A 144,179-nucleotide genomic window follows, 5' to 3' on the forward strand; every position below is an offset into this window, starting at 1 on the left:
TTCCCCCCCTCTCCTCCCTAACCCCCCACCCCTCTTGGTCCCCTTCTAGTTGCAATGACTTCCCTCTGTCTGTGTGCCTGGCGCCACTGCGCTCTGGCCGTGTTGTGTCTTCCCCTCCTACCTGAAACCATCTACTCCTCATGTCCCCCTACCTCAATGTGTATCAACTATGCATATCCCTATGTATGTCAAATGGATAATATCTGCACCTGTAGTGCATGTTGCACTTCTGACCAGATTGTTTACCTACTTTTATTCTATGCTCAATAAAAGTCGTTTTGATTAAAAAAAAAAGAACGTTTTATGACAGAAAGTAAAAAATATTGGGCCAGATTCACAAAAGAGATACGACGACGTATCTCCTGATACGCCGTTGTATCTCTGTGATCCGCCCGTCCTAACTATGCGGCTGATTCATAGAATCAGTTACGCATAGATAGCCCTAAGATCCGACAGGTGAAATTGACTTACACCGTCGGATCTTAGGATGCAATACTTCGGCCGCCGCTGGGTGGAGTTTGCGTCGTTTTCCAGCGTCGGGTATGCAAATTAGCTTTTACGGCGATCCACGAAGATACGCGCGTTCGTTACGTCGTCGCTACTCGTTTTTTCCCGTCGCAAAGTTAAGCTAGCTTTTTCATGTCTTAACTTTACACCAGCCATGTTAAAGTATGGCCGTCGTTCCCGCGTTGAATTAAAAAAAAAAATTCGGCGTAAGTACGTTACGCACGTCGACATTCACAAACACGTCGGGGCGCCATAATTTCGCACAAAGCACGGCGGGAAAATTGCGAATGGAGCATGTACAGAACGTCCGGCGCGGGAGCGCGCCTAATTTAAATGGTACACGCCCCATTTGAATTGGGCGGGCTTGCGCCGGACGGCTTTACGTTACACCGCCGTAAGTTTACACGCAAGTGCTTGGTGAATCAGGCATTTGCGATGAAAACTTGCGGCAGTGTAACGTAAACGGGTTACGTTACGTCGCCGCATTGGTACCTGAATCTGGCCCATTGTTTTTTTTCACCAAAATTGTCAGTTTTTTTGTATATAGCGCACACAATAAAAACCGCAGAGGTGATCAAATACCACTAAAAGAAAGCTCTATTTGTGGGAAACAAATGACACAAATTTTGTTTTGGTACAGTGTTGCATGCCCGCGCAATTGTCAGTTAAAATAAGGCAGTGTCGTATCACAAAAAATGGCCTGGTCATGAAGGGGGTAAAACTTCTAGAACTGAAGTGGTTAAACTTACATTCCTGTACCCATCTCCTCCACCCCACATCTTATTTATACTATACTCTCTCCTGCCCTCTTACTATTACTGCACTTTTATTAACCCACATGCTGGTATAACCTCCAGAACACTGCATCAAGCCAGGGCCGGCGCAACCACCAGGCGGACCAAGCGGCCGCTTGGGGCGGGCAGGTCCGCAGCCTGGGATGGGGCGGAAAGATGATTTTTTTTTTTTATTGTCCGGACTCCCGCAGACTCGCAAGCGGCGGGCGCGCTGCACACAGCCGCAGAGTCCGGTCCGCGGCGGCGGCGATCTATAGTGGTGGTAGGCACGGCTCAGGCTGCCTGCGTCCAATAGCAGGCTCCACCGCTGCGGCGCCGTCCTCCTAGCCTTTCCCCTAAAGAAGGCGACGGCAGCCCCAGAGCATGGCGGGAGTTGTAGTTCTCCAACAGAGCACAGGCACACAGACTTCACTTGGCCCTCTGGTGCCTGTGCTCTGCAGTGACTACAACTCCCAGATTGCACTGCAGGGCACTCAGAGAGAGGGAGAATGTCACATGTTGCTTCTCTCGGTTCACGATTGTCCCGCCTCCTGCTCTCCGCTCTGTGAAAGGTAGGAGTGGAGAGGGAAGGGAGGAAAATATATGGAAATGTGATGGATGGGGTGTGGGGGGCAGTGCTGTGTGTGTGGGGGGGGCAGTGCTGTGGGGGGACAGTGCTGTGTGTGTGTGGGGGGGGCAGTGCTGTGTGTGGGGGGGGGCAGTGCTGTGTGTGTGTGGGGGCAGTGGTGTGTGTGTGGGGGGGGGGCAGTGCTGTGGGGGGACAGTGCTGTGTGTGTGAGGGCAGTGCTGTGTGGGGGGGGGGGCAGTGCTGTGGGGGGACAGTGCTGTGTGTGTGGGGGGCAGTGCTGTGTGTGGGGGTGGGGGGTTAGCGCTGTGGGGGGGGCAGTGCTGTGTGTGTGTGGGGGGGTAGTGCTGTGTGTGTGTGTGTGGGGGGGGGGTAGTGCTGTGTGTGTGTGTGTGTGGGGGGGGGGTAGCGCTGTGGGGGACAGTGCTGTGTGTGTGTGTGGGGGACAGTGCTGTGTGTGTGTGGGGGACAGTGCTGTGTGTGGGGGGGGCAGTGCTGTGTGTGGGGGGGCAGTGCTGTGTGTGGGGGGGCAGCGCTGTGGGGGGGGGACAGTGCTGTGTGTGTGGGGGGCAGTGCTGTGTGTGTGTGGAGGGCAGTGCTGTGTGTGGGGGGGGGTAGCGATGTGGGGGGACAGTGCTGTGTGTGGGGGGACAGTGCTGTGTGTGGGGGGCAGTGCTGTGTGTGGGGGGCAGTGCTGTGTGTGTGTGTGTGTGTGTGTGGGGGGGTAGTGCTGTGTGGGGGGGGGGATGTGTGATGGGGAAATACTGTGTGGGGGGGGGTATGTGATGGGGGGCAATAATGTGTGGGGGGATATGTGAAGGGGGGTGCATTACTTTGTGGGGGGATATGTGAAGGGGGGCATTACTGTGTGGGGGATGTGTGAAGGGGGGGGGGCATTACTGTGTGGGGGGATATGTGAAGGGGGTAATACTGTGTGGGGGGGATATGTGAAGGGGGGGCAATACTGTGTGGGGGGGATATGTGAAGGGGGGGCAATACTGTGTGGGGGGATATGTGAAGGGGGGCATTACTGTGTGGGGGGATATGTGAAGGGGGGGGCATTACTGTGTGGGGGGATATGTGAAGGGGGGTAATTATTGAAAGAAATATTTTTGCAAGGGAGGTGGGTGGCCGTTGGGGGGGGGGGGGCGCCAAAATGGAGCTTCGCTTGTGTAGGCAGAAATCCTTGCACCGGCCCTGCATCAAGCCATTCTCACTTCCCTCAGCTTCCTGATTTCCTGACTTTCCTGATGTTCTACTCAATCCTGGCTCACTAGTGTCTAGCTTTTACCCAAATACCTTGCACCCTTCCTCTTCTAGTAGCAGCCACAATCCAGATACTCTAATTTCTATTCCCTTGCTTTCAAAAACTGACTCCCTCTTCTTACATACTGTGTGGAATGCCCATGACTATGGTATACCAGAATACACCCTGACCGCTAAGACCCCTTTTACAGTTAATACCCCCACATTAACCCTTAATAAATAATGAGACCACCACTTAATGTTGGAGTAAAAACTGGCCGTAGCAGCCTCCTTTATTTTAAATACTCTTTAAATAATAAATAACCAATAACATAACAACAAACACGTAAAATTCCTGAGATAATACCTCTCCTAAATGGTGTTGGACTTTGCAGGACCCACTAACCACTAAACTTATTCACACTTTAACTTTTTAACCTTGTAACTCTTTATTTGGCACTGCGGTGTCCTAACCTCTGGTCATAGGCCTCAAGCCGAAACTGGCTCAAAGACGACCGTTGACCGCAGTGCCCCCAATTCACCAACCTTCCAGCTACATTAGTAGACTGGGAACTAGAAACTCCTTCAGAAACCATCCACCACTGGGTACTGGTGTCCATCTTTGGGGTAATATCTTCTCCTGCAAAGTCCGAAAAACACCCGCCACTGCCACGACGATGTAATCCTCACCTGTAAAGAAACAAACACAAAAACAGCACCCAAACACATACCAAATTATCAAGTACCATCAGTCCATTTTTTCTACCTCAAAACTAGGGAGGGTGGGTGGGAACTTTGCTCCCCCACGCCTGTCTGCCCGGGAAACTGGAAGGTGGGAGATAGATATAATCTCCCCTCCCACCGCTCCTGCTCCTCCTCCCCCCCAGCTACCAGGGTTCTGTTAACCCTGTCATGGCCGGCCCTACGCTGACTTGCAGTTGGGCTCCGTGCCTCACTTGACTATGGTATACCAGAATACACCCTGACCGCTAAGACCCCTTTTACAGTTAATACCCCCACATTAACTCTTAATAAATAATGAGACCACCACTTAATGTTGGAGTAAAAACTGGCCGTAGCAGCCTCCTTTATTTTAAATACTCTTTAAATAATAAATAACCAATAACATAACAACAAACACGTAAAATTCCTGAGATAATACCTCTCCTAAATGGTGTTGGACTTTGCAGGACCCACTAACCACTAAACTTATTCACACTTTAACTTTTTAACCTTGTAACTCTTTATTTGGCACTGCGGTGTCCTAACCTCTGGTCATAGGCCTCAAGCCGAAACTGGCTCAAAGACGACCGTTGACCGCAGTGCCCCCAATTCACCAACCTTCCAGCTACATTAGTAGACTGGGAACTAGAAACCCCTTCAGAAACCATCCACCACTGGGTACTGGTGTCCATCTTTGGGGTAATATCTTCTCCTGCAAAGTCCGAAAAACACCCGCCACCAGCACCCGAAGGTAACACCTTACCTTCGGGCGCACCTCCACACCCTCATTGCTTGTTGTACCCCCTCCTCTAGGCGCAAAGCCCACATGTCAATCCCCACGTCCGTGAGGTGAACACCATCACTCCTGAGGTAACGCCAAGGGTCAACCTCCAATTCCGGGTGCCGAACCACCAGCCCCCCGTTCCTTAGCACAAAACGCCCCACATTCCTGTTCAGCTTCCTGCGCGCACGATTCACCGCGTCTACCGACCTCGCCATCCTCCGCGATGTCCTAGCCACCATGTCCGACCACACCACTACCGTCTCCGGGAAAGACAACCGGAGCCGCTGAAAGTCGAATTTAATATCCCGCGCTATCTCCAGCATAGATCTCACCCCAAGATCATTGCCCCCAGCATGAATCACTAGCACATCCGGAGGTCTGTCCAAACGTGCCCATTTGTGTACCTCCGGCACAACTCTGCTCCATAACATCCCAGGGACCCCCAACCACCGTACCCTCGCCTCCTGTCTCGAAATCCCCAGTTGCCGACCGGTCGGGCGCGCCTCCGCCTGTTTTTCCCCCCGATCCACGTAAGAGTGGCCCAAAATCCAGACCAACAAAGGTCCAGTACCTGAAAGACAGTAAGCAACAACAAATAACTAACACATCCCCCAATACAGCGACACCCGCGTTTCAAAACAGTCATCTAACTCATTTCGCCTTATCCCAACAACAACTCCCAATCCCTCAACGCAAATTTGCCACCAGCTGCGGCCTAACATATGAACGAAACCTCCTCGATTCCCACCTTCCTATCCTCTTTATTGCGTCCTCCCCTAGTCCATTCCTTGCCGCCTCCGTAGCAGCCCCAATCCTAAATGAATGAGCCGAGAACTCCCTTGCAACCAGGCCCAATTCCCCCAGACACTTCCTAAACACCGCCACAAACTGATATCTCGACAGCGGGGCCCCAGTTTCGTGTACCAAAAAGGTGCCCCCAACCGCCGGGCGGATGTCCAGATATTTCCGGACCAGCCCCACTGGGCAAAGTTCCGATCCTTCGATCGGGAACACCTGGACCGCTCTGCCCTTGCCACTCTGGTCCGTTTTGGACTTTCTGAGCCACAACGTGACCCCCTCCGGGGCCCAACTAACGTCCGATGCCCCCATGCCCCCTTGGACGATTTTCGACGGGCTCACCAGCTCGCCTATCCTAAAAGCCCCGAAAAATGCCAGCGCGAATGCCGCGCGAAACAATGTAACTTCAAAAACGGACGAACCCACCGTGCCCATCCTATCCATCAACCCTTTTAAAATGTCGAAAGACACAGGGCGGCGTGTGTCCAGCCGCCGCCCTTGCTTCCTGTACCCTTTCAGAGCCTGGCGCACCCAGAAATCCTTTGTAAAGTCTGGCAACCCCTGCCACTTGAATAAAAACGCCAAACCGGCCAACTTCTTATCCAATACCGACTGAGACACTCTTGCCTCGATATTTCTGGACAAAAAGTACCACACCAACGTCCTCACCTCCGGTCCCGAGAGGTGCACCTCAGATTCCATTACCAAGCTACTCCATTCTACCCATACTTTTTCATAGGCCGCCCAAGTACCCGCACTCACCGATTTTTTAATCCAGGTGGAGATGATTCCAATGGAATCTGCCACAGCCACTCCGGACAGGGGACCCCTCGCTCCTCTGCTTCCGGCACCAACTCCCGGAACCTGTCCCACTGGAACCGAGACAAAGCATCAGCCACGACATTTTCAACCCCCGGTAAATGCACCGCATAAACAAACACATTCAGCTGCAGACACCGCAGTACCAAGTGTCTCAGGAGCCGAATCACTGGGGGAGAGGACGCGGTCACGCGATTTATCACCTGCACGACCCCCAGGTTATCCCCATGGAAGCGCACCTTCCGATCCCGGAAAGACGTGCCCCACAACTCAACCGCCAGCACCACTGGAAACAGCTCCAGCAGCACCAAATTTTTCGTAAAACCCGCAGCCAGCCAGGACTGAGGCCAGGGGCCCGCACTCCACTGTCCTTGAAAAAAGGCCCCAAAGCCTGATCCCCCAGCCGCGTCTGTGTACAGCTCTAGGTCAAAATTGCTGACCGGGCCAGACATCCACAAGGCCCTACCGTTAAAGGCCTCTAGAAAAGAGTGCCAGACCCGCAGGTCCTCCCTGTGCTCCTTCACCAGCCTTACATAGTGGTTAGGCAAACTAACCCCTGCCGTGCTGGCAGACAGACGCCGACAAAAAATTCTCCCCATCGGGAGGATCCTGCAGGCAAAGTTGAGCTTCCCCAAGAGCGACTGCAGCGCTCTCAGTTGTACCTTGCGCATGCCAATCATCCCCCTGACCTCCGCCTTGAGGCCCTCCAACTTGTCCGCCGGCAGCCTGCATTCCATAGCCTCGGAATCGATGACTATGCCCAAGAACTGAATGACTGACCTAGGCCCCTCCGTTTTGTCGGGCGCCAGTGGCACCCCAAAACGCTCCGCTATGTGCTCCAGCGTGGCCAACAAAACCGCGCAAACCTTTGACCCCGCCGGTCCAATGCAGAGAAAGTCATCCAGATAATGGATAACCGAATCCACCCCCGCCACGTCTCGTACCACCCATTCCAAGAAAGAACTGAACTGTTCGAATAATGCGCAGGACACTGAGCAACCCATGGGCAGGCACTTGTCCACATAGAATTCGCCCTCCCAGTGACACCCCAACAACCGAAAGCTGTCCGGGTGCACCGGCAACAGCCGGAAAGCCGCCTCGATGTCCAAATGGCCATCAACGCCCCCCGGCCGTACCGCCTAACCCAACTCACCGCCGCGTCGAACGAAGTGTAGCACACTGAACAATCCTCCGCATTAATCGCATCGTTCACCGACCCCCCTTTTGGGAAGGAGAGGTGGTGTATGAGCCTGAACTTGTTTGGTTCTTTCTTCGGTACCACCCCCAACGGGGAAACCACCAGGCCTGCTAACGGAGGGGACTCAAACGGGCCACCCATTCGGCCCAGCCCGACCTCCTTACGCAGCTTCTCGGAAACCACTTCCGAGTGTTGCATAGCTGAACGTAAATTTTTGGACATTGGCGGAATCGCGGTCAAATTAGCAGGGATACGAAAACCAACCGTAAAACCCTCCTCCAGGAGCTGGGCAGCCGCCCTGTCCGGATACCTACCGAGAAACGGCAGCATCCTTTTCACCATCACCGGCGTGCTCCCTCTTGCCTGAAGGATCTCCGGAACGGCCCTTGCCCTGCTTGAAGCAGCGGGAAGAGGGGTGATTACCCCCACACCCGGAGCATTCATGCTTGTACCGGCACGACCCCCCGAATTTGCAGTTTCCCTCGTTGAACTGCCAACAAACCCCCTTTTTCTTTCCGGCCGACTGTCCCAGGGAAGAGGCCCCGCCGGCCCCCCCCTGAAAAAACGGAGCCGACGTCCTCGGAGCCGTCATAAGCCGCATCCAAAGGCTAATGTCCTTCGCGTCCCACCGAATGTCCGGCCTAATCGCCCGGCGTTGCCTAAATTGCTCGTCATAACGAAGCCAACCCGTTCCCCCATAACAACGATAGGCCTCGCTAATCGCCTCCTGGTAGCTGAAGAGCGCCGAACAGTGTTCGGGGTTCTTCTCGCCAATCACACTGGCCAAAATAGAATAAGCCTGCGACCAATTCGCAAACGTGCGAGGTATGAGCCGATACCTCCGCTTTTCCTCGTCCTCCTTTTTGGAGTCCTCTGGCTTCACCCTGTCCAAGTTGAATTTCTCCAACGGTAACAAAGCGAATATCTCCACATATTCGCTCTTCCAGATTTTTTCCCGAACCTCTTGTTTCAAATGTGCCCCCAGCGGCGCATCATAACAAGTGTACACTTGCCCCTTTGCTTCATCCGCTAACCGCACCAAATCCCGCTTCCTGCCTGTGGCCCCTGCCGGCTCGGCAGTCCCTGCCGGCTGCGCCGCCGGTCCTGACCCCAAGCCACCCCCGTTCACCTCCTTCTCAGTCGCCACTACCGCCGTTGGGGCAGCTGCCGCAGCCGCCGCAGCCCCCCCTCCCGGCCCCCAAGCCGCGGTCGGGCCCGCGGGGGGTCTGTCCCCCCCTTTTAGCTGGCTAACCAACGCCTCTAGCCCCGACAAAAATCTTTGCAACCCCGCATCCACCCCAGGATTCCCCACCAGTGCGTCCGTAACCTGGGAAGATGTCGCACTGCCCCCAGACACCGCAGGCACCACCAACCTATCCCGGGCCACCCCCACCCGGCCCCCAACAATCACATCATCACACCGTGAATTTGAAACAAATGTGGAAAAGGACTTACCGGGCTGCGTGGAAGCAATCCCATAATCCGATCGTCTGGACTCCCTCGCTGTAGGCACCGTCCTGGGCACGACCTCCTCCTCCGAACCGGACAGCTCCCCATCCGACTGGTCCTCGCACAACCCCTCTTCCCCCGATGATGACCCCCCGGGCAGCTCGGTCCCGGCGGCCGAAGGCCCAGGGCCGGATTCGCTCTCCCTGCGGGCCCTGGACCCGTTAGCGGATTTTGCCGGCGCTTTCCTGCCAGGCGTAACTCTGCTGCGGTCTTCCTCTTGCCTTCTCCCCCTCGCCGTCTGGGCCTCCTGCAAGTGGCTAGCCGTAGCAGTTGAGGGGCTAGCCACCGTAACCTGGGATCCCTCTCGCCGAGGCCTGCTCACCGGGCCCGTCTCCACCTGCTCCACACGTCGGGCGGGCACGGCCGCCGCACCTGAGCCCCCCGGCCGTCCCCCCCTCTGTCCTAGGGTGCTTCTGGTCCCCCCTGCCGGGCCCTCAATGACCCCTGTAGCCGCCGCCGCACGCTTTGCGGGGGGGCCCGATGGGGCCCTGTTCCTGCCGCCTTCCGACCGCTGCTGACAAGGGGATGGGCTGGGTGAATATCTGCGGGGGGGGCGCGACGAGCGCGACCGCGCGGTCCCCCGGCCGGTGTGACTGGGCCCCGATAGCGCTGCTTCCCCACCGCTCTGAGTAATGTCCTGGCCCGTGTGGTTAGGCCCCGACGGAGCCGCGCCGCTTGCTGCCCCGTTCTGAGGGAGAAGTGTCCCCAGCTGACGCTGCAGCCAGTCCTCCCCCCGCACCGCCGCCTCAGCCCTAAGCTGTGCAAACAAGGCTTCAATCCCTGCCATCTCGCCGCCCCTACCTGTGTCCCAACGCTTGCTGTGCAGAAAAATCCCAGTTGCAGGCTGTACAGACCATGCAACTTTGCTCCCCCATGCCTGTCTGCCCGGGAAACTGGAAGGTGGGAGATAGATATAATCTCCCCTCCCACCGCTCCTGCTCCTCCTCCCCCCCAGCTACCAGGGTTCTGTTAACCCTGTCATGGCCGGCCCTACGCTGACTTGCAGTTGGGCTCCGTGCCTCACTCTCTCCCTGTAACAAGTTTACCTCTGTCCATGACCTTTTTATTTCCAGCTCCCTTAACCTGCTTACTGTTACTGAACCCTGACTTCAAGAATCTAACTCTGCCTCTCCAGCTGCCCTCCACCATTGTGGTTCCCACTGGACTTACTTATTCATGTCCAGAGGACAAACATGGGGTGAAGTTGAAATCCTTCTATCCCCATAAAGCACTTTCCAAGTTCTTACTTTGCCTTCTTCCATTTCTCTTTATCTTTGAGTCTAACTGTGTTTGTATCTTTTTGCCAGTTTCTCTTAGAATCGCTGTGATGTATTGGCATATGATGACCTCTATGACAAAAATCTCACCCCGGTCCTGCCTTGACCTGGACACTTCTGTCTACAACAGGTCGGTTTCATTATCACTGGATGCACTTGCTCCCCCATTGAATTGAGAATTAGGCCTCAACTGCTACAACTCTGGCATACAGATGATACTAGAAGTCTCCAACAACATAGCCATGTTCTTGAGCAGGAGTGGCCTAAACTACATTGCTGAAAGACATTGCCCTGTGAAAAGCTGCCCTCTTAAATTATATTTTCTCTCTCTGTGCTGCAAATCTAGTTTATCACTCTTATTACCATCCTCACATCCAGTCCATGTTAACTCTTTCTGTCTTTAACTCTCTACTTCACCCCCCACTGAAACTGCCCACTAAAGCCATGTACACACGGCCAGGAATCTCGTCAGGAAAAAAACATCGGTTTTTCTGACGAGATTCCTGGCAAGCTTTCTTGCTCGCCGAGTGTACACACACACCATTCAAAAGAACCGCCGTTCTTTTGAATGGCAAGAACGCAGTGATGTCATCGACTACGACGAGCATGCGCTTGTCACATTTGATGCCGTCGCCGCCATCTTGCCACACCCTACACTATGCCTTGGAAGCTACCGCGCATGCACCAAAGTCTCATCGAGCATGCGCGGGTTTCCATGTAGGCAGGTAAGTATATACACGCTCGGGTTTCTCGGCAAGAAAACACAGCAGAGAATCCCAACGAGAAAATAGAGAGCAGGTTCTCTATTTTTCTTGTCGAGATTCCAGGCAGTTTTTTTCGACGAAAAACCATACACACAAACGGTTTTCTCGGCAAAAAGCTCTGCCATAAGTTTTCTTGCTGTTTCTGGCCGAGAAGGCCTAACTCATTCACTGCCCAGGACATTGTCAGTCCTTTCAAAAACAAAATAGACGCAATTAATAATAAGATTGTCACTGTCAAGTAACACCTCCCAAATTAACATTATATTGCATTCAATACTCTCCTCTTTTGACCCGGTCCCTACAGAGGAGGTTGCCCTCTCTGATGCCTACCTCACCACCTGCTCTCTGGACCCCATTTACTCACAACTGCTCTTCCCCCCACCCCTGATTCTATGTTCTCTTACTCACATCTTTAATCTATTCCTCTATACTGGCATTGTCCCCTTCACTGTAATACATGCACTGGTCACCTCATACTTAAAAGCCCCTATTGGTTCTCTATTAGTCTGAAGAACCTAAGACTTGACCCCTTACAATCCAGTGTTTTGTAATGGAGATAGCACATTCGTCACACTGTAACAGACTGAAAAGCACAAAGACTGAAAAGAGCGAATCGTCTCTCACCAAACGTTTACTAACACGAAATCAGCAAAAGCAGCCCCAAGGGTGGCGCCATGAATGATACTTCCCCTTTATAATACCGTCGTACGTGTTGTACGTCACTGCACTTTGCTCAAGCATTTTTTTTCACGATCGTGTGTATGCAAGGCAGGCTTGACAAGAATCACGTCGAGAAAAATGTTGTTTTTTTCCATGACATTAAAAACTGCCGTGTGTAAGCGGAATTAATCTTGGACCTATCTTCTGCCTTCGACTCAGTTGTCTACCTGCTCACCCTCAAAAAAATGCATTTCTTTGGCCACCAAGACTCTGGGCCATATTCTGAGTAAATATCCGCCTGCTTCGCTTAGGGCACTTACACTCCGCTGTCCCAACTTACTGGAGCAGGTGTTGTATTCCCCAACCACTTGCTCCATAAGTTGGGACAGCGGAGTGTAAGTGTCCCGGCGTAGCCTGGCGGATCTCCAAGGGGGCGGCTTCTATTCAAATGAAGCGCGCCCCCGATACAAAAGAACTGGGCATGCGCCGGGCTGCAAAAAGCCCAGTGCGCATGCTCCAGTTCTCGGCGGAAAACGTCAATGACGCCGAGGTGTACGTCATTGACGTAAAGTCGTATTCAAGAACGACTTACGTAAACTACGTATCCGACGAAAAAACACGACGGGGACCCAACGCCATCCGTAACATGGCCTACGCGAGACTTGCGGAAACTTACCCCTCATATAGCAGGGGTAAGTTTCCGCTTACGCAAACGACGTTAGCGACGGTTACACGACGCGAACTCGTTCGTGAATCGGCGTAGAAGGATCATTTGCATATGCAAATGACTCCTTCATGTAAATGCCATCTAGCGGCGGCCGGCGTCATTGCATTTAAGATCCGCCAGTGTAAGTGACTTACAGATGGCGGATCTTAAGTGTATCTATGCAAAAATGATTCTAAGAATCAGGAGCATAGATACACGGGTCAAAAAAGGGAGTTACGATGGAGTATCCTGAGTTACTCCATCGTAACTTTACTCAGAATATGGCCCTCTGTTTTTACCTGGTTCTCCTCCTACCTATTTAAGTGCTTTTTCATCATCACCTACAACTCTACCTTCTCCTCTCCTCTTCTGTAGGGGTCCACCAAGGACCTGTCCTCAATCCTTTTTATGCTCTATCTACACCTCTGTCCTTGGTTAGTTGATAACCTGGCATGGCTTCCATTCCCAACGCTATGCTGATGACACCCACATCTATCTCTCTACTCCTCAGCTCACCTTTTCAGTCTTCTTGTCCATTACTAATCTACTAACTTACATATCAGTATGGATGTCAAATAAATCCTAAAACTTAGTCTTTGAATTTTTTTTCCCTCTTCCTTGCCCCTCCCCAGACATTTCCATGGAGATTAATAACACTTCTAAGGGTGCTAAGGGTAATCCTGGACTATAACCTTTCCTTCCTATATCCAATCACTGTCAAAATCTTGCTGTCTTCTCCTCTGTCACATTATCAAACAAAAGCCCCTTCTTAATCAATGACACCATCAAGCTACTAATTTATTCTCGTGTTATCTCTCCCCTCAACCCCCCATCACTGACCTACCTCTTCTTAGGCTATCCGTTCTTCAGACCTAGCTCTACATAGACTATCCTCTTAAAATGCTGTCACCGGACTCATCCATTTTACCAAGCTCTCAGTTTCTACCACCGTTTTCTGCCAATCCCTCTAATGGCTTCCGATCTTCCAAGGAAAAAAAATCTAAAATTTTAATAACATACAAGCTATTCACAACTCCACCCAATCCCTCTACTGGCATCCCATCTTTCAAGGAAAAAAAAACACAAACATTTTAAAAAACATACAAACCATCCACAACTCCCCCAGCGCCACAAACACATCTCAAAATATCAACTAAACTGTCCACTTTGCTCCTCCCAAGAGCCCCTTTTTCTTTAGATCCTGATTGTAGTAAAGTATATGCAAAGGCTACTAAGTCCCTGAGCAACAGGCAGCAAAGTATAGTAAATGCTGGTGGCCAAACGGCCTCTCACCACAAGTGCAACCCTCAGGAAGCTCTGTACTCACACCACTCACACAGGGCTTCCTCTCAAGCTTTTCCCATCTTTGGAGGTTTTGGTCCTCTCTGCAGTATCACAGATTGAAGCTTTCTCTCTCTAGTCTCTCTCTTTTGGCAAAGCAAAATCATGCATTTACCAATATTCCTCGAATTAATCACTATTAATTATAGAATAAATTTCATTAACATATGGTTATTTTTTTCCAATACTTCTTCTTTTTATTTCTTTTGTGGGAACTGTATACAAGTAAAAAAAATGATTATATATATATATATATATATATATATATATATATTGTGACAGGAAGTCAGGTAAATCTGTGGGTGTTGTCACAGACGGGACATACATTTCTGCCTTGTTTAGACAATACACCAATTGTTATTAGGCGTCAGCTACAGATGTAGCCAGAAAAGGTCTAAGGGCGTTAAAAAACTTCAGCTGTTCAGAATGAGGCAATTAAGGCCTCTATAAGTAATCCAGAGGATTACCACTGATTTGCTGCATCCTGAGGCTTTCTGAGTGAAAGAGAGCAGTAGCTGAAAGTCTTCTGAGGAGGTGAGGTGAAGATTGATTTTTCTGTGTGATAAAAATCAAAAAGAGACTATTGTGTTTCTGCTGTATGACCAGCAGTGTCTGCCCAGCACTAGGCTGTGCCCGGCTCCATAGACAGGTTCCTGTGTGGAAGGTAGATGCCCAAAGTGGCCAGGGTTTATTTTATGTTTGATTTTGTTCATGCTGTTTGGATGCTTGCACTTGTTTCCAGCAAGATGGAAGAATAAACCAAAATCTTTGTTTTCAACCGTCTTTGACTGCCTGTCTGTATAAATTCAGTGTGTAGTGAACCCATCCAGGGGGTCACACACCCCGCTACCGAGCTAACCCCTTACACAATATATATATATATATATATATATATATATATATATATATATATATATATATATATATATATATATATTTCTAAATATTTAATTCATAAGATTCATATTCCATTTGAGATTAATAGTGACCATGTCTTTTTACACGGCCAGTTGATATTTATATACACTTTACACCAGGGGTTCAAAAATAGGGGTATCTATATCCCTCATGAGTATGGAAACCAAATAAAAGGGGTATGGGACTGGATATCTGAATAATGAAGAAAAAAATTTGATTCTCTGCATTACCGAATCTGATATCAAAGTGTAAAAAACATCTAATGCTTTCTTTCAAATGTTCTGTTCCTAGCTATGCACATGTAAAGTAAGTCATACTGGTAGCTAACATAACTGAATGGATGCTTTATTTAGTCTGGAAAAGGTGGTTTGGGGACATATTGAGCAATCCAATGGGGAACTGTAATTATAAAATGTTGAAAATAAGATCCCTACTTTATTATGTGCAATTTTATGCAAATTTAGCACTTGTTTTGTACTGCAAACATAATAAGTAGACTTGCCTACACCCCAGTCTTGTGTTCTTCACTGTTTAACTGAGGGACTTGCAGAGTATCAAGGCTCTCAATTACCTCTAGCCCAGTAAAACCCAACTAAACAACTTCCCTTTACCCAAATGACCAGGTGACAGCATTCATTTTAGAGTCAAACGCCCATGGCAGCCTTTTTATTTTACAAAAGCAACTTAAATATAATATTGAGAAGAATCAATGCATACACTGGTTTCCTTCAGTGGAGATGATTACGGAAGCACCCCACAGCTGGGGTGTTTTGTATGTGGAACAGTGGCGGCTGGTGCTCAAAATTTTTGGGGGGGGCGCAAACGAAAAAAAAAAAAAAAACGATTGCAGCCTCACTGTACCTATCAATTGTCACCACTGTGCCATGCCATCAAATGCAGTCACTGTGCCATCAAAACGCAACCACTGTGCCATCAAAACGCAGCCACTGTGCCATGCCATCAAAACGCAGCCACCGTGCCATCAAAACGCAGCCACTGTGCCATGCCATCAAAACGCAACCACTGTGCCATGCCATCAAAACGCAGCCACTGTGCCATGCCATCAAAACGCAGCCACCATGCCATCAAAACGCAGCCACTGTGCCATGCCATCAAAACGCAACCACTGTGCCATGCCATCAAAACGCAGCCACTGTGCCATGCCATCAAAAAGCAGCCACCGTGCCATCAAAACGCAGCCACTGTGCCATGCCATCAAAACGCAGCCACCGTGCCATGCCATCAAAACACAGCCACTGTGCCATCAATTGTCACCACTATGCCATCAAACACAGCCCCCAATTGTCGCCACTGTGCCCCCAATTGTTGCCACTGTGCCCCCAATTGTCACCACTGTGCCCCCAATTGTCGCCACTGTGCCCCAAATTGTCGCCACTGTGCCCCAAATTGTTGCCACTGTGCCCCCAATTGTCACCACTGTGCCCCCAATTGTAGCCACTGTGCCCCCAATTGTTGCCACTGTGCCCCCACTTGTAGCCACTATGCCCAACTTGTAGCCACTGTGCCCAGTACCCCCCCCCTGCACTTACCTTTATGGCTTCTACGTCCCTCGATGTCCCTCGTCCCGCCATCGATGACGCTTCAGCCAATCAGGTTATCTGATTGGCTGAAACGCCTGTCAGTCTTATCCTCGGACGTACGGCCGGTATGCCCCGAGGATGAGCTTCAGGAAGCCGACTACAGCCTCAGGGCTGTACTCGGACAGCCTATCAGGGCCGCTGGCCCTGATAGGCACTTCCACACAGCCAGTCAGCTGCCGCTATTCAGCTGGCCGGCGCTCAACTTCCGGCCAGCTGAATAGTGGGCGGCAGCGGCGAAAATATACAGATTCATACAGTGTATGAATCTGTATATTTTACTGGCTGTGAGCGAGCCAGAGGGGGCGGCGCTCCTGCGTCCCTATGGACGCACCGCCACTGATGTGGAAGTACTTACATACTTCATGATACAACCTACTTAAACCCCAATGTTACCATTGTGTTGTTGGGAAGGGACACCATAAAATGGGCCCAACCGACAATTCTCCAAAATGTTTAACCAGCACCACCTTCAAAGACCCATACAGCTACTATGATGACAAAAACTAGAAGACTGGCACACTGAATAGTGATCCAGAATGCGATAACAGGGAACCCATAATGTGGAGATAAAACGGTAAACCTCGGAAGGCACACAACGCCAAACAAAGTTTTAATTTGAAGAGCGGGTAGGAGAATCCTGTTAGATTAAGGCACAAGCTCCAAATGAGCTCCAACAAGATCCACTTCTTTTTTACATAGTAAAGGCTGCCTCCCTAGCCTAAGACTCTCCAATCTGGTGAGTAAAATGCAATATTCAAAAATCACCCCACTAAAACCCTGATACGACCCCCACCTCTTCTGTACACCCCAGTCATACTGGCCCTCTTAGCTTCACTCAGATCCAAGTCATTTATTTCCTACCAATACTGTTTCACTGTGTGAAAAGTAAGTGTTCCTTGAACAGGTTTCTTCTAAATTTCAATGTGAATATTTATTTTATAACAAGTATCATATTTCTACATACATCATCTTTTCTGCTGTACATTGGAACCTAATTATCCAGATAACAAATTATTTTAATAATGTAGCCTATGTTTATACAGTAGTGGAATAAGACTTGGCATGTTATGAGCTACACCAGACATACGCTAATGAAATTAAAATATATATCCCCTCTGGTTTCAAACAAGATTGCATAAATTTGCTAGAGGAGACGAGTTGTTGATAAATACTTTTAGTGTATGATAATGAGGCTTGGCAAAGATGCATATATCAGATATGTGCCAGCAACCACATTTCTAATTTGGGTAGCTGTATTATTCTTGCACAATGGGAAGCCAATGTGATACTGTACAGATGTCCAGCTTTGATGTTGTGTTGTATACATGGCTTGGAATCAAGATCCCACATGAGGATCCATCCTTTAGCCAACATCTCTGTAACCCATCTCCATCTATCATTCTTTTATTCTGTCAATTTGTCATCCATTTAGAAGGAAAACACATTGCATACAAAGAGAACCTCAAGGTTAACGCAGTATTCAAAAGTATAAAACAGCAAGGCAATCATAAATGTGTCATAACATTTCACTATGGATTATCAATTGCTACAGTTTTCAAAGAACCAGACAGATGGTAGTATTTAAGTGGAAATCAGTAGGTGTAGACTACTGACTGCGCCACCTTGAATTTGTTTCCTTACAAACATACTGTGAATCACATCCAGTGATAATGCAATTCCTCACCAGTAGGATATTTTTACCACACTAGTTTCCTCACTATGAACCCGGAACTGATTACACTAATGTCCAATAAAAATATTTTGGAATTTAGGTGATCAGGAAAAGGATTGCATTGTGGGAGGTCAGCCATTAGCTCAGAAACCTAAAAATGTTACAGGAAGATGTTTCTGGGGAAGGTGAAAGTTGGACCCGAAGGGATGGTCATTGGAACAACATGATTCCTCTCCAGCCTGACTTGCATACACACGTTCATGCAAAAAAAGTCCGACCAACACGCAGTGACATACAACATGTACGAGGGGACTATAAAGGGAAAGTTTCTTTCAAATGGCACCACCCTTTGGGCTGCTTTTGGGCTGCATACTTGATTCTGAGCATTTACCCTCGAAAAAAAAATTACACGACCGTTTTTTGCGACGAGAAAAAAGAGAGCTGGTTTCAATTTTTTTGTGGGCAATTTTTGTTGTCGAGAAAACTGCTAGGGTGCATACACACAACCGGTTTTCTCCACCAATATAAAAATGGCAGTTTTCGCATCATGAAAAATGGTCGTGTGTATGAGGCATAATATACCAGGAAGTCAATGCAAAACTTTGTGTGACTTTTGGTTGAAGTTGGCAATATCAAAAAAGAAAAAAATTCACACACCAAATTTTTTTTTGTCTGTCTCTTGTTTCACAAAGTTGTCACAGTCTAGTCCATTTGAAAAACAAACAGTATATCCAGAAAAAGAATGGTAGGTGGTTTTGGGTAAATCCACTTGTGTAGAACCACCTTTTTAATTACCAGGGATATGTTGGTTAGCGACTTTCTATCACTCTCTGTGATTCTATTTCCTTGTATGTCTAAATGCCCGTACACACGGTCGGACTTTCGGCCAACAAACTTCAAAATCAACAAGTTTTCACATTTGTCTGATCGTGTGTACGTTCCATCGGACCAACTTTTTCGGGTTTCATCGGACAAAAAATTTGGTCTGCAAACGGACAAACTTTACGACAACAAAAGTCCGATGGTGCCTAGTCCGACCATGTGTACAGCAAGCCATCGGACTTTTGTCCGAAGTACAAACACGCATGCCCAGAACCAATGTTAAAATCAACCAACAATAGCAGAAGTTAACCAAAGGGTGGTGATAAAGAGCAGAAAAACCATGTGATGTTGGAAAAGTTTTAGAAAAGTTTTCAGAAAAGTCCGAGCGTGTGTATGCTATAGGTGTGACCGGACAAATCACTTCGGACAAAAATCCAAGGGAAAGTTTGTCGGATGTCCGACCGTGTGTGCAAGGCTTAAGTTCCCAAAATGTGCCCACTTCAGGGGTCAAAGAAAAGTAGGTAACCAAGTGAGTGGCAGCATACTGGGCGACAGTGTTTTAAAAAAAAAAAAATTCAGGGCTACTGAATGTCAGGTGGGAGTTTTACCCACGGTTAATCTGTCAGCAATTGCCCCTTCCTCCACATGAGAGTCGGCTGTAGAGAGAAGCTGTATGTGAACAAACTCACCAGAACTGTATGTCTGTGTGCTGGAAAATACATAAGAAATACGATTAAGAGCAAAGTAAGAAAAACAGAATAAAAGGGTTGGGACTTTATATGAAGCACGTGGTGGCCTCATGGATCCCTATCGTGGTTGGTAAGAGCACATAGTTAATACAGATGAGCCAAACACCCTCTGGTTCGGTTCGCACCAGAACTTGCGAACAGGCATAAAATTTGTTTGAACACGCGAACACCGTTAAAGTCTATGGGACAGGAACATGAAAAATCAAAAGTGCAAATTTTAAAGGTTTATATGCAAGTTATTGTCATAAAAAGTGTTTGGAGTCCTGTGTCCTGTCCCAGGGGACATATATCAATGCAATTTTTTTTTAAAAAAATGGCAGTTTTTACGGGAGCAGTGATTTTAATAATGCATAATAATGCTTAAAGTGAAACAATAAAAGTTAAATATTCCTTTAAATTTCATACATGGGGGTGTCTATAGTATACCTGTAAAGTAGCACATTTTTCCCGTGTTTAGAATAGTCCCTGCACAAAATGAATTTCTAAAGGAAAAAAAATGGAGTGCAGAGCGCTGGTCTGGGGTGAGTTCTTTCGTGATAGGACGATCCATCTCCAGACAGGTATTTGCACCCACTTCCGGCCACACAGTCTCGGGTAAACTGCGGGCATGACGTCACCTCCCGTCCCCCCCCCCCCCCGTTGTGTTCTGGGAACACTCGGCTCCCAGTACACAGCGGGAGCCAATCGGCAGGCGTAGTGCGACTCGCGCATGCGCCGTAGGGAACCGTGCAGTGAAGCCGGAGCGCTTCACTTCCTGGTTCCCTCACTGAGGATGGCGGGGGGGGCAGCAGAGTAAAGTGCGATCGCTCATCCTCTGTGCGGACGGCGCTGGACTCCAGGACAGGTAAGTGTCCTAATATTAAAAGTCAGCAGCTGCAGTATTTGTAGCTGCTGGCTTTTAATATTTTTTTTTTTAGCGGACATCCGCTTTAAGTGAAATAAACCGTTTTTTCTCATGCACTGTAACCACCAATAGTGATCATCGTGTAGCAGAATCTTTAACCTCTTCCAGTCTAATGAGAACCTTTAAAGGCCACAGACCGCTGACATCCTTTAATATGTAGTGGGTTGTGAGGCATAGTGGGTGCAAAGGTGGTAAAAGTCATTGGGCACCAGATACTTCTTGGATGCAAAAGAGGTTTTATTTATTTTAACAGTTCTTTTTATATTTTTGTAAGGGAAAGAGGGTTAGGGCTAGGACACCCTTGAGTAGTTGAAATTTAAATTGGCAGACTCTGAGTACACACGACCAAGTTTCTCAGCAGAATTGAGCAAGAAACTCGATGGGAGCCGTATTCTGCCGAGAAACCCGGTCCTGTGTACACTTTTCGCCGAGGAAACCGACGAGGATCTCGTCGAGCCAAATAGAGAACATGTTCTCTATTTCCTCATTAGTCAATGTGAAACTTTGGCTCGCCGAGATCCTCGGCGGCTTCACAAGGAACTCGACGAGCAAAACGATGTGTTTTGCCCGTCGAGTTTCTCGGACATGTGTAAGGGGCCTGAGACCTCAATAGGAGGACAGCCATACAGGGAAAGGTCCCGACAATGTGCCACTTCTGCACGTGCAGGATTGCTGTCTCCTATGGCAACAGTATTCAACAGCTTCTAACGCAAAGTTCAACAGTTCTTTCAGCTTCACTACAATGTCCACTTGTAGCTCTCCAGACCCTTGAGCTCCTAGTCTCTCACTGGACTATGATTCACTGACTCTGAATCCCTGGAGCTCCTCAAGGCTTTTGCGGTGGTATCCCCCTCAAGCGTCACCCACTCTTCCCTGCTGGGTCCCTAGCTTCACACTCCAGATACCTTTCAAGCTTCACCCCTGTTGACCGGCTGGTCCCTGGCTTGACACACAAGGCTGTTCTGCAAGGGTCACCTCTGCTGGCTGGGTCCCTGACTTGATCCACGCCTGACGTTTCCTGATTCTCCACAATGCCCGTTGCTCCGCTACCACTAGGCAAACTAGGCAGCCGCCTATGGCGCACTGCTGCCTAGAGGCGCACGGCCACTGGTTTCCCTCTGTGTCTGTTTGCTCTGCAGGCTGCAGCATGTAACTAACTCAGTCTCAGACAGCTTCTCCGTCCGACCGGTAGTGTAATTATAGGCACAGTGCAGCATTGGAGCCAGATATAGAGGAAACAGAGCTGATGCTTTCTGTATAGCGCCGTCTCCTGTCACATGGGCAGGGCAAAGTGGGTGAAGTCAGGGGTGGAGCCATTGGGGCGGCAAAATTAGGTTTCACCTAGGGTGCAAAAATCCTTGCACCAGCCCTGCTTGAAATGTTTAATGCCACCAAGTCCCCGGCCACCTAGTGGCAGAAAAGAAAAGTACAACAAGGCCAAACTTAGGGAGAAATCAAAGGATCTCTAGCAACTATTTACAGTAGCTACTCCTGACAATGAATTTGGTAAGGAGCTTCCTGACTAAGCCCCAGGGCACTATATCTGTATTTTAACAGAGGGAAAACCTCCTGATGTTAGAATACAATAGTACAATGGGAGGAATCCACATATTCAGTGTTGATGGGGGAATTGAGCAATTTTCTTTCCTTCAACCTGTGGTTGAAATAACGAAAATTGTATAATGTATGGCTTGCTTTAAGCCTGGTACACACCACTAGTTTTTTGTTTGTTTAACCCAGCTCTAGTCAGAGCCGCTGTACTAACGATCTGACGTTAGTGAAGCGATCTCCCCTGCTGTTGTTTTGTGTTCAGACAGAGGGACAACCCCACAAGAACACTCCGATCAGCCATTGGTTGAGATTGCTGATTGGGAGCTAGTCAGCTGCTGGTTTTACAGCATGCTCAACTAACAGAAGTCGGGCAAACGACCGGCTTGTGTTGGACCGGCTGACTTACACATGAGCCGAATGTTGTCTGGTTTTTAGTGAACCGCTGATGTCACCTGACATTTGGCCCATGTGTACTAGGCTTTAGTGTGTCTGCTATAATAGATGTCCAATGACTGGAGGAAAATGTTATGGTGGAAAACATGATTCCTCAGAATAGTAAGAGTGCAGCTTAACCACTTTCCGACCAGTCACAGTATATATACTGTGGCAGGATGGCTCTATTGCGTGAAATTACGTAATTGTATGTAGTTTTGTGTAATAGATGCATGCACGATCGCGGTACAGAGGGGCAGAACGGGAATTTGCCTATGTAAACAAGGTGGATCCCCGTTCTGACAGGGGACAACATAGAGATTATGTTCTAACTTTGTGGGGGATGGGCTCACTGGGATAACACAGAGATTGATGATACACTGAGGAAACACAGTTAACCCCTTGATCGCCCCCTAGTGTTAACCCCTTTCCCTGCCAGTGCCATTTATACATTGATACATTATACAGCAAAACCTAGGATTGCAAGCATAATTCGTTCCAGAAGCGTGCTTGTGATCCAAAGCACTTGTATATCAAAGCAAATTTTCCCATAAGAAATAATGGAAACTCAGATGATTCGTTCCACAACCATTTATTAATAAATCCTTCAGTCTATATTCCATATAAAAAGATTATAGCAAAATGATAGGTTGTGTAACCATAAAATGTCAATCCACAAATGGAAGCCTCCACAAGGGGATTAGAAGCAAAATCCAGCAGGAGCTACAGAGTAGCTGCAGCACAACCAGTGGTGGTGTGTCCATAGTGGGCGCAGGAGTGCCGCCCCCTCTCTCCCCTGCACCTGTCACTCAAGTCAACAATACATAGATTCATGCATTGTATGGATCTATGTATTGTCACCAGCACCACCCACTATTCAGATGACCGCCCCCCTGGTGAGCGCCGGCCATCTGAATAACAGAAAAAATTAAAATTGGTGGAAAAATTGCGCTAAACATAAATAATGTGAAACCTGTAGCGGCCAGCACCAACAAAAAACAATGTTGTGTACAGAAGGTGAGAAAGAAAAAGTGCAGCGCTAAATATTGAGTGAAGGAATTCAAACAATACGGTAAGTAGTACAATTCGGTGAAACAATTCAATTAGAATTGGACCCAGAAGACACTCACCAGATGATATGGTGAGTGAAAAAAAAGAAAAAAAAAATATATATATAACTGAAACAATGTAATAGTGTGGAAAGCCACTAGGAGGTGGTGTTCCTGTAGGAAATGTGTGCAACACACACTAGAGTGGGTGATGTGACACCTGTAGGTGATAACAAATGGGGTGAACCAATCACAAAGTCCAAGCAAAAAATGTATATATATAGCAATCCGATATCGGACCGATATGTACAGTCTTTGAGAGATGGAATTGGTCGGAAATTCTTATGAAGGAAAAACAAAACGGCCACTCAAAAAGAACTGATGTAAGATTGTCCTCTCTGGTATGCCGATCAGACGATCAGTGTGGATGGTGAAAACCTCAGCAACGATTCACAGTGATATCCAAAAAGATAAATAAATGGATACTCTTACCAGAATATGTGGACATACACGTCAGCGACGGTATGTCGATCAGGCATGCACGAACTCCTAGGAAAAGGTGGTGTTGATGGGAAACGTTCCAATATGTCAAACTTTAATCCCCGGGAGTCGGTAGAATCCGAGCGGCAGAAAAACAAATCTTGCAGGAGAGATTCACAACCAAATCTTGCAGGAGAAGTTCACAAGCATAAATATGCAGTGAGCGAAGCCGTCACGGAATCATGTAAAGAAAAAAGTAACTCACATGGTGCGGTAAATCCTTAAAAAAGCCTTTTATTTAGGCATGGAAGGCAAGCAAATAAAACAGAAAACTGGATACAAAACATATAAAAAATGGTAGATAAAAAATAGTACAAGCCGGATCAAGGGCAAGTACAAGTGATCACGTATTTAAAAATGGCGTCTTGAGCAGGTAGCGTATGGGCTATGTACCCGACATGTTTCGAGCAAAAGAGCTCTTCAACTGGGGCATATCCCATACAAGTGCTAAACGCCATCTATTTATGCCTTACAAAATGAAGCAATGATGACACCATGCCTGGAACAGCTGAGACAGCTGGTGGGGGTTAACCAATCACAGACCTCTTCATCTAATACCGCCCACTGCTGTCAGCAAAGGACGTTATGCAGTGTGCAGAGCTGTTTCCTGTATGGCTATAGTGCTGGGGGGGGGGGTGTAACCAATCACAGACCTCTTCATCTAATACCGCCCACTGCTGTCAGCAAAGGACGTTATGCAGTGTGCAGAGCTGTTTCCTGTATGGCTATAGTGCTGGGGGGGGTGTAACCAATCACAGACCTCTTCATCTAATACCGCCCACTGCTGTCAGCAAAGGACGTTATGCAGTGTGCAGAGCTGTTTCCTGTATGGCTATAGTGAACCACCATTGGTTGCCTAAGCGTCCAGGCGGGGCACGTTGCGTGTCATTTCCGCCCCCAGCACAGCACATAGCGTCTGTCACTTCCGCCCATAACACAGCACCTGGCTCGTCATAACCGCGTCATGTCCGCCCTTGATGGAGCTGGGAATGCGGCAATCAGGAAGTCATACAAACTATTGCACGCATTGAGGGCGCAATGTCTGTGTAGTCCAAGACACACACGCGCGCGCGTCGCCACGGGAACCGCGGAGACGCGACGTGTAATACACGTGACACATGTGCGCGCCGCGCTGGAACGCAGACCAGCGAACCGGCCAATGGCAGGGAAGACAACACGGCCAATCACAGGAGAGGTCAGCATATCGTGTATGCAGGTCGGCGTCGTGATGTCATCACGCTGCGCCCTCACAGTGCGTTCCATGTATGCCATTGGCCCGCATAAGCAGATCAAAGCAATCGTGGACATCCGACCTACAGTTTGAAGGGAAATGACCTACGCGTGCCCAGGCCAATTAAAGCTGGGTACATAAAGGCTGTGCGGCATCATTGCTATTATTAACAATCTATATGTAATACAATAATTAAAACCTTTGTGAATAAACAAACACTGTAAATAAAAAGATAATTAATAAAACCATACATCGACTTGCTATGCAAATGCAGGAGGATGGATGACTAAACTTATACACTAGGGGAAATGTGAAACCGTACCCTAGTCAAAAAAGGGGGATAAGAATACAATGCAAAACTATGATTTATTAATGAAGGCATTGATATCCCACTCTATATTGAGTCCATGGGGGAAAAAACAACGTAACCGATATATCCAGAACATCTCGAGCTGGGACACGCCCCTGATCTTGGATTCGCCCCTCCAATGGGGGGTACATTTTCCAATGATCTGGAAGCTTGTCCCCTCTGGTTTTTTGTGGTGATGTTCCAGGTAATGTTTGGGCACACTGTGATTAGTTTTACCTAATCTAATCCGTGTTATATGTTCATTTACTCTAATAGCAAACGTACGTATAGTCCTGCCCACGTATTGTTTCTTACATGGACAAGTAAGAAGGTAAACGACATAACGTGTGTCGCAGGTTACAAAATCCCTCATGTGATAAATAGTGGATGTCACCGTAGATGTAAAACTGTCTATCCTTCTGCTGGTAAACACATTCAAAAGGCAGACATTGCATCTCCTACATGCATGAAAACCTTTCATTTCTGGGAAGAATGATGGTTTAATGGGAGGGTCTGATACATTAGGCGCAAGCTTGTTCCTCAATGCCATGGCTCCTCTAAATACTACTCCAGGTCTATCAGGAAGTACAGGACCTAGAAGGGAATCGCTCTTCAATACATTCCAATGTTGGTTAAGTATACTCTTAATCCGTTTATGTTGAACCGAATACTGGGTGGTAAAAGCCCATTTGAATCTGTCATCTGGGGGGCGTTTTGGTTTTTCTACAATGAGAGAATTTCTATCAGTCTTAAAGACTCGATCGATATCCTCATCCACTTTGGCCGGTGAATAGCCTTTTTCAACAAATTTGACCTTTAGGGACTCAGCTTGTGTGACAAAATCAGACAAGTTGGTGCAGTTCCTTCTAATATGAATCAATTGGCTGAAGGGTATAGACTTCAGCCAAGAGCTGTAGTGGCAGCTGTCGGTGGGGATATACCCATTCCGATCCGTTGGCTTAAAAAATGTTTTAGTAACCAATTGGTTGTTGTCCACTGAAATTTCAAGGTCAAGAAAGTGTATAAGGCTGTGGCTGAGATCGTATGTGAGAACAATGCCCATCCCATTGTCATTAATGGTGACCATGAATTCATGGAGGGATTCCTCGTCGCCGTGCCACAGGAGGAGGATGTCGTCTATGTACCTGGCCCATAACAGGACCTCAGGGCGGTGGAGGGCATAGACGACATCCTCCTCCCATTGGGCCATGTACAAGTTCGCCAAACTAGGGGCAAACTTGGCCCCCATTGCGACCCCCTTGGTTTGAAGAAAAAAGCGCTGGTCATACCAGAAATAGTTGCCCTGTGTGGCAAATTGTAATAAGTCCATGATAAAATTCTGCTGTACAACCGGGAGTGTACTGTCCCTGGAGAGGGATAGTTCTACAGATTTAAATCCTAACTTGTGTGGTATGCATGTATATAAGGACGTAACATCCGCAGTTACAAGTAAACAACCCTCGGGAAAATCCACTGCCTGTAGTTTGCGAATGGTGTCACCTGTGTCCTTGAGAAAAGACGGCACAGCACGCACCAGGGGTTGTAGGAAGAAATCTATATACCTCCCAATACGGGAGGTTACAGAGTTTATCCCACTAACGATGGGTCTACCTGGGGGCTTGGTGACACTTTTGTGTATTTTAGGGAGGAAATACATAACTGGGATGCGAGGAACGGTGGGTATAAGATAATCTTTTTCTTTTTTATCCAGGATTCCGTTTGTAAAACCCTTGTTGATTAAACCCAAAAGAGATTTCTGAAGTGTCTTTGCAGTGGGCGGTATTAGATGAAGAGGTCTGTGATTGGTTACACCCCCCCCCAGCACTATAGCCATACAGGAAACAGCTCTGCACACTGCATAACGTCCTTTGCTGACAGCAGTGGGCGGTATTAGATGAAGAGGTCTGTGATTGGTTAACCCCCACCAGCTGTCTCAGCTGTTCCAGGCATGGTGTCATCATTGCTTCATTTTGTAAGGCATAAATAGATGGCGTTTAGCACTTGTATGGGATATGCCCCAGTTGAAGAGCTCTTTTGCTCGAAACATGTCGGGTACATAGCCCATACGCTACCTGCTCAAGACGCCATTTTTAAATACGTGATCACTTGTACTTGCCCTTGATCCGGCTTGTACTATTTTTTATCTACCATTTTTTATATGTTTTGTATCCAGTTTTCTGTTTTATTTGCTTGCCTTCCATGCCTAAATAAAAGGCTTTTTTAAGGATTTACCGCACCATGTGAGTCACTTTTTTCTTTACATGATTCCGTGACGGCTTCGCTCACTGCATATTTATGCTTGTGAACTTCTCCTGCAAGATTTGGTTGTGAATCTCTCCTGCAAGATTTGTTTTTCTGCCGCTCGGATTCTACCGACTCCCGGGGATTAAAGTTTGACATATTGGAACGTTTCCCATCAACACCACCTTTTCCTAGGAGTTCGTGCATGCCTGATCGACATACCGTCGCTGACGTGTATGTCCACATATTCTGGTAAGAGTATCCATTTATTTATCTTTTTGGATATCACTGTGAATCGTTGCTGAGGTTTTCACCATCCACACTGATCGTCTGATCGGCATACCAGAGAGGACAATCTTACATCAGTTCTTTTTGAGTGGCCGTTTTGTTTTTCCTTCATAAGAATTTCCGACCAATTCCATCTCTCAAAGACTGTACATATCGGTCCGATATCGGATTGCTATATATATAAATTTTTTGCTTGGACTTTGTGATTGGTTCACCCCATTTGTTATCACCTACAGGTGTCACATCACCCACTCTAGTGTGTGTTGCACACATTTCCTACAGGAACACCACCTCCTAGTGGCTTTCCACACTATTACATTGTTTCAGTTATATATATATATTTTTTTTTTTTTTTCACTCACCATATCATCTGGTGAGTGTCTTCTGGGTCCAATTCTAATTGAATTGTTTCACCGAATTGTACTACTTACCGTATTGTTTGAATTCCTTCACTCAATATTTATCTGAATAACAGCAGTTGGTTGGTTTTGGAAGTGTATATCAGAGCCAGCGGCTCTGATAGGCTTCCCGATTACAGCCTGAGGGCTCTAATCGGCTTCCAAATAGCTAACCTTGGGACGCACAGGGTGTGCGTTCCCTGGTTAACACTGACACGCGTCTCAGCCAATCAGGTTCACTGGGTCTGGTTACCGGTAACCTGATTGGCTGAAGCGATATCGAGGGCGGGAGAAGACATTGAGGGGGCAATTTGGCTGCATTTTACAGGGCAAACTGGCGGTTTTTGAAGGGGCAAACTGGTGGCAATTGATGGGCACAGTGGCGACAATTAATGGCACAGTGGCGTCAATTGATGGCATGGCACAGTGGCGACAATTGATGGCATGGCACAGGGGTGACAATTGATGGCATGGCACAGTGGCGGCAATTGATGGGCACAGTGGCGACAATTGATGGGCGCAGTGGCGACAATTGATGGGCACAGTGGCAACAATTGATGGCACAGTGGCTGTGTTTGATGGAATGGCACAGTTGCGACAATTGATGGCACAGTGGCGACAATTGATGGGCACAGTGGCTGCGTTTGATGGCACAGCAGCGACAATTGATGGCACAGTGGCGACAATTGATGGCACAGTGGCGACAATTGATGGCACAGTGGCTGCGTTTGATGGGCACAGTGGCAGAAATTGATGGGCACAGTAGCTGCGTTTGATGAGCCCAGTGAGGCTGCAATTGATGTTTTTTTTTTTTTCGTTTGTTTGCGCCCCCCTCAAAATTTTGAGCACCAGCCGCCGCTGAGCACAACGCATATCAACATACAGGTGAAACAGCAGGCCAGTGCATATTTAGCTCCTCTGCCATGCCGGCGTAAACCCTTTGCATGTTCCAGGAGGTAGGGGAAAAGTACAGTTAAAAAGCAAAGTACCCTATTGCAGCATGCCAATGAGCATCAATGCAACTTGTGCTTTTACTGTACATGTTGCACTGTGAAAGAATCCCAATGGTCCCTGATTTCAAGAGACTGTCCCTGATTTGGAACAATTTCCCTCTGTCCCTCTTTCCTCCTCATTTGTCCCTCATTTTAGTCTGATCTGTATAGTTGTATATAAGATAAAGTGACCAGATTTTTTAAATGAAATCCGGGGACATATTATTATTTTTTACTAGTAATGACGGCAATCAGCGAGTCTCTGCCCGTTTCTGCCACCCGCCTCACAGCCTGTCAAGTCTTACTCTCTGGGCTCCGGCTACTACTGGGTGGAGAGCGGAGGAAGATCACTCCACCAGGGAAGGCAAGGAGATAACCAGGCAGGTGGCTGGCTGGGATTTGAGCCAAGGCAGAAGAACGTGTGAGCGAAGCTGAATGGGCATGCGCCCGAAACTGAAGAAATATTTCCTCCGCTCCGACCAGCACATGATCATCAGAAAGGGGCACAAATAATGGAAAAAATACACCCCTAAGCTAGTAGGTGCGGCAGAGCGGGGATGTGTAATTCAGATTTTCTTTTTTATTCTGCACTGACTGTCTTTGAAATTGCCCCAGCCCCTGTTCAAATCCAATCCGGGGACAAATCCAGGGACAGACTTGGCCCGGGGACAGTGTCTTCAATCCGGGGACTGTCCCCGGAAACCGGGAATGTCAGGTCACCCTAATATAAATCCGGGGACTGTCCCCGGAAACCGGGGATGTCAGGTCACCCTAATATAAAATGCACTATTTATCTTTCAAAAAGTGTTTCCCAGTGCTAAACATTTTGTCCAATTTTTAAATTGCTGCATTTGTAAATGTCAAACTCCAATATAAAGGAATAGTAGTGGTAAAAAAAAGCACTTGTGGGTTTAACAAATAATTTTTTTGCATATTTTTCCTTTTAGGGGGCATGACGTGGGTGTGTGTCCTATGCCTACATACTACTGCTAATAAGTGTCGCTCGTTCTCATCTCAAATAGTTGGGAGGTATGCTTCCTGTATTTGTAAAAAGCTTAAGGGCCAATCACACTTACAAATGGGGCCACTGGCGATTACATATGAAAAACCCAGTAAGGGTTACTGGTGTTTAGATGCAGTTGGGAACTCCATTGAAAGTCTGGACAGTCTGTGACCTGAGCTGATCCATTGCAAGTAATAGTTCCATAAATGGTGACTTGCAAGCAGCCACAATAAGCAGCATGAGCTGTCAGCCTCACATTGCTTTCAAAGGGGAATTCACCTACAGCTAATCTCCAGGAACCCCCCCCGCTGGGTCTCTCACGTGTAATCGCTAATGGCCCTCTTTGCAAGTGTGAATGAGGCCTAACTTATCAACAAGTAGCAGTGCTTCTACTGCTGTTTTTCTATTAATATTATATTACTGAATATAGGATGATTTTGTTACACCCCTCAATTTCTGTTATACCCTCACATCACAAAGATTTTCAACCTTTATATGAACTATAAGGTAGTCCATTTACAAAACTCACCAACGCTTCCTATCTTGCAACATTTTGCAAGATAGGAAGCGTTGTTGAGTTTTGTAAATGGACTATGAGAGCCGATTACTGCCATTTCCGCGTTTACATGTGACGGGCTGTGATTGGACACATCCAATCACTTGATAAAGAGCCACGGCTGCGGCTCTTTACAAAGATTTACAAAGATTGCAACACGCTGCGATTGCCGCACTGCGTGCCCTTGCAAGAGTGGCCGCTCTGGGACGATTTCAAATGATGTTGTTCCAGAATGAGAGTTGCACCACCCCTCTGTCAATTGAGCAGGCGGCAAGTACCGTATTTATCGGCGTATAACACGCACGGTCGTATAACACGCACCCTAACTTTAAGCGGGAAGTTTCAGGGAAAAAACTTTCCACAGTCCCTGCGTATAACACACAGGCATAGTTTACCCTCTATTTTCAGGGTAAAAAAGTGAGCGTTATACGCCAATAAATACAGTAGTTAATCACCACTGGGTTTTTAATTTTTTTGCAAAATAAATAAAAAAAAAAAAACAGAAAATTTGGAAATTTGGAAAAAAAAAAACTGATCTTGGGTCTGACTGGGATGACCTGTAATGCATAGTGGTCTGGATGCCGGTGGTCAGAGGAGGCCTGTAATGCTGCACAGTGCTGGATGGTGGTCGCAGGTCTGAGGGATGGCCTGTAATGCATAGTAGACATGTGCACACTGAAATATTTTGTTTTGGAATTTTGTTTTCGTCTGAAAAATACATTTATTTAGTTACTCCTGAAATTCGTTTTTATTTATTTATTTTTTTGTTAGAAATTGCATTCGTCCGAAAATCTGAATGAATTAAGGTTGAATCTGCCACTGAATACTTATGTTGTCTGTTGAATGTTCAAAGAAGATTCGACGGAGCAGCGAAACTGTACGTCAAATCCTACATTTCCGGTCGAATGTTCCGCCTACAAGCTATAGAAGAATTCTAATGTTGTATGACTAGTAATAATTATATTTATTAATTATTATTACTAGTCAACCAACATTAGAATTTTTCTATAGCCTATGGGCGGAGCATTTGACCAGAAATTTACGATTGCGGAGTCGTACAGTTTAGCTGCTCCGTTGAATCTTCTTTGAACATTCGACAGACACCTTTATGCCTTATACATACGATCGGTTCGTCTAATGAAAACGGACCAATGGACCGTTTTCATCGGACGAACCGATCGTGTGTGGGCCCCATCGTTTTTTTTCCCATCGGTGAAAAAAAATAGAACATGTTTTAAATTTTTCTTAAGGTTAAAAAACGGATACAAAAATCCACGCATGCTCAGAATCAAGTCGACGCATGCTCGGAAGCATTGATCTTAATTTTTCTCACCACGTCATTGTGTTTTACGTTACGTTACGTTTACGTAGGCAAGACTGATGAAAGTCAGCTTCATCGGATATCTGATGAAAAACTCATCGGTCCGTTTTCATCAGACGAACCGATCGTGTATTCAGGACATAAGCCTTCAATGACAGATTCTATGGGGCAGATCCACAGAGCGAGTACGCCGGTGTATCTACTGATACGCCGGCGTAATTTCAAATTTCCTGCGTCGTATCGTTGTTTTGAATCCTCAAAACAAGATACGACGGCTTCTGGGTTAGATCCGACAGGTGTACGTCTTCGTACGCCTTCGGATCTAAAATGCAATTCTTCGGCGTCCGCAGGGTGGCGTTCACGTCGTTTTCCGCGTCGGGTATGCAAATTAGCTATTTCCGACGATCCACGAACGTAAGAGGGGCCGTCGCATTTTTTTACGGCGTCTCTAGTCGGCTTTTTCCGGCGTATAGTTAAAGCTGGTATTTCGTTGCATATAGTTAGACTTGCCATGTTAAGTATGGCCGTCGTTCCAGCGTTTAATTTGAATTTTTTTTTTCTTATTTTTTTTTTGCGTAAGTCGTCCGTGAATCGGAATGTACGTGAGTCACGTCTATGTTAAAAAAAATTATGTCCTAGCGACGTCATTTAGCGCAATGCACGGCGGGAAATTTAGGGACGGCGCATGCGCAGTTCATTCGGCGCAGGGATGCGCTTCATTTAAATTAAACACGCCCCCTAATCGCCTATTTGAATTCTGCGCCCTTACGCCGCCAGAGATAGACTACGCCGCCGTAACTTACGGCGCAAATTCTTTGGGGATTCGAACCGGCCTAAAGTAAGTTACAGCGGCGTAGCGTATCTCACATACGCTGCGCCCATCTATTTGTATGTGGATCTACCCCTAAGTTTGTATGTTTGTATGTTTTTCGATGCTGTGTCGAATCTTCGTCCATGTTGAATTGTCAAGTTAGTTCTAGCTATTTTACTGCTCCTCCTCTTTGGTTACAATCAGCCAATAACATTCATCATCATCATCATCATTATTTTTATTTTACTTCCCCCACCCAATTCCAGCAGCGATCTTTTCTCTCTATAATGTCGAATCTTTTCTCTCTATAATGTCGAATCTTTTCTCTCTATGTCGAATCTTTTCTCTATATAATGTCGAATCTTTTCTCTCTATGTCGAATCTTTTCTCTATATAATGTCAAATCTTTTCTCTCTATAATGTTGAATCTTTTCTCTCTATGATGTCGAATCTATTCTCTCTATGTCGAATCTTTTCTCTCTATGTAGAATAATCTTAGACTAATAGAGTTAAGGTTAGGCACATTCGACCGACAAAAACGAAAATAAAGCATTTGTTTTTGTCGGATCTTTCGGTTTTCGTATTCTGCACTTTCGTTTTCGTTTGTTAAAACAATAACGAAAATAGCTGAAATTTGGACGAAAATAAATTTGGCAAAAATGTCTAATGCATAGTGGTCTGGATGCCGGTGGTCAGAGGAGGCATGTAATGCACACACATTGCTCTGGACAGGCGGTGGTCTGAGGGGAGGCCTCAGGCCTGTAATTGTAATGTACACTCTCACAATGGGTTCTCTCTGCTCTGGACAGTCGTCATCATGAGTTGGGTGTGGGACTCTTGTTGGGACTTGGGAGGCCTGTAATGCACAGTGCTGCTCCGATGGCTGTCTGAGGACTCGGAGGCGGGTAATGCTGGCTGCACAGTCGCTTTCTTGCTGGGAGAGGAAGCAGGTGGTGCTCCGTGGAAATCGGAAGTTAGTTCACAAGGGTAAACGTCCCTGCCTCACATTTTTGTTTTGTTTCCATTCGTCCATTAAAACAGAATTGATTTTCGTCATAGTTTTTGTCAGTGGATGAAAATGTGGTGTACTTTTTGTTTAGTTTCCTTCACTGTAAAAATGCCACTGACGAAAATTTTTATGAAAATGTTTTCGTTGGCGAAATGAACGCTGATGTACATACAGTAGTTGAGAAGCATACTTTGCTTTGTCGGTGAGCCCCAGCTTATGTTAAGGGTTAATACTCTGACACAGAAATAAAAGGATGCAGAAAACTAGAGAAATCTTGTAATTGTTGACTTTAGTGGTCACTTGTAGGGCAAATGGTTGTGTTAGGAGGAAGCCAGTGTTGTTTTTCCTAGTTACATGGGAGCAAGCTGTCATGAAGATATAGAGGGAAAACACAGTTCCCCGCAGAGACAGTGAGTGACAGGAGCAGCTGCAGAGTGACTGTACAAGTGGAGGACCTCTAGGGAATGCCCCCCCCCCCCCCATTCAGTGACTTGCATATTCCCCACATATTTATCACCTTGAAGGACAGCACAGGCGTGACTTTTAACCATCTTATTTATGCACTGTAACATCCAACATAAAATCAGAGAAGATAAAGTACAAAGCTTTGGTTTTCCTTTCTATTAGTATCATCATACCAACAAAAGAAATGTACAAATTGACAGAAATATGGTCAGTAAAATAAGGAATGGCGCAGACCTCCATAGCTAACAATGAAATGTTATCGTACCTCCAAACTTTTATGGATGCCTTTTATCACAAAGTGCTATTGCTTCATGGTCCATCTATAATGACAATGAAAAAGCCAAAAATAAGTGTGTGTTTTTTATTACTATGTTCTCCCTATAATGTTTTTTATTTTATTTTTTAAACCACTTAAGGTCCGAGTCTATTTCTGAGATTTGGTGTTTACAAGATAAAAACTGTTTTTTTTTTCTAAAAAATTACTTAGAACCCCCAAACATTATATATATTTTTTTCTAAAACCCTAGAGAATAAAATGGCGGTAGTTGCAATGCTTTTTGTTGCACCGTATTTGTGCAGCGTTCTTACAAGTGCATTTTTTTTTATTAAAAAAAAAGACAGCAGTAAAGTTAGCCCAGTTTTTTTTTTATTGTGTGAAAGACAATGTTACACCGAGAAAATTTACACCCAACATGTCACAATTCAAAGTTGCGCCCGATTGTGGAATGGCGACAAACTTTTACCCTTAAAAATCTCCCTAGGCGACATTTAAAAAAAAGTCCCAGAAATATTTGTGTGTTGATTACACTTTGTTTTTCTGAATGAAGTACCCTGTTTTATCCGACTACTGGAGAGCTGGCCTCTACTTGCTACACTTTTAAACTGCCATACAGTGGTTAGAAGCCAAGGTCTAAGGCATATACACAGATAAAGCTAAATTCTTTTTGGGCCACAAGTTTATAAACTTTTCTTATTTTTCTATTTTGCAAATGAATATTTAATACTTTCAGTTTGAAAAGTATGCTATGTTTACTGTCTGCATGCTGGGAACCACCCTGCGTATAAATGAGTAAGCCAGACAAATAAATCACAGCTAGGAGAGAGGCAAGTTATGGCTCCTCTATGAGTCAGTCGACTGTGTGTGTAATCTGATCTTCCTGCTCTTTAGGTCTATTTCACAGTACAGATGTAAAATGGGAAGAAGAAAGCTGCTGCTCGTGCCTGGAACTCATCACCTGCTTGGTAAATGTTCTTTCTATGCATTTCCATGGATAAAAATGTAGCATTAAATTTAGGTTTTCTTAATCACTGTGCATCATGAACAATTACCATGTTTTTTTCTTATATATAATCTTTTTAGATAGATACAGTATATATCATTTCTGATTCTTTGTGAATATCGATGGCACAACTATCAACCTGTCCCCACAGGCCAAGGTTCTAGTTGTAATACTGGACTCTGAACTCTCCTTTCCTCCCCACATCCAATCACTGTCCAAATCTTGCCACCTCAACCTCCACAACATCTCCAAAATATGCCCCATCCTAGCCAATGACACCACTAAGCTTGTAGTCCACTCCCTAGTCATCTCTCACCTCAACTACTCCCTCCTCATTGGATTACCTTTACATGCAGTAGGTTATTTCCCGTCAGTCCATTATTAATGCTGCTGCCAGGCTTGTCCACTTTACCAACCCAACTTTACCAAGTTGGCTACCCCTCTTTGCCAATCCTGCCATTAGCTTCCACTCACCCAACAAATTAAGCCATCCACAACTCTGCCCCCAGCTACATCACTAACCTAGTTAAAAAATACCAACCTAGTTGTCCTCTTTGGTGTTCCCAAGACCTCCTGATCCCTCGCTCCCTCATCACCTCCTCCCACGCTCGTCTCCAGGACTTCTCCTGAGCCTCTCCCATTCTAAAGAGCTCCCTACCCCAATCTCTCCGACTATCTCCTACTCTGTCCAATTTTGGACATTCCCTAAAAACCCTTCTCTTCAGGGGATCCTATCCAGACCCCACCTAACAACTGTACTTTTATTTTCTCCATCAGCCCATCTCCCACAACTATTACCTTTTGTATCACTTGACCCTCCTTCCTAGATTGTAAGCTCAAACGAGCAGGACCCTCTAAATGGTGGATGTATATCATAAATTAGATAACATGACAATGTAATTCCATATTGTTGACGGTAAAAGGTGATACTTTTCAGTGTTATTCACATCAAAAAGTGCACCGCCACCCTAAGAAAAACTTGCTTACCAGATAGCAAGCAAATCAGGCATGTGGCTATAGCCCAGCCAAGGCATTGTACTTGCACAGAAAATCTTATAGAAGATTGGCCACAGGGTGGATCACTGCAATATGTCTCACACACTGGCAAACACTGTAGAGTCCGTACTCGTCTCATTCAGAAGAGGACCCATAAAGAAAAACTGGCCATAGTGTAATATTGTCTTACTTTTTTATTAGAAAAAAAAGTAATGCACTTACATGGGTAGATTCAAATTTAGCATGGATAAAAAGAATTGGCCAGCTCGCAACAAGCACCTGTCCTCCGGGTTACAAACAGTTTGGTGACGTCAACATTTACCCTCCTCCGGACGCGGTTCATTGAGGTTCCCCATTGACAACATCACTTTATGATGAAATGCGAAATGTGCTTCTGATCTTCCCCAGTCTTTTCCAAACACTTCACATTTGAAGGCACTCATTCCAGCAATGACTGCACATCATTGCTTAGGACTTGTTTTCTGACAGTAATCAAAGTGGACCATGCCTGCACAATATAAGGCTCATTCAGGGCCGATCCTAGGGTCACAAGACCTGGGTGCAGAAATATTTTTGGCGCCCCACATGGGCGTGGTCATTTTACTAACTCCTCCCCTTTACAAATGTTTCTATGGCAGCATCCACAGAGATGCACCCTCACAAAGTCTTCATTAACCTGGGATCCTTACATGATCTCTTAACAATAAAAAAAATACAGGAAGAGAAGCAGAATACTTTATTGGGACCTGGAGGGGGGCCTCTCTGATGAACACAGAGAGGGCTTCTGTTAGAAAGAGCCCCAGACATACTCCAGACATGGTACAGAAGACGGTCAGAGACTGCAGACATGGTACAGGAGACGGTCAGAGACTGCAGACATAGTACTGAAGATGATCAGAGACTGCAAACATGGTACAGGAGACGGTCAGAGACTGCAGACATGGTACAGGAGACAGCCAGAGATGGCAGACATAGTACAGGACTCGATTAGAGACTGCATACATAGTACAGGAGATGGTCCATTAGACCCCTTTCACACTGGAGGCATTTTAGCGTTAAAAATAGTGCCTGAAAAAAGCCTCACCTGCAATCCCAGTGTGAGAGCCCAAGTGCTTTCACACTGGGGTTGTGCGCTGGCAGGACGTAAAAAAAACCCTGACAGTAGCTTCCTTGAGGCGCTTTAGGAGCGGTGTGTACACCGCTCCTAAAGTGCCCCTGCCCATTGAAATCAATAGGCAGTGCCTGCAAAGCGCTTTTGCACTGGTACCTTTTGAACCCTTTATTTGGCCGCTAGTGGGGGTTAAATGTACCTTTTTTTTACCTTTACAACCCCTTTAACAACAAATAGTATATACAAATCAAGGGGAGATACCGTAATCGTAAACAAAGCCAGGCCGAGATCATACATCAGGGGATATCAGCAGATGGGTGAGGACGGGAACACAACAGGACAAGGAGAGTATGGATGGACAGGCTGCGGGGCAGGAATCCAAGGTAAACAGGTAACAGGAAGGACAGGTCCAGGATGGGCTTGGGATAGGGATCAAGTCGGGTCAGATGCAGGCTCAGGGTCAGGGAGAGAGATACCAAGGCAACGTATGTGAGGGCTTTCCGGGTATTTATGAGACTGCAGTAATTGTCCTATGTGTAGCGCCTGGTTACTTCCAAGTACCGGTGCTATTGAAATTTAGAGGACGATCAGAGTCTGATCCAAATTACTATGTTCAAAACAGGGTCTCTGTCTCAGCTTGGCTGTGCTGTGGGCTCATTCTGTTGTTGCTGGGGTGATGTTCCACCCCAGGACGATAGGTGGCAGCAGTGGAGTCGAGACTTGGGTGCTTTTTCCCAGCAGCCAATCAGGAGGGAGTTTCCTCGCTGGGCATGCTGGGAGAGGGTATTTTATGGGACAGACGCCATTAAGTCTGGGTCTTCTTCCAGTGTGGCACCCACCTTTAGGGTGACCACATCACGGCACCCCGGCGTTATGGCCTACCTGGCTGGTGCGTGAGTGCCATGTGGTGTTCCTAATTCCGGGACCATGTTGGTCCGGAACAGTTGAGCAGCAGCGGGGGCCCAGTGATCGACTGGGCTCCCATTCTTGAAGATCCCAGGCGGTATAGCTGTTCGGTGGGGAGTCCATCTGAGGAGAGCCAATGAGAGGCTGGCGATCCAAAAGGATTTCGACAAACCACACTGAAGGATTGATTACCTGTCAGTCTGTACTTGGGCGACTATTTGAAGGAGATCCAGGCGTAAATCTTTCAAGGAGGATTGTCTCTGTAATTGCAATCAGTGAGGGCAGAGGTTTCTCCCTGAGTCCATTCCAGGAGGGTTTGTGGCAGAGACTTTTCCCCAAAAAAGGTCTGAGTGATACTCCGGCTGCCAGGTCAGTGAGAGAGGCCTGTCCGGGTACACTAGGCCCACTCAGGCACTAGTGGTGCAGAAAGTGTTACATATGGGAGCAGGACTGTTTCCAAATACTACGCCTGAATCTGCTGTTCTCCTTCTTTCTTCAACTCTATCCTTTCACCACAAGTTTACTGTTTTTACCCGACTGGGTAATAAAGAGCACAGCAAAAGACACCTGTTGCGGACATTCCTCTACTACTGCTATATGCACCATTCACCCCTAGGAATTCGGAGGAGCCACAAGGTAAATGTGCCACCCAAAATAAACCAGCAGCTCCTCCGGGGGTAGTGCTACATATGTAACACCTGAGTGGAAGAGGTGCTAACTGCCCCACACTGCCGGAATACACCCACTGGTGGACGCCTATACTACGGCCCATGGATCAGGCATTACCACCAGCAGGTGAGATCCTCTATCAAAGATACTGGCTGCAAGAGGACACCTGCTGGTGGACATTAGTACTACAATCCATAGGACTAACAGCGCCACCAGCGGGTGAAGCCTTTCCAGACACCAATCGTGTGTACGCGACACTAGTCTTTTACTTTTCCACAGAAACCTTACAGTAAACACGATTTCTGTGTTTTATCTTAATATGATAACATCCTATTGGATAAAATGCGTTGGGAAGGAGAAGCTAGTGCTGACATCAGGCCACTTTCTGATACCGGATTGGCAGTGACACCCATTGTCATATGTTTTTATGATTTTTTGGGGGTCTTTTAACATATAAATCCAATAAATACTGCACTATGGAGACTTCTTCTGGCTCCCAGTGAGCTTTATTTACTGTAAGTTGCTGAACAGCCTTCCCCACAACAGATGGCGGATCTACACTGAGTGCCTGTTTCCTGCTATAATGGCAGAGTGTCCATTTCACAGGGGTGCTGTGGATGATTTTCAAGCATTGTACTGGATCACCTCTTCACTTTTCAAGTCACCATCAGTTTTTTTGTGCACATATTTACACTGAACTGTTTTCACCAATAAGTATATGTTGCTGATCCTATCATGGTAGTGTGCATTTAAATCACAATTTTTCATTATATTGTTTTTTATTGTTGATTTAATGTACTTATATACAGTACAGACCAAAAGTTTGGACTCATTCAAAGAGTTTTCTTTATTTTCATGACTATGAAAATTGTAGATTCACACTGAAGGCATCAAAACTATGAATTAACACATGTGGAATTATACATAACAAAAAAGTGTGAAACAACTGAAAATATATTTCATATTCTAGGTTCTTCAAAGTTAGCCACCTTTTGCTTTGATTGTTGCTTTGCACACTCTTGGCATTCTCTTGATGAGCTTCAAGAGGTAGTCACCTGGCGCAGCACCCCATCACTCTCCTTCTTGGTCAAATAGCTCTTACACAGCCTGGAGGTGTGTTTGGGGTCTTTGTCCTGATGGATAGAATAGCATGCCGCTGCAAGATTCTGTGGTAGCCATGCTGGTTCAGTATGCCTTCAATTTTGAATAAATCCCCAACAGTGTCGCCAGTAAAGCACCCCCACACCATCACACCTCCTCCTCCATGCTTCACGGTGGGAACCAGGCATGTAGAGTCCATCCGTTCACCTTTTCTGCGTCGCACAAAGACACGGGGTTGGAACCAAATTTCTCAAGTTTGGACTCATCAGACCAAAGCACAGATTTCCACTGGTCTAATGTTCATTCCTTGTGTTCTTTAGCCCAAACAAGTCTCTTCTGCTTGTTGCCTTTCTTTAGCAGTGGTTTCCTAGCAGATATTCTACCATGAAGGCCCGATTCACACAGTCTCCTCTTACCAGTTCTAGAGATGTGTCTGCTGCAAAAGGTGGCTACTTTGAAGAACCTAGAATATGAAATATATTTTCAGTTGTTTCACACTTTTTTGTTATGTATAATTCCACACGTGTTAATTCATAGTTTTGATGCCTTCAGTGTGAATCTATAATTTTCATAGTCATGAAAATAAAGAAAACTCTTTGAATGAGAAGAGTGTGTCCAAACTTTTGGTCTGTACTGTATATATTTTACTTTAGCACTTTTTTGGACTTTATTTCAATGTGCTATCTATTTATAACACAGTATTCACCTTTCATTGCTGTTCATTTACTTCTGGCGCTACACATTTTTTTCTTAAGATTGTATTTTATCATAATGTGTTTGTTTTTCATTGGTCCTTGCACTTACACTATTGCCAGGTGTGCCAGAGGGGCTGAGTCTGTTCTTAGGGTTGAGAGGCAGAGTACAGAACCAATTATACTTAAGCGGCTATGGATGGGTAACGCTGCAAAACGTATAAAATGCATTCCAATTTTTTTTTTTAAGGATATATGCTAATGTAAATATTTAGTCACTGTGCCATATAGTTTGCTTTAGTGAAATAACAATAGATTATGAAGTGTGATAGTGCACATGTTTCTTAAAACCACAAGAACAAAATCACAGTGGCCAGGTGCTTTCAGCGTATGCTTTACACTTAACAAAACATACACTTTGGTTTCCCTTAAATAACTCAGTGATAATCCATCTATTTGTTTGTTGAAAGTTACTACTCCTCTAACACTTTGGCTTATTGATGTTATGGTTAAACCATCGAAAACTTCCTCTTTTTTTTATGGTTTTACAATTGCCTTTAAAGGGAAATGTGTACTGGTAGGACTACGCATTTATTTTTATTTTTTATTTATTTTATTTTTTTTTATTTATCAACAAAAAGCCAGTCCTCACGGACCTTCAACATACAGTACAGCAGTGTGGATATAATAAACATCCCGTATCGGGCAAATAGCAGTGAGTGTTACATGTATACCGATAAACTTTGTAGTCTACCACATTCGGGTTTCCGATTACACCATGACATTCCTTCCGTGTGACATAGTAAGCTACCCTGTCCGGTCAGGCCGGCCTCTCGATCCATTTTCCTTTTTCCATATAGCCAAAGAGTAGCAAGATGAGAGATAGCGAGAGAGTAAAAGAGAGTGAGATAATAGGGGGGGAGAGGGGGAGGAAGGGGGGGGGGCTGCACAGATATGGTAAGCGCATCCAAAGCGCCCCTAAGGGCGTGTATCAAGTTTCCACAACCGTGGAGTAGCTGGTTTGTCAAATTATCTCAGGGACAGGGGACACGTACTCCCTGTTCCGTCTCCCTGAGTTTCTGACCTTCTTCTGAATATTTAAATATGTTGTATATCTGCCATGTTTCCGAATACGTCTCTCGACGTTGTTGGCTGGAGAGGATCAGATCCTCCATCCAGCTAATCTCGTCTATTTTGTTTAACCACATCGCTATAGTTGGCGGCTGAGGGGATTTCCAGAGGAGAGGCACGCAAGCCTTTGCGGCGTCCAACAAATGGCGCACCACTGACTTCTTATACACCCCGGGGGATAGGTCGTTTGCATGTAATAAAAAGTAAGCTGGGTCGTCTGGTACTACATGACCCGCAAACTGTTGGGTGATTCGGCGTACCTCCTCCCAGAAGCCCCTGATCCGCGGACATGACCAAAATATGTGCAGGAGAGTGCCTCTGTCCTGCAGACATCTCCAGCAGTTGGCCGTGGTGCCTGGGAATATCTTGTTCAACTGATCCGGGGTCCTATACCATCGTGTAAGTAACTTAAAATTCGTCTCCTGTGTTTTGGCGCAGATAGATGATTTATGCGTGAAGCGGACTATGTTCTGTCTTTTGTTGGCCGAAAATTGTATGCCTAGTTCTCCCTCCCACTTAGTGAGGGCTGGGATTCGATAATCATCCGCTGGAGTGTTGAGTATCGAGTGCATCTGGGATAGGGCGTGAGGGAGGTTTCCCGTCTCACTGCACAGTTCCTCTAAGGTCGTCAGAGGTGTTTGGTCGGGCGGGGGCTTAGGGAGGCTATTCAAAAAATGGCTGAGCTGTTGTGCTCTTAAAAAATCAAGCCGGTATGCACCAACCGGGTTCGTCAATTCTGCCGCTGATCTCCACCTCCCTCCAGAACTAAAATGTGAGGCCTGGAACATGCCCGCCCTTGCCATGTCCAGGAATTTTCTGTCTCTTAGGCCTGGTCCAAACTGCGGGTGTCCCACTATGGGTCTCAGAGGGGAGTTCTGTGATGATAGTGAATATCTGTCAAAAAGGTCTGCACATACCCCGATCGTGTTTCCTATTAAAGGGTGTCTTGTCACAGCGGGGGGGAGTGTTTTGTGTGCCCAAGGGGCCCGGTGGAGAGGAGTTTCGCATTGACTCTGTTCTACCTGCGTCCACGACTTGATATGTTTATGTCTGCACCAGTCAATCAGTCTGACTAAGTGTGCAGCATGGTAGTATGTCCTGACGTCTGGTAACGCTAATCCGCCGTTTAATTTGGGAAGTGTTAATATTCTCCTCTGGAGTCTTGCCTTCCTTCCTGCCCATAGAAAGCGCGAGAATACAGAGTGGATTTGTTTAAAGTATGTACTAGGTATGTGAATCGGAAGAGCCTGGAGGAGGTAGAGGAACTTGGGCAGTACCGTCATCTTTAGGATATTGCATCTACCTAGCCAGGAGTGTAGTCCGCCCGTCCATTGTGTCAACAATCTCCGCACCTCCGACAGAAGTGGGGGGAAATTTAGCCCGAACAGCTGAGAGAGCGAGGGGGGTATATGTGTGCCTAGGTATTTTAAGGCTCTCGTCGTCCATTTCAAACTGTACCCAGTCCTAAGTCGATCAAGCCGTTGTTGTGGGATTCCCACCCCCATTGCTTCCGACTTGGTCATGTTGATTTTCAGATTGGACAGTTTGCCGTAGGCCTCGAATTCTCTTAAGAGGGCTGGAAGGGATGTTTCCGGCTCTATGAGGCTAAATAAAAGATCGTCCGCGTAAGCGGAGACCTTGTACTGCGCGTCTATGGTGCGGATACCTTGGATGTCAGTGTTTTGACGAACGTGACAGAGAAAGGGTTCCAGCGAAAGTGCAAATAGCAGGGGTGAGAGTGGACACCCCTGCCTTGTCCCATTCGTGATAGGAAAAGCTTCTGATAGCACCCCGTTAACCCGAACCCTCGCCGTCGGTCCCCTGTATATAGCTGCTATCCGATTCCTCATTTTTTCCCCTAGCCCGATATGTTCCAGGGTGGCAGTCATGAACTGCCAGTCCACCCGGTCAAACGCCTTTTCGGCGTCAGTTCCTACGAATAGGCTGGGTGTCTTACTAGAGGAGGCTATGTGTAGTAGATTGAGGACTTTGGCAGTGTTGTCCCGGGCTTCCCTTGTAGGTACAAATCCCACCTGGTCTAGATGAATTAAATGTGGGAGGTGGTTCTGGAGTCTGGTGGCAAGGATTTTGGTATATAATTTGAGGTCTGTATTAAGAAGGGATATGGGACGGTAATTGCTGCAGCTAGTGGGATCTCTGCCTTCCTTTGGGATTACCGAGATTTGAGCTTGCAAAGTGGTAACATGGAAAGATTTCCCCGTTCCCAGGTCGTTAAACAACCGGACCATGTGTTGACCTACTGAAGGGAACAGTGACTTGTAATATGCTATTGTGAGACCATCAGGCCCAGGGGCCTTACCGGTTTTGGCGCTTTTTAATGCGCCTTGGAGTTCAAGTAAGGTAATAGGCTCCTCCAGGCTCTCCCTATCTTCAGGCGACAAAGAAGGCATTTGGGACCTGGAGATGTAGTCCTGTATCATGTCTCGCGTAGGGGGGGTCTTGGTCAGGTTATACAGGGTGTCATAGTACCGACGGAACTCTTGCGTAATGTGTCGAGGTGTAGTCTTCTTTTGTCCGTTTGATGTCGATACCTGGGGAACGTATGAGGCTAGCCGACGTGCCCGGATTGTGTTTGCTAACAATCTGCCACATTTGTTGCCTGACTCGTATGTAACCCGTCGACATGTCTGCAATGCAGCCTTAGCCTGATAATGCAGAAGATCCGTTATCTGTGCCCGAACTATATCGAGTTCCGCGCCTATCCGTCTGTCTGGTGTCATTTTATGTTTAGTTTCTAGCGTTTGCAGTTTGGTGAGGAGTTGGTTCAATTGTGTTAAGCGTTCCTTCTTTAGTCTTGCTCCATGTTTTATAAATATTCCCCGGATTACCGCCTTATGGGCTTCCCACACGGTTCCTGTGTCACTGTCTGGTGTGTTATTAGTGGAGAAGTAGTGTCCCAACTCTCTCCCCACTTCTGTCATGACCTCGGAGTTGTGTAGTAGGCTCTCATTGAGCCTCCACACTGGTTTCTGGTCTCTGTTGTTGTTGAATATAGCGTATGTCAGTGTGATCGGGGCATGGTCTGACCATGTGATTGACCCAATGCTAATCCCCTTGACCGCATCTAGCTGACCGTGTGGTAAAAGGAAATAGTCCAGTCTCGAGTACGTCTGGTGGGGCTTGGAGAAAAATGTGTAGTCCCTGTCTCCAGGGTGCCAGAGACGCCAGGTATCTATCAATTGCATAGCGTGAAGAGAGACGCCGATGCGTTTAATAACGTCGCGCGTCAAGGATGACTTCCCGGCGGATGTGTCTTCGGTCGGGTTTAGGGGTACATTCAAGTCCCCTCCTATGATCAGGTGTCCCTCTGTGAAGCGTCTGAGTTGGTTTAGTCGTTTCTTGATAAAAACGTCTTGCTGCACATTCGGGGCGTAGAGGTTTGCAAGGGTCACTATTTTGTCGCCTATTTTGCCCTTCAGAAAGAGGAAACGTCCCTCTCTGTCTGTCAGGGTGTCTAAGTGTGTCCATGGTATCTTTGCTGAGATCAAGATGGACACCCCCCTGGATTTAGCTTCCGAGTATTGTGAGTGGTGTGCAATAGGGAAGAATTTGTTTTTCAGCAATGGCAGGTTGCATTCTTTGAAGTGTGTCTCCTGTAGGAGCACCACGTCTGCTCCCATGCGTCGCATGTCTTGTAGCAGCATGCGCCGCTTTTCGGGTGTATTGAGTCCCTTTACGTTCAGCGAGATTACTGTAAGGTCTCCCATAACTGTGCAGTGGGGGGAAGGGGAGTGAGTGAGGGGAAGGAGGGGTCAAGGGGAGGGGAAGAGTATATCCTCTGGGATACTGTGTTGTCCCTAACGGCCGTTAAGGGTGATGGGTTGAATAGTGGATGGGAAGGGGGGTTGGACGAGTATGGAGGTGAAGGACAAAAGGGGGGGGGGGTGTAGAAGCAGAGAAATAGAGAAGGAGAAAATAGGAAGAGAATTCAGGTGGTAGGCTCCAGGTGGGCCTCCAAGTAGTATAACTAATATAGCCAGATACGGCTGTAAGCACTCTCCGGGGGTATCCCGGGTATCAAGTGCGGTCCTACGAGGGGGAGATGAGCCGGACAAAGAGCAGGAGCGAGCCCCCGGCCTTCTCCAGCCCACTCCGGCCAGAGTATATCTACTGTGCAAAATATCAATATTAACAAACATGAACCAATTGTATATATTGTAACAAACCAATAACAGCAGAATTGATAAACCAAGTAACATTAAAGCGTATTGAACAGAGTAAGGCAGTTAGTGAACGAGAAGTAAGTGTGAGATTCCTATAAGCCAAAGGAGCCCCTGCAATTATCCTCATGTAGACCATTCCAACATATAGTGGGACAGGGGATGAGCAACGGTGCAGAGAGAAATCAGGTGGGGTATTTAAATGCACTGTTGGTCTATCATCAGGTATCTCATCTCCCCGGGTTTGATCCCTTTCCCTGCCCCATCCCCTCATCCCCCTCCCTCAGCAGCTGGTGTACATTCCTCCCCCCTGACAGTGATAGAAGGATCAGGCTTCCCCTTGTAATCTATAAACATAGCCTTAACGAGCGTCAATGTCTATATTGGTTGTGAGGGCCATAACACCGTCAGGTCTCCTCTCTCCAGGAGGGAACCGGATCGCCACCCCCCCTCCCCTCCGTAGGTCTAGTGAGCTCTAAATCCCCCTCCCCCACCCTGGATAAGTCCCAGAGCACACGTCCACTTCCCCCATGGCCGAAGGGGTATTTTAGTCTTATTATCTCGCCCTGTGATCCATCAGTTTCGGTACCACAGCCTCCGTGGAGTCTCAGCACGGGGAGCTTCTCAGTCAGCAGGGCCTCCAGAATGTTCAGGCCAGTCAGTTAGGAGGGTCGTTCGGTGTCCGGGGGGAGAAGGGATGCCCATCCATCTAGCCCGCCTGGGTTCATCCCCCGTTATCTCAGGGCATGTCCTGTGGTCCCTAAAGTCAGACCTCATCCCTCCCAAATCAAGGTGACCACAGACGTGACAGTCAGAGGGGGGAGAGAAAAAAGGGGGGGTACATCCACGGGAGTCTCCAGGGTGTCTACCTAGTCATGTATCTCCCAGGGAGGTGTAGGGCTGTGGGGGGGGATTTCGTGTAGGTCAGGGGGTGATTGTCTGCATCGGGAATGGCTCGTGGGCAGGGGTAGAATTGCTGTTTGTGTGGCTCAGTCTACTCACGTGCCCTCTCTTCCCGGGCCGAGTTACGTCTTCTCCTGCCTCTCTGCGGGCGCAGCGCACCGGGGCCCCGGTAGGCTGCTGCAGCGGAACGTCCGTTCTGGCGGGGGAAGAATTGAAGCCAGTCTGGCACCTGTATCGGTTCCGAGCCCAGGAAGCGGAAGAGGGCTGGAAGATCCGATGCGGTCTGCAATGTAAAGGCTTCTGCATCCTTACGGAAAGTAACCACAAGCGGGTATCCCCAGCGGTACGTGTGGCCTGTTTGCTTGGCTAGGTCCAGCACTGGTCGCAGCATTGCTCTCCGGCGTAGAGTGGCCCTGGAGAGATCGGGCATGATTCGCACCGGCGCTCCGTCCACCTCGATGTTGCCTAAGTCCCAGGCCCGGCGCAGGATATCTTCTTTCAGCACATATCGGTGCAGGCGGCACACTATGTCCCGGGGTCTGCCCTGGTCTGTCGGCTTTGGCCCCAGCGCTCTATGTGCCCGGTCCAGCACAATCTCCGCCTCCGGGTCTCCCAGGACTTCTCGGAAAATCCCTGTCACCTTAGCTCTCACGTCCTCCGTGTCGGTGGGCTCAGGGATGCCGCGGAGCCGCAGATTATTGCGGCGGCTCCTGTCCTCCACATCCTCCAGGTGTAGTTGAAGGGTGACGGCCGCTTCTCGATGCTGGTCTCTGGATTGCTCCAGCGCCGCTACCCGATCTGCCAGGGAGGATACTGATTCTTCGCCCGAGGTCACTCTGTCGGTGAGTGTGGAGACTTCTCCCCTTACTTCTTGTATGTCTCTCCTGTGTGTTTCCTCGAGCTTCAGAATCAGGGCCTCGATGTCTAGTCTGGTGGGTAAGGCCTGAAGCATGGCCTTTATTGCCGGATCCAATCCGACGAGTTCTGGCATTAGCGGGGGCGACATCTCTCCCTGGGGTGAATCCTCCGTTCTGTCCTGATTAAAAGTGAGCCAGTCGTCCTCTCCACTGGGACCCGGTAGTTGCGACTGTGAGTCTTCTCCTGGTCCACGTGTGGGGCCTCGTGTCTCGAGCGGGTCTGCTCCGTGGGGGACCTCCTGTAAAGTTTTGAAATACTTCTGTATTTCGCCTGAAAGTTTTCCAACAGGGGTCCCCTTCGATGCTGCTCTAGTCCCGTAACGTTTGTTGGGGTTCATGCCGTTTTTAAGGTGTTTTCTGGCTCGAAATAGGGGGATCAGGCCGGGAGCTCAGATGAAGAACAACCTTACTCAGCCATGTCCAGGCCACGCCCCCCGCATTTATTTATTTTAACATTGCCTTTAAAAATTATTTTTCATGAATAATAATATTTCTGAAAAGCAATCATATTTTTAGCTAATATTTAACGGCTTCAATATTGGACACTTTTACCCCCTTCCTGCCCAGGTCAATTGTCAAGTGATATTAAAGTATTTTTTTTTAAAATAACAAACATATCATAATTACCAGCTATGTGCAGTGGTTTTGCACAGAGCAGCCCCAATCCTCCTCTTCTCGGGTCCCTCACCACTGCACTCCTTGCTCCTCCCTCCTGCCAAGTGCCCCAAAGCAAACAGCTTGCAATGCGGGCACACAAGCAATCCTTAGACCTATCTAATTTCTTGAGGCCCCAAAAATGCCAGAACAGTACAAATATCCCCCAAATTACCCCTTTTTGTAAAGTAGACAGTCCAAGGTATTTAGTAAGAGGCATGGCAAATATTTTTTAAAGTTGTAATATTTTTTTCAAAATTGTTTGTAAAATGAAGAAATAAAAATAAATAAAAAATTGTCAACATTGCACTACAGCGTCATCATAAGACTGGTGTGGTGTTGACTGGAGACAGTATGTAAAAAAAAAAATATATTGTTTTTTTTATTTTTTATTATATATTTTTTTCTTTTGTATCACCCTCTAGTGTGTGCTAGAAGTAATTTAGTGTAGTTGTTAGTGTAGGAAAATGTTAGCTTGGCTGAGGGCCAAGCGTGGATGGTGAATCTGGGTCAAGGTTTAGTTACTGGTGCCTCCCCCTGTTTTCTGGAACATTGGCTAATGTTCTGGACATAGTGGCTGGAAGCTAGGAGGAGTTGCTCTGAATATTTATGAAGGCCTCAGCCAATCCCCAGTGAAGGGCTGGCAGGGGGCAGGCCACATCATAAATAGGCATGAGTCATGCAGTCATGCCAGGAAGGGGTAGTCGGGTGGAAGCTGGAGATGGAGTGCTGAGAAGGCTGAGGTGGCCCACCCATGTTTGGCCACAGGGTGGGGCAAAATATATTGGGGGTGTGGCCTAGATTAATCAAGCTGAGGCTGCTTTTATCTGCTAACCACTGGGGCCAGGTGAGGTGCTCAACAGCTGGGTTCTTCTTTCTATTTCTACGGTATAAGGCTTCATTTCCATGGATGTTTTTGCAGCCACTTTTCTGAGCGTTTTTTGCAGCTTAAAAACGGCTCTCCATGTTAGTCTATGGCCTCATGCCCACCATGACGTTTTTGAGCTGTAGATGGCTGAGCCGTTTTTAAGCTGCAAAAAAAAAAAAACCAGGATCAGTGCGTTCTGAAGCTCCAGCATTAGAGCTGAAAAAACGCCAGACGTTAAAATACGCTCAAAAACGCTCAAAAACGAGGGGCGTGGCCGGGATGTAGAGAGGAACGGACGTGCTAAGCCTGTGCTCCTGCCATCTGTGCACAGTATCCGTCTTCATCCTCGATTCTGAGAGCCATCCTGCTCAGCAAACTTCTCCCTCCTGTCTGGGGGGCCCCCCCGGTCCTCCCGATGCCCGGTAAACGCAACTCAGCTAAGAAGGCGACGAGTCCTGGATGGCGGATCTCGAGGCCCTGGACCTGGAGGGGTCGCAGATGGAGGTGAGGAGTCCCCCGGAGCAGCTGGAGGGCCGATCCACCGCCGCGATCCTGGCGGCCATTGCAGACAGCAAATCCTCCGTGGAGGGTAAGATAGACACGCTGGAGGCGCCAATTACTCTAGGAGAATTAGAACATGCAGTGGCAGGGATGTCAACTCAAAAGTCACCAGGCCCAGACGGGATGCCCCTAGAGATCTATAAAAGATATGGGGATATCCTGCTACCAGAACTCCTAAAGACACTAAATTGGGCATTGACTCAGGGAATACTTCCCACCTCCATGACAGAAGCCACTATTATTGTCTTGCATAAGGAGGGGAAGGATCCAAGAGAGGCTTCATCTTATCGCCCTATCTCACTTCTATGCACTAACGCAAAGATCTTGGCCAAAGTGTTAGCAACACGTCTTAACCGGTATATCCAAGGGCTTATACATCCTGACCAATCCGGCTTTATCCCCCATAGGTCAACCAGTACCAACATCAGGAGAGTGTTCCTGAATATGCAAATTCCAACAGAGGGAGAGGGCTCTAGAGCCGTCTTAGCCCTGGATGCTGCCAAGGCTTTTGACAGTCTGGAATGGGACTACCTATGGAAGGTCCTAGAGAAATTCGGGTTTGGCCCCAGGTTCATGAGTTGGTTGAAGTTGTTATACAATCAGCCAAGAGCAAAAATTAAAATCAACAATGAATTTTCAGAAATTTTCCAACTAGAGAGAGGAACGCGACAGGGCTGTCCCCTTTCTCCCCTTCTGTTCGCTTTGGCGATGGAACCATTGGCTATTAAAATTAGGAAAACTAAAGATATACAGGGGTTCCACAGACAGACTATAGAGGATAAGATCGCACTGTTTGCGGACGATGTCCTCTTCTTTTTGGGAGACGTTGAAACCTCATTAAAAATGTGATCAAAGTAGTGGGCGAGTTTGGGCTATTTTCCGGGTTGGTTATTAATTGGGAAAAGTCAGCACTACTGCCAATTGACCCCCTTGGTGCCCAGATACCTCAGGGAATCCCCCAGTTAAAAGTTGTAGTTATGATGAAATATCTCGGGATATGGATCACGAGGGACATTAATAGCTTTGTCCAAAATAACTTAATTCCTCTTTTGTCTAAATGGGAACATAAAAGAGATGTCTGGTGTAGACTACCATTATCCATAGCGGGACGATGCAATCTGATAAAGATGATATGGCTGCCCCAGTTACTCTATATCCTCCATAACTCCCCAGTCTGGATAGCTCAAAAATGGTTCAAAAAGATAGAATCCCTCTTCAGAGAGTTAATTTGGAAGAAGGGACAAGCTAGGATTTGTCTCCAGACCATGCAGTTACCTGCTAAAGAGGGGGGAATGGCAGTACCTCACCCGAAAACATATTTTCTAGCCTCACAGCTACAACAGCTTGCGAACTGCGGATTGGAGGGAGGGGGGAATTCCGCTAGATTGATGCTAACTGGGGCACCACATAGGACAATAGTGGAGGCACTTGAGGCGGGTTCGTTCTATAAAACTTAGCCTTAAAGTGTGGCAAACAACAAAAGCATTGATGGGCTACAAGGGAATAACAATATTCGCCCCCCTCTGGTGCAATCAAAACTTAAGAGAATTAAAAGACATTGAGAGATGTAAAGAATGGGAGAGACAAGGGATAAGCCGTTTAAACCAACTGTACAATGGAGAACAGATGAAATCCTTCGCAGACTTGCGACAGGAATTCAATATAACAAATAAAACATTTTACAGGTATCTACAGATACGACATGCTATCCAAGCCCAGTTTGGGTTTGTTACAACCCATTGTATGGTCCTCGGCCCCCACCCTCCTGAAAATAACCTCTTCAAAAACAACTAAAGGCCTGATATCTGAGTTGTACTCTAGAATAGGAGCTAAAACCATAAGTAGGGCAGGCCCCATCAAGAGCAGGACAGGATGGGAGAAAGACTTAGGTCAAATGACCACGGAACAATGGAGTGCGATCTTGAGGAGGGGGGTATTGGTTTTGATCTCCCCATCTCAGAAGGTATCACACTTGTTCCTCTTGCATAGAGTATACTATACCCCCAGGAGAATGTTCAATCTTGGGTGGAGAAGTACTGACGAATGCCCAAGGTGCAGAGCGACAGGCAATCTTATCCACATGATGTGGAAATGTCCTAAAGCTATTTAGATACTTGGGAGGAGGTGGTGGACACAATAAATAACAACTTTTAAAACTAAGCTAGAAGCTGAGTCTAAGATATGCTTGCTAGGCAGCATAGAGGAAAATAGAGTGCCAGCCAGTTCCCTTGAAGTGGTACTGAGATGCCTCTTCCAGGCGAGGAAGTTAATTGCGTTGAGGTGGCATCTGGGCCCAGATGCCACCCACTGTCAATCTTGGTGTTGAAACTATTAACACAATGATTTGGAGTGAAAGAGTGACACTTACTCGACAGGGGAATTATAGTAAGTTTGTGAGGATGTGGAAACCCTGGTTAGACGAAACAGGTTGTTCTATATAAAAAACGCCATTCAAATTCAATAAATATCTTAACCGCTATCGGGTATTCCTTTATGGGGAAGACGTATTTAACGAAGTAGATTAACTTCAAAAACCGGCTCACGGTGTGATGGGAGGGTGGGAGGGCGGGTGAGGGTTTGCGGGTGGGAGAGTGAGCTATGACAGTTCAGAAACAAGTGGTCTTTCATTTATCACAATATTATAAAGAACGAGGGTAGGCAAAGATAAGGGGAAAATGGGGAGAAAAACGTTTGGTTGTGTATTGTTATAATACGTACGAGGATGTAACACTTTTTGTATCTTTTTATATGCAAACAACAATAAAAAACAACAATAAAAAAACATTGAAATAAAAAAAAAGAAGACACGCTGGCTATAGAGTGTGGGCTCATAAGGCAGGACATGGACAAGTTCAGGGGCTGCCTGTCTGAAGCGGGAGCAACGCTTGTCCGTGATGAAGGACACAGTGGCTTTCCACTCCATTCTGTTGGGGAACTGCAACAGCAGGTCAGGGTCCTGATGGCCCGTTCTGAGGACGCCGAAAATCGCCTGGTGCCACAATAATGTGTGGGTGGTCGGGCTCCCTGAGGGTACGGAGGGCGCCAACCTGTGGAGTTTGCAGAATCCTTCTTTAAAGATCTCCTGGGCCTGCGGAACCTGTCCCCTGTATATGTGGTGGAACGCGCTCACAGGGTCCTGCCGGTAGGAGGCCCTCAGGCGCATGGTCGCGTGCCTTCCTTGTCCGCCTGCTTAATTTCAGGGGACCGGACACGATCCTGGCCGAGGACTGTATATGTGGTGGAACGCGCTCACAGGGTACCTGCCGGTAGGAGGCCCCGCAGGCGCATGGCCGCGTGCCTTCCTTGTCCGCCTGCTTAATTTCAGGGACCGGGACACGATCCTGGCCGAGGCCCGTAAACACCCTGAACTGAAACATGAAAATGCTGTGATTCACCTGTATCCTGACTTCTCCCAAGAGCTGCAGAAGAAGCGGCGCTCCTTCACAAGACGTCCGTCGTCGCTTGAGAGAGAAGGGCCCTGGTGTATAGCATGCTCTATCCTAGCCGTTTGAAGGTGATTCACAGGGGCTCTGCGAAATTTTTTGATTCTCCGATGGGAGCGGTGGATTGGCTGGATTCGCTGGCCTGAGGAGTTGCTGAGGTCGGGGGTCGAGGTGGCGATGTGGTCGACCTAGGGAGAGAAGTCACTTACCTGTCTATGATGTCCTTGCTGGGAGTAGTGGTTCCATGCTGCAGTGTTTGAATGCTATGCTCCGGCTACACTTTGTTGTGGAACTTCATAGCTGAAAGCTGGTTGGAATGTTATGAGCGGTCAATCATCCGTTCCGGACAGGAGCAGCAGGTACGGTTAAGCACGGATTGAAAATCCCGCGTGATTCCCTGAAACCCCCCAAAAAAAAAATTCCTTTTTCTTTTTTGGAGTGGATGGACTTTTGAGACGTTCCACGGCTGTTTTATATGTTTTGGGTACAGTTTCTCTGGCGGTGATACCGTTTTTTAGTTTGGTTCGCCTGGAGCAAACAGGGCGTTGGGGTTTGTGTGATGTTTTTTCCCCTGTATTTTTGTCAGACGTTTTTATTTTTTCTTACTGGCATGTTTTGTTTTTCCCCCTTTTTTTTTGCCTCTTCCCCCCCTCCCTTTTTTACCCCTGGGACATTGACTCTTTGCCTTCACCTTTCCTCTGCCTTGGGGCCTCGCTCCATGTGTGTGTTACAGTATGTGGTACCCTCCATGACATGTCTATTGAATTATTGTAATACGTTACCCTGTGGCTCTCTGTGTCCAGTCTCCTCCCTCCTGGCTGGCTTGATTCACATGCCCCTCCTGTCCTTCAAACAATTTTCTCTTTCTCGACCCAATGAATGATATTAAGCTGGTATCGTGGAATGTCCGCAGTTTAAACTCCAAATTCAAACGCTCTTTAGTTTTACAGTACCTCAAATCCCTGAACCCCCATATTGTCCTACTGCAGGAAACCCACCTGGTGGGTAGTAAAACCCTTTCCCTGAACAGGAGCTGGATACAGAGGGCAGTGCACTCCACTTACTCCTCATACGCCAGAGGTGTGGTCATCTTGCTGCATAAGAAATTGCAATGTAATATAGAACATGTTGTGACGGACCCTCAAGGGAGGTATGCCATTGTAGTTCTCACTGTGGACTCTCAGCTGTTGGCTGTAGCCAATGTTTACATCCCTCCCCCCTTTCACAAGGAGGTGTTGTATCTGATTTTAGAGAAAATTGCCACCTTTGGTCCACTAAAACTGCTGGTGGCTGGGGATTTTAACAATGTGCTTGATTATGAGTTGGACGCTTCTAACCCAAATCGGGAGCGGAATCTGGATCTCGGGCACTGGGCAGATATGGCGGCTTTGGAGGAGGTGTGGCGGTGGAAACATCCTGGTGAGAGAGGTTACTCCTATCTTTCCCACGTCAGCTCATCCTCCTCCCGTATCGATCTGGCCTTTGCGAATCCAGCCCTCCTGCCGCTGGTGACCGATGTTGGTTACCTGGCCGGGGGTCTATCGGATCACACCCCCTTGCAGGTGACGCTGTGCCGCCCTGGGGGGGGTGGTCGGAGGCTCTGGAGACTACACCCGGGGTGGGTTGATGAACCGTCGGTTGAGCCGCTGGTTGCCGGCATATTACTGAGTACTGGGAGGTCAATGACGGCTCTACAGGTGGGCACATGGTCTGGGATGCGTTTAAAGCGTCCACCCGGGGTGTGTACATTGCTGCTATCAAGGCTGCTAGAACTGAGAAGAATTCAGAGTCGGAGGCGCTCCAGGTCCATGAGGTTCGGTGTGCGAAGGCTCATGCTGAGGCGCCCTCTGCCTCCACACTTGCGGAGTTGCAGATGGCCAGAAGGGCCTTCTTGGTTCATCTGCAATCACTTACGCAATGTACGTTTAAATGTAAGGCGGAAGACTTATTTGAGAGGGGAGACAAGAATGGGAAATTGCTGGCGTATTTAGCGGCAGATACTAGGCCTCGTGTGGCAATTCCTTGCATACACACGGCAGGGGGAGCCTTGGTAGGGGACAGGGAGGGGATAATGCAGGCTTTTGTGTCCTACTACTCTGACCTTTATGCGGCTATCCCACAGTACGACAGTCGGGTTCTGACGGACCTGCTGGACTCCTTTCCGATCCCGGTGTTGCCTGGGGAGGCGGTGGAGCTCCTGGAGGCTCCTTTTTCTCCTAAGGAGCTGGCTGTGGCTATTGCTTCCTTCCCAAATGGAAAGGCGCCGGGTCCTGATGGGATTCCGGCAGAATGGTATAAGACTTACTCGGATGTGGTCTCGCACAGGTTGCTGACCCTTTACAAGGAATGTTTGGAGGTGGGAAGTTTGCCTCCCTCGTGGTACGAGGCCCAGGTGGTCGTGCTTCCCAAGCCTGGGAAGGACCCCCACCATAGTTCCTCCTATAGGCCCATTGCTCTACTGAATATGGACCTAAAAATTTTGACCAAGATGTTAGCTAATAGGTTGATGCCCTGTTTAGAACACTTAATTTCACCTGACCAGACAGGGTTCATGCCCAAGAAGGCTACAGATATCAACTTACGCAGGGTATACGCTCACACGCGGATTGACGGGGAAATATCTCACGGGGGGGCCCTGGTGTTTTTCGATCTTGAGAAGGCGTTCGACTCCATTGATTGGGGCTACATGACTCAGGTACTGGAGCGTATGGGCTTCGGTCCTGTGTTCCTCAACTGGATATCATTGCTGTATAACAATCCGGTAGCGGCAATTCATCTGAATGGCGAGGTGTCGAGCGCCTTTCCGGTATTCAGAGGCACCAGGCAAGGCTGTCCCTTGTCGCCGGGCTTATTTGCCCTGGTGATGGAACCTCTGGAAATTGCATTACGATCCTCGCCCCAAATTGAGGGAATCAAGGTGGGCACTCTGACTGAGTCATTGGCTCTTTACGCGGATGACCTGGTTTTGTTTCTAGGGGATACCGGTCCTTCCTTACAGGCCGCACTTTCATTGATGAGCAGGTTCTCTGTGGTCTCGGGCCTCAAGGTCAACTGGACCAAATCAAAAATCCTCCCACTCCGGTCCCCTGCAGTGGGTGACTCAGATTGGGTACTTGGGGTTGCAAATTACGAACTCTGTGTCGGACTTTGTCAACCTTAATGTGACCCCATTGTTGAGCACTGTCTCTAGGAAGTTGAACTCCTGGAAGAATCTCCCCCTGTCCCTCATTGGTAGGGTCAATCTTATTAAAATGAAGATTCTCCCTCTCCTGCTTTATACACTTAGGAACTCTCCGGTGTGGATCCCAAAGTCCATTTTTAAGGCCATAGATGGTATGATCTCCTCCTTCTTGTGGCAGGGTAGTCTCCCACGCCTCAAGTTGGCCATCCTTAAGCAACCCTGGGGGAGGGGGGTTTGGCGGTACCCGACTTTCATAGGTACTTCCTGGCAGGCCAGTTGACGGTTGCACACCGTTGGCTGACTTCTGCTCCGGACGATGCTGCGGTGTCGTTGGAGGTGGCTTGTGTGGGTTCCTATGAGGCGCTCTCCTACTTAGTTTATAGAGGCCCGAGGGCCCCTTACCCCTTAACGCACTCCATGAGGTCGGTGATCAGAGCATGGTCTGTGGCACAAGAGTTGAGGCCTTCTGATCGCCTCATCCTCTCCCCTAAAACACCTCTATGGAGAAATCCTAATCTGTCACACTTTCTGGACTACCCGGACCCGGTGGTGTGGGCTGCCTATGGGATAAAGACCTTAAGTCACATTGTGGGGAATGGTACCCTTTGATGAGCTAAAGGCGCGCTATGACCTTCCCAATACCCATTTCTTTAGGTACCTGCAGTTGCGCCATGCATTCCTGGCTCAATTTGGTGGGGTTCCTTTGGCTCTAGAGTTTGGGGATTTGGAATCGCTGGCTCGTAGCGAATCGCTTCCTAAGACGGTATCTAGCCTCTATCAGGAACTTTTTCAGGACACTACCAAGCTGCTGTCGCCTTGCAGGAGTGCTTGGGTGGCTGTAGCCCCGGGACTGGACAGGGACGACTGGGACGATGTCTGGGGGGCGGCATTTCAGGCCCTGGTTTCCACTAGGGACAGGCTTATACATTACAAGTTTTTGCATAGGATATACCTGACCCCGGCCAGACTGGCTAGAATGTTCGGAGGTCAGGGATCTGCTTGCTGGCGGTGCTCCATGCCCTCTGCCGATTTTATGCATGTCTTCTGGGATTGCCCCCAGGTCAGGGCATACTGGCAGGCGGTGGTGGATTGCATTAGGTCGGTCACTTCTATCTCGATCCCCATGACTGTTGAGGTGTGTTTGCTGCAGCTAGTTGAACCCTTGGCCACGACCAGGGCTATAAGGACTCTTCTTATTCTACTGCTTTTTTATGCCAAGAAAATAATCATCCTTTCGTGGAAAAGCTCCTCAGCCCCAACGGTGACAGCTTGGAAGGTGTTAGTCAACAAAGCCATCCCATTCTATAAGGCAACTTACTTGAATAGAGGGGCATTGACCAAGTTTGATAAGGTATGGGGGGGCTGGATGGCCTCTGTGGATACGGTGTCAGATTAAGTTGGGTAGGTAGGAGGCGTGCGTGGTCTGACAGCTGAGAGGGTCAGGAAAATCGTGGGAGGAGATGACAGAGTGGTGCAAGACATGTCTCATGATGACTGTTCACTTTGGAAAGGGTACTAGTTATTGTCTATTATGTTGGGGTTGGGTCCTTTGGGATGGAGTGAGAGCATCCGTCTCCTAGCTCGGCACTGGGGTCGAGGGTCGGCAAGAAGGCTTTATTTATACTGTGTAGGGGGGAATAGTCAAGCTTGGACTTCATTTCATTATGATCCATCTCATTACATTTGACCGATGTTGAATATGTCTAATGCAAGCATTGTCCCCCCCCCCCTTATCTCTCCCCCCCCCTTCCCCCCCCCCCTTTTTTTTTATATATTTTTTTTTCTCTCTCCCCCCCACTACCCCCCTTCCCCTCTTTCCCCTTTTCTCTTGGTTGGGTTTTGTTTTGTACACCGGTCTTTGTGTCATGACCGGTAACTGTTGGTCGCGTTTGTGGCCTGTTATTGTATATGTGTCTTGAAAAATTCAATAAAAATAATTAAAAAAAAAAAACGCTCAAAAACGTGCAAAAAAACGCTACCGCGGTGAAGGGCTGGCAGGGGGCAGGCCACATCATAAATAGGCATGAGTCATGCCAGGAAGGGGTAGTTGGGTGGAAGCTGGAGATGGAGTGCTGAGGAGGCTGAGGTGGCCCTTGAGGGTGCCCCCTAGTCTGGGGGGTGACCTCAGGCCTGGGGCTTGGGTGCTGGAAGATTCTCCCTAAAACACATGCTGCAGCTAATCACATGGTACAGATCGGCTGTGATTTGTCCTGTCTGTACCATGTAATGACTGTGGCCACAAATGTACACAATGAAAGGCATGTAACAAAGCCTTTCACTTTGTACAACTGTCATGGAATCTGCTGTGATTGGCCACAGTGATCACATGCTACCAGCAGCAGCGGGTGACAGATCGCACTGCAGCATGGCCTGTAGGGAGCGTGAGGCACGATCCTGGGAAGACAACAGAACAACAGTGCTCCCTCCCAGCCCTCATTTTAGAATAGGCTGGTTGGGAAGAGGTTAAATACCAGTGGACAATGTCAATTCATCCAGGCCATACCCCAACATGGTTCGTCAAAGGGTGGGGCAAAATATATTGGGGGTGTGGCCTAGATTAATCAAGCTGAGGCTGCTTTTATCTGCTAACCACTGGGGCCAGGTGAGGTGCTCAACAGCTGGGTTCTTCTTTCTATTTCTACGGTATAAGGCTTCATTTCCATGGACGTTTTTACAGCCACTTTTCTGAGCGTTTTTTGCAGCTTAAAAACGTCTCTCCATGTTAATCTATGGCCCACCATGACGTTTTTGAGCTGTAGATGGCTGAGCCGTTTTTAAGCTGCAAAAAAAACCCAGGACCAGTGCGTTCTGAAGCTCCAGCGTTAGAGCTGTAAAAACGCCAGACGTTAAAAAACGCTCAAAAACTCGCAAAAACGCTAAAAATGCTACCGCGGCGTTTTTGAGCTCCCAGGATCAGCTGGGTTCTTCTTTCTATTTCTACGGTATAAGGCTTCATTTCCATGGACGTTTTTACAGCCACTTTTCTGAGCGTTTTTTGCAGCTTAAAAACGTCTCTCCATGTTAATCTATGGCCCACCATGACGTTTTTGAGCTGTAGATGGCTGAGCCGTTTTTAAGCTGCAAAAAAAAACCAGGACCAGTGCGTTCTGAAGCCTTAGCGTTAGAGCTGTAAAAACGGCAGACGTTAAAAAACGCTCAAAAACGCGCAAAAACGCTAAAAATGCTACTGCGGCGTTTTTGAGCTCCAGCTCAAAAAAAAAAAAAAACATGGACAGCCGTTTTTAACCACTTAACCCCCGGACCATATTGCTGGTCAAAGACCAGAGTACTTTTTGCGCTTCGGCACTGCATCGCTTTAACTGACAATTGCGCGGCCGTGCGACGTGGCTCCCAAACAAAATTGAGTTCCTTTTTTTCCCAGAAATAGAGCTTTCTTTTGGTGGTATTTGATCACCTCTGCGGTTTTTAGTTTTTGCGCTATAAACAAAAATAGAGTGACAATTTTGAAAAAAAATCATATTTTTTACTTTTTGCTGTAATAAATTTCCCCCAAAAATATACAACAAAAAATAGATTTCCTCAGTTTAGGCCGATACGTATTCTTCTACATATTTTTCATTAAAAAAAAAATCGCAATAAGCGTTTATCGATTGGTTTGCACAAAAGTTATAGCGCTTACAAAACAGGGGGTATTTTTATGGCATTTTTATCAATATTTTTTTTTTTACTAGTAATGGCGGCGATCAGCGATTTTTTTTTTCGGTACTGCGACATTATGGCGGACACTTCGGACACTTTTGACACATTTTTGGACCATTGGCATTTTTATAGCGATCAGTGCTATAAAAATGTATTGGATTACTATAAAATGCCACTGGCAGTGAAGGGGTTAACACTAGGGGGCGGGAAGGGGTTAAGTATGTTCCTGGGTGTGTTCTTACTGTGGGGGGGTGGCCTCACTAGGGGAAATCACTGATCTTCTGTTCATACATTGTATGAACAGAGGATTAGCATTTCCCCCCCCTGACAGGACCGGGAGCTGTGTGTTACACACACAGCTCCTGGTCCCCGCTCTGTAACGAGCGATCGTGTGTGCCCGGCGGCGATCGCGGCCTACCGGGCACGGGAGTCGGGGGTGAGCCCCTAGTTGCCTGCGAGAGAGCCGACGTAGAGCTACGGGCTCTCGCGCAGGGGAGCCAACTGCCGCCGTAGAATGACGGTGGCAGGTCGGCAAGTAGTTAAGCTGGTAAAAAAGGCAAAAAAAAGTGGCTGTAAAAACGTCCATGAAATGAAGCCTAATTCTACCACTTTACAAACTCTGGTTTAGCCACATCTTAAGTATGCCATTAATTTCTGGTCAACAATCCTCAGGAAGATGCGCTGGAACTGAAGAGAGTCCAGAGAAGGGCAACTAAACTAAAAAGGGAGCTGGAGGACCTCAGTTATGGGGTGGCAACTAGAATCATCAATCTTAGTTGCCCTGGAGAAGAGACACTTAAGAGGAAATATGATCGTAATTTACAAATATCTAAATGGTGATTCCTAGCATATATCTCTTTTGCAATAAAGAAGCTGCCTGCTCGCATATAATAATGAACTTTCTTTTCGAGATTTAAAGGCATGTGGCATAAAAATACCTTAATAAATACCCCATATTTCCCCTAGCTGTCACTCCAGGTTTTAGCTTAGCTGGTGACACGTCCCGATGAAAGAATGCTGGATATTGTATCTGGCACCCTTCTCCGGTCCAGGCCTCTGGGGTGCACAGTTACTCACACTGTCTCTTGAATTCTGCTGCTTTAGCTAAGACTGCTGTTCATTTTAATTCCAAACCATAGCCGACACGTTCTCACTTCCTCAATCACATGCCTTCCACTTATGGACAATGCATCAGTTTTTTAAAAATGCATGCAGGGACGATAACAAAAAGGTTTCAAACAATCTATCACGGTCCTTTTATCGAGAGAGTTCATACAAAATATCAGATATATACCACCCCCTTCCCTAGCATCTTCATCAACGGCCAACTGGGCCAAGGACTTTAACGGACAGGAGTTGGTGGACAAACTCTTACAGGGACTCAATGCCATTCAAAATTGATCCCCAATGAAACTTGCGGAAAACACAACTGAAAATTGTTCATCGGGCCCACAAACCCTTTCTATCCACCAAACAAGTGCAAGCCACCTCTACCTGCCCTCTCTGTCATCACCCCAGATCTTCCCTGACACACCGCTTCTGGTCTTGCCCCGACATCTCCATTTTCTGGGATCAAGTCCTTTGCTACATCTTCGAAGTAACCCTGCTGAAACTACCTAAAGATCCCTTGCTCCTCATCTTTGGCTACTGGGATCCTCAGTTGCTGCCTTGGTCCCACAACGCCACAGCTCCTTATAAAGACTGGTCTTTAATATGTCTCTTACTCACCAGGAGATCCATTTTGAAAAATTGGACATCCAACGCTCCCCCAAAAATTTCACAAGTCAAAAGAGACCTTCTGCTGTTTACTTTTTAAGGACAGACTAAACACGACCTTTTTGCACGTTACTGCCAAAACACGTTTCTACTACAGATGGCAAACATATATGGTCTCTACGGCTTACTCTGGCTGACCTGGCAAACTTCGAACAATTTTCATTCTCATACTACGGGCCTCTTCCACACCTCCAACAACAACACCGCGCTCTCCTTCTGAAAGACACACCTCCGATGGAACCCAAGTCTCACCAGAACATTGTCAAGGATCTACTCTCGAACATTGACCTCAATTCCTCCCCACCAACACAATGAAGGAGATCACCACCACTTGTACTCAGTTACGACTCTGATGTCTAGCTCCTTCCTATCTCCATAGCATGATCTTGGCTGCACCCTCTCCTCCTTCCCCCCCTTACCCCCTCACCCCTACACACTTTCTCTGGGACCTTTCGTCTTGCCCTTCCAGCACCCCCTAAGGGTCCCTTCCAGTTCACATCCATCCAGCTATCCCCCTTTATATGCATGTTACTGTTTTGGAGTTGTTACCTTCTACATGTTGTTTTTTCCCTTATCAGGGACCCTCCTATGTAAGCCCTTGGTTACATGAAACACTTTCATTACTTTATATCTGGTTACTGTTATTGCCACAACCATTGATATGTAAAAATGCACATACTGTTGATGTTATAATCTGTATGATTTTTACCTTTCAATAAAAATCTATTTAAAAAAAAGACTGCTGTTCAGGCCTCCGGCTGTCCAGGTCTTTCCATGCTAGACAGGGTGTTTCTTGGATGAGACTGAAGGGTAGTGGTGATCTCTTTCTTCAGCTTCCACTCCCAAATCGGGTTCCCTCTCAGGCCTCACAACATCAACCTCAGCACTCCATTGCCCACCCGGCATCAACAACAACAACCACTGGCCAGACTCTTCAATATTGCCATCCTACCAGGGTTCCTGCCTAGGGATTTCTCAAAACTCCAACCAACATTCAGACCTTGCTCCTTACTTTTACCACTAGTTTCTAAGGCAATTTTTTTTCCTATGAAATTATAAACATGGTATACTTACCTTCTCTGTTGCAGTCCCTCTTCTGTGCTCCTGACCCCTTCCTCCTGTCAGTGCCCCCGTAGCAAGCAGATTGCTAGGGCACCCCGAGCTGAGTCAGAGCTCCCTATGTCCATTCAGACACAGGGTCCTGACCCAGCCCTGCCCCTCTCGTTCTCCTGATTGGCTAGTTGACTTTGATTGACAGCACGTGGGAGCCAATGATGACACAGTTGTGTCTCAGTCAATCAGGAAGGAGGATCTCGGACAGCTGAGCACGCTTGGACATCGCTGGACAGAGAGGAACCTCAGGTAAGTAGTCGGCGGGGGGGCTGAGGGGGGCTGCTGCACAAGAAGGCTTTTTCTCTTAATGTGTTCTATGCATTCTAATTCTAATGCATTCCTTCTGGGCCTTTACAACCCATTAGCTAAACCCCACAGCAAATTCAGATTCACACAAACTACTATGAGTCAGCATAATTTTACCTCACTACATATGGTTATATTTTAAGTCTGGTGAAGAAGGTCCATGATGAAAACTTTATCTGGATAAGGGTATGGACTATGTGTAGTGTAATGTAATGCAGCATATGCTGTCCTTTGCCTATCATATAAGCCTTTTATGCTAGCCAACCTAAAATGCTTCACAAACATGTGGACAAGAGACACTTTGCCTCTAGCTGTATAGTGAAAAAGTCATCAGTTGCAACCTTAGCATGGGATATCCTAACAGTACATTTCCTCAGACTTAGAAGAGTCTGGATAGAGAAGTATTCGCTGAGATGCTTAGCGAAGATTTTGAAAACTTTTAAGCTTCTGTGCTCAGCAATTTCCGTCTGCAAGACCCTACTGACCGATTTCCTGTGTCTAAACCTCAAATCTCGACAACTCAAATGTCGGTCTCTATGATATGCACCCCTTACAGGAAGTTGGGGGTAGTTTCACTTGGGTAATATGATGATTTTGAGTGGAAAAGAAGAAGGTCCACAGAAGAAGCCACAAAAGCTATGAATTCTAATTCAGAGGTCTCCAAGTACAGTAGAGGTATGTGCCAAATGTTTCTAATAGAGTCTCTATCTTGAGTGATGAGGAGGCTTTGTCCATGTCCACTCTTTCCTCCTTTAAGAACTAATGTGGTGGCAAAATGGGCTGTATGCAGAGCATACCGACATTTTGCCCTGTGCTAAAAAGCACATACTCCGTCTTAATGAAAAAAGCCATCTTAAAGCTAAATAAGTTCACTCACCATCCATTCTCTGCCCATCCATTCAAGTCAAGAGATCTCAGCAATTGTTCTCAGTCTAGCTCCCAGTCATGACTGGTTTGCCAACGCCCTCACAGGCTGTTTTATTACCACAATAGGCTTCCCAAACCACATCTGATTGGAGGAGATCACAGCATGTGACCATAGTAAGTGATGACACAGCATGTGACCTCCTCCATGGGAAGTAATGTCACAGCATATGGGCTCAATACAACAAATGCCCATATATCGATTTGGCAGCACAGATAAACCCTTCTAACAGGGATTCAATACAGCAATATAACAACAACAATACAGCAATATAACAACAACAATAGGATACAGTTCCTGATGAGAGGAGCTTATCTGCAGGTGTAGGCGCACATCACAAAACAGTGTTGATCAGGCACTGAGAGATGACAGGAGCACACACCAGCTAAACTGAATGCTCTTGCAGAGCGGACGCACCCGGAAAGCGAATATCTGTGCATCACACAGGGGCCCTTTCGCCGGCCGACACCCACCACTCCACAAACACCCTTCTCCAAATCAGGAAGTGTATCTCAACCAGTCTGTCTGCCCCAGTCAGCTTTCTAGAGCGGGCTGAGGGAGAACCAACACTGGGTGATACAATGACAATACATATAAAATACATCTTTAAATTTCCACAACACTAAGAAGGCTCATTTATGTGCAGTATGAGAACCCCTTTTCTTTAGAACTCATTAAAAAGATCAGGATACCCTACTAAAGATATACAAGCTAGGAAATGTCTGCCTTAAGCATTTGATGACAGTTTCCACTCTGGTAGAGGTAGAAAAATGTAAGGCCATTACCTGAAGTCTGTAGATGCTGGTGAAATGGCTTTATTTTCTTCAAAAAGTCTGACTTTGAAATTGTATTTTTACAGGAGGCCCCATTGTCAAATCTGAAGAATATATATCTTTTCAAACCAGAGTGGCAGCCTAAGGACAAAGAGTGGTTAAAACCAAAATGCTATTGTGCCGGTAAGTGACTAAGGTTGAGATTGGGAGATGCATGGTCCTGGACATTATTGTAAGGTAAAAAGGACCATCACCTCACTAATGTCTAAAAAGGAAATGCCTTTTTGCAAGGATCAACCCTTTCCATTTCACAGTCTGGCAAGTTGTCTTTAATGGTTATTAATTGGATGTTTTATTATCAGCGGTAGGACCAAAGACAGGAAAGGCTACAAAGAAATTGCTGGGTGCTGGGTTCATAATAACGTAATGAATCGAATGGTTAGGAAAGACAGTTTGATGGATATGCACATTTAGTACAGCATAGATGACACAAGTGTAGGTAGGTAGATAGCAAAGGAGATTTATGTGTGTTTGTGAGAACTCCACTCTCTCCGCTGTCCCGGAACCAGCCAAAGTTTGACATCAGTGGTTCTAAAAGCCTTATGCGAGTACACATGATCGGTTTGTCTGATGAAAAACGGTCTGATGGACCGTTTTCATCAGACTAAAACGATCGTGTGTGGGCCCCCATCGGTTATTTATCCATAGAGTTAAAAAATTAGAACTTGTTTTAAAATTATCTGATGGATAAAAAAACGATCGTCTGTAGGCCTGTCCATCGGTTTAAAAATCCACGCATGCTCAGAATCAAGTCGACGCATGCTTGGAAGCATTGAACTTCATTTTTTTCAGCACGTCCGTTGTGTTTTACCGTCACCGCGTTCTGACACGATCGTGTGTGATGGTGTGTAGGCACGACTGATCATTAGTCAGCTTCATCAGGGGCATTAGACATTCCAGCACATTTGACTGAATTTGCAGCTCTTTGAACAGAAGGGTGTAGAATACTTTGAGGAGTTCTGTCAGGTGCAGATCTGACTTCTTGAGTAGCAGGTTTGTGTACAGTGGGAGCTAATGTAGAATAAGGTCATTACACTTTGTGGCCTACTAAGTCATGTGTTGGAAGATTATTTTTAAGTAAGGGCAGTACCAGGAACATTTTCTGAGGTGGAAGTTCTACTTATAAAGTGTCAGTATGAATGACACCCTTTTTCAGAATTTTTTATTCTGAGACAGGTTATGGAAAGTATCATGTATTCAACCCTTTCCAGAGTTGCAGACAAGGTGCATCAGTTCAGTATATGTTCTCTGGCAAAGTCTGGGATCCTAAAGGTGTTTTAACACTTAACTTCTGAGTAAAGGCCCGTACACACGGTCGGACTTTCGGCCAACAAACTTCAAAATCAACAAGTTTTCAAATTTGTCCGAGAATGTGTATGCTCCATCGGACCAACTTTTTCAGGTTTCATCAGACAAAAAGTTCGGTCTGCAAACGGACAAACTTTTGGACAACAAAAGTCTGATGGTGCCTAGTCCAACCGTGTGTACAGCAACCCATCGAACTTTTGTACAAAGTGCAAATACGCATGCTCAGAACCAATGTTAAAATCAACCAACAATAGCAGAAGTTAACCAAAGGGTGGCGGTAAAAAGCAGAAAAACCACTTGATGTTGGGAAAGTTTTAGAAAAGTTTGCAGAAAAGTTCGAGCGTGTGTATGCTATGGGTGTGACCGGACAACTCACTTCGGACAAAAATCCAAGGGAAAGTTTGTCGGATGTCTGACCGTGTGTACGAGGCTTTAGAAGCACAAACATTAAGAGCTTTTTGAATTCTAGTACAGGAATGAGAAAAGCAGACATTGCTTTGTGAAATTGACAGAGCTAATTTCTGTTGGGGAGGTGGCTCAGGCAATAGATAAGCTCACCATCAAAAATTCATCTGGGCCAGTGTATAGCTGAGTTGCACAAGTGTTTAAAGACCACTCTGGTCCTTTTCTTAGTGAATGTATTTAATGGCTCTAAAATAAGGGTGTGTTTCCAACTTATTTGAGGAGATCTGCTATAATCTTTCTGTGAAATTATCCATACGTAATTGAGAACTTGTTCCCCATCAGTCTTATTCATATCAATAAAAAGATAATGGAAACAATTGTTTTCTTGCTCTAGCTTATTGTCACAGACTGTCTAATTTCCCACCATCAGGACTGCAGGAAGGGGAAAGTACCGTATTTATCGGGGTATAGTGCGCTCCCGCGTATAGCGCGCACCCCTAAAGTTGCCCGAATTCCTGTGGAAAAAAGATGTTTTGTACTTACAGTTTTGGTGTCTTGCGCGGCGTCCATCGGCGGCCTCATCGGGTCCGGCGTCCGTCTGCGGCTTCGGGTGTCCTCTTCGTCGGGTCCGGCGTCCTTCTGCGGCGTCCTCGCGTCCTCCCCGCTCGTTTCCCGCGCCGAGTTTGAATACTGCGCCGACATATACCGAGCGCAGTACACTCGTGTATCGTCGGGCAGGCTCCGCAACTCTCGCGCTGACGTCCTGTACGCTCAGGACGTCAGCGCGATGTTGATGACTTGACTGTGTTTATCTCGAGGCCAGAGGAGACACAGGTGGTGGTTTCTATGATAGAACAGTGCTCTGAGGCATCAGATTCAAAGGCCATTCAGGAAAAGTGAGAAGCTTCTGTATAGGGAAGAATAGTGAAGGCTATAGCTTGGACTTCTTCCTGGTGCCCCAAAATAAAATATAAGTGTTTGGCATTAATGTGGAGCTTCCGCCAATTTTTTTTTTAAAAGCCAGCAGCTACAAATACTGCAGCTGCTGACTTTTAACCTCTTCCATACAGGGCTGTTATACACACTTCCATACCAGGCCTATTCTGGCACGTCTCTCCTACATGTACAAATCATAATTTTTTTGCTAGAAAATTACGCAGAACCCCAAACATTATATATGTTTTTTTTAGCAGACACCCTAGGGAATAAAACGACGGTCATTGAAACCTTCTATCTTGCACGGTATTTGCGCAATCATTTTTCAAACGCCTTTTTTTTTTAAAAAAATTGTTTCATGAATTAAAAAAATTAAAAAACAGTAAAGTTAGCCCAATTTTTTTGTAAAATAGGAAAGATGATGTTACACCGAGTAAATAGATACCTAACATGTCACGCTTTAAAATTGCGCACACTCATGGAACACTCATGGAATGGCGCCAAACTTCGGTACTTAAAAATCTCCATAGGCAACGATTTGAAAATTTTTACAGGTTACCAGTTTAGATTTACAGAGATCTAGTGCTAGAATTGTTGCTGGCACTCTAACGCACGCGGCGATACCTCACATATGTGGTTTAAACGGCGTTTAGATATGTCGGCGGGACTTGCGTGTGCGTTCGCTTCTGCGCGCAATCTACCGGGGACAGGGGCGTTAAAAAAATAAATTTTATTTCTTTTTTTTTTTTATATATATTTATTTCTTTTTTTACACTTTTTTTTTAAATTTTTTTTTTTTTGATCACTTTTATTCCTATTACAAGGAATGTAAACATCCCTTGTAATAGGAATGTGTGTGACAGGTACTCTTTATGGAGAGATGCGGGGTCAATAAGACCCCACATCTCTCCTCCAGGCTGGAAAGCATGAAATCGGTGAAAAAAAATTCACCGATCTCATGCTTGCTGTTGCTTAGCAGCCGCAATCGCGGCTTTGTTTACTTACGGGGACCCCGGGCGTGACGTCATCACATCGCGCCCGGGTCCTCCGACGGTCATAGAGATGACTGGTGACCATCTGGTCACCAGTCATCTCTATGCTTCCTGCGCGCGCCGGATGATTCGTTCTCCGGGCCCCCGATGGCACGGGAGAGCCCGGAGAAGCACTGGATGGCGGCGGGAGGGGGGGGGATGTCCCCTCCCGCCGCCTGTAAGAACGATCTTGAGGCGGAACCGCCGCTATGATCGTTCTTACGTTGTGCAGAATCGCCGGCAGTTTAGAAGGATATCTGAATGATGCCTCTAGCTGCAGGCATCATTCAGATATCCCCCCACAAAGCCCAGGACGTCATATGACGTCCACTTGAACGGCAGAGGTTCCTTTGTGGACGTCATTTTACTATGGGCCCGGTAGGGAAGTGGTTTAAAATATGGACACTTACCTGTCCAGGCGCGCCCGCAATGTCGGCAGCCGAGGGACAAAGCAATTGCTCTCCCTCGGCTGCACCTGCCACCATCCTCAGTGAGGGAATCGGGAAGTGAAGCGTTGCGGCTTCACTGCCTAGTTCCCTACTGTGCATGGTCCCCGCTCTCTCCTGGGAACAGTGTGTTTCCCAGAAGACAGCTGGGGGGGTGCTGGTAGAGGCGGGTCTGCTGCACACGAGTATTCCCGGAAGTGGGTGCAAATCCCTGTCTTAGACAGGTATCTGCACCCCTCCCCCTGAAAGGTGCCAAATGTGACACCGGAGGGGGGAGGGTATTCAAAAAGCGGAAGTTCCATTTTTGGGTTAAATTGCGCTCTGTAACTATGGGTTGGACAATTTGATTTGATGTTTTCTTTTCTATATCTTCACTTCAATTACAACTCTGGTAATGAGTTGGCAGAGCAGAGTGTGTCTGGGCTTGTTAGGTATGTTCTGCTCTTGTTTGGGGCCTTTTGGTGAGACTAGGAGAGTGACAGTTATGAAAAGTTTGAGGGACATGCGTTGCCAGCTTCTGGTCTGTGTTTCCCCTTGTCTAAAAGCTCTTAGGCAGTGGTTTTTGTTGGTAGTAAAAAAAAAAAAATCTGGTCTCTTGCAAGGAACAGATTATGGGTGTAATCTTTTATTTGCCAATGGCCTTAAGGGATTAATCAGGAAAAGTATTGAGGAAAAGTCTATGGTTAACTTTTTCTTCTAGAGCCTCACTTAAGTTTCAAGAGCTGCCTGGCTGCAAGTGTTGCCAACCTCTTGTGTTTTTATGGGAAGCCAGTAAAAACTGGGAAATATTTTCACGTGAGTGCCCATAAGGTGAAAAGCCTCATTCCAGAGTGCTGCTGCTGCTACTTTGGTCGGCGCCACTTCTGCACCAGCAGGGGGCGAGTCTGGCCTGTATGTGTATGGAGGCGGTGCCTGAGCATGAGCCGTGATGATGTAATTTCCCACTTCCACCATGCCAGCTGCTATAAAAAAAACAAGGAGCCAAGCGGCCTTGTGTGCAGGAGTGGGACAGACAGGCGGAAGTCACAGAGTTAGTCACAGTGAATCGGGAGGGGAGCAAGACAGGTGTGTGATGTTTGTATGACTGTGTCACTGACTGTTCGTGAGTTGAGTTCTCCCCAAGGCATGACCTGCTGCTGCCCCCCAAGGCAAGTCAACTAGCCAGCCCCAAGCTATCCATATGTAGCATTACCCCCAGTGGAGCTGCCGGTATTTTTGGGCGGTGTGTTACCTCATGGCTCCTCCGAATTCTCTAGGGGTGAATGATGCATATGTGCATAAACAGAAGTAAAGAAATGTCCACGACAGGTGCTCTTTTGCTGTGCTTTTTATTACCCAGCCAGGTAAATACAATAAAACTTGTGGTGAGGATAGTAAAGTTGAAAGGAGGAAGATTAGCAGATTCAGGCGTAATGATAGGAAACAGTCCTGCTCCCAAATGTAACACTTCTCTTCACCACTCTCGCCGGAGTGGGTTTAGTGTACCCGGACAGGCCTCTCTCACTGACCTGGCAGCCAGAGTATCACTCGGACAAATATAGGAATAAGTCTCTGCCACAGACCCTCCTTGGTGAACCTTACCTCTGGGTAGAATTCCTGGAGATATGCCTCCTTGGTTGAGTTACGTCTGGATCTCCTTCACTTATCGCCCAGGTACCGACTGACAGGTGATCAGTCCGCAGTGTTCAGCTACGGGAGCCGTGATGTGGCCACCCTAAAGGTGGGTGCCACACTCGACGAAGAAGAACCCAGAACCAATGACGTCTGTCCTATAATACCCCTCCCCAGCATGCACAGCGAGGACACACCCTCGTGATGTGGCTGTTGGGAAGAGCACCCCAAACCTTGACTCCACTGCTGCCACCTGCAGTACCGGGGCTGGAAGAACACCCCCGATACTGCAGAATCACCCACAAGCACAGCCAAGCTGAGACAGAGGGCCCTATTCTCACACCTAACAATCAGGATCAGAGCTTAACTATACTCTGATCTATACTTAAATTTGACTAGCACCAGTACTATAAAGTACATGGGTGCTACACATACACATACACATACACGGCTTCCCCGTGCTTCACTATGGCGGCGCATTCGATCGAGTGATCCTTTATTAGGGAGACTCGATCGATGATGTCAGTCCTACAGCCACACCCCCCTACAGTGTGTAAACACACACAAAGTGAACCCTAAATGTTACAGCGCCCCCCTGTGTTTAACTCCCAAACTGCAACTGTCATTTTCACAATAAAGAATTGCAATTTAAATGCATTTTTTGCTGTGAAAATGACAATGGTCCCAAAAATGTGTCAAAATTGTCCGAAGTGTCCGCCATAATGTCGCAGTCACGAAAAAAAATCGCTGATCGCCGCCATAGTAGTAAAAAAAATAAAAATGCAATAAAACTATCCCTATTTTGTAAACGCTATAAAATTTTGCGCAAACCAACCGATAAACGATTATTGAGATTTTTTTTACCAAAAATAGGTAGAAGAATACGTATCGGCCTAAACCGAGGACATTTTTTTATATATTATATATGTTTTTGGGGGATATTTATTATAGCAAAAAGTAAAAAAATATGCATTTTTTTTCAAAAATTGTAGCTCTATTTTCGTTTATAGCGCAAAAAATAAAAACCGCAGAGGTGATCAAATACACCAAAAGAAAGCTCTATTTGTGGGGAAAAAAGGATGCCAATTTTGTTTGGGAGCCACATCGCACGAGCGCGCAATTGTCTGTTAAAGCGAGCCAGTCCGAACTGTAAAAACCCCTTGGGTCTTTAGGCCAGCATATGGGTCCGGGGCTTAAGTGGTTAATTAATGACATCTTTAAAAAAAAGAGTTCTGTTTTTTCAGTGGGGATAAAGCAGTCCTTCTCTCTCTTTGTGGGGGCAAACCAAAGAGGTCTCTTGCTCTCTCTGCGGGGGCAAGGGCAAAGTGGTCTCTGTCTCTCTGTGGGGTCAAATACAAAGTGGTCTCCTCTCTCTGTGGGGTCAACACAAAGTAGTCTCTCTGTGGAGTCAACGCAAAGCGGCCTCTCTCTCTATCTCTCTGTGGAGTCAAACACAAAGCGGTCTCTCTATGTAGGGTCAAACACAACGCGTCTCTTCTCTGCTGGTGTTCAAACACAAAGTAGTCCTCTCTCTGTGGAGGCAAACGCAAAGCGGCCTCTCTCTTATCTCTCTGTGGAGGTCAAACACAAAGCGGTCTCTCTCTGTAGGGTCAAACACAAAGCGGTCTCTCTCTGTAGGGTCAAACACAAAGCGGTCTCTCTCTGTAGGGTCAAACACAAAGCGGTCTCTTTCTGTAGCGCAAACACAAAGCGGTCTCTCTCTGTAGGGTCAAACACAAAGCGGTCTCTCTCTCTCTGGTGGGGTCAAACACAAAGCGGTCTCTCTCGTCTCTCTCTGGTGGGGGGCAAACGCAAAGCGGTCTCTCTCTCTCTCTCTGCGGCGTCTTATTTACTATTTAAAAAAAATAACATTAGAGAATATGTTTTTTTACCTTAATATCTACATTAAATCAGCCATGGCTAATTGCATATCATATCTTTTTGTAGCTTATATACTGAAATTTGCACTTAAAACTTTAATTTTGGAAGTTTTGGAAATGCCAGTAAAAACTTGGTTGTGCCAGTACATTTTGGGTGTTGTGTCAGTGTCAATCTGGCAACATTGGAGAGGCTGTAGGGGCAACTGAAGTAACCACAGCCTCAATGACTAAGATTGTCTGTGAGAGGAGTGTACTAATTAAGTGGGAAACCACAATCAAACCGTACTTTAACCATTCAATACCAGAACGCTTTCCCCCCCCTTCCTGCCCAAGCCAATTTTCAACTTTCAGCGCTTTTTAAATGACAATTGCGCGGATCATGCAATGCTGTACCCAAACAACATTTTTATCATTTCGTTCCCACAAATAGAGATATCTTTGGTGGTATTTGATCACCTCTGTGTTGTTTTTTTTTTTTTTTGTTTGCTAAACAAACAAATTGTTACAAAATTTTGTAAATAAGTAAGTTTTCTCCTTCACTAATGAGGCTGCACTGACAGGCACTGATAAGGTGGTACTGATGGGCACTGATAAGGTGGCACCAATGAGGTGCCACTGATGATGGGCACTGATATGTGACATTGATGGGCACTGATAGGCAGCACTGATGGGTACTTATGGGTGCCACTGATTGGCATTGATAGGTGGCACTGATGGGAACTGATAGGTGGACACTGATAGGCATGGATGGTCACTGATGGTACTGATGAATACTGATAAGTGGCACTGATGGACACTGATTGATGGCACTGATGGGCATCACTGCTATGGAAGCACTGGCAGGTATTGCTGATGGGCACTGATTGGCATCAGATGTGGTAACATATTGGCATCATATGTGGGCACACATTGGGATGTATTAGTGTACTATTTCGAAAACATGATGTTTTAGTTCAGCTAAAGAGTCGTTGTAATCAAAATGCACTTTTTAAATGTAAACATTTTGGCTGCCGCATACCATTTAAAAAAATCTGTAAAGTGGAAGAAAATTCAATTAAATACATAAAATAAATTCCGAATACGAATCCCGAATACAATATGAAAGAATCAACCAAATTTAACAATACAAAATAACTAGATTAACAAATCTAAACGAAACAAAACAAATGTTTTCGTCATGCACCTGTCTAATTCCAGAACCACAATGGGTTTTGTTGTGGCACATTTTTCTTCGTTTATTCATTTGTTACGTTATAGTGCTGGGTATCAGCCTCATACAGTCCTATCTCTTTGAGGTGGTATAGTGTGGGACATTCTGAATGAGCTTGGGAATGTTTGGATGCTTGAGAAAGATGGTTGGAATGAGGAGCATGAATTAACAACTTCAGCAAGAATTGGCTGCCCAATGACCGGGCCATTTTTTAAAGATTCAGCGCTTTAACTGAAAATTGCGTGGTCGTGCCATAGTTTACCCAAACAAAATTGACGTTCTTTTTTTTCCCACAAATAGAGCTTTCTTTTGGTGGTATTTGATCATCTCTGCGATTTAATTTTTTTGCTCTATAAACAAAAAAAGAGTGTAAATTTTGAAAAAAAATAAAAACACAATATTTTGTACTTTTTATTATAATAAATATCCCCAATTTTTATTTTATTTTTTAAAGCAAATTTTTTGCTCAGTTTAGACCGATATGTATTTTCTTCTACATATTTTTGGAAATAAAATTTGAAATAAGCGTATATCGATTGGTTTGCACAAACATTTTAGGGGATAGATTTATATCATTTTTATTATAATTTTTTTTACTAGTAATGGCGGCTATCTGCGACTTTAATCGGGACTACGACATAATAGCGCACACATTGGACACTGTTGGAACATTTTTGGGACCATTGTCATTTGTACAGCGATCAGTGCTGTAAAAATGCACTGATTATTGTAAAAAATTCACTGGCAGGAAAGGGGTTAACACTAGGGGGCAATCAAGGGGTCAATTGTGTTCCCTAGTGTGTTTCTAACTGGGGGGGAGGGGACTGACCTAGAGGAAATTACAGATCGTGGTCCCTAGCTATTAGGAACACACAATCTGTCTTTCCTCACTCAGGGCCGGATTAACATAGCTCCAGGCCCCTTCCTCAAGATAGGCCCATTTGCCCAAAAAGAAAAAAAATCACAAAAAAAAAAGACGACCAGATGTCACAGAGATCACACATTGGGTATGTACCTGAAGGCCCACCCCACCACTGGTCAAAATATGGGGCTTCTAACATTTATGGTTCCGGAGATACGGGGCTGCTTGCCTGTCAGAAGCTATATACAGAGCAGCCAGTTTAAATACAAGCTGACACACTCTGCAGTGACTGAGAGGATGAGCTCACAGTGCATATAATAATTATTTGTATATTACTTATGGTAATTAACCCCTTGCTACCCAGGCCGATTCTGACAATTCTGTGCCTTCGGTTGGGCTGCGTTGATGCCATTCCCATGCATGCTCATGCGCATCCTCTCTCTCTCATCCCCCTTTTCTCTCTCATCCTCCCTCCCTTACCCCTCTCTCATCCTCTCTCTCTCTTATCCTCCCTCTCTCTCTCTTTAACTTAATTTGTTATAACAAATTTTTTTTGTATATTTATTTATTATTTATAAAAGGCCCACCAAAATCCTCAGTACCAGGCCCATGATGTTCTTAATCTGGCCCTGCTCACAGTACAGGGATTTGTGTGTTTACACACACACGTCCCTGTTCTGCCTCTCCTACCTGTGATCACTCGCGGTTGGCGGTCATCACGACTGCCGGTCATGAGCATCGGTACCCCCACAATGCAGTGGGTGCACCTGCTATCCCGCTTAAAGAGACCGACGTGCAGCTAGGACGGTTTGCGAGATCGTGCCGACCCACATCCCGATTCTCTCAGGGGAGAGGAGGCTGATTGTATGAACACTAATCAATCTCTTCCCCTAGTCAGTCCCATCCCTCCTACAGTTAGAACACACATTAGGGAACACATTTAACCCCTCAGTCACCCCCTAGTGTTAACCCCTTCCCTACCAGTGACATTTTTACAGTAACAGTGCATTTATAGCACTGATCGCTGTATAAATGCCAATGGTCCCAAAAATTTGTCAAAAGTGTCCGATATGTCGGCCATAATGTCGCAGTTTGCTACCATTACTAGTAAAAAAATGAATAAAAAAATTCCATAAAACTACCCCCTATTTTGTAGGCGCTATAACTTTTACGCAAACCAATCAATGTACGCTTATTGCATTTTTTTACCAAAAATATTAGAAGAATATGTATCGGCCTAAACTGAGGGAAAAAAATGATAATTTTTATTTCCTAAATTGGGAAATTTATTATAGCAAAAAGTACAAAATATTGTTTTTTTTTTTTTTTTCAAAATTGCTGCTCTTCTTTTGTTTATAGCGCAAAAAATAAAAAAACGCAGAGGTGATCAAATTACTACCAAAAGAAAGCTCTATTTGTGGGGGGGAAAAAGACGTCAATTGTTTGGGTACAGCATCGCACAACCGCGCAATTGTCAGTTAAAGTGAAGCAGTACCGAATCGCATACAATTGCCCCCAGTCATTGGGCAGCCAATTCTTCCAGGACTGAAGTGGGTTAAAGAAAGGGCCAAATGAATTTAATTTGGGATACAGTTTCTTAGCTTGAAGTACTGTAAATATGTAATCAAGATTGGTTTCATACTCACAGTCCCTTGTTTGTCTCTTCCGACCCTGTTACTTGATTCCTTCCCCTGCTCTGTATATATCTTGGATATCTTGCGTGTCTCATATATAGCTCAGCTGATTTGTCATTAGTTTAGGGTTTTATTACTGTATTAAGCTCAGTTTTTGTCATTGTATATAGATCAGTTTGTTTGTTAGTATGCCCCGTGTTGGTTTTCTTTTTTTCTTGTGTGTTCTTCAGTGCTCGTTCACACTACCGTGACTTGGGATCTGACTTGTGTTGCCCCAAGTTGGGCAACATGAGAAATCAATTGAAGTTGAATGAGAGCGTCTTAATGTACACTACTGAAGTCACTCCGACTTCAGAGAAAGGTTCCTGTACTACTCTAGGGCACCTTGTAGGCAACTTGTACCATTGATTTCATGGAAGTTGCCTCCAAAGTCGGATCACTGTCTTAACTGAAGCAACTTTACAGAAGAGGAAAATAGTTTTCTTAGGGCAATCCCCGCCCTCCCACAGAGCTCATTATTCTTTGATTGGCCACTTGCAAAGTCGCCTGTCCTGGAGGCAACTTGAAGTCATGTTGTAAGTCGCTCCAAGTCGTGCTGAAGTCGCGTTAAAGTCGTCTCGCAAAGTCGCGCTGGAAGTCGTGTTGCCCCTGTGTGAACCGGCACTTAGTGCTGCATTAGTTGTTGTGTTATATGGTTTATTACTCATGTCGTTTTCTCAAAAAATCATATTACTCTCACTGTCTGGCGTTCGTAAACTGGTGTCCTCTGTGCCGGTCTTCGTATCTGACCATGCACTCTCTACAGGACACCAGTGCCTGATGTCATAACAGGTGACCTTTGATCTGCATATGATGTCAGTTAAAGTAACCTTGCCAGTAAAAATAGATACACATTTTTATGTAACCGCTTATTAACCTTTAGCTAACCTTTATCAGCCCCAATTAACTAATTTCTCTTTAGCTATGATTATTTTTATGTGGATTATTTACTTTTTTTTAACATTAATATATTAGATTTCTTCACCTTTATTTGTGTTTCTTTTACATTCAGATTGAAAAAATATGGAAAATTTAAAAAAAATAATGTTACTTTTAAGTTCAATACATTTTGTCCCAGAATCACAATCGAATGGCATTATAAACAATGCACATTTTGTAATAAAAAGAATGTATTAAAATTAACTTGCAACATTGAAGACAATTACTTTATTTCATTTTTGAATAGCTTTAGCAATGCTTTGTCCAAGAATCATGATTTTAGCTTTGCCTATAAATTGCATAAAATCATTTTTGCTAAGCAATATGACCAAAATAAGCCTTGTTTGTCCCAAAACTATGATATATGTGTAACTCTGGCAATTTTAAGCGGTTGTAAAATCTGTATTCTATGCATTAAGGTGAAAAACCTTGTCACTCAGCAGCCCCCGTTATACTTAGCTTGAGTCCTGTGTTTCTCACAAGAGGAACAAGCACATCAGCTCCGGCTGGTCCTGATTGGACAGCCATTGGCTTTCGCTGCTGTCAATCAAATCCAATGTCAATAGACAAAGAAGGAGGACACGGGAGCGCATCGGCACGGGTGTCTATGAAGGAGAGAGCTTTTCTGACAGGGCACTTGAGAAGAGTAGGAGCCAGGAGCACCGCAGAGGGACCCCAGAAGAGGAGGATCAGGGGCCAACTGCACAGAGGAGGTAAGTATGACACTGTTTGTTTGCAAGGCAAAGTGACAGTAATCTTTGCAAAAGGTACCCCCCCCGACCTCCATATACTCATCTAACCTGCATATTGCATCTCCTTTCTTTTACAAAGCTAATGTGAAACCAGCTATGTTGGTAATCAAGGAGCTGGATAGGAGTGCAGGTAAGATGAGTATATGTGGATTAGTAGATGCCCTCTACAGAGACACTTGGGCTTATTTACTTTACTTTCACATGGAGGTTCAATTCACAAAGGGTATAGAGACATCTTGTTTTAAATTTAGCAGGCGCACCCAAACTCAAATTTCATTGAATGTCAAGTGAGGCAAATCTTGTTAAATTCTGGTCATATTTAGGGTTAAAGTGTTACTAAACCCAGTAATATGAATATAGTTAATCTGCCCCCCCACCGTGCCCACAGCTTATACAGTAAATCTTATTTTTGCATTAAAATACTGCCACTATATACTGTACATTTTTGGCTGATCTGTATACCATGATTATATGATAAACTGCAGAATTTCTCCAGTGCTGAGAGTTAATGTAGGGGGAGATTTCCCTTGCAGCCTGTATACACGCCCACATGTGTGATGTCAATATCATGTGACCTGACTAGCTCTGAGAACAAGTAACTGTTCTCTCCAGCATAAAAGACACAACTGAGCATGTGCAGGTTGACTACCCTGCCTGCGTGTTAGCTGGTCTTCCCTAGATAAACAGTGCAGGAGGGAAGGATCTGTGCATACAGGATAAAACAGCCTTTTTACACAATGCAGAAGATTAAACCCTTAAGTTCCAAAGTGAGTATAACAAGCATATGCTATGCTGCATATACAGACTGATTTTACTGTTGTGGGTTTTATAACATTTTAATAAGGAAACTACTGTAAAAAAAGACATTTGGGGATATGTACCAATGCCTACAAAAATTAAAAAATAAGAAGTAACATACAGCAGGGGGAGGGTCTTTTCATGGGGCTTTGATGGCCACTATGAAAATACGCAAATCATTTGAATAACATGCTTGGTGTTGCATTAAATCTGTTCCTTATAGCCTTTGAGCAAAAAAAAATAAAAGTTTTCTATGGATGAAACAGCAGCTAAAAGTGACAACTGACAGCAAATCAAACACAAAATAAAATGAGAGACAACCCCCCCCCCCCCCCCAATAATAAGAACAAAAAAGGCAGAAAAATGATTGATTGTCCTAAAAGCTATCAATTAGAAACATAGTAACGTTTCCTAACTGACCCTTATCTCCCCCTAATGCAGTTTGTTAGCTTTACCTTTGCTTTCTGTACAACTGCTTTAGGCCCCTTTCACACGGACGGATAGAATGGTGCTTTTAGCTGCGGATTCTCAAGTTATCTACCGCAGCTAAAAGCACACAATCCTCTCCCATTGCTCCATTCACACACTGCGTTTAGCTGCGGTTTCGTTACATGCGGTTTGGTGCAGATAGAGAAAAAATTGACTGCGTCCAGAAAAGATTTGGCGCAGCTATCTGCACATAACCGCAGGTAATCGCAGTGCACTGTGTCAGCTGCGTTTGGTATGAATCATGAGGGGGAACTCCACACCAAATTTTAAATAAAAAAACGGCATGGGTTCCCTCTCCAAGAGCATACCAGGCCCTTGGGTCTGGTATGGATTTAAAGGGGACCCCTATGCCAAAAAAACTGTGTGGGGGTCCCCCCAAAAGCCATACCAGACCCTTATCCAAGCACACAGGCCGGCCGGTCAGGAAAGGGAGTGGGGACGAGCGAGTGCCCCCCCCTCCTGAACCATACCAGGCCGCATGCCCTCAACATGGGGGGTGGGTGCTTTGGGTCAGGCGGGCGCCCTGCGGCCCCCTCACCCCAAAGCACCCACCCCCATGTTGATGAGGACAAGGGCCAGGGTTGTCGGGGTCTGCAGGCGGGGGGCTTATCAGAATCCGGTAGCCCCCTTTAATAAGGGTGCCCCCAGATCCTGGCCTACCACCCAATGTGAATGAGTATGGGGTACATCGTACCCCTACCCATTCACCTGGGGGGAAAAGTGTCAAGAAAAAAAAACACTAGACAGGTTTTTAAAGTAATTTATTAGGCTGCTCCGGGGGTCTTCTTCCGACTTCGGAGGTCTTCTATCGACTTCTCCGCTCTCGGTTTTTTCTTCTTCCAGCTCTTTTACTAGCGGTGGCCCAGTCTTCTCCCTTCTTCCGACTTCGGGGGTCTTCTTCCGACTTTGGGGTTCTTCTTCCGACTTCTCTGCTCTCTTCTCCCGCTCTCCGGTTCTTTCTGCCTTCTGCCGGGCTCCTCCGCTATCTTCTTCCACCTCTTTTACTAACGGTGGCCCGTTTTTCTCTTTTTCCAACTTCGGGGGTCTTCTTCCAACTTCTCCCGTTCTCCGGTTCTTTCTGCCTTCTGCCAGGCTCCTCACCACTAGTAAAAGAGCTGGAAGAAGATAGTGGAGGAGCCCGGCAGAAGGCAGAAAAAAATCAGAGAGCGGAGAACTCAGAAGAACCCTCCCCCAAAGTCGGAAGAAGACCCCTGGAGCTTCCTAATAAATTACTTTAAAAACCTGTCCAGTGTTTTTTTTCTTGACACTTTTCCCCCCAGGTGAATGGGTAGGGGTACCATGTACCCCATACTCAGTCACATAGGGTGGGGGGCCGGGATCTGAGGGCCCCCTTATTAATGGGGGCTCCCGGATTCCGATAAGCCCCCCGCCAGCAGACCCCGACAACCAATGGCCAGGGTTGTCGGGAAGAGGCCCTTGTCCTCATCAACAGGGCGCCCCCCAGTCCCAAAGCACCCATCTCCCATGTTGAGGGCATGTGACCTAGTACAGTTCAGAAGGGTGGGGGGCGCTCGCTTGTCCCCACCCCCCTTCCCTGACCGGCCGGGCTGCGTGCTCGGATAAGGGTATCTGGTATGGCTTTTGAGGGACCCCGTGCCATTTTTTCAGCGTAGGAGTTCCCTTTAAATCCATACCAGACCCAAGGGCCTGGTATGCTCTTGGAGGGGGAACCCATGCCGATTTTTTTATTTACAATTTGGCGTGGAGTTCCGGTTGTGACCACTGTAAACAGTCGATGACTGATTACTGTACAGAAAGGCCCGGAGCAAAGACAAGCCTGCAATAAGCGCAGGGCCGGGCATGACAGGGTTAACAGAACCCTTGTAGGCTAGGAGGAGTGGTTTAGGGAGAGAGGGCAGTGGGGAGGGGAGGAGAGGTTATAAATTATATCCGCCCCTTCTCCCTGGCAGCACAGCGTGGGGAAAGTTCCCGCCCACCCTCCCCTGGTTTACGGGTTTGTGGTACGCTGGTTATAGTTGGTTGTGTTGGTTGTTTTTTGGCGGCTTTTCTTTTTTCTCCTTATGCAGGTGACGCTGTTCATGCAGTCGTGGCAGTGGCGGGTGTTGGGACTTTGCAGGAGAAGAAATACCTCAAAGAAGGATGTCAGTACCTAGCAGTGATATGGTGCTGAAGGGGTGTTCTTTTGCCAGTTAACCAAAGTGTGTAGCTGGAATGTTACGTTAATGGGGGCACTGAGCGTCAGTGGTCGTCTCTGAGCCAGCTTGTCGGCTTGAGGCCTATGACCAGAGGTTAGGTACCGCAGTGCCAAAACGTTATAAAAGGTTACAAGGTAGAGTTTTAGTGGTGCCTGCAAAGTCCAGCGCTAGTTATGGATAGAATTGTTTTCTGAGAAAAAATGTTGTTGTTTATATGTTTATTTAAAATGTAATATTAATATTTAATTTAAAATGTAATATTTAAAGTTAATTTAATATAAAGGAGGCTGCTATGGCCAGTTTTTACTCCAAGTTAACGGTGGTGGTCTCATTATTTATTAACAGTATAAAGGGGGAGTACAAGTTGTGGGGTCTTAGCAGCAATGGGGTATATCTGGGATACCAAGGCTCACTGCCAGAACCATGTGACTGTTTTGTCCAATCAAAGCAGATCACATGACAGTTGTACACAATGAATGGCTTCCTTTCATGCCATCCATTGTGTACAATTGTGTTGCTAGCTGTGATTGGTTATTGTGATCATATTGTACAGACATGGCCAATCACAGCCCATCTGTACCATGTGATTAGCTCTGGCCAATCACAGCTAATCACAACAACAATTATTTATTTGGAAAAAATTACAGAACTCACCAATGACCTACTAACTGCTAAAACCAATGGCCATTACTCCATTCTCATGCCGCGTACACACCATCACTTTATGTGATGAAAAAAACGACACTTTCTGTGAAGTAAAAAATGACGTTTTTGAAACTTCAATTTTAGAGGACGAAGTTGCCTACACACCATCGTTTTCTCACAATGATCTTGCAAAGTGAGGTTACGTTCCACCACGTTTTACCATTGAAGTTCGCTTCATAAGTAGCTTCTGGGCATGCGTGGATGAAAAAACGTCTTAGAAAACGAAGTTTTTTGCTACACACGGTCAATTTCTGTGAAGTAAAAAGTGCACTTTTGAAAAACGACACATAAAATTGAAGCATGCTTCAATTCTTTTTGGTCGTTTTTTACAAGACATAAAACGACGTTTTCCCCCACACACAGTCAATTAAAGTGACGTTTTTAAAAACGTCATTTTTTTTCATCACATAAAGTGATGGTGTGTACGCGGCATTAGACCTCTCTGCTGCCTTTGACACAGTTGACCACTTGCTCCTCCTCAGCAAATTACACTCCCTTGGCCTCCATGATTCTGCATTATCCTGGTTCTCCTCCTACCTATCTCAGCGCACGTTCAGTGTCATTTGCAACTCCATCTCCTCCACTCTTCTTTCTTTTGGGGTACCCCAAGGCTCTGTCCTTGGGCCCCTCCTATTCTCACTCTATACCTCTTTCCTGGGCCAGTTGATAACCTCCCACGGCTTCTATATACCACCTCTATGCTGACTACACCCAGATCTATCTCTCCATTCCTAAACTCACCCCCTCGATCTCCTCACGGATCTCAAACTTACTGAATGACATATCGGTATGGATGTCATACCACTGTCTCAAACTCAATCTTTCTAAAATTGAGCTTATTTTGGTCTACACTTATGAAGGCAATCCACCCTTCAGTCTATTATGAATGCTGCTGCTAGACTAATACACCTCACTAACCGATCCGTGACTGCTGCTCCTCTCTGCCAATCCCTTCACTGGCACCCCTACCCCACCATAAAAAAATAAAAATACAAGGCCATTCATAACATCACCCCCATCTACATCACCAACCTCATCTGCAGATATCGCCCCCAAATCCTCTCCTCCGCTCCTCCCAGGACCTCCTGCTCTCTAGCTCTCTTGTTACCTCCTCCAATGCTCACCTTCATGACTTCTCCAGAGCCTCTCCCAACCCCTTGAACTCTCTGCCCCAGTATGTCTGATCAGCCCCTACCCTGCCCACCTTTAGGAGATCCCTAAAAACTCATTTACTCAGGGAAGCCTATCCCACACCCACCTAACAACTGTCCCAGAGCCACCCCCATCAAATCATTCTCTGCAGCTATTACCTTTTGTACCACCCCCTCCCTTTAGAATGTAAGCTGTATGAGCAAGGCCCTCCTGTCCCTTCTGTATTGAACAGTACTGTAATTGTGCTGTCCCCCTCTACACTGTAAAGCGCTGTGTAAACTGTTGGCTCTATATAAATCGTTTATAATAATAATAACAGAAACAAAGAAAAAATCTTTCAAAAAGTTCTGTCTTTTTTGTTTATTTATCAAAAAAAAAAAAAAAAAAACAGTGGTAAGTAAATATCAAAAGAACGCTCTAATTGTGTAAACAAAATTATAAAAATGTTGTTTGGGCACAGTGTTGCATGACTGCACAATTGTCATTTAGGACGGATCACACCTATGCGAATTGAATGCGGGTTTCCCTGCATTCAATTTGCATAGCAGGAGAATGTGACTGACTCTCTATGGAGCCGGTTCACATATCTCCGCAGTGGGTCCGGTGTGGTGTGCCAGAAAAACACTTGCCTTTTTTGGTGCGTTTCAGGTTTAATTTTAGCCCCAAATTCGGGCTGAAATCGGACCTGAACCAGTGAACCAGCACGCACCAGACCCCTGCTGTGCGCCACATTCGGTGCCAGTGTGAACCTGTCCTCAAAGTGCAACAACACTAAAAATTGCCCTGGGCTTGGGCAGGAAGGGGGAAAAAGTGTCCGGTATTGAAGTGGTTAACTAAATAACCCATTACCATAACCCCAATACCACCATGATGGCCATTGTAAGCCTGCTGGCAGTAGTTCCAAATCATGCAGTGCTTTATGGTTTTAAGAAATTCTAGGCTGGGACTGTTGATCTCAAATCTGCAGGATTCATATCAAACCCATGGTAGCGGAGAATGTGAAGCTCATGCTCTTTCATACTAAGAATCTTCAATCTAAAAATATATTTAACTTTAATTATTCAATCATTTGAAAAACATATACACATATCTCAGTATTCAAAGCCAACAACAATTTGCTTTTGAACAGCTGAAGTTATGGTTCACTCTTTTTTTATTGAGGTTCTATTTTTTTTTCAAGTTATCTATCTTCTCATAAATTTGCCTCTTATCAGTTTGCACTGCATATAGGTGACAGTGTCTCCAAAGATGTACATGCAGTGTTGGCCATAAGGTTCTAATACTGTAAGGTTCAAATACCATAATATCAGTTTCCTGTTGCTACTTGTTCAAACGCACATCCAAAGAAATACAATATTGATGCTCACATATAATTTGGGTTTTTAGTGTGTTGCTTTCAATGAATAATGAATAGCAAGCGACTGAAATATTTACGTAAATAAGTAAAAAATAAAAATGATTGAATACAATAAAATACACTGGAAAAAGTTAGGTTTTATATACTCACACAAGATGCATCTATGGAATAAACATATGGAGGTCTAGTCAAATTAGGTCTCACTGGGACTTTCATAGTAAAATCACATTTTAACTAAAAGCGGTATCTACAGTATATTTCAATCTAACATAAAGTAAATATATATAATATGAATATAAAGCAGTAAGCGTAAAAGAATTTCAGGTATGATTTTTTTAGAGCCTTTTTGGTGAATATTAAAGTAACCTAGACATTACCTACCACCGTTATTGTAGTAATTACTGAATTTCCTCTCCAGACATCCTGCATATAAGACAAAGTAGGAAGAATACACTCAGGAATAAGCTCTAGTGTGCATATTTTGGAAAAAAACATATATCAATAAAGTAATTCATACAGGCAGACATCTGGAGTTATTCGACCATTATGAACAAATAACAAGCATGTTCTGTCATTAAGCTGTAATAAGATAAATAGTGAGGTTTGCCATTCGCCTGTAATAGGGATTTTCTAAGCATGTGCAATTTTTAAACTAAGTACTGACATGCTGCAGGAAGTTATGCCTTTAGATTTGAAGGAGTTGCAGACAAATTGCAATAGGATATTTTGTATTGGTTAACACGCTTTTCGTTTAGAAATGAGTCTGTTCCTTAATTTGCCTACTTTAATAGAGCCCCAGGGACTAAGGTCGCTGTAGAGGGTAAAGTGATTTAGAATATAAACAGAGAACACGTTTGTATTAGATATGAGTAAGGTTATAATATGCGCTGTATACTTCATTACAATGACTATAGAACCAGGTGCACCAGTGACATCCTGAGGTCCAATTTTCCCACACTGAACTGCACAGAGAAAATTTGAATACAAGTAAGCTCATTGAGAATGCCACCAAGTTGATTTCTCTATTTATATTCACATTTTTGATGGGGCACATTTATCAAAATAGGAACATTTTATTTTGGTTAGTATTTATACCATTGCGGTTCGATTTTCTGTGAAATGTAATATTTTTGCAAAAAACATTAGTATGCAGAAGGAGAACGTATGGTAAAAGTAGAGGACATGGCGCAGTATTCGGTGCTAAAAAGATGCTGAGAATTGCTCATTTTCACCATGACAAAATACTCAAATTACCAGAAAGGAAACTCTCCATGGGTTTTCCCATATCTGACTTGCCTAATTTATTCTGACCTAACTCTCTGAACTGTAAAGTCCTAGTATTTAAATGTCAGTATGCAGGAGAAGTGGAAAGTGACTCACAGTATTTGCTATTGAAATATAGTGTATATATGTTCACTGGATAGAGTAAAAGCACTATAAGGTTCTTTCTTTCTGTATATGTGTTCTGCTGGAGAGATTTCCTTCACTTCCTATCCTGAAGCGCAACAAAAAATGAGAACAATTCTTCCTTAATTGAGCTGAAGCCCCTTCTAAGACTGTTGTCACCAGAACATTGCCTCTTGGTCTGGTGACAACTCAAAATGTTAAATTTCCCCTCGCTTACTGTCATGGTGATCAGAAGGAATCTCTCCAGTGCTGATGCAATGCTGACACAACCAGCAAGTAAAATCTAGCAGAAGATCTAAAAAAAGTTTTGCCTTTACATACTGTACACTTTAATCAGTACATACTGTCATTTCAAATTTAGTGTGACAGTGTTTATTTACTAAAAGAGTAGAGCATGTTCACTCCCAAAGTAAAAAAGTGCCCCGCTAGTGGCCAAATAGTGCAGCGAAATTGAGGGTAAAGCGCTGCCGCCGAAGCCGCCCCACCCCAGTGTGAAAGGGGTCTTATTGTTCTCAAGGGGAAGGGCAAGGGGAAATCTAATGGGGGTACCTTTGCTGGTAACAAATGCCATCAGAGGGTTACCCTTCACTTTAGAGAGGTTTCCTCCCAAATTCTATCTCCAGGACAGGAAATCTGTAGATCCACTTTCAATGTGGCCTTAAAAAGGCATATTGATACACACCTATTTATACCACTTTGTACTGCGGGAACTACAATGTTTATCCTTCATGTACAGACAGGGCAAATCCATACTAAAGGTCACAGGAGTTGCTAGGTCTACTAAAGATCTGGGGCTAGAGAACATAGCAGTGAAGTAAAGAAAGTCATACGCTTGGGCGTGCCTACTGTCAAACACACGTATACATCAAGGTCCCCAGAGTCCCCCACTTACATCAGGGTCCCCAGAGAGACCCCCTTACTTCAGGGTCCCCAGAGAGCTGGAGGGGGGGGGGGCACTGGCAGCAGCCAGGTCTAAATGAGAAGGTTTCACACTGTGAGGGAGCAGAGTTAGACAAACTGTGGGTGGCATCAGCCAGTACAGGACTACAAGCCAGGAAAGTTTCGCTCTCGCTGAATGTGAGGGGGCAGAATCACTTTAGTTTAGTTGCTAGACGCTAAGCAGTCCTAGCAACCAACCACCACTGGAATGTCAGTCAGTAGCGGGCAGGCACTGAAAAAAAAAACACGGCGGTAGAACAACACCGCTTCACCCGGTAAGAGATCAAGAGTCTAGTCTCGGAAGGGGCACTGCCAGAAAATAAAGTGATGAAAGTGTTAAGGCCAGCTGCGACAGTCTTAACACTTATCTACTTCACAGGAAATCTTTGTGATCTCTCCATGGGCCTCCTGATGTGCTACAGCAGCAGTCCCCAACCTTTTTGGCACTGGGGAGCGGCTGTATGGAAAAAAATGATGGCAAGGCTCGGGGGGAGAGGGATGCAGTTTTCCCCTGACAATTACCCCCTTGCCCCCCCGTATCCGCCCCTGTAAGAGACTCTGGGCTATGGGTCCCAGACTCGGGCTATAGCCCCAGAAGCCACCCCCTAGCGAAGCCACTGCTGAAGGTATTTTTTAAATATTCTGGTGTGGAGAAAGCCTCTTGGGGTGGTGAGCAGGAGTGTCAGGACGCCCACTAACACACAGCTCCTTTCTCTATCTGCAAAGTAGAGAGTGTCCTGACTTGCCTGCTCGCCCCCTCCCCCCTCAAGAGGCTTTCTCCACTCCAGGGAGAAAGCCTTGCATTACTGTGTGTAGTTACAGACAAAAGAACAGGAAGTGAGGATTTCTCAGAAGAAATAAGGACATTTAAAAGCAAAATTCAAGGATGAGGTAAGTGAAGGAGGACTGCACTAAGGTAAAGGAAGCTATTTAGGGATTTTTTTTTTTACCTTTACAACCCCTTTAAGTCTTACAGTTTAAACCATATGGGTCCTATAAGGCCCCTTTCACACATACAGACCGTATGTCCGCTTTTTCATCCATCCGTTTACGGATGAAAAAGGGACATACATGTATCCTTATGAGTGTCAGCGGATGAACATCCGATCTCATCGGTCTCCGCAATGCTCCGATTCTGCAGATGGAGGAAAATCCTATTTTTTTCGTCTGCAGAGCGGATCGGGTGAACACGGACAGATGGTCCGTGTTCATCTGATCTCTCCATAGGGGAGAGCAGAGATCTGACAGGGCAGTCCCTGCACAGTGTGCGTTGACCGCCCTGTCATCAACGGAGCGATCCCCACTGAGCAAGCGGATATGAAAGGGATCTGCATGTCTGAAAGGACCCTAACTCGCTATATATTTGCTTCCAACGCCCCACTACTTTTTATTATCTTTGACCTATATCTGACACAGCGCGCTCCCACCTCTGCATCCTTTTATATTATACCAATCCTACCCCCCCCTCCAAAAACAAAATCCTTGATTACACCCCTATCAAATCTAAACCTTACCAAACGACAGGAATTTTTTTTAATTAAATAAAGAACCCCCCCTCACTTCAAACCCACCCCCTCGCTCTTCACTCCTCTTCTCAGTCCCCCCTCCAGTGGAGTGATGGGCACCCCCTTACCATTTCAAAGATAGGGCAGACTCGAGTCATTCCCCTCCTAGCAACCTCCTCCATTTAACTGAAAAGATAAATACATTCCATGTTGTCCAATTTTTAGTATATAGTATATATCCTTCTTATCTTGGGCCGAGAGCACCAAGTCGTCTATGGCCCCCATATTTCTAACCCTATTGAGCCATTCTACAATAGATGGTGGCCTGGAATCTTTCCAACGTCGAGCGATACCAGCCTTGGCCTCTTTAATAAGATGGAACAGAACCAAATTTGTATATGTCTGTATTGGTATTTGTGAAAGGTGTAACAAAAAGAAAGCAGGATCGTCCGGCACTGGGAAGGTAGTACATTTTTGGGAAATCCTTTGGACTTCCATCCAGTAGTGTCTGATCTTAGGACATGTCCAAAAGATATGCAACAGGGTTCCCTGCCCCTTATTGCATCTCCAACGCTGGTCTGATGCCTCAGGGAAAAACCTACGTAGTCTCAAAGGGGTCTAGTACCATCTGGTCATTAACAGCGAGAGATATCGCTTCCGATTTCGCATTGTTGATTTTTAAGTTTGATAACGCCCCATATCCTTCTATTTCCTTCATCAAGTTTGGCAAGGAAACATGAGGGTTGGAGATAGAGAACAACAGGTCGTCTGCATATGCTGAGATTTTGTAATTACGGTCTCCTATTTGAAGACCCTGAATATCTAAGTTTTGCCTAATTTTATTCAATAGGGGTTCAAGGGAGAGAGCAAACAACATGGGGGGAAAGTGGACATCCCTAGCGTGTCCCGTTTGAGATTTTGAATGGCTCCGAGTATATTCCATTTACTTTAACCAAGGCCTGGGAGGAGACATAGGCCTCGTACACACGAACGCTTTTCTGAGCATGCATGGGTTTCTAAGCATGCACACAAACGTTTTTCTCGTCGTAAACCAGCCCGGCGACAAGCACAACGAGAAAATTGAGACTCCTGACGAGAAAAAAGAGAGCAGGTTTTCTTGATGAAAAACATACACACGACCATTTTTCTCGGCAAAATCCATTAAGAAAACTGCTGGCAGAGCTTTTTTGCCGAGAAAAATGGTCGTGTGTATGTTTTTCATCGAGAAAACCTGCTCTCTTTTTTCTCGTCAGGAGTCTCAATTTTCTCGTTGTGCTTGTCGCCGGGCTGGTTTACGACGAGAAAAACGTTTGTGTGCATGCTTAGAAACCCATGCATGCTCAGAATAAACTATGAGACGAGAGGTAAAAGTAGCAATCGTAATGGAGATAGCACATTTGTCATGCTGTAAAAATTATTGCATCGTTTAAATGCTGCGCATTTAAATCATCTTTAGAATGGTACAATAATGAACAACAATTAACTTGTTTTGCTGCTGACATTTACACAGAGTTCTGACTAACTTTTTGTAAAAATGTTCATGCTGATCTCATGAATATTTTTTATTAATTTATATAGCAAGATTTTCATTTCATTTCATTTCTAGTCATCTCCATGATTTATTTTTTCATTTTGATTTGTCAAGTTACCACAATTTTAACATTATTGTTTGGTGTTATCTGATCTGTCCCTTTTTTAATTAGACCTTTTGTAGGTTTTTTTAAAGTTAACCTGCCTACTCACAAGCTAAATTTTTGGGTTAAAAAAAAAACACATAGGCAAGTATGAACTGTAAAAAAATAAATAACCATTTAATCTGGTATATAATAATAATAAAATAAATAGAAGGCAGCGCTGGAGAACCTGCTGCCATTTGTGCAACTCTATGTGGACACTAAAATTGGGACATTGAGAAGAACATACAGGAGGGGGGCCAATTTGGTCCTGGACTCCCAGAGATCAGGAACAGCAGTAGGTCAGATATATGTCCCAAGTCTGTGGTACTACAACAGGCTGCCTTCTGTCAGACCACTTTGAAGCAAGGCCATCACTTCCTGGTCTTCTTGGTAACATTCCCTTCAGCCTCCTTTGCTGCCTTCCTTGCTACTTTCTCTGCAGCCTTCCTTCTCCGCTTGTTCTATAACCCAGTAGATGTCTGTGAGGACGAAACCGGTCGGTTATTTAGACTCTTATCACCATCATTGCATTACTATTCAAGTTACCCGTTTGCTGTGGTTTCTCTGATGTGCTGTGTGGAACTTTTTATCTTTTGGGATTTTTTATACTTGATTTTTTGTACATTGGACGATTTCCTTGCTGTGCAATTATTTTAAATGAGATTTTGGATTATCTCTTTGCTGTGTCAATATTTTGATCAAGATTTTAAAATAAATTTCTACACTATGAGGAGGTGTTTTTTTCCCTCTTTTCTCATATCCCTCATGAAATTGGGAGTCTCTCCTCCTTACCATCTCATGTGACGTTCCTGAGGCCGGCGTTATCAGCTCTTCTTCTGGGATTCACCTGGAGCATCGGAATTGGGATATCCACCCATCCATTGGTGCAACTGAAGGGTGGTCAGCCTATACAAGCTCTGAGGACCTACCCACCATACGGTGAGCTGTGGGTCAACTAAAGCTGGTAAGGGTACCTTATTTTCTATATACCAAGGAATGTCCTTTGAAGATGTGCAATTTCTGAGGGAAAGGATTGTCCATAGATGTGGAAGAGGTGTTTTCAACTGAAGGAACTATCAGTCAGCTCTTGGGAAGCTTAAGAGACCACCCCTTCTTATATATCATTTTTTACAGAACATTTCACTTTTGTGTTTTGCTTACATCTGTAGCCATACTGATGCATAACTGTGTCACCTAACAATTTTTTTTTTTTTTTTTGATTGTTCTATTATCACCATCTAGTGTGTATTCATTTTTAGCTTATGAGTTACTGCCTCTTAGCTCTGCTATTTATGATCTTCTTCACGGAGTTTGTGCACTCAAGTATAACCACATTTTTGATTGGAGGTTACATCCTCATAACCAATTAATGGTTTATATATATATATATATATATATATTTATATAGTTTGGCGCTACATTTTTTTCCTTTTCCTTCTCCGCTTGCCTGGAGCCTGTGCCTCTGAAGGTGTACTCATGCCAGGAGGAGGAGAAGAAGGTGGAGGAGGAGGAGAAGAAGGAGCTGGAGGAGGTTGAGAAGAAGGAGCTGGAGGAGGTTGAGAAGAAGGAGCTGGAGGAGGATGGCCGTGGCTTCAAATTATTGTGTCTTCGGTAAGTGTGCCCCTCACCCCCTTATTGAGTAGACTAATTGGTCTATTGGCATCTGGCTCATTTTGCCAATTACGAGGGTGGCATAGGTTGTTGGAGTGTGGCCTGTGCCTCTTTAATCAGGGCCAGTGCTGCCTCACTCACACTCCTATTCCTCCTGGCCCTTCTTGTTGGAAGGCGGATGGGAGGCACCTTGCACCTTGTTCTGCCACTTGGCCCTGTCACCTCCTCTGTGCCACTTGGCCCTGCCACCTCCTCTCTGCCACTCACTCCTGCCACCCCCTCTCTTACACTCACCCCGGCTTCCTCCTGCCTGACATTTTCCACACCCACATTCTGGCTGATGTCCTCCTGTGTATAAAAAAGGGACATAGTTTGAGTTTTGGATTCATCAATCATACACAATTTTCAGCTCATGACTGTTGCAAATTGATTGAAAATAAATAGAAAAGACAATCATTCTGACCCCAGCAGTTTCCATTCTTTTTTCCCCAACTTTTTGGGCCACTACTGTCTATTGATATGGAAAACACTTTTAGATCAAACATTATATATTTTTTACATAGTAACATCTATTTTACAGCATTTATTTTTTCACAATAAATACATTTAAAATACTATACCTGGCTCCAGATGGCCACATCCGGGTCTTCCTCCAGGATGGAAGGCTCATCTTGCTCCAGAGAAGGCTCAGCTTGGCTGGAGGGTTGGCTGGAGGTTTGGCCGGAGGATTCGCTGGAAGGTTGGCTGGGGGGAAGGCTGGAAAGTGATGGCCTTGCTTCAAGGTGGTCATTTAGAAAGGACATTCATTTGTAGTACCACAACTTCGGTACATATACCTTTCCTGCTGCTGCTCCAGACCTCTGAGAAGCCAGGACCTTATTGTGCTCACCCCTTTATATGCCTCTTAAGGTCCCAATTTTAGTGTCCAGCTGTTCGATGGTTGCATGGGGCATCCTTGTGTGCACAAATTTGAGCAGGCTCTTCAGCGCTTCTGTCCTTAGCCCTTTTTGTCTGTGTATGGGGTCTTTTGTCGCCCAAAGAGCGGGCAGCTCCCTTAAGCGATCTATGAATTCGCTTAAGAACTCTTTTTCATTGAATGGATATCATTTTTTCTGCAAGACAAAACAAAAGACAAATATACTAATGTCAATCACAGTCTAAACTCTAGTAATCTTTATCCCCATATAGGCCTTCGATCTCTATGCAGTATAGGCCACTGATGTCCAAAGTTAAAATCATACCTTCGGGCTTACGTTCGTCGCTTTTACTACTTCCTCCGCACACCGGACGTAGGTACGACACATGTGTGTTAAGCTTTATATACACTACGCATGCGTGACACTCCGCACACGTCGCCCGCCCATGACGTTCTTACTCAATGTTTCCCCGCCCCTTCTCTTTCGGTGCGCAAACGACATGGCGGAGTCTGAGGAGCAGGTGTCTGTAATTATCAATTCGTCTAACGACGACACAAGCCCGGAGCCTGATGAGGAAACATGTCCTACGCGGAAATGGCGGAAATGGTGGACATATTGCTAAAGTCTGATTATGATGCCAGGCATGGGCCCTATAACCACCCCAATTTAAGGAAGGCCAAAATTATGAAAAAAGTGGTAAAAAGTCTGAAGAGACATTTTGGGGTGAAAAGATCGAAGGAGCAGCTCAGAAAGAGGTGGTCAGACCTCAAACTGAGGTAGCCAGAACAGTTAAGGAGCATTAAGAGAATGCTTGAAAAAAATAAGTACTTCTCCTGTGTCCCTATTATTATTGTTTTTCAGAACTTGCATGTTACTCCATGTTGTTGCTTTTTAACCTCTTGACCACTGGGCACTTAACCTCCCTAGCGGTATGATTATTTCAGAAAAAAGGTGCTGAAAGCGGTACCATTATTTGCAAGGAAATTTGGCGTTTTATACTGTAGGCCTGTAATTCTTAGGAATAACTCACTTAAATCTGTCCAAACAAGAGTCTAGTAGGCATCCCGGGTATGATTTTTTTTAAAAAACAAAATTATAAATTATAATATAATAAATAATTATAAATAATTATAACAAATAATAATAATATAATTATAATAAAAATTAATCAATATTGTAATCAACTCAAAATCACTGAAATTTGCTCAGTTGCAGAATTGTCGTTGTCATTATTTTTACTTTTTTATGATGAATTTACCCATAAATCGCTATCGCACAATTCTGCAAGTGATTATAATTTATTATCGCTGTTTTCTAGCTGCTCTAAAACAATTTTTGACATAAAGGGACACTTTTGGTTGCTATGGACAATCTACAGTTTGCAGGCAGAAAGAACAGTTTTTATTATATAAAAGTACATGCAGGGCACTGGGCAGACCACTAGGGACAAGGGGTGTGTGTATTGTTTACATACAGTACTGTAATCTATAAGATTACAGTATACTGTATGTAATGTGTTTGTTTACCTTTTTGAATTTGGCGCCGTTCTCCGCCCCCGTGCGTCGTAACGTCGCAGGGAACAGAGATCGGCGGCACACAGAGGCACTGTGTGAATCGAGCGAGCACCCGCTCGCTCACACAGCGCGGTGGCATCGCTGGATCCAGGGACAAGGTAAGTAAACCATGCCTGTGGATTCAGCGAGGCGAGCCCGAGTCTGACTCGGGGTTACCGATCGCAGTACAAAAATGTAACCCCGAGTCAGACTCGGGAATACCGCCAGGGGGGTTAAACCCCCTTCCTAACCAGATCAATTTTCAGCTTTCGGTGCTCTCACATTTTGAATGACAATTAGTCATACAACATTGTACCCATATGAAATTTCGGTCCTTTTTTTTCACACAAATAGAGCTTTCTTTTGGTGGTATTTAATCACCATTGGGTTTTTATTTTTTGCACTATAAAAGAAAAAAGACTGAAAATTCTGTAAAAAAAATAATTTTTCTTGTTTCTGTTATAAAATTTATAAAATGTGTAATTTTTCTTCATAAATTTTGGCCAAAATTTATACTGCTACATATCTTTGGTAAAAATATTTATTATTTGGTCTTTGTGAAAGTTAGGGCTCTTTCACACGTCCGTTTTTCAGATCAGTTTTTTTTTCATCAGTTGATCCGTTTTTCCATCAGTTTTTCGTCAGTTTTTCGTCAGTTTTTCGTCGGTTTTTCATCAGTTTTTGCATCAGTTTTTGCATCAGGTTTTCCATCCGTTTTTTCATCCGTTTTTTTTTTTTTTTGGGGGCTTTTTACATAGAAAAACGGATGTTAGCGGAACGGATGATAAACGGATCATCCGTTAACGTCCGTTTTTCGTCCCTTCCATTTTTTAGACAGAAAGAAATAGGGGTTTCTTCCGTCCAAAAAAACGGAACTGAACGCAGACGTATGCTAACGGACGTTAGCGGGTGCTCATCCGCTAACGGACGCTAGCCCATAGGGAAGCATTGCGGTCCGTTAACGGACGTCCAAAAAACGGACGAACGGAACGGACGTGTGAAAGAGCCCTTATAGAGTCCACAAGCTATGGTGCCAATATCTGAAAATTGATCACTCCTGAAGTACTGACTTGCTCATTTCTTGAGACCCTAACATGCCAGAAAAGTACAAATACCCCCCAAATGACCCCTTTTTGGAGTGAGAAGACATTCCAAGGTATTGAGAAAGAGGCATGGTGAGTTTTTAAGAGTTGTCATTTTTTTTTCCACAATTCTTTGCAAAATCAAGATTTTATTTATTTTAGATACCTAACAGTTCCACCCTTCAAAATTGCACATGCTCGTGAATGTGCCCAAACTTTGCTACTTAAAAACCCCATAGGCGACGCATTATTTTTTTTATTGTTACATGTTTTTAGTTAAAGAGGAGGTCTAGGGGCCAAAATCATGCCTCTTGCTCTAACGTTTGCAGAGTATGTCAGGTATTAGAGTATTGCGGAGTATTGCAGGGTATTGCGAGTATTGGCAGAGTATTGGAGAATTGCAGAGTATTGCAGAGTATCGCGGGGTATTGCAGATTCTCATTTGGGTATTGCAGAGTATTGCGGGGTATTGCAGAGTATCGCAGGGGTATTGCAGAGTATCGCACAGGTATTGCAGGGTATTGCAGAGGGTATTTGCAAAGTATTGCACAGGATATTTGCAGGGTATTGCACAGGGTATTTACAGGGTATTTGCAGAGTATTGCACAGGTTATTTGCAGAGTATTGGACAGGTTATTTGCAGATCACGTGGTAAACGCCCGCTATCAGGGGCAATTTACCGCGATCTGTGATGCTCCGGGTCTTCTAGACCCGGCAGTCACAGATGATTCCGGGAGCGTGCCCCAGGGGGCGCGCGGGAGCAGGATTCTGGTGGGACGTCCCAGGGACGGCATCCCAGAATAACTCGACCACGCTGTAGATGTATTTTGTCTATAGCGCGGTCGGCAAGTGGTTACTATTGGACCTTAGAAAATTTAATCTTTCAAAACTATGTGGGCACAGTATTCGTCGGCCCACCACATACGATGTTTTCTGAAGATACAGGGTTAAAAACATTTAATATGCCTGTTTGTATTCAAGAAATATTTTTACATTGAATCTAGCTGATGTGTTTGTAACTAGAATGAAAATCAAAATGACATCAGTCTAAAGGAGAGGACACACAGAGGCTGTTTACACATCTGCACTCAAGAGCACTAGTGTGGGCCACCAGAACAACCTTTTTAGGGTGACCCACACAGGTGCTCCTGTGTATTTTTTGGGTGTCTATATGTGTGAAACTTGTCCCAAAAAGGTGAGTAGTCAAGATTTGTGTTTGGAAAAAATTATGTCTTCTGCTTGTAACTCTGCCCAAACAGACCTTGTACCCCACTTCCAAGCAATATTTAATATTCCTATTTTTGCCCTCAAATATGGTTGTGCTAAGTATACCTTTGTTTTCATTCTCATAGGGGAGAGAAGACTGGGAGGACACCACTCCTCAGAGCCCAGGAACCCCAAACCTCGCGCAGGAACAACCACCTCGCAAGGAACCCCAACCTCGCAAGGAACCCCAACCTCGCAAGGAAAAACATGAGGATGTTGAGGAAGGAGAAGAGGAGGAAGGAGAGGTGGAGGATGGTGGTGGAAAATTTTCACCACAACAGGTCATTATCTGTCACCACAGCTTCAGGTAATAAGAGATGTAGGCCTGCAGATTTAATAATACCTTTTTTTTTGTATTTGGTTTAGGGGATGAACATGTGGCTGAAGAAAGGCCTCGATTCTCCAGTTCGAGTGCCCAAAACATCCTCCTCCAAATCAAGGCGTGAAGTAGGGAAATGGATGTCATAAAAAAAAAAGGTCTTTATTGAGCAAACCTTTAAGGACATAATTGATGACTTGGGGGGAAACTAATAAAACCCCCTTTTTTTAGTTCCCAGTTTACATTAAATGTTTTTTTGCACTTTTTCGAACAAGCCAAAATGTGCTATCTGCCATCTCGGGATATCCATGTACGTGTTTTGTGGGTGAAAGCCCATCCTCACAACTCAAGTAGGTGAAAGGAAGAAGGGGTTGCACCCACAAAACACATCCATTGATCACCGATGATGGCAGATAGCACATGTTGACAATAGGGATCAGGAGGTAAATACCCATTTTTTACCCTAAAAAGACTGTGTGCATCTTCAAATTTTGGCTTGTCCAGGGGTGACAGCACCCCATCTTATTATGGGCAGATAGACAATTTAAAAAACTAGAATGTCTGAGATATTGCCTAGAGGTTTACATTGTTGTATTTTGTGGTATGTTATTTAAAGTTTTGTATTTTCATTAAAAAAAAATGCCAGTTTATGGCAAAAAAACAAAACAGAAAAAAAATGATACACCTCAAATATTGTATAAAGACCCTGGGCCAGATTCTCGTAGATTTGAGGCGGGCGTAGCGTAAGCCATTTACACTACACCGCCCCAACTTACAGGAGCAAGTGCTGTATTCCCCAAACACTTGCTCGTAGTTTGGGGCGGCATATGTAATTGGCCCGGCGTATCCCCGCGTAATCCAAGGGGGTGGCTTGTATTTAAATTAAGAGCGCCCCCGTGCCATTCGAACTGCGCACGCGCCGGGCTTAAAATAGCACAGTGCGCATGCTCCAGTTCTCGACGGAAAACCTCGACGTCTTTTCCCATCGGGTACGTCGTTTTACTAAGTCGTTCTTGAATACGACTTTACGTCAATGACGCACACGTCGGCGTCATTGATGTAAAGTCGTATTCAAGAACGACTTAGTAAAACGACGTACCCGATGGGAAAAGACGACGCGGACCCGACGCCATACTTAACATGGCATACGTGGGACTGGCGTAAGGTTACCCCTCATATAGCAGGGGTAACCTTAACGCTTACGCAAACGACGTAAGCGATGGTTACGCGACTCGATTTCGTTCGGGGAATCGGGCGTATCAGGCTCATTTGCATAAACAAATGAGACCTGAGCGTAAACGCCACCTAGCGGCCGGCGGCGAATTACATTTAATATCCGACAGTGTAAGTGACTTACACTAGTCGGATCCTAGCCTAAATCCGGCGTATCTTGTTTTGTGAATACAAAACAATGATACGCCGGCGGGAAATTCGATTTACGCCGGTGTATCAGTAGATACACCGGTGTAACTTGTTTGAGAATATGGCCCCATGTGTGTGAATATGCACCAAGTAAAATTTATATGAAACAACAACAAAGTGTGGCTTGTTTTTCTCAATCCCCTATAACTTTTTTGTGTTTAGTTTTGGTGTTACCAGTGAAAATGGTTGTTATTTCATAATGAAAATACACTTGACATCTACAAGTAAACTAGGAAAAACTAAGAGACAGCTAAAATAAACACAAGCAAGACATCAAAAATGTAATTTAAACAGATTTCTTTATGTTTTTTTGAAAGATAATAAGTTTACAGATTGGCTGGCATAGGAATGGCCCCCCTACCATGAAATATTCCACATATTTATCCCGGACTGCACGGGCACTTTGGGGGGCAAGCCAGTACGGGGCATGTTCTAGGACTGGCAAGGTATTTTCACCTAGGTAAGTCTGGCCTCGGGCCCAACTGTGGCCATATAAGTTGGAGACTGCCTCCTTAGAAATTTGTGAGAACACAGCAACAAAAAACTTATATAGTTCCATTTATATTTTTGCCATATGCATTGATATTAAAAATAGCCGGAACCGGCTGGCCATTATCCCAAAGGCGTTCTCCACAACTCTTCGGGCTCTGGCCAGCCGGTAGTTGAACACCCTCCTCTCTGGGGTGAGGGTCCTCTGGGGGAATGGCCTCATGAGATGCGGTCCCAGGCCAAAGGCTGTATCAGCCAAAAAAACGAACATTCTCTGCATCCAAGGCAATGCAAGATCATCACTCTGAGACGAAGCGCAAACTCCGTCTGCCTGAAGGCTCCCCATCCGACAACTGGCCGTTCTTCCCCACGAAAACATAGAGGAATTCATACTGTGCTGACACCACCGGCCATCAGCACAATGCTATGAAACCCCTTGTAGGTGTAATAAAAGGAACCAGAACGGGATTGACACGATGCGGACATGCTTTCCATCAATGGCTCCACCGCAGTTGGGGAAGTCCCACCGCATGGCAAACTCCGATGCCACAGTCTGCCATTCATGTGCATGGAAGGAAGCTGTGGAATCAAACAAGATAAAAAAAAAATTTAATTTTGCACATAACATTGCAAAAAGATTTACAAAATCATTATTGGCCAACAACATTATAACATTTATTTTAAGGAGCATTTAAATACAAAAATATAAGGACAATTATCACATTCCTCACCCCCTCTGATGGCCCATTGTTAAAATTTAGGGGGGGGGGAGCTAGATGAGTTTGGGAATTCAAAATAAATAAATGATAAAGCTATACTTTAACCTCCCTGGTGGTATGATTATTTCAGATTTTAGGTGCTGAAAGCGGTACCAATATTTTGCAAGGAAATTTGGCATTTTACATTGTAGGCCGGTTATTCTTAGGAATAACTCATTTAAATCTGTCCAAACAAGAGTCTAGTAGACATCTCGGATATGATAAAGTTGAAAAACAAAATCATAAATTATAATATACTAAATAACTATAAATAATTATAACAAATAATAATATAATTATAATAAAAATTATTCATAATGTAATCAAATCAACAACACTGAAATTTGCTCAGTTGCAGAATTGTCGTTGTCATTACTTTATTTCTTTATGACCAATTTCCCCACAAATCGCTATCGTTCAATTCTGCAAGTTATTATAATTTATTATCGCTGTTTTCTAGCTGGTCTAAAACCACTTTTGACATAAATGGACAGTTTTTGGTTGCTATGGACAATCTACAGTTTGCAGGCAGAAAGACAGTTTTTATTATACAAAAGTACATGCAGGACACTGGGCAGACACTAGGGACAAAGGGGGTGTGTATTTTTACATACAGTACTGTAATCTGTAAGATTACAGTATACTGCATGTATTGTGTTTATTTACTTTTTTGATATTGGCGCCATTCTCCGCCCCCGTGCATCGTAACGTCGCAGGGAACGGAACTCGGCGGCACACAGGCACTGTGTGAATCGAGCGAGAACACCGCTCGATCACACAGCGGAGAGTTATCGCAGGATCCAGGGACAAGTAAACCATGCCTGTGGATGCTGCAAGGCGATCCCGAGTCTGGCTCGGGGTTACTGCTCTTGGTTCTGAAATTCCACCCCGAGCCAGACTCGGGAATACTGCCAGGGGGGGTTAAAACACATTTTTTTTTTTAGATGAGTTTGGGACCCTCCAAAAAAAATATGGTAAAGCTATACTTTAAAACACATTTTTTTTTGGGGGGGGGGGGGGCTAGATGAGTTTGGGACCTCAAAAAATAAATACATGGTGAAGCTATACTTTAAAACACATTTTAGGGGGGGGGTAGATGAGTTTGGGGACCTAAAAAAAAAATGGTGAAGCTATACTTTAAAATACATTTTAGGGGGAGGGGAGAGTAAAGCACTACAATGAAGCTGACAAAATACATTGGGAAGTGACTAGGCTAGGTGTGTTTGGGCCCAGGATAGAATGCTGGAGAGGTTAGTGAAGGGAAATATGCATGTAGGCCAAAAAAGGGGCATGGGGACAAAGGGGACATTCTCAGCATATTACAATCATGGTAATTAGGGAAGGAGGAAAGAAATACAATACATTAGCATACATTAAATACATAGAATGAGATATTAAAGGAGAACATTTACCCTCATATAGTCCTCCTACAGGACTTGTATAATGACAGAACAGGTATCTGGGATTATGAGGCCCAGAGCCTGGGGGAGATGACTGTCGTGAACTTCAAGTCCTGCAAGCTTCTCCCAGTTGCCAGATAGCGTAATGTGGCAACTAGCCTCTGCTCAGCACTGATGGCTTCCCGCTTAACGGTATCCTGCCTGGTGATATAGGGGGGACACCAAAGCCAAGAGATGTTGAAAACGGGGATAAACATTCCTATGGAAATTACTGTAATCATCAGGATTATTCTCCTGGATCTCCTGCAGCAGAGGCATATGACAGAATTGGTCCCTCTGGAGCAACCAATTCTTAGTCAATGAACGCCTCCTCACCCTGTTCATGGCCTTGTCTTGGTCTAAAACAAGAAGACCAACAAAAACCGACTGCACAGCACGAACTCTAGGACGAGCACGTACCTGCAACATGGCTAGAAAACGAACGTCTAAACAGAACAAACAAACTAAACAGAACGCACTGAAGAACAGCAAGTCCTATGAAGAACGACCTGAAAATCAGAAACGAGCAGACAGGAACACACTGTAAAACAAATACGACCTGACTACACGCCCTGAAAGACAAGATACAAACCCACAAGCACAAACCTGAACTGCAGAAAACGATATGAAAGCACGAAGACTGAAAAGCGCGAATCGTCTCTCACCAAACTTTTACTAACACGTGGTAGCACAAGATTAGCAAAAGCAGCCCCAAGGGTGGCGCCAGTGGAATCGAACTTCCCCTTTATAGTGCCGTTGTACGTGTTGTACATCACCGCGTTTGGAACGACGACATTTTGTCTCGACAGTGTGTATGCAAGGAAAGGCTTGACAAAAAATCCCGTCAAGCTTGACAAAACTCGTCGAGAAAAACAAAGTTTCTTTTACGACGGGGATTCTCGGTCGTGTGTACACAGCCTTACACTCCCGCTATCCATTTTAGCAATGGTCCATATATCTCAACACCTCAAACATAAACCGCCAACTTACCCTGTCAAACGCCTTCTCCGCGTCGGTTCTTAAGAAAATACAGGGCGTTTTGTTCCTTTGGCCAGTGGTCCAGGTTGAGTGCCTAAGGGCCTCGTACACTCGACCGAGTAACTCGTCGAGCGAGACACATCGTTTTTCCTCGACGTGTTCCGTGTTAGGCTTGTCGAGGAACTCGACAAGCTTCTTTGCGTACACACTGGTCAAGACAAAATCTCCTCGTTTTCAAACGCGGTGACGTAGAACACATACCATGGCAGGGGAAGTTCGTTTCCACTGGAACAACCCTTGGGGCTGCTTTTGCTAATCTCATGTTACTGCGTGTTAAGTAAAAGTTTGGTCGGAGGTGATTTTCACTTTTCAGTCTGTTACAGCGTGAAAATGTGTTATCTCCATTACAAATGCTACTTTTACTCCCGTCTCATACTTTATTCTGAGCATGCAAGGGTTTCTTAGCATACACATGCTCGAGTTTCTTGTCGAAAACCAGCCCGACGAGGAACCCGATGAGGAAATTGAGACTCCCGTCGAGGAAAAAGAGAACTTGTTCTCTTTTTTTCTCGTTGAGTTCCTCGACAGTTTCCTCGATGAAAAACGAACGTTGAGTTCCTCGGCAAAAAAGCTCTCCCACCAAGTTTCTTGATGGATTCTGTCAAGTTTCTCGGTCGTGTGTGCGAGGCTTTAATGGTGTTATCACTGGCTTCACGAGTCAAAATGAACCCAACCTGGTCCGAGTGAATCAATTGGTTCAATAGCGGTTGGAGTCGAGAGGCCAACAGTTTGCACTCCGCCGGATCTTTCCCTTCCTTCGGGATAACCAAAATATGTGCCTTTAGAGCATCCGGCGGAAGGGTGGAAGCCTTCAAATTCTGTAAGTTGTTATTGAAAAATCTACAGATTTTTAGAGGTAAATTTGATTTTATTTACAGTTTTGCATACCTTCAGTTTTCATAATTTCACAAATAACCACTTACCGACCGCCCACTGTATATGTACTTCCTGTTTTTAAAGATGGATATCTCGGTAACGGCAGCAGCTGCTGCCACAACCGAGGTATCCATCTTTTCAGTGGGAGGGCGTGTAAACGATAACGGCGGTCTCCGCGGCGGATTCGCCGCGAGATCGCCGTTATCGGTGGTGGGAGAGCGCCCCCCTCCCGCCGCTCTTCCGCGCCCTCCGCCGCTTACCGGAGCCGTCGGTAGCGGCGGAGGAGATCGGGTGCTGCTGCCTGATCAGTGAGGACTCGAGTGAGGGCAAGATGGCCCCCACCCATCCTCATAGCTTTGCTGGGCGGAAGTGACGTCAAAACGTCAGTCCCGCCCAGCGTCTTAAAGAGACAATTTTTTTGTTGTCATTTTTTTAAATGACAAATTTTTTTTTATTTTTTTTATAGCATTTAAGTCTAAATATGAGATCTGAGGTCTTTTTGACCCCAGATCTCATATTTAAGAGGACCTCTCATGCTTTTTTCTATTACAAGGATGTTTTACATTCCTTGTAATAGGAATACAAGTGATACATTTTTTTTTATTATTTCAGTGTAAAAAATTATAAAATCAATATAATATATAAGAAAACAAAAAAATGTTTTTAAAGCGCCTCGTCCCGACAAGCTCGCGCGCAGAAGCGAACGCATACCGCGAGTAGCGCCCGCATATGAAAACGGTGTTCAAACCACACAAGTGAGGTATCGCCGCGATCGTTAGAGCGAGAGCAATAATTCTAGCCCTAGAGCTACTCTGTTGCTCAAAAAAATGCAACCTATAGAATTTTTTAAACGTCGCCTATCGAGATTTTTATGGGTAAAAGTTTGACGCCATGCCACGAGCGGGCGCAATTTTTAAGCGTGACATGTTGGGTATCATTTTACTCGGCGTAACATTATCTTTCACAATATATAAAAAAATTGGGCCAAATTTATTGTTGTCTTATTTTTTAATTAAAAAAGTGATTTTTTTTCAAAAAAAGTGCGCTTGTAAGACCACTGCGCAAATACGGTGTGACAAAAAGTATTGCAATGACCGCCATTTTATTCTCTAGGGTGTTAGAAAAAATATATAAAATTTTTGGGGGTTTTAAGAAATTTTCTAGCAAAAAAAAACTGTTTTAGTCTTGTAAACGCCAAATCTGAAAAACACCTTCTGTCCTTAAGTGGTATTTACATTTACAAATATTTGTTATTTAGCAACTCAATACTGTACATTTTTAGTTTTTTTTATTTATTAGGAATTTAGCAGGAATTTTGGAAATGTTGCCATGTATGTATCCACTAATAACAATTTTAGTGTATTTTTAATAAAATTGCAATTCGATAAACATTCATGCATCTTTTGAGGGGCCTAAAAAAAACAGTAGAATGTTTTTATTATTCTCTAGGTCATGTGTTTTCAGAAAATGTATGGTTTGAGTGGTCTTTTACAAATTCTGAAAGCTGTAAAGGGACAATGATAATACCTCCAGCTTTTTAGAGTATTTTTTTTTTTTTACTGTTTTGCGCACCTTCAGTTTTCACCATTTCACAAAAAGGTGCAATTTATAATGTACAGATATTTGTTATTTATTAACTCAACACAATTGTAACTTTTATATTTAGTAGGAATTTAAGTGGAGATTTTATAAAATTTGCGGTGCCTTAAAAATGAATAGCACGTTATTTTTATTCTACTGGCCATCAGGGCCGCCATCAAGAATTATGGGGCCCCTTACACAGCTTCAGGCATGGGCCCTCCTGGAGCAGAGAACCGGGGAGGGGGGGTGCTGCTGTCTGAAATTGAGAAGGGGGGGGGGGGCTGCCGCGAATTGAGAAGCGGGGGGTCCTTTATAAAAAAAAAGAAGAAATAAAGAACAATATATAATAAAAGGGGGGTAGCCATCCGGGGTCCTGGGGAACCTCTGGGCCCTTTAATAAAAAGAAAAAAAGAAATAAAAAAAATATATATATTTTGTTTTTAAAAAGGGGGGTCGCCATCTGGGGCCCTGGGGAACCTCTGGGCCCTTTAATACAAAGAAAAAAAGAAAAATATATATATATATATTTTTTTAAAAAGGGGGGGTTGCAATCTGGGGCCCTGGGGACCTCTGGGCCCTTTAATAAAAAAAAAATATATATACATATATATATATATATATATATATATATATATATATATATATATATATATATATATATACACACACACAAATTATTATTTTTTTTTTATAAAAAGAAATTACAAAAAAAAGGGGGTTGCCATCCGGGACCTCTGGGCCCTTTAAAAAAAAAAAAAAAAAACATTTATAAAAAAAAAAAGGAGGTTTGCCACATGGGGCCCTGGGACCTCTGAGCCCTTTAATAATATATATATATATATATATATATATATATATATATATATATATATATATATATATAAAATAATACAAAAATAAAATAAAAAATATTTTTGTTTTATAAAAAAAAGGGGGGGTTGCCATCTGGGGGCCCTTTAATTATATATATATATATAATATATATATATATATATATGTATATGTACAGGGAGTGCAGAATTATTAGGCAAGGTGTATTTTTGAGGATTAATTTTATTATTGAACAACAACCATGTTCTCAATGAACCCAAAAAACTCATTAATATCAAAGCTGGAATATTTTTGGAAGTAGTTTTTAGTTTGTTTTTTAGTTTTAGCTATTTTATAGGGGGATATCTGTGTGTGCAGGTGACTATTACTGTGCATAATTATTAGGCAACTTTAACAAAAAAAAAAATATATACCCATTTCAATGATTTTATTTTACCAGTGAAACCAATATAACATCTCAACATTCACAAATATACATTTCTGACATTCAAAAACAAAACAAAAACAAATCAGTGACCAATATAGCCACCTTTCTTTGCAAGGACACTCAAAGGCCTGCCATCCATGGATTCTGTCAGTGTTTTGATCTGTTCACCATCAACATTGCGTGCAGCAGCAACCACAGCCTCCCAGACACTGTTCAGAGAGGTGTACTGTTTTCCCTCCTTGTAAATCTCACATTTGATGATGGACCACAGGTTCTCAATGGGGTTCAGATCAGGTGAACAAGGGGGCTATGTCATTAGTTTTTCTTCTTTTATACCCTTTCTTGCCAGCCACGCTGTGGAGTACTTGGACGCGTGTGATGGAGCATTGTCCTGCATGAAAATCATGTTTTTCTTGAAGGATGCAGACTTCTTCCTGTACCACTGCTTGAAGAAGGTGTCTTCCAGAAACTGGCAGTAGGACTGGGAGTTGAGCTTGACTCCATCCTCAACCTGAAAAGGCCCCACAAGCTCATCTTTGATGATACCAGCCCAAACCAGTACTCCACTTCCACCTTGCTGGCGTCTGAGTCGGACTGGAGCTCTCTGGCCCTGTACCAATCCAGCCACGGGCCCATCCATCTGGCCCATCAAGACTCACTCTCATTTCATCAGTCCATAAAACCTTTGAAAAAATCAGTCTTGAGATATTTCTTGGCCCAGTCTTGACGTTTCAGCTTGTGTGTCTTGTTCAGTGGTGGTCGTCTTTCAGCCTTTCTTACCTTGGCCAGGTCTCTGAGTATTGCACACCTTGTGCTTTTGGGCACTCCAGTGATGTTGCAGCTCTGAAATATGGCCAAACTGGTGGCAAGTGGCATCTTGGCAGCTGCACGCTTGACTTTTCTCAGTTCATGGGCAGTTATTTTGCGCCTTGGTTTTTCACACGCTTCTTGCGACCCTGTTGACTATTTTGAATGAAACGCTTGATTGTTCGATGATCACGCTTCAGAAGCTTTGCATTTTAAGAGTGCTGCATCCCTCTGCAAGATATCTCACTATTTTTGACTTTTCTGAGCCTGTCAAGTCCTTCTTTTGACCCATTTTGCCAAAGGAAAGGAAGTTGACTAATAATTATGCACACCTGATAGAGGGTGTTGATGTCATTAGACCACACCCCTTCTCATTACAGAGATGTACATCACCTAAGTATGCCTAATTGGTAGTAGGCTTTCGAGCCTATACAGCTTGGAGTAAGACATCATGCCACAAGAGGATGATGTGGTCAAAATAGACATTTGCCCTAAGAATTCGGCACTCCTGTATATATATAGATATATATAAAATAAAAGAAATAAAAATATATAAAATATAGAATAAAAAAAAGGGGGTTTGCCCAAAAAAAATTTTTTAAAGGGGGTTGCCATCCGGGTCCCCCCTGGGGACCTCCGGGCCCCTTATAGGTTTACTTGCCTGTACCCCCCCTGATGGCGGCCTGCTGGCCATGTGCTTTCAGAAAATATATGGTTAGGGTGGTCTTTTAACGAACTCTGAAAGCTGTAAGTGAAAAATGAAGACCTCCAGATTTTAGAGACATTTTTCACCATTTCGCAAAAAAGGTGCAATTTAAAATTACAAATATTTGTTATTTATAACCTCAATATAGGTTAAGCTTTCATATTTAGTAGGAATTTAGCAGAAATGTTGTAAAATTTGCTGTGTTTGTATCTGCTAATAATGAATTTAGTGTATTTTTATTAATTATTAATTATTATTAATATTGCTTTGGTAAACATTTATCACAAATATTGTGAGGTATCAAAAATCAATAGCAAAATGGTGAAAATTGAACATACACAAGAAAAAATACATAACCACATTTCTTTAAAAATCTGAAGGTTTTCATTTTTCCCTTACAGATTTCAGAGTTTGTAAAAGATTCCTGAACCATGTATTTTCTGAAAGCATAGGACCAGTAGAATAAGAGGGAGGTGCTACTGATTTTTGAGACCTCACAATATTTGTGATAAATGTTTACCAAAGCAATATTAATACTATCTAATACAAATACACTAAAATCATTATTAGAAGATACAAGTACAGCACATTTTACAATATTCCTGCTAAATTCCTACTAAATATGAAAGCTTAACCTGTATTGAGGTTATAAATAACAAATATTTGTCATTTTAAATTGCACCTTATTGCGAAATGGTGAAAATAGAACATACACAAAACTATAAATAACCACATTTTTGGCCTAGGCCTAGGAACAAGGGAGCAGTTCATGCAGAAATGTAAAAAAAAAAGTTTAAAACAGGTAAATATAATACACTTTCCCAATCTATTTTACTAATGCTAGCAGCATAAGGATTACAAATAGTTAACATTGAGAGAGTTTAGTACCACTTTAAGACTTCTTTTACCTTTTTAAATGTATTCTGGTAGCCAGAAAAAAAATTGAGAACTGGTGCAGCTAAGCAGTGCCATCTTAAGAGCATTATAGGCCCCGGGCAATACAGTGCACTGGGGCCCTGTCTACACAATCACGCACGAGAATTTACTGACAAAAATTATGAAATTTACTGGCAGAACCACATTTTTTTACCGGCACTGCAAAAAAAGTACCTAAAATACCGTTTTACAAATGTCTTCATTGACATTGAAGGTTAGGTTACTATAACCCAGCCTGCTCAGAGTTTCCTCTTACATCAGAGTCTGCAGGATTCCCCCTTACAGTGAAAGGGAACTCTTATGTAAAGGGGAACGCTGCAGATTATGATGTAATGGGGAACTCTGATGTGGAGGGGGGCTCTGGTGACCAGAGACCACCTTATATCAGAGTTCACTGCTTTCTCTTTACATCAGAGTTCCCACTTACATCAGGGTCCTAATACTGATTTCCCCCTTGCACTGTAAGGGGGAATCCTGCAGACTCTGATGTAAAGGGGAACACCAGGAACTCTGATGTGTGGGCACTCTGGTACCTGAGACCACCTTCCGTAGAGTAAATACACTAAGGTAAAGGGTGGGGGTCACTAATATTTTTGTATTCACTCCCCCCTTACATCAGCAACCACCGGCCCCTTAGACTGGCCTGGCGGTGCTATCACTGACCTCCTCTAAGGTGCACCATGCAAGGCTTAGTCAGATGGCTCCAGCTTGGCTGCTCTGGTTTTATCCTACTGTCTCCTCATGTCTGAGCTTCTCACCCATGACCCCCATCCTGGCGACGCTCCCACTCTTGACTCCTCTCCAGACTCTCCCTCAGAGACTGTAGACACGATACAGTTCTACAGTTCTGACCCGCCGCTCTCCACCATTTTTTACTGGGGTCACTGGGCAGCCGATGGGGGCCCCCCAGGCAAGTGGGGCCCCCGGGCAACTTCCCAGCGTGCCCAATGGAAAAGACAGCCCTGCAGCTAAGCAATTAACCCCAATCAACTCTACTTCAGAATGAATAGTAGCTATTCACTAATCTTATTAAGCTACATACACCATTGAAACACATACATGCTAATTGTCTTCCCATATATAAAGTCCACTAACTGTAAAGAATTAGAAAAATAAATGATGGCTGGTTTATAAGTTGAACTTCAGGCTAGCAGCTAAATGCACAGATTAAATATACATAAAAGATCTGTGCAACCTGCTGAAACATATTTTATTACACAGTCCTTACAGTCAGCACAACTCCCAATCCTGTTGCTACCTCTCCCACATGGGATTACAATAGTCTAAAATCAAGTCAAATTCTGATATGTATACAAATTGCATTTATTTTTCGTTTTTTATTTTGTATTTGTTTTAATAAATACATAATCACATTCATTTGGTGTTTTTAATAACTGTCTGTAGTTCAGCTTTAAAGTTGTAAAAGAGTCTTTGCAAGAGTTGGAGTGGTTTGGCTCTGTTAAAAGTTGTAATGAGTAGTAGCTCTTTCAGGAGCATTTAAGAAGTATGAAAGCACTTGCCTTCTGGGTGCATGGTATGGAGAAATAATTTAATGGATGGAAAGGATACTTCTTGTTTGGATTATAATGAAGAAATCTTTATAATAGATACTCCCAGAGAACTCTGACAATTGTTTGTAAAGCACTGTAGTATTTGTTGTGGTAGCAGGAGAAAAGGCTCTTCAATCTGCTAATATGATGGGCTTTGAGGACCCTTCAGCCCCATACACACCATCAGATTATCTGCAGATTTTTGTCTTCAGATTTACCAAAAACATATAATATGAGGTCAAACCTTAAGAGTTTCAATTTGTCTGCAATCAGGCAGGCCCTTGTACTACATGTTTTGGTAAATCTGAAGACAAAAATCTGCAGATAATCTGATGGTGTGTATGGGGCTTGTGGCTTACCACATTCTTTGAATTGAGCGAGACATCAGGATTCATGGGATTCAAGTAACTTAATTGAGGCTTCAGCATTAAATTGTACTCTAGAAAAATAAAACCTTTAGAAGAAACCTGTAGAAAAGGTATTAATGTTCACCATTCCCTGAATAGCAATTCTTAATTTAGAAGAGGTAGCAAAGAAAACTGTTCCTAATAACCTTTGGAATAAAATGAATCTCAGTTTATGAGGAACATCTTTTCATCCAGCATCATTACCTGACCTCACAAATGCCTTTTTGACCAAAATGGAACCCATTTCTACAGACACACTCACTTCAATTTCTTGTAAAAAAAGCCTTTTCAAAGAGTGGAGCCTATTATGACTGCAAAAATATGTGTGCATGGGGGGGCTTGGAGAAACTCTATTTTAATGGCCATGTATTTGGAATGAAATATCCAACAAGTCCATTTATAGGTTGAGAAAAATATAAACTCACACTTTGGGACTGCTATGTCAGTTAACCCCATCCCTTCGAGACCCAACCAAGAACAGTTCTGGAAAAGGATGTGTAGCTAAAAAAAACAAAAACCTATTAATACAAAGTATAAATTTGAATGTAAAACCAACTTCACTAAAAGATGGATATAGCTGAGTTCAGATAATGAGTCTCTATACAACAACTCCCATAGGGTTGCAGAGCCCCAAGAGAAGCAGAGCACAGCTGTTATCTGTTGGCTGTATCAGTGATGCATTCAGCTAATGAAACTCAATAAACTGACCATAAGTTTCAATTGCCAACAATGAGAGGGCTACTTCACCCCTCTTAGGATGCTAAAAAACACATCCATCAAGGAAATCACCAAGTATATATCTTAAAGTGGATGTAAACCCTCACATATCCCCAGTGAAGTGAACAGCCTCAGATGATACACAGAGATGAAACAAATCTCCCTACATACATTTTACCTGTTTTATCTGTGGTCCTCTCTTGTCTACAATCCTTAAAAAAAGCACAATTGTGATAAAATCCTTCTGCATCTGTGAGGAGTAAAGAGGAGGGTGGAGAGCTGCAGTTACAGCTTGTATACACTGTGTGAGAGCTGATTGGATTAAAGGCACACACCCCCTAAACATAGGCAGAGGAACAAAGAAACATGCAGAGCTGTATTCACAAATTCACAGTCACAAATTTATCTCATGTGTCAGGAAATCTTCTCAAGAAGTGACTCAGGTTGATAACAGAAGAACAAAGTACAGAGAGAAAATAATATTTTGGAGAGATATCTGTGCTTAGTTTAAAATTTAATAACTGGGGTTTACAACCACTTTAAATTAAAACTAAAAACCTGCACTATAGTGCCCAAACTAAATCAGTAAAAAAAAATACAAAATTACAGGCCTCAGAATGAAAGAGGTCTCATATTACTTTAAACTTATCTCAGGGGAATGGATGGCTCACAATTCTTAACCCCCCTGGCAGTTATTCCCGAGCGTGATTCGGGGTGGATTTTTTGTGCTAAAATCGGTATCCCCCGAGTCACGCTCGGGTAGCTTATGCAGAGCCTGCAGCACGCGCTGGCTTACCTTGCTCCTGGATCCAGCGATGCCACCGGGCTGTGTGAGCGAGCGGACCTCGCTCGATTCACACAGTGTCCCCGTATGCTGTCGATCTCCGTTCCCTGCGACGTTACGACGCACAGGGGCGGAGATCGGCGCCAAATTCAAAAAAGTAACAAACACTTACTATACAGTATACTGTAATCTTATAGATTACAGTACTGTATGTAAAAATACACACCCCCTTGTCCTAGTGGTCTGTCCAGTGCCCTACATGTTCTTTTATATAATAAAAACGGTTCTTTCTGCTGCAAACTGTAGATTGTCCATAGCAACCAAAAGTGTCCCTTTATGTAAAAAATGGTTTTAGATCAGCTAGAAAACAGCGATAATAAATTATAATCAATTGCAGAATTGTGCGATAGCGATTTGTGGGGAAATTCGTCATAAAAAAAAAATAATGACAGCAACAATTCTGCAACTGAGCAAATTTCAGTGATTTTGAGTTGATTACATTATTGAATAATTTTTATTAGAATTATATTATTATTTGTTATAATTATTTATAATTATTTATTATATTATAATTTATAATTTTGTTTTTAAAAAAATGGCATACCCGGATGCCTATTAGACTCTTGTTTGGTCAGATTTAAGTGAGTTATTTCTAAGAATACAGGCCTACAATATAAAACGCCAAATTTCCTTGCAAATAATGGTACCGCTTTCAGCACCTTTTTTCTGAAATAATCATACCGCCCAGGGAGGTTAAAGGCATGCATGGCTTTCCCGCAGCAGGACACCTCATATGTTACAAACAGATCTCACACATGGGAAAGAGGGAGGGGTTACCTTAATATTGTAGTATAATACTTAATTTAATTAAAACAGCTTATATACTCACAAAACAGAAGGAACAGCTTAGCACTGAAACATAGCAAACACTGCTCATTTTATTTAAACTAGCTTGATGGACGTCACCACTTGACTCTGGCCTACACGTTTCGTCCCAAATAACCATCATCTGAGGGCTGCCGAAATAGACACAGAGGCTGGTGATGTCATCCACACAGTAATGCAGGGGGGAGGGAGCAAGCAGGAGAGTCAGGACGCTCTCTACTTTGAAGATAGAGAAAGGAGCTGTGTGTTAGTGGGCGTCCTGACTTTCCTGTTAACCCCCTCAAGAGGCTTTCTCCACACCAGGGAGAAAGCCTCGCATTACGGTGTGTAGTTACAGACAGAAGAACAGGAAGTGTGGATTTCCCAGAAGAAATAAGGACATTTAAAAGCAAAATCGAAGGATGAGGTAAGTGAAGGAGGACTGCACTGAGGTAAAGGAAGCTATTTTTTTTACCTTTACAACCCCTTTAAAGATCATTATGAGACTTTTTATTATGGATTTATTTCATATTTGATATATGCTTTGAGTATTACAGTACAACCATTTGTTTTGTTATTATAAGTATATCTCTTCATAAAACATTTGCATAGCTGTATATGGTTCTATCTCACAAACTTAAGGTGCTGTCCATGGCTCATACATTACTCACTATTAAGGTGTGAGTTTACACACAGGCCGACATTGAGGCCTTGGTGGGGCGAGTAGAAACGGCACACAGGCAGGAACTCGGGATTGTTAAGAAAGACGTCCTATCCCTCTCCACCAGACTTACAGCGGGTGAGTCCTCCCTGTCGACACTAGACCAGAGGGTGTCGGCATTAGAATCCTCACAGAGAGCACATGCGGAGTCATCGGCGGCCTTGCGGTTACGCATGGAAGAGATGGAGGAATGGAGCCGCAGAAATAACTTGCGGCTCCGCTGACTGCCGGAGGCTACGGAGCCGTCGGATCTGCTGGACATTTTTAAAAGAGTGGCAGGTGAGCAGATACAGGGCCGTCTGGAGTTTGATCGTGTGCCCCGGGCCCTGGGCCCCAGATCTGAGGACCCCACCAAGCCGCGTGATGTTATATGCCGCCTGCACATTTACACCCACAAAGAAATTATTGCCCGCAAAGCTTGGGAGCTGCAGGATCTGAAACTAGACGGAGTGGCGCTCAAGATCTTGCCAGACATCTCACGGGCAACCTTGCAGCGCCGGGCTATGCTGAAGCCCCTATTGGACTTAGCCAGGAGAAGCAACGTTGGGGCTTCCCCCTCGCAGTCACCTTCCGCAGGGAACAGCGCTCCTTGCCGAGACCCCCGAGTAGGGTGAATTCTGCATCGTCCTCAGGAAGACCCCCCTATAGACCACAACAAAGCCAGCGGAGATCGAGAGTGGCATCCCTGGAGGATGCCCGGGAGGCGTGAGTGACCCCCCGCCGTGCGCAGGCATTTTAGATCCCCCGGCGTCCCCTCCTTGGCCCGTGTTTTCCGAAGCTTACCCGGCACGATCATTCTGCAGCGGCGGTCTGCTTTGTCCCCCTTTCCCGCTCCCGCCCCCTCTGTTATCGCCAGGCATGTTTTTTCCAGCCTCCCGGTCGGTCCCCTGCCCCCCCTTGCTGGTCGGGAACGATCGCCGTCACCGGCCCCTTGTGCGGCCATGGCAGCTACTACTTGACGACCCCCACTGCCCCGCGGCAAGGTGGAACTTCGCCGAACTCAAAGATGGACCAGCCTGTGCCACCGCCCAGCATAATGTGTGGATGCACTCTCCCCTCGTATACCAGTATGCCGGAGTCACTGCAGAGATGATCCTCCTGTCTGGTGAGAACCCAGACTTATTGTGGACGCCTGTTTTGGTTATTAATGTGTTTTTTTTGTTTTATTAAATGTCCTCCCTTAGCATACTCCTGTCCCTATGCATTTATTTCTGGGGGGGGGGGGATCCGTGGTGCGTGGGCAGGTGGCGGAGCAGGATCCCAGGCGGTGGCCCTGTGGGTGGTGGTGGGAGGACCCTCCTGGGGGGGCCCTGGCAGCTCCATGGCCCAGGTTTCCTGTGGTGTCAGGGTATAGCGGGCGGTGCAGGCGGGGGGGGGGGTGTCGATGTTTTGTTTTTCCGTCTCGGCGAGCGCATGCTGCCAGGCCGGTTGGTTCTCCTTCTTGTGCCCCTATGGGGGCAGTGGGCCTGGGTACCGCACAGGGGTGGAAAATGCACACTAGTGGGGGCTGGTATGATTTGCTTGCGGTGCGTGCTGGCACTCCGTCCGTTTGTTTTATGCTGCTGTGGGTATTGTTATTGTTATTCGTATTAAACCATGCTGTGGTTAAGATTTATGCATGTTATGCTTCTGTTTTGCACTTTTATCCTTGTTGGGGTGGTTGAGAGGCCGGGACCTGTCCTTCCCGGTTACTGTTCAACTTCTCCCGCCAATTAGGCCGACGCACAATGTCCGAAATTTTGGTGGCGTGATGTCAATTCAAGTTAGTACTTGTTAAATTAGTTTGAGTGGGTCACCTGGCCTCGCGCTGACCCGTATTCTTTGTATTTCTTCCATCTATTTTTCTTTGCATTCTTGTACCCCCCCTCTCTTCTCTCCTGCTCTCCCCCCTTTTTTTTTCTTTTCCTTCTTATCGTGATCTCTCTCCTCCCTACTCTACCAATCCGGGGAGATGGATGCTGTTAAAATAATCTCGCTGAATGCGAGGGGCCTCAATTCACCAGAGAAGAGGCGCATGCTTCTAGATGACCTTAAGAGATCTCACGCTGATGTTGCCTTTGTGCAGGAGACCCATTTTAGGGATAACAAATTACAACTCCTTAAAAACAGATTCTTCCCGGTGACCTACCACCCCACCAACCCTGTAGCCAAGACTAAAGGGGTGTCTATCCTCCTCTCCAGCAGGCTCCCTTGGAGATGCCAGGCGGAAATTAGGGACCCTGGTGGCCAGTTTGTGTTCATCAAGGGCCTGGTCGGGGAGGTGCAACTTACGCTGGCGACTCTGTACGCCCCTAATGACCACCAGGATACATTCATCAAGGCTCCCCTGGACAAACTTACGGAGGTTGCTGAGGGCCAACTAATCCTGGGCGGTGACTTTAATGTCCCCCTGATTCCCACATCTAATACATCTTCTGGCCACTCCTCAATTCCTCCGAGTCATAGGAAACGCATAGCCAACGCCTTGCACAAAGCTCAACTGATTGACGTATGGCGCCTTCAGCACTCAGGCGAACGTGACTATACATTTTATTCGCCTCCACATAAACTGTATACCAGGATAGATTTCTTCCTAGTTCCCCATAATAAACTGCATTCTGTTGCGAACACCTCGATTGATCACATCACCTGGTCTGACCACGCACCGATCTCCCTTACTTATACACTCTCCGGGGGTACCTCGTCAAGATCCCGCTTCTGGCGTCTGAACGAAAGACTCCTTCAGGACCTGGAGGTACTGGCAGAAGTGACCAGAGAATTAACCCATTACTTCCAAGAGAATGATAACCAGGATTGTGAACCTGGGTTGCTCTGGGAGGCACACAAAATGGTTCTCCGCGGGGTACTCATCAAGCACGGAGCGCGCATAAATAGAGCTAGAAATTAGCAGCTCGCCAAACTCCTTGACAGGCTGGCCTCTACAGAGGCCCGCCATAAACACGCCCCCACTCAGGCCCTGGAGACAGAGCTTGGGTCGTTTCGCAGGCAGATTACAGATCTTCTACACTACAGGGCCAAACCAGCCCTGCAATGCTGCTGCAAACTTACGTATGAGTCGGGGGACAAGTGTGGGAGATCATTGGCTAGAGCGGTGAGAGAGCAGAAACTGACAGCTTATAGCCCACATATTCAGTGCCCGAATGGCCGGAAGGCCACAATGCCGGAGCAAATTTCGTTAGAGGAGATTCAAAGCGCAGTGGGGGCCATGAAACCAGGCAAAGCCCCGGGCCCGGACGGTTACACCACTCAGTACTACAAGACCTACCTCCCTCTGATTTGCCCTCGCATGGTGTCTTTTTTTAATGCGATGGGTTCGGATGCCACCTTTCCCAGAGACACACTGCGGGCCCACATCTCCTTAATTCACAAAGAAGGCAAGGACCCAACTTCCTGTGGGAGCTATAGGCCCATCTCCCTTCTGAACGTAGACTTAAAAATCTTTTTAATCCTTGCCTCCCGCCTTGCACAACATTTCTGCTCACTGGTACATCTCGACCAGGTAGGCTTCATCCCCACAAGGGAAGCTAGGGACAACACTATTAAGGTGTTGAACCTTCTCCACGTTGCGTCCACGGGGGGTACCCCCTGTGTTTTCTTGAGCACAGACGCCGAGAAGGCTTTCTACAGGGTGTATTGGGCATACATGTTTTCAGTACTCTGCCACATAGGGCTGGGGGAGAGGATAACCACCTGGATCAAAAAGATATGCTCTAACCCGACGCCTCATGTAAAGGCGAATGGTCTGCTTTCATCTCTGTTTACCATCGGAAACTGAACCAGACAGGGGTATCCTCTTTCACCCCTCCTCTTTGCCTTGTCACTCGAACAAAATAAGGCTGAATCCGGACATACAGGGGCTGTCAGTAGGGGACTCCCAGTGCAAAATGTCAGCATATGCAGATGACCTTCTCTTCTCATTGACGAATCCCTTGATCTCCTTGCCAAATCTCCTTAAGGAATTCAACGTCTACGGAGCCCCGTCGAACCTGAAAATAAATTTCTCGAAGTCAAAAGCCATAGGGGTGGCTGTGTCTCCCCACGTATTGCGGTCTCTGCAATATAGCCTACACTTTAAATTGACGGATTAGGCCCTGACATATCTTGGAACGTACATGCCAAAAGACATCTCACGCACGTTTGCATAGAACTTCCCACCTATTCTAGCGAAAGCCCGTTCTCTGTTGGAGAGTTGGAGCAAGGGCCTGCATTCATAGTTCGGCAGGGGTAATCTGATAAAGATGTGTATCTTACCCAAGTTCCTATACCTCTTTCAGGCCCTTCCTATAAATATCCCACTCTCATTCTTTAGACAGGTACACACGCTCTTCACCCGTTTCATTTGGGCGAACAAGAAACCCTGCTTGCAGCGCTACTTGCTCTCGCTTCCCAAACAGAACGGAGGCCTCGCCCTGCCCGACGTCAGACAATACTACCAAAACCACCCATTTGGGCCGGATTCTGGATTGGCGACGCAACAGAACAACCAAGTTGTGGGTGCAACTTGAGCAGTCACAGGCGATGGTGCCCTTGGGGAGTGCGCTTTGGTGCTACAATGACCTTCAACCGAGACTGAAATCACACCCGACGATAGGGGCCACTTTGCGCCACGGCAACAGGGCAGCCATGTGATCGTCCCTCATGTCAAACCCCTCTCCGCTTTACTCGATTTTGGGAAAGAGGTGGGCTCGCTTCTGCATGTCTTCTGGTCCTGTTCGGGCTTGAGGGGCTTTTGGGAGGATGTGCGCCGCATAACTCAGACCTTCACGGAATACAAAAACCCAGACGACGCGGCGTTCTTCCTGCTTTACCACTCTACGATACCCTTCAAATTATACAAGAAATCGCTGTTGCGACATTTACTAAATGCCACCAAGGCCTGCATCCCTCTGCTCTGGAAACAGCAGGTCCCCCCGACCATTTCATGCTGGCTGAGAAAGGTGGAGGAGATTAAAAAGATGGAGGATTTGGTCCTCACTGCGCAACATAATCGTGAGAAGTACTCAAAAACCTGGAACATTTGGAACGTATTTATTTTTTCTGATGAAGGGATGGCCCTTCTGCAACAGTGACTCGGCTGTAGACTGCCACATGACGCCGGAGTCGTCCCCAGCTCCGACACCCACTCACTGGATTGACCCCCCCCCCTCCCTTGTGTGTCTGCTCCCTCCTATTCCTTGCTATTCTCTATCATTTTTCTCTATCTATACTTTGCTTGTTTTGAGATTTTATAAGAAAAAGTGAAAAGGAAGTGGAGAGGTCCTGTATCTTCAGATGTCTTCTCTAAGATGGAAACTCCAGTTCCCTGGATGGTGCACTTCCCTAGATGTTTATACGTTTCTATTCGGTATTGTACAGTTGTGCAAAGATCCAGTTATGAGAAATGTACTGTTGGTGTGTCTGTAACCAGTTCAATGTAACTATACTGGCTGTGATGATGGGACCTCTCCCCTTGGTGTTATTCAATAAAGATTATATTTGAAAAAAAAAAAAAAAGTCAGAGGGTAATGAAGCCACATGCTCCGGTAGGTACCCACGTGGTGGGTGCACGTGGGTAGGCACCCACCACGTGGGTACCTGCCGGAGCATGATGGGACGGTGATGCCTATATAAATAGGATGCAAGGCGCGCTTCCATCATTACAGCGACAAGAGGCGACGAGGCAACATCAGAAGAGGGGAGAAGAACAGAAGAGAATACCCTGACGTCACAGAAGACCGCGCCGGCTGCCTGTTAGAAATTGAGCTAACACACAAAGATAGCAGGCAGCCAGCGCTGAAGAAGAAGGCACCGGACATCTGCAGAAGAACCGGGGTTCGCCGAGTCAACAGCGGAAGAGGGGAGAAGATGGAAGAAGACCCCCCGGAGAGCGGAGAAGCCCCCCCCCGGAGAGCGGAAGAAGAAACCCCCCCGGAGAGTGGAAGAAGAAGCCCCCCCTGCTAATAGAGCTAATAAAGAAGACAGGGGGGGCATCCGGAGCAGAATAATAAATTATTTTAAAAACCCTTGTGTTGTGTGTTTACTAACTTTAACTTTTTGCCTACAGGTGAATGGATAGGGGTACGATGTACCCCATATCCATTCACTTAGGGTGGGGGGGGCCGGTATCTGGGGGCCCCCTTATTTGAGGGGACTCCCAGATTCCTATAAGCCCCCGCCCGCAGACCCCGACAACCAACGGCAAGGGTTGTCGGGAAGAGGTCCTGTCCTCATCAACATGGGGACAGGGTGCTCTGAGGTGGGGGGGCCCGCAGTGCGCCCCCCTGCCCCAGAGCACCCAACCCCCCCATGTTGAGGGCATGCGGCCTGGCACGGCTCAGGAGGGGGGGGCGCTCGCTCGTCCCCACTCCCTTCCTGACCGGCCGGGTAGCGTGCTTTGGATACGGGTCTGGTATGGATTGTAGGGGGACCCCTACGTCGATTTTTCGGCGTAGGGGGGTCTCCTTACAACCCATACCAGACCTAAGGGCCTGGTATGCTCCTGGGGGGGAACCCATGCCGGTTTTGTTTTTACAAATTGCCGTGGAGTTCTCCCTCGGGGAATGCATACCAAATGCCGTCGCTGGAATGGGCTTTTACATGGTGTGACTAGTTTACACTTTGTAACATCAGCCCTAGTTTTACACTTGCAAAATAAAACTTACGGCGAAAAAAAAGAAGCTGGAAAGCTTTGTGATCGCCTTAAGTGCTAATTTGCATACTAGAAACGGCATTTCGACTCGAAATGCCCCCAGCGGCGGATGCGGGTACTGCATCCTAAGATTCGGCAGTGTAATTCAATTACACATGCCGGATCTTCTGCCTAACTTTGGAAAAAGCCTTTTGAGGATCGTTTCCAAAGTTAGACACAGACTGAACAGCAGTTAAGTCTGCGTATCTCTTTTGAGGATCTGGCCCTCAGTAACAAACTGTAGAAGTCAAAAGAAGGGCTGAATTCTAGTAGAACTAGAGAAATCAATACAAGTACACCATGGGTTAATTTACTAAAACTGGAGAGTGCAAAATCCAGTGCAGCTCTACAAAGAAACCAGAATCAGCTTCCATTTTTTTTTTTTTTGTAAAAGCTTAACTGAACAAGCTAAAGTTAGAAGCTGATTGGCTACCATGCACAGTTGCACCAGTTTTTGCACTCTCCAGTTTTAGTAAATCAACCCCAATGTTTCCATAAACTTGGTGTGGCATTTCTGCAAACTAGCTGTCAGTTCCTTCATCCCCATAATATGATTAAGCTTATCAAATCACTCTCTAATATTGGTGATTGTTGGCAGGGCCAGGACAAGGGGTGGGCGACAGGGAGTGGATGCCGTGGGTACAATTGTTTACTGGGTGCAGGATCCTCTAATATTGCACATCATGAACGGGGGAGGGGGGCGCCATTTGGCATCTTTGCCTGGGCGCTGGACGACCATGTCCCAGCACTGATTGTTGATGACCTCCAGTGTCTGAGAATCAGGGCTTAACCTATGTAAAGAATGGTACCCCCCCTCTTTCCCTCATCTCCAGCACTCGTATGGAATTCATGGAAACATCGTTTGTACTGTAGAAGGGCATCTATACTTTCTGGTTAGCAGCTTGTAGTTCCTCTTCTACATTTGACTGGCATAAAAGTCAGAAAAAAGGGTTTCTCCAGGTCATTCTCCAAGATAGAGTGTCCCAATTCCCTCTCACAGTCTCTGATACATAAAGTTGATTAAGAAATGCATGGGTTAGGAGGATATTTTAGAGCTGAAATACAACATGTGGCCTGTCAGCCTGGATATTTTCCCAATGGTGGTAAGACGGGCATACATTTTTTTAAGTTTGCATGTAGTGTAACCAATTACCTGGTTGGGGAGGAATTGGTGTATTTCATTTTTTTTTTTCACTTTTTAGTTTTTAGATTTCCAAAAGATTATGCCCATTTGACTTTCAATTATTATTATTATTTGTTTTTATTGATTGTTGTTTTAATGTGGGGGTTTTTTAAGCTCATATAGGTGAGATGGTCATATGTGTACAAACTCATATTGTTTAGGACATGTAGAAATTGTTCAGTCTAAAAATCTTAATGCATTTAGCATACAGTATCCTACCATTGATTCTACCCTAAAAAATATATCTCACATGTATATCAATTAGCATAGCACACATAGCGACTTTCAATATTCATTCAGGAAAAAATTAAATAATAATATGACAGGGTTTATTATCACATCCAATAAACAGCGGAGGGATATTTATTCTGGGTGTGATCTTGGGCACCAACCCTTTCAAGGGCACTTATTCTTTGAGACACGTTGTTTCACCATAAGTGTAGTTATGGTACTTCAATTTTGTTATATTATCATTGTTAACTGTTTAGTTTGCAAATATGAAGTATTAAAAAAAAGTTTCTATAGACCACGGAATCAAACATTTGAGGATACATTAATGAAAAAAAAAACTATAGTAGGTATAATATACTGGAGGTAATATACTCAAGACCTCCAAGCTCTCAAATGGCACCCTCTGCACTCATTCAATAGTATCCTCCTGTGTAATCCCAGCAACGAATCCTCATATGGAAAAGAGATGGGTTCCCATAGCGTAATTCCGAACAAAATGTATTTTAATTAAAATCTTTAAAAACAATCTCACACTACAGGGTGGTATATACCAACCCAGAAAAATGATGTAGTCGAGTATTCTAGGTCGGTGTGGGCAGCATGCGCTCCACCAGCCTGAATCTCATGAACCCGGAAGTGACGTGTGTGCGTAGCTCTGGCTTACGTGTTTTATCATTGACATCGTCTGAGGCGGTGCCATCTTACTACACCCCACGTCATTTAAGGAGAGTGGCCATACAGATTCCTCCCCCCAATGATTCCAGATGGGCGGACCATACAGTATATCCGTGGCGCTAATCCCAAACTAAATTACCAAGCCATGACTAAAAATCTTCTATATCTAAAATAACAAGAAAGGTGTAGCTGTAGTGTGGTTTAGTGGCCCCTTGGATTATGACAAATTGATGTCCCGCATCGCCGCTCTCCCATTGTATTCCATAATAGCAAAACATTTTCATTTACAATGAGAGTATGAGCTAATAACACAGGTATACATATAATTTAAAAACTATTTCTGCTCAGAATATTAGGAGATAATTTCACTATGCAGAGGCATTAGTACATATTATTAGCAACATATGTGCAATATATATCTCTATATCCCTATTCAGTACATAACTCCAACAAGTTAGTAACAACCCATTATGTTGGTAAGAGTGGGGAATTGTTGCAGGTATATTCAATATTTGTCAACCGGCATCCGACTAGAACGTACAATCTGATTATAACCCGGTAAAGCCAAGAACCGAAAAATCTGAAAAACTCAAACAAAAAGAGATCATCACAAAATCCCCATAGTTGGTCAGAAGTCAACGGGTTAGGAGAAACCCCCCCCCCCCGCACCACCATTACTTGATAGCCCGGAGGCCCTAGGCACACCAAACAATGCATTGTTGCGGGGTCTACAGGACTTACCACATGGCTAATTGCCCCCACCCACCTTCTAATAATAGATGCAGTATAGCTAAACTCTCTAATACATAAAGAAAGGGGACGTAAAAGGTGAGTAGTGAATGGTTAAGTAAAATAATAGTGGACACTGGCAACTGAACCAGCCAGAAACCTAAGGGGGCACAAGTGTGCCAAGAAAATATCCCCACACCAGTGCCAACCTAAAACGTTGATCCAAGGCAGAATAGATCCATGGTTTTTATGTTGTTTATGCCAAATTCTAACCCTACCATCTGAATACCGAAGCTGAAATCGAGACTCCTCAGGCAAGGCAACATTTTTCCAATCTTCTATTGTCCAATTTTAGTGAGCCTGTGTGAAATGTAGCCTCAGTTTCCTGTTCTTAGCTGACAGGAGTGGCACTCGGAGTGGTCTTATGCTGCTGTAGCCAATCTGCTTCAAGGTTCAATGTGTTGTGCATTCAGAGATGGTATTCTGCATATCTTGGTTGTAACAAGTAGTTATTGAGTTACTGTTGCCTTGCTATCATCTCGAACCAGTCTGTCCATTCTCCTCTGACCTCTGACATCAACAAGACATTTTTAACCACATAACTGCCACTCACTGGATATTTTCTCTTTTTCAAACCATTCTCTGTAAACACTAGAGGTGGTTGTGCATGAAAAACAGGTGTACCTATTAAAGTGACTGGTGAGTGTTTATACTGTATACACTTTTATTTAGTACAATGTCTAACAAACAAAATTCAAATTTGATAACTGGACAGGGGTTGCATTGTTGTGTAAATTTTATGAAGATGTATTCAATATGTATTGTCTTAGTGTCGCCCAGTGTTAGTACTCCCGCAGCCTGCTCTTAAGAGGTGACTGAGGCAGACTGACGCTAGTTGAGTCCCGTCTGGTAGTGGAAAACTTCCTGGGATTGGAGAGAGGTGTTTGCAGAGTGGGAATATGTCCACCGCCGAAGGGCCCCTGTGCGATGCACAGAACGTTCCTCTGGGGGGATATGTTCACTCTGCAAGGACATTATCGGTTAGAGGAGGATGTACACTCTTGTCTCTGCTGTGTCTGATCAGCACAGTTGGGATTTGTAGCGTACACCTGCAGATAGCCTCCCATCCACAAGGAACAGTAGTATAATCTGGGTATGCGTTGTTCTCTGGAACAACGCATAGTTAGGATTTCTATCAGCGGTAATGCGGGAGCTTTTGGGTTGTTATGGTCAGAGACGGAGTCCATGTTTAAAAGCCATGTGGCTTCTTTGTTTAGCTTCCATGCATCCTGTCTCTGCTCAGACACACCCATAGGACTCATTAAGCCATTATTCATTGGTTGTTTGTATTAACTCATCCTATTGGAAGGATTTTCTGTTTGTCATTTCCTGTGATGTCATTTTGTATTGAGGAAGCGATTGGCTATTGTGGCGATCACTTCCTGTTTGTCATAGCTTTTGTGATGTTGGAATAAAAAGCCAAGCAGACTGGTCTCTGGGCAGTGATGCTGATGGAGCGGAGACGTGAGCTGTAGTGATAGCTGTTTACTTGGGGATATACGGAAAATAGAGTGATAGGCAAGATGCATCATGCATTATATCATTAGATGAAATGTGTTCTTATTAGCACAGGAGATATGGCTGTGCGCTCTGCGCTCTGCGTACAGCCTTATCTTTACGACAGCATATATGGTTTATAGATGTTGTGGGGAAGGGGTGGTAAAGATGATTATATGGCTGTTGTTTTGTGTGTGTGTATTGAAAAGCTTTATACTATATATGGCCACTGTAGTTGAGATATGTGAACATACGTTATGGTCAAAGCCCCATTGTTGCTGGCTCCTAACATTATAGGAGGACATGTCAAGGCTTGTGGCTTTTTTTCTATTTTTATACTTTTTTTTATTGAAGCTTCGGGTTAACAGAAAAGGAAAATAAATCAGGGGACAGATATTCATGTTACATAGTAAATGGGCTATTGTACTAAATAGGCTAGCTAAAAAGGAAATGCCTTTACATATTATTGACCATATCATTTTTAAATAATAAAAATGTAATATGAATTAATATAAATCTTTTAAGGAGTAAGGGAATAAAATGAGGCAAGATTGGCTAATTTAATAGCAAGTTTATATTCAACCAACAGAAAACATATTTACTGTAATTGCAATGTGTCAATGTGATTTATCCTGGTAAACTTTAAAGTCTGAATTAAAAAGTTAGGGTCAGATTCACAGCAGAGATACGACGGAGTATCTCAGATACTCCGTAGTATCTCTCAGAGTATCTATGCGACTGATTCATAGGTAGCCCTTAGATCCGATAGGTGTAATTGTTTTACACTGTCGGATCTTAGGATGCAATACCGCGGCCGCCGCTGGGGGGAGTTCGGGTCGTAAACCAGCGTCGGGTATGCAAATCAGTAGTTACGGCGATCCACGACGGTTTTTCGCGTTCGCTACGTCGCTGCTAGTCTAGTTTCCCGTCGCAAAAAGTTAGTCGTCGTTTTAGGTGCCCTAACTTTACACAGCACACGTATGTGCTGTATAAAGTATGGCCGTCGTTCCCCGCGTCGAAATTTAAAAAATGTTTCCTTCTTGCGTAAGACGTCCGGGAATACGGAAGTACGCTACGCACGTCGCCGTTCGAAAAAATGACGTCACTTCGCGCAAAGCACGGCAGCAAATTCAAAAGGGAGCATGCGCAGTAGGTCCGGCGCGGGAGCGCGCCTAATTTAAATGGCACACGCCCCTTTGAATTACGCGGGCTTACGCCGGAGGCCGCCGGCGTAGGTATTCATTGCAAGTGCTTTGTGAATCAGGCACTTGCGATGAAAACTTGCGGCGGTGTAACGTATCTACGATACGTTACGCCGCCGCGATTCTACGTGAATCTGGGCCATAGTGCCTAGATATAGTCTAAAAAATATTTGCATTTTTATACTGATTTGCTTAAAAAATGTAATTACAACTATCCATTCTGTAGTTGTCAGTGTGTTTGATTGTATTTTGAAATTAAAAGTTTAGCTGGTAATATGTTTATTCTCAATGAGTTTAATATTGTCAGAATCTAAATTTCTGCAGGCAAAGAGACATCAGAACCAAGTATTATTTTGAGAAAGAAATTATCTTTGTTCCAAAAGTAATGGGACAGTAAAACCACATACGTGAATATGTCCCAAATTTTTCATGCATTTCTGACAGCTTTTGTCAAAAGACAGATCAGACAAGGTCTGGAAAGTGTACTAGTAATCTAGAGACTGGGAAGAACAGAAATGCTGTGCTGGAAGATACACAGTGAGTAGCCAGTAAACTATCAGGGGTAGAAACCAGCAGAGCGAAGATAGGGTCACGGGATAAGACAGAAGCATAGTCTGAAATGCATGAGTTGAAAATGGAAATAAATGTCTGATGGTATGGGATGGACAGGAAAAAAAAAATCATTATGAGTTTACTTTTGTTTTTTCATACTCAGGGCCGGCCCTACCATGGGACCCGATGGTACCATTGTACCAGGCAGCACTTTCAGGGGGCAGCAAATTTCCTGCCCGCACGCCATCTCATTCCGCCAGCTCCACTCTCCACTCCACTGTGGGGCTAATTGCCGCCCGACCGCTCCTCCCGTTACGCTCTCCGCTCCACTGTGGGGTTAATTGCATGAATAGAGCCATAACAGGTCCTTTTTATACTCCTATATACATGTATAGATCCATTAAAAGTCCACTTTAGTTATCATGATATAAAATAATGGATGAGGGGGCATTTTGGTGAACGTAATTTTTTTTTGGGGGGGGCAGCATTTCATTCTTGGTACCAGGCAGCACAATGTCTTGGGCCGGCACTGTGCATACTGTACATTAAAAAAAACTCACTTCTGTTTACAATAACACATATAAGCCATACTTACAGCAATGGTATAAATACCTACTGTATGTCTACCTACCTACTGTATGTCTGAGACTGATTGTGAGGAACAGAAATGCTAACTACCTGCAATTTTGGCAAAACAAATACATATATAAAATGCATTAAATACATCTCTCTTATTAATATATACACTGTCAGGGGCATAGATAATAGGGGGATATGGTCCCAACCCCACCATCATTTTCTGTATTTGGTGCAGGCTACTGTAGCCGTGGCTGCTGATCACTTTAAGGCTTTTAAAACCACCCACTGGACACACAACGTGGGCTACATGGTGCAAAGAGCCGGAGAAAAGAAAGAAAGCTGCAGAAGGACAAAACTTTGTGTGCTGTACAGTAAAAGAAGTAGAGTCATGGGAGAGAATACCAATGGGTCTGGAGGAAGCACAACACTGCAAGGTGATGCCATTCTCCTGGCCACTTCATGACATGCTCCTGAACAATGCACTCTGATTGCTGGGATGTACATGATATGATATGCTCCTGACCACTGCACACTTTATGCTGTCATACAACAGTTGCTGGTTAGTAAGAGGTCATGTTACTGAAGTTCTTCTTCAAGGTAGGCTTGGTGCCGAAAAGCATATGTAATGGAAAAGTTTTATTTTTACAAATGATTGTGTTAAAATGTGTATGTGTATTTTAGACTCTTGCTTGCAGCGTGTTAATTAAAAAATATTTGGTGGGGGTGCATGTGTGGCAGCTAACATGGCGGACATTTGATTCTGGAGCTTTGCCATGTGTCTGCTCCTTTTTTCTCCACTTTAGCAACCACCTGCAATCATTAACACAGGAGGGCCTGGTTTCGGTCTGCCTACTCTATCAGCCATTCATAAGGGAACAATTGGAATATGGAAGCCCTCTGTCTACATCCAATGTGAACCGCAACCTTACCAATCCAGGGAGCGTTTCCTAACATGCCTGGCTTCACCACATCCCTTCACTTAGAACTCCCCTGCTGAACCTCTGGACACTCTGACAGGCCTAGTTGAAGACTTGATTTCAGATGAGCTCACTCCTGCTCCAGTCCAGGCAGTACCACCAGCACCATATCTGACAACTTGTGTGCAGGGTGAGATGATTCATGTGCTGCTACAAACACATGATCTGCAGTATATCTACTGAGATGAGCAAGGGAGGAGCTGAGGGGCGAAAATAGTCTTAATAGAGGAATGTACAGACGAGAAATGTGCAATTAGTTTTGGTCAGAATATAAATTCGGACAAATTTTGGGTTATTTGGAGATTCGGGTGTATCCGAATTTCCGAATGAAATAGTAACGAATATCATTGAAATTCGTTTAATTTCATTTTGTATATTAATTTTCTAGCAAATTCCAAATTTTTGCTACGATTCGACATCGGAATGGTCGAAAAGAGATCTACTGATTTGAATTCTGTGTGAAGAATAGCTGGTTGTTAAGGAGCGGGCCTGGAAGCTGGCTGTGTCATCATTATATAAGAGATATGCAGCACAGGGGCCATTCAATCAAATGGAACACTCCAGAGTCCTCCACTGGTTATAAAAAAGACCACTCTTTAGAATAGTGATACATGGAGAAAAGAGCAACGGACTATAGAGTAGTATTGCTTAAAACCACATAATTTATTAAAAACAAATATACTCACAAATATAAAAACACCTCCTCTGGATACCATCTTTCATAGGGCTGAGGACAAATAATGATTAATGATCGCAGAAAACAAATTGCAATGGCCATCATTAAAAGGCTCAAAAGAAAAAAATACACAAAAAGCATTAAAAGGTAAATAAACATTAGTGAATTTATATGGACTAAGATATAATGGCAGCCACGTTGTGGAAGCCCAATCATTAGCAGATAGGGAACAACACATCCATTTAAACATCCTACAATGTTAGCTGTAGATCTAACAATGGTTTTGCTGGACCTAATTACATTCAATAGTAAATGGCAACAACCATATTGTGGAAGTCTAATAAAAAAAAAATATGATAAAGAAAAAAAAAAATATCACCTGGGAAAGACCACAAAGCTGAATTTCATCAATCCCAATAACCAGGGCTTTTTTCTCCGAGAATAGGTGCAGAAACTCAACCACACCCCCACCACAAACCACTCCCCTGTGACCTCGGCTCCCCCACTACCACCTGCCACTTTCATTACCATGCCAAGATACTGGACCACTGGGGGGAAGGCCACACTCTGAACTGCCAGGTGGGTCCTCGTATATATATCCCTACACGCAGGGCCGGTGCAAGGCAGTGACGGAAGGGGTGGATTCCCTGGGTGATACAATTTGCGAGCGGGAGGGGGCGCAGGTGAAGTCCGGCAAGTCCCGCCTGCCCTGTGGCTGCTTCGAGCTGTGGCTGGATCTGTATATCACGAAGGCGGAGCTGGTTGTGTCTGTGTTCGGTGGGTGTACTGTAACAAAGTCCCGCCCTCCTAGACCAGCTCGTATGATAGTAATGTTCCGTCTATCACAGGAGCCAGTCTAGAGGGGTGGTACTTTGTTACAGCGCGCCCACCGAAGTCCGAACACAGACCAAGCCAGCTCCGTGATACACAGCAGGAGATGCCCGCTGTGTGTGTTACTTACCAGGCGACTCCCTCCTCCCACTCAATTGGGCAAAGATTTTATCCCCCCCCCCCCCAGCTAGACTCAAAATGAGTTTACTGCAGCAGATCAGGCAGCGATTGTGATTGGCTGCCAGAGATTACAACACAGCATTACAGCTCACAGATTAGTTGCTAGAGGTTACAGAACATCATTACTGCTCACTGCTTGGATTCTAGAGGTTACTGCAAATCAACATTGCTCACTGATTAGTTGCTAGAGGTTACTACACATCATAACCTCTCAGTGCAAATTGAAGGTGTGGCCAAACTGCACTAGTATTGAAGGGTGAGGTGAGTGCAGAGTGCAGGGGTGCAGTGGGTGCAGAGGAAGGTAGGTGCAGAGGGAGATGGGTGCAGGCTAAGGTGGGTGCAGATGGAGGTGGGTGCAGATGGAGATGGGTGCAGAGGGAGATGGGTGCAGATGAAGGTGGGTGCAGAGGGAGATGGGTGCAGGCTGAGGTGGGTACAGAGGGAGGTGGGATGGTATAATCTAACATGAATGCCACATGGGTACCATTTGAACCCCCTTAAGCTCTGCCCATGATGTCTGCACTCCTGATAACACTTTGCTTACTTCAGGGATACATAATACAGTATAATATGTTATTTTTGAACCCCTGATACTCCTCTGATTACTCCAAGGGGTAGACAGTGTCAGGCAGTTACTGTGGATGGTAGTAGTTAGGAGCAATGGCCATCTCACACCCCTTTATAATGTGTGTTCCGGTCTTGATTGCTTAGGCTTGTCTGCCAGCCATAGCCAATCTGTGAACTCCACATGCATCCCCGGACTCCAGTGAGCTGTCACAATGGCAACCAGGAGCTAGCGCCAGGCACGAATGTCAGGAGACAAAATGGTTTCAGAGAGGCTTAGCCATAGGACAGCGAGAAGAAGACTGGGGTGAGGAGCGGAGAGAAGGGGTGTCACAGCTGGGTCTGTTCCAGTATTCTCCATGATGCTAATGAGGTAATGCCCAAAACCTCAACCTGTTGGGGCTGTCTGGCTTCTGTGTGTGCAAGTGACAGTAACGAACAGAAGGAAAGGGGCTAGTGTAGGAGGTGGGCACGTCCGGCTGGAAAAAAATGGACACTGTAATAGATACACACCATTTTAACTCATCCTTATGTGTCAGTAAAAATTCCATATTGACCACTTTATCAATTACTGAATCTAGACTATCTGTACTATAGCCATTTTCTACAAATCTAACAAGTCAGCTTGTGTTAAAAAATGATGTTTATAGTGTAATAATGCATGATTGAAGTGAAATTGAACAGCTTAAAATCATGGGAGGTTGACAGATTTTTTTTTTAATAATGACCAATGAAGAAAATATTGCCATTTATATATTGATTAAGATTAAGTTTAATAAGTGGGTCTAACTCCGCTTTGAAAAATTGTGTGATTGAACAATTCATTCTCTTTACAAGAAATTACTAAATCCCCAAATTTTATTTCAGAAACACTAATATAAGGAAATCGAATGCCCCAGTCGTTATCATGCAGTATACTCATAAAAGGATGGAGGGACTCTTCAGTACCATTTTGGCAACTAGGATAAATCCCCTTATCCTGAGAACGGACGTCCAGTTGCTGCTAATAGCAGACCTTCAAAGAACCCAGCTAGGAATGACAATTTTGGTAACACATTCAAGGTGGTTTGAGACTACTGCATGTGAATTTTCACTTATTTTCAAGATTTCAGAAGTGGACTTGAATATATGGAGCAGAAGACTTTGGATTGGCTGCACACCCACACAAAAATGATGATAAGATTCCTTTATTGAAAATGCATACAAGCAATGGATGGGTACATGAAGGGGAATAATAAGTTGATGCTTTTCACACTATTAAAGTAATTTGTCAAAACCACACAAATGCAAATACAATACACACTCTTATATCAGGTTAATCACATGACAGTTTAGGTGTATGCCATTACATTCAATTAAGTGATTGCACAGATCAATCTGGAAACACTCTCCTGTTTAAAGATAGTACTGTAATTGAACATATACAAACAACAATTTTGTTTTATTAAAAACAGAAAGGGTTCTATACAATATAGCACCTTTTCCGATAAAGGAAAAAAAACTTTTTTTCCAATATCGGAAAAGATAAATATACACCATGAATATGGGTACTGCCACAAATAGCACACAGACAAAAAAAAAAAACAAGGCTACATATAATCATTAATAATAATATAATTGTAAACATCCAAAGGGCAAATAGTGATGTTAACTTGTCATAGAAATAAGAAATTGGAAAGGGGGACAGTATCCTCACATGTAGTGAGCATGTGGATACTTAGTAGTAACGGGTGCCACGTCCTAATGTATATGAAGAAAGAATTAACTAGGGGCTAGTTGTTGGACTTTACAGGCACAGTATACTGGTAGGAATATAGTCATACAGAGAGATTTTCTCTAAAATTAAATTTATTTAACACAGAAATACAGTTCACATATTAAAAACTGACGTTCCTTACGGAACTACCTAGCAAACATTGCTAAATTTTTCCAAAGCAAAACAGGAAATTATAGATTGGTGGTCACATTTGGTAGTACAAAAAGTAAAGTATAACAAGACTTTATCAAGATAAAAATGATGACAATATCCTGTGTTTATGATGGAGATTCAGACAAAGAATGTCTGAAAGGTGGAAATAGCAATGGGTAGACTCGACCGGTTTCGCGCCTCTTTCAGCGCTTCTTCATAGAGTCTTTTAGATATAGTTTGCTGTAAAACAAGAAAAAACAGTGGAAACACATAGAAAATAAAATATATAAAGAAAAACAAGAAACTGACGAATAATTTAATGAATAAAATTGATGCACATCTAGCATAAGGACATAAGTAGGAAACTCTGCATGAAAGCGACTCAGGTAAGCATAACCATTATGCTTTCTGACTGGAACTTACCTGAGTCACTTTCATGCAGAGTTTCCTACTTAGGTCCTTATGCTAGGACTACTTCTATACTTTAACCCAATCTCCCTTCTTTCTGCTGTCCCCTTCTCCTATGTTCCATCTGTTTCTTGACCTCTCTTTTCCTGTGTCGGGTGTAAGGGATTGACCTCTTCTAGACGTGCATCAATTTTATTCATTAAATTATTCGTCAGTTTATTGTTTTTCTTTATATATTTTATTTTCTATGTGTTTCCACTGTTTTTCTTGTTTTACAGCAAACTATATCTAAAAGACTCTATAAAGAAGCGCTGAAAGAGGCGCGAAACCGGTCGAGTCTACCCATTGCTATTTCCACCTTTCAGACATTCTTTGTCTGAATCTCCATCATAAACACAGGATATTGTCATCATTTTTATCTTGATAAAGTCTTGTTATACTTTACTTTTTGTACTACCAAATGTGACCACCAATCTATAATTTCCTGTTTTGCTTTGGAGAAATTTAGCAATGTTAGCTAGTTTGCTAGGTATTTCCGTAAGGAACATCAGTTTTTAATATGTGAACTGTATTTCTGTGTTAAATAAATTTAATTTTAGAGAAAATCTCTCTGTACGACTATATTCCTACCAGTATACTGTGCCTGTAAAGTCCAAAATCTAGCCCCTAGTTAATTCCTTCTGTCATAGAAATTAGTCAAGTCCCATTAAAAATGTAAGCCCATGGGAATTTTAGTATTGAGGGAAAATATCCAGAACACTTCCCATTTACACAGGATTCTAAATCCATCTCCCCTACTAGGTGTAGTTACTTCCTCTATACCTTGTTTTTGCAAGAGACTAATGTCACCGTCATGGGCATGATTAAAGTGTTGAGCCACATTAGTTATTAGTAGTTGATTGAAACTGATCCCCTTTCACAGTACAAGGACAGCACAGGCAATTATTAACGCCACACTTGTAATCGCCCAGAAAATCTAGCCATGTTCTATGTTGGGTACCCGACTTGAACTTATTCGGAGATAGGGAATTACTCAAAGAAGCTTTGAAGCTTTTTGAACTTTAGCATATGTATCATCCTCATAGAGGATAGGATTATGATGTGTCAATATATTTTAAATTTTCTGAAACTCAAGGCTAAATGGGGTCAAGAAAACAGGAATATTGACAGACTCTCGCTTGGACATCCTATCACACAAAAGTGTGTCTCTAGCTGTGGTGTCTGCAATATTAATGGCCCTATGGAGTGTACTCACACTGTAACCACTCCTCAGAAACCTATTGCTCATTCCCTTATTCTCCCTTTAAAAATCATTTTCCTCACTACACACTCTCCGTAATCTTAGGAACTGTCCCATGGGTATACTGCGGGTAACATAATGGGGGTGTCCCGAGTCCACATGAAGCAAAGTATTTCCAGAGTTTGGTTTCCTATATACACTAGATTTAAGAGAACGTGACATCTAAAAAAGAGATTGATTCACAATTTATCTGTCCAGTAAACCGCAGGTTCAAATTATTGTTGTTTAAATAACCGAGAAAGTTATCCAGATCGCCCACAGTATAGGAACATACGAACAACAAATCGTCTATATACCTATGGTAAAATTTAATCATGGGACGAAAGGGGTCCCTATCTTCAAAGATGTGGCCCCTCTCCCACAAACCCATATAGAGTTTGGCGAGAGACCAAGAAAAATGAGCCCCCATGGCTGCCCCACACCTCTGGAGATAAAAGCTCCCGTCAAAGGAAAATAAGTTGTGGGTAAGCAGAAATTCCAAACATTCCAAGATGTACTCTTTATATATGAAGTAATAGTGACTGACATGATCCAAGAAAACTGCCCATAATCCCATGTGGTGGGGTATAGAAGAATAAAGGCTTTACATTGCAAGTGATCCAGGTGTCACCATCCTCCCATACTAGCTTATTGCAACCTTGTAATAATTGCTTTGTGTCCCTTAGATAGCCGGGAAGGCCCCTCATTATGGGCTGTAGCTGACAACCAACCCATAGCCCAAGATGTTCATTAAGTAAGCCTATCCCAGGAGCTATGGGCTATCCCTTAAGAGAGACTAAGCCTTTGTGTGTTTTGGGAAGATGGTGAAACACTGGGACTATTGGTGCCTCAGGGATTGTGTTCTCACCCTCCTTCTGTGATGAAATGCCCAGAATTTGCCCATTTTTATTAAAAGCAAGTTCAGCAAACATAGGTTTCCTTTGCAGGGGTTTTAAGCATTCCTTTGTTCATCAACAAAAAATGACATTCAGCCTAGTTGGCTCTTGCAGCACTGCTGTTCTGGCCTTACACTCTAGGCCCTTAGTGCATATAGCTAACAGCCTGTTGCTGCACTGGCCCCCCCTGTGGAGCCCTACTGACTCCTGGTACTCAGGCTTCCTATCTGCCGGGGTGGAGCCCAGAACTATGGACAGGTTACTACTAAAAGCCCAGCACACACCTGACCAATCAGTATGCTGGCCGTTTTCAAAATCAGGAACCAGGACTGGGAATTTCATCCCACCTGGATCTCTCAGAAATCCCCGGGCTCCAGGTCCCAAAGTGAACTTCTCTAAGAAAGGAGGAAACTGAAAAGCCAGTTTCCTCTTCATGTTTCAAGCTCCCTGGAGCCCCTCAACCCGTCTGGTTGAGAACCCTGGGTCACTACCTCCTTATATACCCTGGCAGGGCGACGCCAATAGGGGTTACTTCTAAGTTCACAGTATATATCTATGACCGATAATTGTCGGAGAGCTTCTGCTTTATACAAGAGGCATCTTAAATCACAACCGGACCCTTCTGTCTGAATTCTTAATCACAAAAGCATAATCATGGCTAACCGACTCAATCGGGGAACGCTCTTCAGAGGAGAGGTTATCATTAAAGACATGTCCCCTACTTTCAGAGCATAAAGCCAATCTAGTTAATTCTCTTTCAACATTCCTGAAAGGTGTCTATAACTTTGTCTCTAGAGTTCACAGGATAAAGCTCAGGACATAGTTTTATCCTGAGCTTTATCACAGGAAGGGTGGTCTCACATACCTCTCCACTAACTGACTCATCCTGTAGTTCTTCTAAATCCTGAACTGCAGTGCACACTGCTCTCTAAAGCCCATAGGTACTTGTAGTTATAGGGTTACACTGGAATCATTAGTGATCACGTCCTGGGCATCTGGATAGTAGTGTTTTCGAAGGGAGAGGCCTTGTACACACGATCAGTCCAAACTGATGAAAACGGACTGAAGTTCAGTTTCATCAGTTCAAACCTACTGTGTGTATGCCCCATCGGACTTTTGTCCTTCAGACCAAAGTTTTAGAACTTGCTTTAAAATCAGACTGATGGACGCCTGACCGATCGGTCAAAACTGATGGTTAGTACGCAAAAGCATCGGTTCAAAACCCGCGCATGCTCAGAATCAAGTTGACGCATGCTTGGAAGCATTGAACTTCGTTTTTTTCAGCAAGTCGTTGTGTTTTACGTCACCGCATTGGACTCGATCGGTTTTTGAACCGATGGTGTGTAGGCACATCAGACCATCAGACCATGAGTCCATCAGACCATCAGACTATCAGACCATCAGTCCGTTTTCATCAGTTTGGACTGATCGTGTGTACAAGGCCTGACATTGCATGCATATTTGTTAACATCTAAGATTGTATCGAAAAAACTAAAATGTCTTATGGGGCATTTATTTTCAATGTATCCTCCCTCTATACAATCCAACCTTTTTCCCAATTTCAGATCCATATCTTTAAACCACACTGTTTCTTTAAACCGCACAATTTTCTTTTTGATGTCTGATATCTCTTGTTGCAATCTCTCAATCTTGTTAGATTTGGATTCAACAATAATTCTCATGAGTTCCAAAGAGCATGACGTAAGAGCATCAGTCCATGATTTCCTTAAATCCTCATCAGTAAGTTCAAAAGTCGGGAACTTCTTAATTCTAAGACCCCAAGGAACTCGCTTGAGAGACAGGTACACATTCAATGTGTTTTTGTCCCAAAACAATTTTATCTCCTTAACCATGAGGTTGTCCATTTTACGGAACAAAAATTACCCCCTGAGAGGTATTCCCGAGTCTGGCTCGGGGTGGAATTTCAGCACCAAAAGCGGTAACCCTGAGCCAGACTCGGGATCGCTCGCAGGTTACTTACCTTGTCCCTGCATCCTGCGAAGCCTCCCCGCTGTGTGATCGCGCTGTGTCCAATTCACAGTGCCTGTGTGCCGCCAAGCTCCGTTCCTTGCGACGTTACGACGCACAGGGGTGGAGATCGCCGCCAAATTAAAAAAAGTTAATACACACAATACATACAGTATACTGTAATCTTATAGATTACAGTACTGTATGAAATAAATACATACCCCCTTTGTCCCTAGTGGTCTGCCCAGTGTCCTACATGCACTTTTATATAATAAACACTGTTCTTTCTGCCTGGAACCTTGAGATTGTCCATAGCAACCAAAAAGTGTCCCTTTACATCAAAAGTGGTTTTAGACCAGCTAGAAAACAGCAATAATAAATTAGAATCACTTGCAGAATTGAGAGATAGCGATTTGTGGGGAAATTCGTCATCAAACAATAAAAGTAATGACAGCGACAATTCTGCAACTGAGCAAATTTCAGTGTTTTTGATTTGATTACATTATTGAATAATTTTTATTATAATTACATTATTATTTGTTATAATTATTTATAGTTATTTATTAAATTATAATTTATGATTTTGTTTTTCAAATTTTATCATACCTGGGATGTCTACTAGACTGTTGTTTGGACAGATTTAAGTGAGTTATTCGTAAGAATTACAGGCCTACAATATAAAACGCCAAATTTCCATGCAAAATAATGGTACCGCTTTCAGCACCTAAAATCTGACATAATCATAGGTTAAGAGAACCCGTCCCATCATCCAAAAGGGTGTGCAGACTTTGGCTGGCCACTGTTCGCAGATTATTCTCATGTGCCGTGCTCAAAGTCCTGCTATATCTTCCCCTGCGATATTAGTAACCACATCCTATGAAATGCTGTTGTGTACATGGAAACTTGGAAACTTTACCACGAGCCAACTACTCACTGAGTCAGTGTAGCTAGTGGAATCCGAGTGAATAAATGAAAAAAGAGTAAACATCTGCTACTAATCCAAGATGAATCCCATAAGGTAGGGTGCATGCCCTGCCACTGCAGCAATAAATATGGAGCAGAAAACTTGAATATATGTTTTTTTTAAGCTTACTCTTTTATCAAGCATTAGTTTCAATTATATGTTCTGTAATCGACACTTTACCACATATTTGTATGCATATTGTGTATAACGTTTTCTATTATGAGTTATGATTATATGTGATTTATGAATACGGTTTTGACATTTTGGTTTTGCACCCTTTTATATAGTTATTTTTAGATTTTCCTTGTGCCTGGAATATACAGTATAAGTGCAGCATCACCCTTTTGCATAATTCTTTTTAGGTTCAATTACCCTTACATGTGATGTGAAAACCTGATAAAATACTTGGGTACCTTCATTACTCTACTCTACTATTTCAAAACCCTCCCAGTTCCAGTCTCGCTACCTCACCAATATAACCTCCAAAGAGCTTTTAACCAATTCATCTGAAACTATAAGACACACAGAAGCTCTCACTTTACTGACAAGTCTGAGAAAAAGGGGAGAACAGCGAGCCCCTTACCTACTCAAATATTACTGTGCCACACATCTCAGCTATTTAATCTCCTGGTCTACCCAGACAGCCTATAATACTTTGATAGAGATTAAATATGGACAGATCTACCTGATCCTTCTCAGCTATTTGGTATGACCCTGTATAGCAGGGGTGAGCAACCTTAAAGATGTGGAGATCTACCTGAACAACATGGGAGAAGTCAAAGTTCATCAAGCACATTGTCGCCCAGTGTTGCCTCCTTACACCTGATATAAACCTCAAATTGCTCAAATTACTGTGTCACAATCACATGCATTGCGTGGCAATTTTCAAAGGAGCAGCAGTGCCTGCTACACTTGTGAATGAGCCCTTAGTTGCATTTGGCAGTGGCAGGCATCATACAGGTATCCCCCCCGAAATTCCAGGACGTAATATGACGTCCAACGGTAGGGAAGTGGTTAAGGATGCGGGCGACCAGCTTCCCGACCCGCTGCTTAACAACCAGCTATTTCTTCACACAGAATTCAAAAGCGTTTTTCGACCAATCGAAATTCGAATAGTTCTAAAAAGTTGAAATTCGTTCGAAAATGTATAAATAAAAAACAAATTTAACTAAAACTAAATATATTCCATGACGAAACAAAATTAGTAACATAACAAATCCGAAATGAAAATATACAAATTTGTCCGTTCTGCGATTCCAGTAAACTCTAAGGGCCAGATTCACGTAGAATCGCGGCGGCGTAACGTATCCTAGATACGTTACACCGCCGAAATTTTTCATCGCAAGTGCCTGATTCACCAAGCACTTGTGATGAAAACCTACGCCGGCGGCCTCCGGCGCAAGGCGGGCCAATTCAAATGGGCGTGTGCCATTTAAATTAGGCCGCTCCTGCGCCGAACCTACCGCTCATGCTCCATTTCCGAACTCCCGCCGCAAAGTGACGTAATTTTTTTGAACGGCGACGCGCGTAGCGTAGTTCCGTATTCCCGGACGGCTTACGCAAACGACGTTATTTTTTAAATTTCGACGCGGGAACGACGGCAATACTTTACATAGCAATACGATTGCTGTGTAAAGTTAAGGCACCAAAAAAAACAACTAACTTTGCGACAGGAAACTAGACTAGTGGCGACGTAGCGAATGCGAAAAACCGTCGGGGATCGCCGTAACTCCTAATTTGCATACCCGACGCTGGTTTACAACGCAAACTCCCCCCCCAGCGGCGGCCGCGGTATTGCACCTTAAGATCCGACAGTGTAAAACAATTACACCTGTCGGATCTTATGGCTATCTATGCGTAACTGATTCTGTGAATCAGTCGCATCGATAGAAACAGAGATACGACGGCGTATCAGGAGATACGCCGTCGTATCTCATTTGTGAATATTTGGTCTAGAACAAAATAACTAAACTTCACTCCTCAGGGTAATGCTACATATAGGGGTTGGCTATTTGAATTTTCACTAGTTAAACTATGGAGATGGAAGAATCCAGCTTTACAAAGTTGTGCTTGCTACTCTTCTTATCATTGCCTTTTTCCTAGGCTTTCTTCATTTAGTACATGACTTATCTTATTTAGTGAGGGGTATCTCAAGACTGGTTCCACACTGTTGGCTTCGCAAATTGAAAATTTGATTTTCAGACAGACGCTAAGCTTTTTGGGCATTTAACATAACTTCTGCACTAGACTAAAATATACTAAAGTGGAATTATATGGAAACTATATCCTTACCTAGACTAAATCAAGAAGAATATAGTGCATTAAAAGCAGACTTTTCCATGAAGGAGTTTAAAGCTTAAATTACTTTCCTCTGCTAAAACCTCTGATCTGGAGTGATTGATTAATGAATGGTGCAAAGATTACATGGATTTGCTGAATCCTCATTTGCTGTCTTTATTTAATTATTATAATAACTCAATTACATAAATGAGGCCTCATTGGATTCCAGAATATGCCTGTGGACTATGAGACTGCTAACTGTTCAATTGCTTCTTGCAGGTAAAGGGTTAAATCAATCTTAACACCAAAAAAATAGTGATTTTATCTTGTGAACGTTTTGGAAAAGACATGTTAAACCTTTCTGAATTTCTAGATGTAAAATCAAGCATTAAGGCCAGATCTGATAGTACACTACATTATCAGCATAGGCGTGCGCAGCCTATTACATTAGGGTGTGCACCCCAAAGCTCAAACACACATGCATGCATGCATGTATATATATATATATATATATATATATATATATATATATATACACACACACATGCACGCTTTTATAAATAAATTTGTACATGTGCACAGGTTTTTTTGTTCAGTTTGCTGGTTGGAGGGAGGGCTGAGAGAGAAAGAGAGTTGTAGGAGGGAGGGCGGGCTGAGAGAGAGAGGTGTAGGAGAGAGGGCTGAGAGAGAGAGAGTTGTAGGAGGGAGGGCTGAGAGAGAGAGGTGTAGGAGAGAGGGCTGAGAGAGAGAGAGTTGTAGGAGGGAGGGCTGAGAGAGAGAGGTGTAGGAGAGAGGGCTGAGAGAGAGAGGTGTAGGAGAGAGGGTTGAGAGAGAGAGAGAGGTGTAGGAGGGAGGGCTGAGAGAGAGAGACGGGAGGGCTGGGAGAGAGAGGTGTAGGAGGGAGGGCTGAAGGAGAGAGAGGTGTATGCGGGAGGGCTGAAAGAGAGAGAGGTGTAGGAGGGAGGGCTGAAAGAGAGAGAGGTGTAGGAGGGAGGGCTGAGAGAGAGACGGGAGGGCTGGGAGAGAGAGGTGTAGGAGGGAGGGCTGAGAGAGAGAGGTGTAGGATCTGAGGGAGGGCTGAGAGAGAGGGAGGGCTGAGAGAGAGGGGGGCTGAGAGAGAGGGGGGTTGAGAGAGGGAGGGCTAAGAATGGAGGGAGGGCTAAGAGAGGGGGGCTGAAAGAGACTGGTGGGCTGAGAGAGAAGGGAGGGGGCTTAGAGAGAGGGGGTTGAGAGAATAGGGTGGGCTCATAGAGACGGGTTGACTGAGAGAGGGGGGGCTGACAGAATAGGGAGGGCAGAGAGAGGGAGGATGGCTGAGAGACAGGGGGGCTGAGAGAGAAAGGAGGGGAGCTTAGAGAGAGGGGGATGGCTGAGAGTATTGGGATGGCTAAGATGGGGGGATGGCTGAGAGAGAAGGGAGCGGTCTGATTGAAAGGGGAGGGCTGAGAGGAGGGGAGGGGACTTAGAGAGAGGGGGCTGAGAAAGAAAGGAGGGGGGCTTAGAGAGAGGGGGCTGAGAGAGCAGGGAGGGGGGCTTAGAGAGAGGGGAGGGCTGAGCTGAGAGAGAAGGGAGGGGGCTAAGAGAGAGGGAAGGGCTAAAAGAGAAGGGAGGGGGCTAAGAGAGAGGGAAGGGCTAAGAGAGAAGGGAGGGGGGCTTAGAGAGAGGGGGTCTGAGAGAGCAGGGAGGGGGGCTTGAAGAGAGCGGGGCTGAGGGAGAAGTGAGGTGGGCTTCGAGAAAAGGGAGGGGGCTGAGAGAAAAGCGAGGGGGGCTTAGAGAGAAGAGGGGGGCTTGGAGAGAGGGGGGCTGAGAGAGAAGGGAGGGTGTCTGAGAGATGGGGGAGGGGGCTTGGAGAGAAGAGAGGGTGGCTGAGAGAGAAGGGAGGGGGGCTTAGAGAGAAGGGAGGGTGGCTGAGAGAGGGGGAGGGAGGCTTGAAGAGAAGGGAGGGGGCTGAGAGAGAAGGGAGGGGGGCTGAGAGAGAAGAGAGGGGCTGAGAGAGAAGAGAGGGGGGCTTAGAGAGAAGAGAGGGTGGCTTAGAGAGAAGGGAGGGTGGCTGAGAGAGGGGGGAGAGGGGCTTGAAGAGAAGGGAGGGGGCTGAGAGAGAAGGGAGGGGGGCTGAGAGAGAAGGGAGGGGGGCTGAGAGAGAAGAGAGGGGGGCTGAGAGAGAAGAGAGGGGGCTTAGAGAGAAGGGAGGGTGGCTGAGAGAGGGGGGAGGGGGGCTTGAAGAGAAGGACGGGGGCTGAGAGAGAAGGGAGGGGGGCTTAGAGAGAAGAGAGGGGGACTTAGAAAGAAGAGAGGGGGGCTTAGAGAGAAGGGAGGGGGGCTTAGAGAGAGGGGGTCTGAGAGCAGGGAGGGGGGCTTGGAGAGAGCGGGGCTGAGGGAGAAGTGAGGTGGGCTTGGAGAGAAGGGAGGGGGGCTTAGAGAGAAGGGAGGGTGGCTGAGAGAGGGGGAGGGGGGCTGAGAGAGAAGGGAGGGGGGCTGAGAGAGAAGAGAGGGGGGCTGAGAGAGAAGAGAGGGGGCTTAGAGAGAAGGGAGGGTGGCTGAGTGAGGGGGGAAGGGGGCTTGAAGAGAAGGGAGGGGGCTGAGAGAGGAGGGAGGGGGGCTTAGAGAGAAGAGAGGGGGGCTTAGAGAGAAGAGAGGGGGGCTTAGAGAGAAGGGAGGGTGGCTGAGAGAGGGGGAGGGGCCTTGGAGAGAGGGAGGGGGGAGGTGGGGGGAGATAAGGGTCCCTAGCCCTGTTCCTGCAGTCCCACCTCTGTCCCAGTCTCTGTCTGCAGGTGTGTATGATGGACGGTACCTTCCATACCATGATGCCAGTCTCCCTGCTTCGATCCGTCCAATTCCAGCCTCCCGCAGCAGCCTGCGCCTCCTGCCTGTCCTTGGTGACAGCTCTGTGCCCCCAGTGAGCGGCTGTCCTCCAGCTCCGGGCCTCACATCAGAGCGTAGTTCATGCTCTGGAAGCATGGGGTACGCTGCGGCCGCTTGCCTCCTAGAGGAGGCGGGGTCAGGGGACGAGGTCAAGGAGGAGGCGGTGCCCGAGTCTCGGCGCTAGGAATGGATGCCCAGCCGCCCACATCTCCCCAGGGGTGCTGCTGATTGCTGCCCACTGCTGCGCCGCCACACACATTTTGGTGTAAGACGCTGAGCCGCCCGACGGCTCTCTCGAGTCTCACACGCTGAGCTGCCCGACGGCTCTCTATTGTCTCACACACTGGAGCCGCCCGCCGGGTGTGCCTGGGCATTAGGGTGTGCCCAGGCACACCCGGCACACCCCGTGCGCACGCCTATGATTATCAGAAATACCGTATGATATATCAAAGCTTCATGCACCAGGCCTCATGACTTTAAGCCAGGATGTTACTTATTCCTCCTTCTCCCCATCCTTTTAAAGCACTATTATTTCAGTCTCCACTATTTCATAGAAGAATGGATTTGGTCGTTATCAAAGGACACAGTAAGAGTGGCTTAAGGCTTTTTTCCAAATGTAGCGCCCTCTACTATAAGTAGGTGTTTGGGTGATAGCTTCCAGGCAGATAAATTTAGACAGGCCTATGCTGCATGCTAGTCCTGTTTGTTTTAATCTGGGGGGAAGGGAGTGGTTAGTGTAGCAGTGGGTGTGACTTCCTGTCTTTCGGTTCTTAGGCACCTCCCCTGCTTCCAGAGAGAATGTTCTGGAAGGGGGGCAGGGCTGGGAATTGGAGTGACGGGGAGATCATGTGA

Source organism: Rana temporaria, chromosome 12 (assembly GCF_905171775.1).
Source record: "Rana temporaria chromosome 12, aRanTem1.1, whole genome shotgun sequence".
Taxonomy (NCBI): domain Eukaryota; kingdom Metazoa; phylum Chordata; class Amphibia; order Anura; family Ranidae; genus Rana; species Rana temporaria.